The sequence below is a fragment of the Taudactylus pleione genome, unplaced genomic scaffold (assembly GCF_031769625.1).
Source record: "Taudactylus pleione unplaced genomic scaffold, aTauple2 ptg000124l, whole genome shotgun sequence".
NCBI lineage: Eukaryota > Metazoa > Chordata > Amphibia > Anura > Myobatrachidae > Taudactylus > Taudactylus pleione.
This window is the reverse complement of record NW_028284526.1, coordinates 2,064,672-2,208,850: the sequence shown is the minus strand read 5'-3', so window position 1 is coordinate 2,208,850 and position 144,179 is coordinate 2,064,672. Positions and strand designations below refer to the sequence as shown.

At 46.3% G+C, this 144,179-nt stretch overlaps 2 protein-coding genes and 1 pseudogene across 2 annotated transcripts; 2 read left to right on the top strand and 1 right to left on the bottom strand.

Annotated features, from left to right (window-relative positions):
* The first annotated feature begins 32,765 nt into the window (after nt 1-32,765).
* On the top strand, nt 32,766-38,156 carry LOC148523963 (olfactory receptor 6N1-like). Its single transcript, XM_088472455.1, has 2 exons — nt 32,766-32,899; nt 37,244-38,156. The coding sequence occupies exons 1-2, from the start codon at nt 32,766-32,768 to the stop codon at nt 38,154-38,156; spliced, it is 1,047 nt and encodes a 348-aa protein (XP_088328581.1).
* A 4,505-nt stretch (nt 38,157-42,661) lies between these two features.
* On the top strand, nt 42,662-78,852 carry LOC148523962 (olfactory receptor 6N1-like). The gene is made up of 2 exons (XM_088472454.1): nt 42,662-42,748; nt 77,890-78,852. Exons 1-2 carry the CDS (start codon nt 42,662-42,664, stop codon nt 78,850-78,852), a joined length of 1,050 nt encoding a protein of 349 aa, XP_088328580.1.
* Nucleotides 78,853-90,728: 11,876 nt separating this feature from the next.
* Nucleotides 90,729-123,005, bottom strand: LOC148523961 (olfactory receptor 6N1-like; annotated as a pseudogene).
* Nucleotides 123,006-144,179: the final 21,174 nt, after the last annotated feature.

Below are 144,179 nucleotides of genomic sequence, written 5' to 3'. Positions count from 1 at the left end.
ACCGTGCTACCTCCTCATCTGTATGTTCTGTCTTGTGCTACCTCCTCATCTGTATGTTCTGTCTTGTGCTACCTCCTCATCTGTATGTTCTGTCTTGTGCTACCTCCTCATCTGTATGTTCTGTCTTGTGCTACCGTGCTACCTCCTCATCTGTATGTTCTGTCTTGTGCTACCTCCTCATCTGTATGTTCTGTCTTGTGCTACCTCCTCATCTGTATGTTCTGTCTTGTGCTACCTCCTCATCTGTATGTTCTGTCTTGTGCTACCTCCTCATCTGTATGTTCTGTCTTGTGCTACCTCCTCATCTGTATGTTCTGTCTTGTGCTACCTCCTCATCTGTATGTTCTGTCTTGTGCTACCTCCTCATCTGTATGTTCTGTCTTGTGCTACCTCCTCATCTGTATGTTCTGTCTTGTGCTACCTCCTCATCTGTATGTTCTGTCTTGTGCTACCTCCTTATCTGTTTGTTTTGTCTTGTGCTACCTCCTCATCTGTATGTTCTGTCTTGTGCTACCTCCTCATCTGTATGTTCTGTCTTGTGCTACCTCCTCATCTGTATGTTCTGTCTTGTGCTACCGTGCTACCTCCTCATCTGTATGTTCTGTCTTGTGCTACCTCCTCATCTGTATGTTCTGTCTTGTGCTACCTCCTCATCTGTATGTTCTGTCTTGTGCTACCTCCTCATCTGTATGTTCTGTCTTGTGCTACCGTGCTACCTCCTCATCTGTATGTTCTGTCTTGTGCTACCTCCTCATCTGTATGTTCTGTCTTGTGCTACCTCCTCATCTGTATGTTCTGTCTTGTGCTACCTCCTCATCTGTATGTTCTGTCTTGTGCTACCGTGCTACCTCCTCATCTGTATGTTCTGTCTTGTGCTACCTCCTCATCTGTATGTTCTGTCTTGTGCTACCTCCTCATCTGTATGTTCTGTCTTGTGCTACTCTGTGTCCATAATGATGGACACAGAGGAGGAGGAAGGGGGACACAACACTGAACATACAGTTGAGGGGGTCATCTGTATGTTCTGTGTTGTGTCCCCCTTCCTCTTCCTCTGTGTCCATCATTATTTACTCTAAGCCTCCTCTGTGTCTGTTATTATGTTCTCTCTGGCTCCTCTGTGTCCATTATTATGTCCTCTCCTCTATATCTATTATTATGTCTTCACTTATGTCCATTATTATGTCCCCCCCGCATCCATTATTATGTCCTCCCACCCTTTGTCCATTATTATGTGTCCCCCTTTGTCCATGATTATGTCCTCCCTGTGTCCATTATTATGTCCCCCTCCCTCTGTGTCCATTATTATGTCCCCCTCCCTCTGTGTCCATTATTATGCCCCTCCCCGTGTCCATTATTAAGCCCCACCTTGGTGTCCATTATTATATTTCCCCGAGTCCATTATTATGCCCCCCCTAATGTGTCCATTATTATGCTCCCTCTCTGTGTCCATTATTGCCCCCTCTATGTCCATTATTATGTCCCCCCGTGTTCTTTATTATGCCCCATCTTTGTGTCCATTATTACCCCCCTTTTATGTCCATTATTATGCCCCCTCTGTGTCCTTAAGTATATGCCATCCCCCTCTGTATCCATTTTTATATCCCGCTGTGTGCATTATTAATCCCCCCCCTCTTTGTCTATTATCATGTACCATCAGTTGTGCATCATTATGTCCTCACCCCTCTGTGTCCATTAGTATGTGCCATCCCCCTCTGTGTCCATTACTATGCTTCCCCTCTGTGTCTATTGTTATGTCCCCCCCTTGTGTGCATCATTATGTCCTCTTCCCTCTGTGTCCATTAGTATGTGTCTCTGCCATCCCCCTCTGTGTCCATTACTATGCCCCCTCTCAGTGTCCATTATAGTGTTCTCCCCTTCCCACTGTCTGCACACGTTTCCCCCTTCACGTAGTTCACTTACCTTCTCTATTGTCTGTTCCTCTGCCTCGGCTCCGGTCTTCTCCCCACTGGCACTGACAGAAAGGTCGGCGTGTCTCCTCCTTAGTCCACCACGAGAGCCCGGCGCAGGCCGCGTGGTAGCATCTAGGTGACGTCACGCGGCTTGATATCACATGGTGTAGAGGAGGAGCTGAGATAACCTACGCGGCGCAGGAAGGGCTTGTGAAGTGAAGCCTTCCACTGCGCCGCTCAGGCAGCCAAGACTCGTTCTCCCGGGTGGGCGGGATTGGGAGGGGGGTGTGGACTGGAGGTGGTGGTTGGGGGTGCGGTTTGAAAGAACAAGCGGCCGTCCGAGGTCCTCCCCTAACAGGAAAAAAAATTGTTCCTGTCTGCAGCGGATCCTCCTTGGTGGTGTGGGCCTATTTTCATGGGAGGGCCTGGAGCTGTAGCTCCACCCGCCCCATTGTTAATCCGGCCCTGAGTCCGAGGTGAGATGTTTGTCAGTCCTGCTGCTGATTTATAGTGGTAGTAGAATAAATTAGTTATATAATGCAGGGGGCAGGCTGAGTGTATATATATATATATATATATATACAGTATATATACACTGTATATACACTGTATATCTATATACTTTTCATGTTTTGTGTTTTGGTTTCGGATCTGGATCTTTCTTCGTGTTTTGGATCTGGATTGGTTTTGCCAAAACCACCCTTCCGTGTTTTGGGTTCTGGGTTTTGGTGTTTTGGATCTGTATTTTTTAGAAAAAAAAGTATAAAAACAGCTAAAATCACAGAATTTGTGGGTTTTTCTGCTCCTATGCTATTATTAACCTCAATAACCTTAATTTCCACTAATTTCCAGTCTATTCTGAACACCTCACACCTCACAATAGTGTTTTTATGTCCAAAAGGTTGCACCGAGGTAGCTGGATGACTATACTAAGAGATACGAGTGGGCAGCACAAACACATGGTCCATCTAGCGTGACACTGCAGTGGCAGACAGGATGGCAGTTTGAAAAACTAGGCCCCAAACAGTACATAATGCAAAGACAAAAAAGAGGTGCAAGATGGAATTGTCCTTGGGTCCTCCCACCCACCCTTATGTTGTATAAACAGGACATGCACACTTTAACAAACCAATCATTTCAGCACCAGGGTCTGCCACATGACTGTGGCTGAAATTAGTGGTTCGTTTGGGCCCCCACAAAACAAGCTGGCAATTAATCTGTCCCTGCACAAACTGGCTCTATGGAGGCAAGATGTCATCCTCATCCTCCTCATCCACCGATTCCTTACCCTCTTCAGTGTTGTGTACATCCTCATCCTCACAGAGTATTAATTCATCCCCACTGGAATCCACCACCACAGTCCCTCTGTACGTTCTGGAGGCTGGTCTCCCTGGAGGAGTTGATAATTCATTTTTATGAACATCATCTTCTCCACATTTTGTGGAAACAACCTCCTATGCCTTTCGTTGACAAGGTTCCCGGCTGCACTAAACACTCTTTCGGAGTACACACTGGAGGGGGGGCAACTCAGGTAAAATAGAGCCAGTTTGTACAGGGTCCTCCAAATTGCCTATTTTTCCTGCCAGTACAGGTACGGACTGCCTGACATGCCTACTTGGATGCTGTCACCGATGTAATCCTCCACCATTCTGTCAATGGTGACAGTATTATATGCAGTGACAGTAGACATGTCAGAAATTGTTGCCAGGTCCTTCAGTCCGGACCAGATATCCAAACTTGGTCCTGCCTGCCCTGCATCACCACCAGCGGGTTGCTTAGGATACCTAAGTTTTTCCTGGCAGCCCCAGTTGTGGGAGAAAATGAAGAAGGAGCTGTTGATGTGTCACGTTCCGCTTCAGCTGACAGTGTTTTCACCAGCAGGTCTTTGCACCTCTGCAGGCTTGTGTCGGCCGGAAAGAGAGACACCACATAGGCTTTAAACCTAGGCTCGAGCACGGTGGCCAAAATGTAGTGGTCTGATTTCAACAGATTGACCACCCTGGAATCCTGGCAAAGCGAATGAAGGGTTTCATCCACAAGTCCCACATGCCAAGCAGAATCGCTCAGCATGTGGTCCTCCTTCACTTTCTCCAGCTGCTTCTGCAAAAGCCTGATGAGGGGAATGACCTGGCTCAAGCTGGCAGTGTCTGAACTGACTTCACGTGTGGCAAGTTCGAAGGGCTGGAGAACCTTGCACAACACAGAAATCATTCTCCTCTGCGCTTGAGTCAGGTGCATACCCCCTCCTTTGCCTATGTCATAGGTGGATGTATGGGTTTGAATGGCCTTTTGCTGCTCCTCCATCCTCTGAATCATATAGAGGGTTGAGTTCCACTGCGTCACAACCTCTTGCTTCAGTTGATGGCGGGGCAGGTTCAAGAGTGTTTGCTGGTGCTCCAGTCTTTGGCACGCAGTCGCTGAATGGCGAAAGTGGCCCGAAATTTTTCGGGCCACCCAAAGTATTTCCTGCACGCCCCTGTCGCTTTTCAGAAAATTCTGCACCACCAAGTTTACTGTGTGAGCAAAACATGGGACGTGCTGGAATTTGCCCAGACGTAATGCAATATTGGTGGCGTTGTCAGATATCACAAATCCCCAGGAAAGTCTAAGTGGGGTAAGCCACTGGGCGATGATTTCCCTCAGTTTCTCTAAGAGGTTGTCGGCAGTGTGCCTCTTACTGAAACCGGTGATACACAGCTTAGCCTGCCTTGGAACGAGCTGGCGTTTCTGAGATGCTGCTACTGGTGACGCTGCTTTTGTTGCTGCGTAAGGTGATACATCTACCCAGTGGGCTGTCACAGTCATATAGACCTTAGTTTGCCCTGTTCCACTTGTCCACATGTCCATGGTTAAGTGGACATTGGGTACAACCGCATTTTTCAAGACACTGAGGACACTTTTCTGACGTTTCTGTACAGTCTCGGTATCGCCTGCCTAGTGAAGTGGAATCTAGACGGGATTTGGAATTGGGGACACACTACCTCCATCAATTGTCTAAATCAGACTGCACTAATGGCGGATACTGGATGCACGCACACCTACCAACATGACCCTCTCCAGGAGGGACACAATGCTCTGGTCCTGGACTTCCCTGGTAGGAGGTGTGGCTGCAGCGCAGCTCAAAATTCAAATAGGGGTGCCACACAACTGTCATTTCACACCCTGCCAAACATCACTGGCTGGGACTCACTGGCAGTTGGTGTGACTCCCCTATTTGAATTTTGGACTGTGCCAGCCCCACCTCTGGAGCCTCCACCAATCAATTACCAGGGAAGCACAGGATTGTGTCCCTCCTGGAGAGGGTCCATGTTCGGAGGTATGCGCATGTCTAACACCAACATAGCAGTCAAGGTCTCAGTTATACGTTTTGCTTCAGGATGACTGCTGTCGTACTTCATCCTCCTCGCTAAGGACTGTTGGAGGGTCAGTTGTTTAGTAAAAGTAGTGGTGTTCCTACTTACTCTCTGGGATGATGAACGACTCCCAGCAGCAGCAACAGCAGCAGCGGCAGCAGTAGGCATAGCAATGCAGGATCTCCGGAGAAATCCCGGATAGGAGAGTCAGTCATGCCAGTGACATGGCCTGCACGACTACTTCTGATCCTGACTAAGGAGGAAATTGATGAGGAGGGAGTTGACGGTGTGGTTTGCAGGCGCTTGGATACAACAGGACAGCGGGATTTAGGTGTCCCTGGACTGCTTACAGTCTTAGCCAAAGTTTCTGAACTTGACAGTAACTTTTTATGAACGCGCTGCAGGTGCCATATGAGGGAGGATGTTCCTAGGTGGTTAACATCCCTACCCCTACTTATTTCACCTTTACATATGGTACATATGGCAAGACAGTTGTTGTCCGGATTTGGATAGCAATATTGCCAAACCAAAGAGGTGGAATGTTTGGTCTTCTGCCCAGGCATGACCGTGATGGGCATTTTCATCCCACAGACAACAACTGTCTCCCCCGGAGCCTGATTTAAACAAACCACATCACCATCAGAATCCTCCTCGCCAACTTCCTCCTCAGCGCCAGCTACACCAGTATCCTCATCCTGTTGTACTTCAACAGTGACATCTTCAATTTGCATATCAGCAAGTGGACTGTGGGTGCTCCTTTCAGCACTTGCAGGGAGTGTGCAAATGGTGGAAAGAGCCACCTCTTCCCATCCAGTGCTGGAAGGTCAGGCATCGCAACCGCCACCACACTTGGACTCTCCTTGGGGATTTGTGATATCTTCTTAGAACACACAGTTCTTCACTGTGCTTTTGCCAGCTTAACTCGTTTGATTTTTTTTAGAGGGAGGAGGGCTTCCATCATCATGTGAAGCTGAACCACTAGTCATGAACATAGTGAAAGACCTTAGCCGTTCCTTGCCACTCCATGTCGTAAATGGCATATTGGCAAGTTTACGTTTCTCCTCAGATGATTTAAATGTTTTTTGTAAGGTCATTTTCCTGAACTTTGTCATTTGGGATTGTATATGCCCTCTACTATGACTTTGGGCATCGGCCTTGGCAGACGACGTTGATGGCATATTATCGTCTACGTCATGACTAGTGGCAGCAGCTTCAGCACTAGGAGGAAGTGGTTCTTGATCTTTCCCTATTTTATTTTTATCGGAGAAAATGTGGTCCTCCATTTATGTTATATTGATATATACGTGCGCTAAGGTGCACACAAACACAGAAAATATTTTTTTATTTTTGTTGGAGACTAGTGCACTTTGTGGGTTACACCACCCTTTAAGAAATGAGCCAGCCGGCTCTTTACTTATGGGACACAGGCGCACGCTTGGCATTGCTCCTTTGTGATGCACGTGCAGCTACAGTGCACACAATTCCAAAAAGACAGAAAAAAAGATTTTTTTAATTTTTGTGGAGCGCACTTTGAGGGTTACACCACCCTTTAACAGACAAACGCACGCTTGTTGCTGCTGCTTTGAGGATGCAGGTGCAGCTATAGCTCACACAATTCACAAAGACAGAAAAAAAAAGAATTTTTTATTCTTTGTGGAGCGCACTTTGAGGGTTACACCAACCTTTAACAGACAGACACATGCTTGGCGCTGCTGCTTTGAGGATGCATGTACAATGCAGACAATTCACAAACACAGAAGAAAATGTTTTATTTTTGTTCGAGTGCACTTTGGGGTTACACCACCCTTAACAGACAGACGCACGCTTGGCGCTGCTGCTTTGAGGATGCATGTACAGTGCAGACAATTCACAAACACAGAAGAAAATGTTTTATTTTTGTTGGAGTGCACTTTGGGGGTTACACCACCCTTTAACAGACAGACGCATGCTTGGCGCTGCTGCTTTGAGGATGCAGGTGCGGCTACTGCGCATACATTTCACACACAAACACAGAAAAAAAGATTATTTTATTTTGGTTGGAGCGCACTTTGGGGGTTACACCACGCTTTAACAGACAGACGCATGCTTGTCGCTGCTGCTTTGAGGATGCAGGTGCAGCTACAGCCCACACAATTCACAAATACAGAAAATATTTTTTTTATTTTGTTTGGAGTGCACTTTGGGGGTTACAGCACCCTTAACGGTCAAGCCAGCTGGCCCTTTACTTATGACACAGGCGCACGCTTGGCGCTACTTTGTTGATGCACATGCGGCTACTGCGCACACAATTCACAAACACAGAAAAAATATTTATTTTTTTGCACTTGGGGGGAGCAACGCTGATGGACAGAGCACCCCCTCTACAACACTACAGCACCCCTTTAGGACTGGACACTGCACAGGACTTTGGAGTGGACACAGCCCCTATGGACAACTGACTGCACAACACAGTCCAGCCAGCCCCTATGGACTTTGGAGGAGTGGACACAGCCCCTATGGACAACAGCAGCACAGCACAACACAGCCAGCCCCTATGGACTTTGGGGAGTGGACACAGCCCCTATGGACAGCAGCAGCACTGCACAACACAGCCAGCCCCTATGGACTTTGGAGGAGTGGACACAGCCCCTATGGACAACAGCAGCACAGCGCAGCACAGCACAACACTACACTGCACTACACTACACTACACTACACAGCCCAGCCAGCCCTAACTCCCACCCTCCTCTTCACTGTCAACAACCGAGTGAGAAATGGCGCTGACGCGGGTACCTTCTATAGAATCCAAAACCCGCGATACGCGGAAGGCGGGATGATGACGTTTTACCTCGATTTCAGATCTGAGTCAGGCGGGAAAAGTCGAGCCTGACTCGGATCGGCCTCGGATCGGGGGGGCTCGGGGAGGTTCGGATTTAGAAATCCCAACCCGCTCACCCCTAATATACAGTCAGGTCCATAAATATTGAGACATTGACAGAATTTTCAGATTTTGGCCTCTATTCAACATCACAATGGTTTTGAAATGAAACAAACAAGATGTGCTTTAACTGCAGACTTTCAGATTTAATTGAGGGTAATTACATCCAAATCGGGTGAACGGTGTAGGAATTACAACAGTTTCAATATGTGCCTCCCACTTTTTAAGGGGGCCAAAAGTAATGGGACTATAAACTCAAAAGCTATTTCATGGACAGGTGTGGGCTATTCCCTCGTTATTTCATTATCAATTAAGCAGGTAAAAGGTCTGGAGTTGATTCTAGGTGTGACATTTGCATTTCGAATCAGTTGCTGTCAACTCTCAATATGAGATCCAAAGAGCTGTCACTAACAGTGAAGCAAGCCATCATTAGGCTGAAAAATCAAAACAAACCCATCAGATAGATAGCAAAAACATTAGGTGTGGCCAAATCAACTGTTTGGAACATTCTTAAAAAGAAAGAACGCACTGGAGAGCTCAGCAACATCAAAGACCTGGAAAACCACGGAAAACAACTGTGGTGGATGACAAAAGAATTATTTCCCTGGTGAAGAAAAACCCCTTCACAACAGTTGGCCAAATCAAGAGCACTCTCCAGGAGGTAGGTGTATATGTGTCAAAGTCAACAATCAAGAGAAGACTTCACAAGAGTGAATATAGAGGGTTCACCACAAGATGTAAACCATTGGTGAGCCACAAAAACAGGAAGACCAGATTAGAGTTTGCCAAACAACATCTAAAAAAGCCATTACAGTTCTGGAACAACATCCTATTGACAGATGAGACAAAGATCAACTTGTACCAGAGTGATGGGAAGAGAAGAGAAGGAAAGGAACTGCTCATGATCCAAAACATACCACCTCATCAGTGAAGCATGGTGGTGGTAGTGTCATGGCGTGGGCATGTATGGCTGCCAATGGAACTGGTTCCCCTTGTATTTATTGATGATGTGACTGCTGACAAAAGCAGCAGAATCAATTCTGAAGTGTTTCGGGCATATTATATGCTCTTATTCAGTCAAATGCTTCAGAACTCATTGGACAGCGCTTCACAGTGCAGATGGACAATGACCCGAAGCATACTGTAAAAGCAACCAAAGAGTTTTTTTAAGGCTAAAAAGTGGAATGTTATGCAATGGCCAAGTCAATCCCCTGACCTGAATCCGATTGAGCATGCATTTCACTTGATGAAGACAAAATTGAAGGGAAAATGCCTCAAGAACAAGCAGGACCTGAAGACATTTGCAGTAGAGGCCTGGCAGAGCATCACCAGGGATGAAACCCAGCGTCTGGTGATGTCTATGCGTTCCAGACTTCAGGCTGTAATTACCTGCAAAGGATTTGCAACAAAGTATTAAAAAGTGAAAGTTAGATGCAGGATTGTTTAGTTTGTCCATTACTTTTGGCCCCTTAAAAGTGGGAGGCACATATAGAAACCGTTGTAGTTTCTACACCGTTCACCTGATTTGGATGTAATTAACCCTCACATTAAATCTGAAAGTCTGCAGTTAAATCACATCTTATTTGTTTCATTTCAAAGCCATTGTGGTGGTGAATAGAGGACAAAATATGAAAATTCTGTCAATGTCCCAATATTTATGGACCTGACTGTATATATATATAGAATATACAGGGCTGGCGCTACCTTTGGGCAGCTGCCTACGGGCGCCGACCACTGGAGGACGCCACACAACGCCGATGCATGGGCTGCCGGCAACAGGCCAAAGTCTGGTAACTAGCAGCCCAAGACCTGCTCACTGAAATCGCAATGTTGAACTTCCACTTGCCCACCCACCGACGGTTCAAGTACCGCCGGGCATAATAATCGTGGAGCAGCGGAAGGCTTCATATGCCCTCACTGCACTGCGCACAGTTATAAAGCTCCTTCTCCGCACCACGTGACATCATTTGAGCACCACTACTCTGCTACCATGATGCCCGACGCAGCAACGATCTCAGCTCCATGAGGTGGTGAGGGTTGCTGTATCCGTGAATGTGACCGAGTTGTGTAGCAGCTACTGCTGCTATTCGAGGACAGGGCTGCTGCTGTTTAGGAACCTGGTGTCTGTGTCCTGGAGCCTGAGTGCAATGCCTCTAAAAGGTATGCTCCCTCTGCAAGTTGTCTGATACTTACCAAGGATTTTTAAAAGTATATCAGGTTATTTGAATAACTGGAACATTGACTACTATAGCTGTTATAGCTGTGTAAGTTATTTCTTAGACATTGAATGATTATATATTTATATATGTAAAACAAATCCAGAGGCTGCACTCACTGTTCATTCAGACACATGTGGGGTGCTCCAATAGAGACACTGAAGTCCAGCGCATAGAGGAAGATTAAATGGGCACTCACCAGTCAGTAGAAACAGCAAGTTTATAACTTACAAATCACATAATTGTGATGGTAGCTCTTGTGGTGATTGATCTGTCTTGACAAAGGTCTGGTGTGGACCAACATGTCGACTGGCATTATGTGATTCGTGAGTAATAAACTTGTGTGTGTGTATGTGTGGTGTATATTATATATATAATATATAATATAGATATATTACATACACCACTCTCGGTGGCACTCAGGTAATAAAACAGCTCTTGCCACAGAAGTGTTCCAGCGTATCGATATTTACTACCCATGTCAAGTGCTATTTTATTACCTGAGTGCCGCCGACAGTGGTGTATATGGTGGATTCCGCATGATGGGGTTCTCTTCGGAAGGCACCAGGCTATTGAAATCCATGTTGTGCAGCAAGTGCAGCCCGACTGCAGTTTGTGTGTGTGTATATATATATATATATATTTTATATTTATGTGTGTGTGTGTATTCCCCTACATCAGGGGAATCCCACCTTCCTGCCCCACTGTGCTGGTCACATCCCCCATGGTGGCACACAATAGGCCTTTCATCAATTTCAGCTCCAGGCCCATGTGGACCTTAATCTGGCACTAGTCATATTGGATACATACAAATAGGCAGCAGAGGCCCTTTAAAAATGTCCACCTGCTATCCAGGAAGTGCGCTGGAGCACAAGCCGGTATTTGGAAATGAAATGGTCACCACACATGCCCAGACATATGAGAATGGGAATGAGGCTTGGACAGCAGCCGGTCTGAGCATGCCCATTCCTCCAACCTACAGTGAAAAGGTCTTCCCATGCAGGGTGGAGACACACTTATACCTCTTTTCCACCAAAAACCCAGGTCCTACCTGGGTTTTTGGACATGGTTCCAACCCTGGTCAGACCCAGGTCAGAACCCATTTACACTGCACCTTTGATCTGGGTTACACCCAGGTCAGCCCTGTTCACACTGAACTCAGGTCTGCCCTGCTAAACCTGTGAGGTCATAAAAAGTGGGAGGTGAATGCTCCACAGCCACCAATCAGCTCATTTTAGGCATGATCCAGGTCAGATAACCGGGTTGCACCGTTTACACTGCACCATTACCCGGTCCATCCTGGGTCCACCCTGGTAGCTACCTGGGTTGGATTGCTGGGTCACTTGACCCAGGTTATTTTTCAGGGACCCTTTACACTGAGCTGCACCCGGTGGTAGACCCCTGCAAAAACCAGGTTTTTGTTTTGGTGTAAAAGGGGTATTACTGAGCTGCTGACAGTTGGTACAGGCGGGGAAACGCCTTTTATTACCGCCACGCCTGCCGGTTTTATACTTGTGAGACAGAAAACTCTGAGGATTATGCAGATATGGCTGCATGAAACACCTGGGAGACTATCAGCGGTATTACTGGGAAGTACAGAGGAAAGGATGTGGCACAGAATTGTTTTTATTGATTTTTATCATGGCCATGATGTACTATTTTCTTAATCTGAAATATTAGCTGCAGCGACACACTTTTTCCATTACGGAGAGACTTGTGTGTAATACCGCAGTGTTGAAAATTGTTGGATTTATATTGCTATATAAATCAACCTGAGGGAATCGATCTGCTCTAAATGAAGTTATATAAGTTTACAGAGTTATAAGACCCCTGACTTTGTGCTGCTTTAATAGATTCTGCTTTTGCCATAAGGAACAATCTTGTTGATGTTCTGACTGGAATGAGTTGTAGATAACACACTTGGGACTTATTATGTGGCAACAAATATTACTCCCATCAAAAAAGTGGATATACAGATGGGTCCACATACATGTAGATCTAGAATAATATTTATGTTGCAAGCTTATTGTTTATAAACATTCATACATTATGAGATGATACATGTGATTGTCATACAATTCCTTTTTTATATAAACATAGGGCCTGATTCAGACCCGCTGGCGGGCGCATAGCGCTCGCAAGCGGGTTGACATTTGGCCCTGTGCATGCGCCAACTCCGGCGTACGCATGCGCAAGCTCCAGCAGCGGGGCTACAAGACGGGGCTCGCCCCAGCAACGGCGTACAAGATGGGGCGGCTGTCGATGGTGAGTGACAGCTCACCTAATTTTGTAGGCGGGTAGGGGGGTGGCTGCACAAGCGCAGGCGTTCCCTTAGGAATGTCTGGCGTTTGTGGGCGGCCCCACTGACATCACTCGTGATGTCAGTAGTGGACTTCCTGCTCTATTAGAGCAGGAAGTCCACTCAGGCTTGCGGGAGCTGAGACCCTACCACAGAGTCTCGTCGCAAGCCCGCACGGTCGCGATAATCGTGACCATCGCCAGGCCGCTCGCACAAGCTGTGGGTGGTCACCAGAGCCGTAGCTAGGCATTTTGGTGACCTGTGCCAGAAAGAACATTGGTGTCCCCCCCCTATATTTTAAACAGGGATAGTGCGCATGCAGCGAATGCATGCACCAAAAAGTAAAGGGGGCGTGGCCTCACCAAGATGGGATGTGGCCACACAAAAGTAGACCAGTTCACATTACACTGCACGTGTCCATTGTTCACATTACACCACTCAGTAGTGTCTGTTATTCAGATTACATCACAAAGTAGTACTCCAAACCTCTTTATACATGTTACGCCTCACAGTAGAGCACATTATACATGTTACGCCTCACAGTACAGCCCATTATCCATGTTACACCACACAGTAGAGCCTCTTATACGCATGCCACACAGTAGTACCCCTTATACTCAGTATGCTACACAGTAGTACCCCCTTATACACATTATGCCACATATAGCCCCTTATACATATTACGCTACACAGCAGTGACCCTTATACATGTTATACCTGCAGTGCTGTTGGTAAGGCAGGGGATGCACACAGTTAACAGTCAGGGGATAGTGAAGGAATACACTGTTACACAGTCAGGATTGGGGGGGGGGCACACAGCTGGCCAATAATACCAGGGGAAGGGGCCACAGAACCAGCCAGGAACATGGTTCCTTACCTTGCAGGGCACCTTTGTCCCACCAGCATCATGTACAACTGAGGCAGCAGCTACCAGTCCAGATCTGTTTAGCCAGCGCTGACGGGTCAACAGTGGTACGTACTGCGGAAGACACCTCCCCCGTCCGGATCCGACATCCCACAGAACGAGGCTAAGGCACAGTGAGTGGAGAGTGGCTAGGCTTGGGTGGGAGCAGAGTGTGAGGGAGAAGGACCGGAGCCGGAAGCACGGAGAATCACTGTCCGAGGAGCAGGCGGCAGCTGCAGAAGCAGACACAGAGGAAGAGGGAGGCCATAAAATAGCTTGTAGCCCTCCCTTCTTTCCCTCAGCCAGCGTGGCCAGTGTTAGACACTGAGCCAGCGCTGGCTTTCATGCTACAGAGGCACTTGTGGTGGGTGGCCGGTTCCACCCTCAGGGATGTTCCACTCTGTGCGGCGGCACCAACCGCACCACCCTAGCTACGGCCCTGGTGGTCACCCACAGCTATGCGAGCAGCCTGGAGGCAGAAAATTAAAATAAAAAATCTGCCCTGATTCAGAGCGAGCATTCGCAAACAGCGAGCGCCTCTGAATCAGGCCCATAGTTCTGAATATGCTCCAATATATCATTTGTATAGTTAAACATTTCTTATGCCGATATAGCTATTATGAATACAGGATGCAATCCATTGCATTTAAGCACGAACAATAACTCGGCATACAAAACAGATATCAGAACGGGGCAGCCTGTATCCAGCTGTATCCCCGTGCTGCACGGATACAGTGTTCTCTACAGAAGGAGTCTAGCTGAGACACGCAGTATATTATTCTCGTATCCCGACTACTATGTCATGTGGTCCTATATCTAGATTAGATCAGTTTTCCAATGCATTACAGCATGAGCAATATATTGGTATATTTCAGAGCGGGGTAGCCTATGTCCAGCTGTGTCCCTGTGCCGTGATGATCAGTGTTCCAATGCATTGAATCATGAACAATCTATCGGCTTACAAGTAAAAATTCCAGATCGGAGCAGCCTGTATCCAGCTGTATCCCCGTGCTGCACTAATACATCGTTTTCTATGGAAGGAGTCTGGCTGAGACATGCACTATAGTATTTTCATGTCCCAACTACAATGTCATATATTCCTATGTCTGGATTTTCTCTGCCTATTTAGATATAACATAATTGGTGTTACATTCATATATAGTGTTTATAAAACATCCAATCTCTGATCACCACATCATGGATCTAATCTAAGAGGTAATCCACGTGTTCATTGGACAAATGGATCCATGATGTGGCAATCAGAGATTTGAAGTTTGAAACACCAGTTATGTTATATCTGACTAGGCAGAGCAAATCCAGACAGGAATATATGACATTATATTTGGAATATGAAAATGATATACTGCATGTCTCAGCCAGACTAGGGCGAGCTGCCGTGCAGTTGTGGCATGGCATTTCCCTCCTGTGCCCCTGGACTCTCACCTTCAGGCCACCGATGATGCTCCTGTCGATGGTCCTGGAACTCTGGTCAAGAGTGGACAGTACGGATATGACTCCCGTTCACAGGCCCTGCAAGAAAAACATGCGCTGAGTCAGGATGACCTCCACTGGGATCAGTGGATGGTCATTATTGGCACTTTAGGCCTCAGACTGGTAACACCTATGTGCCAAACACAAGGGTGCAACCTGTGCAAAAACGCCCGAAAGGGGGAAGAGGGAATAATATGCCCATGGCCTAGCGCCTGACTTACCAATGTCCACGCCCTAGCACCAAATTAACATGCCCATGGCCTAGCGCCAAACTTACAGTGCCAATGGCCTAGTGCCAAATTTAACATGCCCACGGGCCGAGCATCGAGTTTACATGCCCACGGCCTAGTGCTGAATTTACAGTGCCCACGGCCTAGCAACGAACTTAACATGCCTGTGGACTTTGCGCCCGAACCCTGATGGCCTAGGGAGGTATGTGGGGGGGACTTACCAAGAGTTTTCGGCTGTGCCGAGCCAGGAACACCTTCCCCCACCTCCGGGCTTCCTGAAGCCTTCACCTGGGGCCTTAAGGGAATTTAACTAATTAAGGAAATTCAGCTGACATTCATTTTAGAAACTAAGGGCCTGATTCAGACCCACTCGCGAGCGGCTGTCCGCTCGCAAGTGGGTCGATGTTCTGGACTGAGCATGCGCACGATGGAGGGAGCTCCGTCGTGCGCATGCGCCAGACGCGACGACGAAGGAAAGTCCTTCGCTCGTTGTGTCTGATCAAAGGGGGCGTGCTGTCGATGTTGATTGACAGCACGCCCCCTTTGGTAGGCGTGCCGGGGGCGTGCCTCCCTGATGGGGGCATTCCCACGGGAACGCCTCCCGTCAGAAGCCGGCCCACTGACATCACTAGTGATGTCAGTGGGAGTGATTTTGGCTCTGATAGAGCCAAAATCACTCCGGAGCTTGCGGTTGAAAACCTCAACCGCAGGCTCCGGCTCGCAGTTTCGATGGTCGCGATGGTCAAGACCATCGCGGCCATCAAACTGCACGCTCGTATAGCCAGTGGGTGGTCACCCACAGCTATACGAGCGTCCAGGAGGATGCTCCATTTTCATGGAGGCCGGCCCTCATTCAGAGCGTGCGCTCTGCTCAGAGCGTACGGCTCTGAATGAGGGCCTAAATCCTTATTTAAAGGAAAGCTAGGACTGAATACCCCATTCTTGAAAAAGCTCCAAGAGGGGAGCAAAACGCGTGACCAGCGCTGATACACATTTGGAGTGTACTATTTTCTTAATTTGCCAACTTTCAACTCCACTTTGAACTTCTCATTGCACAAGAAAGGTGCCATTCACTAGAGCGCAGCCAGCTGGTAATCAGGACGTGGGGGAGTGCAGTGGACAACACAGCAGTAGAGACACGAGGCCACTGTCAGACCGCGTTGTCAGTCAGGTACGTGTCTCACTCTCAGCTGCCACCCCGGCCCTGCAACTATGAAGTGACTCCTATCACATATGCCAATTGTGTATGGAGTGTTTGTACTACACTCTCTCCTGCACTACACTCAGTGGGCTGCATACAAAGGAGCTCCGACGCACTACAAATTCCAGCCCAGCGTTGACACACACGCAACTCAAGGGCAGGAGGTAATTGCTTGTTCAGCTCATCATTGTGTGAAGCGCCATATAGGCGGACAGATAGTGCTCAATCCACGCTTCTTGTCCTCGGCCTAGCACCAAGTAAAACGTGTTCACAGCCTAGCGCCAGACTAACCAATGTCCACAGCCTAGTGCTGAATTAACATGCCCACGGCCTAGCGCTGAACGTACAGTGCCCACGGAATTAGCACCGAGTTAACATGCCCACGTCCTAGCACCGATTTAACATGCTCACGGCGTCGGCCCACTGGTCTTCACTCGGCGGGCATCGGCCTGTGCAGGCTCCTTTGTAATGACTGCCGTCCCCGGGCCCTCCGACGTCTTCTTCACTTTTCTTCTTTCTTCAGGAGCTCTTCATTGCTCTGTCCCGGTCGCCAAACTCTGTTTCGCTCTCTCGCGCCAGATAAGACAAGCCGATGTCAGGGGGTGGGGCTGTGATGCGGGAAGCTGCAATTGGCTTGCCACAGCAAATCCCTGCTGGTCTGCGAGCCCTGATTGGCTCACAGTCGGCGCCAAGTTCAAATTTGGCACGTGCTGATTGGCGGGATCAGAATCCTTGTTTATTCAGACCCGCTGCCATCACGCATGTGGTAGTCCACCGCTACCACCACGCCTGCTGCAGTGGGCAGGATCACAACTGATCCCGGCTCGCCGCCCTGCCTGCTGCTCCACTTGGAACTCGCCAAACCTGCAAACTGGGCTGGGATCCCTCCGGATCCCATCTCGCCCTGATGCATGGCACTCCCAGGTATGGAAGGTGAGGGTGCTTAGTAGCAGGGCCAGTGACCACACTCTGGCCCTTGCTACTGTATGACAATCACATGTATCATCTCATAATGTATGACTGGTTATGAACAATAAACTCGCAACATAAATATTATTCTAGATCTCTGTGATATTATATAACAATCTGGTTATATAAACTATAAGAGACAGGAGCAGAGAAAGGGGAATATATATACCTATTTCCCAACCCTCCTCCCTGTATATAGCTTTGTGGCTCCTTATATGGAGAAACAGATGGAATACGTGTGGTTTCAGTGAAATGGTAATTTCCTATGATTTCATAATAAACGTGTCCCGATAGTATATAGGATGTGCGTCCTGGATATGAATATGTTGGTTAAAACTATCCTGGAGTTACATGAACGCAAGAGAGACTATCTTGTTACCATATAGAAACGACAACATATGAGTTGCTATAATGAAAAGGCACCTATGAGCACAGTCATTTAAATCGGATATACGTTAGTGTATTCAGCCTAGCTCCTCTTCCAGATATAGGGAAAGTGTGCCGGTATGCAACGGTATAACATACCGACACTTCCTTCAAGCACTGAATTTTTTTATTGTGTCAGGGCACTGGCTTCTCAGGCGGCCAATCAGCGACCAGAGGGGGAGGCTGCTGATTGGCCACCCGACATGCGGCAAGAAGCTCTAGTACAGAGGAGCCGGGCTGAGATGAGCAGGAGGAACCGAGGGGCAGAGCGATGCTGCAGCTGTATTACATGCTCTGGGAGATGGGAGCGAGGAGGCAGAGTATGTAATGTGCGGCTCTGTGCTGAAACTGCTGAACACCCGGCTTAACGTCTGGCAGATGTTATGCCGGGTGTTCAACAGCTTCAGCACAGAGCCGCACGCCATGGCCAGTCTCTCAGTACCCAGACTCTGGCTGCACACTGACAATGTGAAGTACTGTACTGTACTGTACTTCACATCGTCAGCGCTCAGCCAGAGTCTGCTTGCAGTCTCCTCTTCATCAGCAGCACTGCACCCGGGCCCCGGCCACATTCCTCTGATGAGCCAAATTGTTTTAATTGAACCGGAGCTGCCTGCAGTTAAGCCCCGCCCCTCCCGATATTTGGCTCCGCCTCCTTTTGAAATAGCCACGAATTGGGACACTTAACTGGCCCTCCCCCTGATTCCCCTCCTTCCTCCTCACCTCCCCACCTGACCTGGCTCTCTTCCCCTCCCCATCTGACCTGGCTCTCCTCCCCACCTGACCTGGCTCTCTTCCCCTCCCCATCTGACCTGGCTCTCCTCCCCACCTGACCTGGCTCGCTTCCCCTCCCCACCTGACCTGGCTCTCCTCCCCACCTGACCTGGCTCTCTTCCCCCACCCACACACACACCTGACCTGGCTCTCTTCACCTCCCCACCTGACCTGGCTCTCTTCACCTAGCCACCTGACCTGGTTCTCCTCCCCACCTGACCTGGCTCTCTTCCCCTCCCCATCTGACCTGGCTCTCCTCCCCACCTGACCTGGCTCTCTTCACCTCCCCACCTGACCTGGCTCTCCTTCCCCCCCACCTGACCTGGCTCTCCTCCCCACCTGACCTGGCTCTCTTCACCTCCCCACCTGACCTGGCTCTCTTCACCTAGCCACCTGACCTGGTTCTCCTCCCCACCTGACCTGGCTCTCTTCACCTCCCCACCTGACCTGGCTCTCTTCACCTAGCCACCTGACCTGGTTCTCCTCCCCACCTGACCTGGCTCTCTTCCCCTCCCCATCTGACCTGGCTCTCCTCCCCACCTGACCTGGCTCTCTTCACCTCCCCACCTGACCTGGCTCTCCTTCCCCCCCACCTGACCTGGCTCTCCTCCCCACCTGACCTGGCTCTCTTCACCTCCCCACCTGACCTGGCTCTCTTCACCTAGCCACCTGACCTGGTTCTCCTCCCCACCTGACCTGGCTCTCTTCACCTCCCCACCTGACCTGGCTCTCTTCACCTAGCCACCTGACCTGGTTCTCCTCCCCACCTGACCTGGCTCTCTTCCCCTCCCCATCTGACCTGGCTCTCCTCCCCACCTGACCTGGCTCTCTTCACCTCCCCACCTGACCTGGCTCTCCTTCCCCCCCCACCTGACCTGGCTCTCCTTCCCTCCCCACCTGACCTGGCTCTCCTTCCCTCCCCACCTGACCTGGCTCTCTTCACCTCCCCACCTGACCTGGCTCTCCTTCCCCCCCCACCTGACCTGGCTCTCCTTCCCTCCCCACCTGACCTGGCTCTCCTTCCCCCCCACCTGACCTGGCTCTCCTTCCCTCCCCACCTGACCTGGCTCTCCTTCCCTCCCCACCTGACCTGGCTCCCCCCCACCTGACCTGGCTCTTCTCCCCTCTCCACCTAACCTGGCTATCTGAATAAAGGCAGTCTCCAGTGCCGATGGCGTCCAGCCGAAGAGGAGAATTTGAAAAGGAGTGGAGAAAACAGAAGAAGCAAATAGTTGCAGAAAAAAGTTAAGTGTTTTATTTTAAATGTTTATAATGTATCTATTTAATAAGGTTATATGTGTATTCATTTAATAAATAATATATTTAATATTTAAAATGAAATATACACAGTGTATATTTATTTAAAAATATTAAATATAGTATTTATTATTGATGCAGTCATATTCCTGACTGTGGGGATTCCGGCGGTCAGAATGCCGTCGCTGGAATCCCGACACTTATCAGAATACCGGAGGTAAGTACTGGAAGTGCTGGGGTTAGGGGAAAGTTAGCTGTAGGCACTAAGGAGAGGGTTAGGTTTAGGCTGCGAGGGGGGTGATAGATTAGGTTTAGGCACTAGGGGGGTTAGGTGTATGCTGCGGGGAGGGAGGGTTAGGGGCATGGCCGGCGCAACGTAATCAGCCGGCACTGTGCCTCAGGGAGGCGGCAGCCTGGAGAGGCGCCGCCGCTGCCTACTCCATTTCCTGGGTGCCCGCTGAGCTTTAGTTAGCAGCGGGCGCCCAGCAGCTCCTTCTCTGAAGTGGCAGCCGGAGGCTGGAGCTCACTCCTGAGCTCCGGCTTCCGCAGTGGGTGAAGGGAGATATGTCATGACATCTCTCCCATATTGCCCAGCACGAGGACTAAGGACAGAGTAGTTATACAGTGGCGGCTGCAGGAGCGGGGCTTCAGTTAAGTATGTTTTGTGTGTGTCTGTGACTTTATGTGTAAGGGGCACTACTACTGTGGGCACTGCGTAAGCGGCACTTATACTGGTGACACTGAGTAAGGGGCACATAAACTAGGGGCACTGAGTAAGGGGTACTAATACTTGCGGGCACTGCATAAGGGGTACTACAGGGGGCATTGCATAGGGGACACTAACTATAGGGAGCATTGCAAAAGAGGCACTATTACGACAGGGGGGCATTGCGAAAGGGGCACCACTACTACTGTGGCCATTGCAAAAGGGGAACTACTAATGTGGGCATTACATAAGGGGCACTACTAAGGGCATTTTGTATAAGGGGCACTTCTGTGTGTCGTAACGGGAAAAAGGGACACTACTATGTGGTGTAATGTGAATAAGATTGTCCTACTGTGTGATTTAATTTGAATTGGGGATACTATTGTGTGACCACGCCCTCTTTTTGTGAGACCACACCCCTTTGTGCCCAGAACGCCTACGGCACGCACTGTCCCTTTGGACTGGAAGGAAGGACGCAAATTTAATAGTTTGCAGGAGGGTGCCAAACACTCTAACACCGTTCCTGACAGTACAGCTCAGGTGAGGCTGCTCTGTGTACTGTACTGTAGCAATGTGTGAGTGGGGGGAGAGGGACGGCCTTTAGATATAAGACACGCAGCAAGATGTTCAATAGTTCTCATAAACTGGGATCATTACCCCTGTGGGAGACTACCCTGATTAATCCCCTGCTCAGCTGCACCTGTCCTGAAACACAATGTAAATGTGACCTTTTTATAGAGCAGGTGTCAGTGAGCTATGATTCTGCAGCAGAGCAGGAACCACAAGTCCCCCCACTCCCAACCGGCTTACTTATTCCATGACAAGTATGTTTTGTACTTAGGGAGGAAAGGAATGCTCCCAGAGTTACAAGAAATGGGTGGCGTGTCATGTTGACACGCCCATTTAGAGTGGCCACGCCCCTTGGGAATGCCCATTTTTTTGCCACGCCTTTGGCGCACACTCGTTTTCATTCTGCCCCCTTCTAAATATTCCATATCCCCACTTCAAAATTCCCACTTCGACCACTGGAAAGGAGTCTATGGTCTTACATGTGAATTCATCTGCCCTACTGAAACTACCTGTACTGCTATACACTCTGAATGTTTCAAAAGTAAAAGCTACAAATCATCTTAGCATTATATTCGTTTCTGGGACATATGAGTATATAGTAGTATAGCAATCACAGTGTCTTGGTTTTGGAGGAAGAAATATTCACACAGATTTGTGTGACACCCTACAGCAGTGTTTCCCAACCTCGGTCCTCAAGGCACTAACAGTCCTGGTTTTGGTGATATCCATGGTTGAGCACAGATGTTAAATCAAAATAACTGAAATACTAATTAAGTCACGTGTGCTCAAGTTTGGCTATCCTTAAAACCTGGACTGTTATACCCCTTTTACACCAGAGCAAAAACCTTGGTTTTTGCTGGGTCTACCCAGGTCGCAGCTCAGTGTAAAAGGGTCCCTGAAAAATAACCTGGGTCAAGTGACCCTGCAATCCATCCCAGGTAGCTACCAGGGTTGGACCCAGGATGGACCCGGGTAATGGTGCAGTGTAAACGGTGCAACCCGGGTTATCTGACCTGGATCATGCTTAAAATGAGCTGATTGGTGGCTGTGGAGCAGTCACCTCCCACTTTTAATGACCTCACAGGTTTAGCAGGGCAGACCTGAGTTCAGTGTGAGCAGGGCTGACCTGGGAGTAACCCAGATGAAAGGTGCAGTGTAATACCCCTTTTCCACCTAAATTCCGGGTCTGACCCGGAGTTGGAACAAAGTTCCTATACGGATCAGACCCGGAATTTTGCCGGCGCTGACTCGGGATATTCCCGAGTCAGTGCCGCTCACACCGCAGTCGGGTCTGCATAGACCCGGCTATTGCGGAGTGAAAGTGGACGCTTGGAGATGACGTCATCTCCAAGCGCCACTGAAGCCGGACCAATCGGCCGGCTAGCAGCGCACTCCAGGTCATCGTGACCCGGAGTGCGCTGTTCCCATAGCAGGGTTTCACGGGCTACGCCCGTGTTAAACCCTGCTAGTTACCTGGGTTGGATTGCCGGGTCACTCGACCCGGCGATCCAACCCTCTGCCTTTTTACACCAGGGAGCTGCCCGGGTTAACCCTTCAAAAACCCGGGTTTTAGCTCCTGTGTAAAAGGGGTATAAATGGGTCTGACCTGGGTCTGACTAGGGTTGGAACCATGTCCAAAAACCCAGGTCGGACCTGGGTTTTTGGTGGAAAAGAGGTATTAGTGTGCCTTGAGGACCGTGGTTGGGAACCCCTGCCCTACAGGATTACTCTTTGTCTACAGAACATCGATAATATATTTTTTGTGACGTATACGCTTTAATCAGGGTCAACAAAGAGCCTCTAACGACCGGGATTACCTTTTTTAATACACAGAATTTTCTATCTATTAACACAGGTCTCCCAGCTGGTGCACAGGTGCATTCATTACTCACTGATATTTTAAAAGATCCACATGTGGAGCTAATTATTTCACTTGTGATTCTGTGATCAGACCTGGAAAACATACACTGTTTGGGGTCCTGAGGACCGGGTTTGAGAACCTGTGTAATGTAAGGGGCCTCAGTTTATTATTTGTGTTAGATACGGATATAGATATAGATGGTGGGGATTGATGTTATCTTTCTCCCACTTATAGCAACGGTAACTTTTGGAGACATTTGTCCAATCCTTTGTAATTGCTAATTTGTAAAGGTAATAGATTCATATTTACGATGTCATTGTGACTTTCCATAATGTATTCCATCTGCGTTAATTTTGGTCACTTCTATTTATACTACGCCAACTCTCCCGTCCTTGATTAGTCCCTGTAGATAAAGACTCATAGGGTGGGCTATTTTTATTATCATAAACACCACCAACATCAAAGTCATTAAGGAGGTCTGGGACACCAACAAAGTATCAGCACATTAAATTAATCAGACCTGTGAGAATTAGAACAACCACTGTATGTCCCTATATATATGTGCTATCACAAGGGGTATAAATAGAATTTTAATCAATATTTCTTTGCATGGGAAGAAAAATTTCAAACAGTTTACATCCTTTACACCAGATATTTGGACTCAGTTATTTTCATTGCATATTTTTGCAATGGGAACCGATCATTTAAAGGTAAGTCTGATTAGTATTGGGAGTGCAGCATATACAGTAAGTGTGTTTGTTTATTTAGTATGAATTTAAAACAATGAGGGACTGTGCTCCACTTTTCTGTCCAACCTGCATTATCCTGAAAGCTCAGTGCATTTTTACATAATTACATACTGTAGTTTTGTTTTACATTTATTTCAATGTTACAGTTATATTTTGCATTATTACATTGTCATGTACAGTAGTTGTATAGTTATATATAGCATTATTATGTTATATAGTTACATACATATACCATTGTATAGTTACATAGAGGTCTATGTACTAAGCCTTGGAGAAAGATATTGACGGATATAAAGTACCAACCAATCAGCTCCTAACTGTCATTTTTCAAACACCGTCTGTAAAGTCACAGTTAAGCTGGGTACACACTAGACGATATGTCGTGCGATTCGCGGATCAATGCAACATATCGGGTACAGCATCTAGTGTGAACCCATGATATGCATATTCCCGCGTGTCGCTAACAAAATCGCCAGTTGGCCCTGCTGAAGGGCTGATGGGGGATGTTGCTAATGATGTCATGCTGCAGAATGTATGTAAGAAGTCGGGCAGGCAGAACTTTTTTGCCACCATGAAACTAATTGAATATGGCCCTAAGGGCCGTAGTCAATTAGTTTTGCGTTGGTGAAAAAGTTCCCCCTGCCCGACTTCTTACATACATCGCATGTTTTGGACGTGAAAAGTTATCGGGCGTGTCCCTGCTTTTTGCCCTATTCAATTACTAACCAGGCAAAAAAACGGCAAGCGGCGAATGCAGAACAGGCGGAAAGTACTGTCAGAATAGGGGAAATCAGTTTGTACCCCCCAAAAAATATGCACTAACATTGGGGATCAATGTAGAAGTGTTCCAATAGCCCTGATAAAACTATTTGGGGTACTGAAGTTGTTTAAAATCTTTGTTATTAGCGTCCTTGTAAAAGTGGTGAAGAATAGTATAAACCAGTATTTTTTGGTGAAAATAAATAGTCCAGTCAAATTTGGGGTACTAGAAAATGGGTGCTAGCATATTGTTATGTCTCTAAAGTGAACTTTTAAAAAAACGTGAAAAACCACTCTCATACATGCACCTGCTATCCCAAAAACACTTGGCCCCTCCTTACAGCTCCCCAAGAAGTCTATTTCGCTAGTTTTTATGCTTGTCCCCCACTTTGAACATTTTCACCACCAAAATGAAGGTACTTTTTTGGGGTGTTATGTTTTTCCCCTGGATTTTTTGACACAGTTGTCCTTTAGGGGGCTGTCCCAAAAGTTCTGAGTGGTTTCCCCACATTTGTACCCCAAAACAAAAATTTTGCACAATTTTTCAGCTGCTATTCTTAGGCGGATCTTTTTCGCCTATTACATTGCATTGACTTTCCGCGTAGGCGAAAACCGTCTGGAATTGAATTTGGAGATAAGTACCGACCAGGTGAAAAGCCGAGATCGGCGAAATTTTTTTTCGGAAAACGGCATTTCGCTTCTAATTGAATACGGCCCTAAGTTGCTGAACAGAAACCAGTCAACACAGAACCGCTCATCTCCAGAAAAATATATTTCATTTATTAGACAAAGGATTTGAATTGACATCTACTACAGATGTAGTCATGCTCATCTGTGCTGCAATGCGAACGTATCACGGCATGGATGGCATGACTAGCGTGCCCGTGTCTATGGCGTGATCGTACGTACACAGGTCACTCCATAGACTTCAATGGGGTAATTGCTGGCTGTGAGTGCTCGCAGCTTGGTGATTGCTAGCTTTGCCGCAATACATGCACACGTGCGGGCACATTGTGGCAACGATGAGGCTGACAACATCTATATATCTAACACATTCATTTGCTTAACCCTAAATAACCTTATTTCCAAAGGAAACCTAGTTTTATCATTCCTCTTTTATCAAGCCCTTCCTATCTCTTTATTACTGAGGTAGCCTGCACCCAAATAGCTGGTGTATCTTGCATTCACTATAAAAAGCAGCATTTCTCTCTTCATAAACACAGGGGTGCCGAGAGGGAAGGGGAGCGGGTAATAATTACGTGGGCCCAGGCTTGCTGGAGGGGCCTGGTTGGGGCCGGGTCCAATGCCGCCCCCTCTCCCTCTTACCTGTCAGCAGTCTAGCAAATGCTGCTGTGTGCTGAGCTGCAGTTGGAGACTGCTGCACATAAGCAGCAGCAGCAGTCTCCTCACCTCTGCCTGTGGGAAGAAGCAATCACACTAATTGCACCCCCCACTGGATTTGCTCCAAGTTGAGGGGCTCACAGTGCCCCTTTCCCAGTGCACAGCATCACTTCATGACGCTTCAAATAGATTTTTTTTTTTTCTAAGGGGGCGTGGTCACCCTCCCATGGCCACACCTCCCCACTTCCCCTGGGCTGGCTCTCCACGGCCCTGCATATACAAAGTTACAGCTATGTTAGGATGAGAGGATGTCTGCACCGGTAGCACCAGGATTACACCAGGCACGCGTCACCTGCGCTTACTGCACACCCGTGTTTTTAGTCTTTACTTGCAAAACATGCACTCTCTATTAGGCTTCACAAAATGGGAAAAAAACCTCTGCAATACAGCAGAAAAAACTATTGATCTTTGTCATTGCAAAAACATGATGTTAGCAGGAGCAATGGAGAAAACGCCAATCAGTGCCGATCGCTTATTCACATTCAGCCAATCAGAAGCAGCTCAGTAGTGCTGATGACCACCATCATTATCATTGTGTATTTACACCTGATCACAAATGATATAGGTAGATGTATATATATGCCAGTCTTCATCTATCTGCTGTTACACAAAGGCCCTTACTGCACGTGGTCTGTGCTATAATATTCCTTCTGTCACCCGTCCCAGCTGTACAGTCACATGTGTTTGTTAGTGTCACAGCCTCAGAAGTCTGCACCCAGCTGGTTCCCTGCACATGATGTTTATCCATTTACACTACACATAGTGGCCTTGATCCCACACTGCATCACCAATGATATCTATTTTCCTCTAGGTATTTATTAGGGAGGAGCGCCAACCCCCATGTTTTGGATCTGTATCTCCTTCAAGGTTTTGGATCTGGATTTGGTTTTACAAAACCACCCTACAGTATTATTACCCTCAATAACATTTATTTCCAGTCATTTCCAGTTAATTTTGACCACCTCACAATATTGATTTCATCCAGTTTAGGCCAAAAGATTGCATCAAGCTACAGTAGCTGGCTGACCTAGCTAAGTGACAGCAGTGGAAGGCACTAATATGTGGCAGTTCAGCTACCAACATGGCACAGAGTGGCACTGCAGTGGCAGATAGGATGGCAGTTTAATAAACTATAATATGAAAAATGTCAGGCAGTAATGCCCCAAACAGCACATAATGCAAAGAAGAAAGGTGCAAGATGGAATTGTCCTTGGGCCCTTCCACCCACCCTTATGTTGTATATAGTAATGTAAACAGGACATGCACAGTTTAACAAACCAAACACTTCAGCAACTGGGACTGCCAATTGTGGCTGAAGCCAATTGGTTTGTTTGGGCCCCCACAAAACAAGTTACCAATGGGCAGATGACATTGCTGGCAATGATCTTACCATGCACAAACTGGCTTTACAGAGACAAATTGTTGTCACCATCATCATCCGATTCCTCACCGTCATCAGTGTGTACATCATCTTCACACAATATTAATTTGTCCCCCCTGGGAACCACCATTACAGCCTTAGGTGCCTTTGCAATTTTTGGATGTAATTGGCAGCAAAGGTCTTCCTCGTGAAATCTGTAGTTCATTTTGGTGAACATCATCTTTTCCACATTTTGACGCAGTTGCCGATCGCTGACAAGGTTCCCAGCTGTGCTGAAAACTCTTTCTGAGTACACACAGGAGGATGGGCAGCTCAAGTAAAGCAAAGCCAGTTTGTGCATTGGCCTCAAAAGGTGTTTTTTATCCTGCCAATAGTGAAACACACTGTCTGAAATGCCTATTAGGACTCTAATATTAAAATAGTCCTCAACCATTCTTTGAATGGTTACCATATCAGATGGAGTCACGGTAGAGGTCTCATTAATTGTAGGCAATTCTTTTAGACCTGAACAGATGTCAAAGCTTGATTATGTTGACTCACCTGGCAGCGGCACTTGCTAGAGAAACTGAAGGAGGAGCCATCGCTGCATCACGTGCTGCTTGAGTTGGCAATTTCCTTACAAACAACTTCTTCCATCTCTTCAGATCTGTGTCCACTGGGAAGAAATACATGACATATGACTTAAATCTAGTATCCTGCACGTTTGCCAATATGTACTGATCTGGATGAAAGATCCTGACAACCCTTGGATCCTGGTGAAGCGAATAAAGGACTTGATCTACAAATCCGACATACATAGCAGAATTGCTTCATTTCAGCTCCTCTTCAGTTTCTCAAGCTGCTTTTCCAATAGTCTAATTAGGGGAATTGCCTGACTCAAACTGGCAGTTTCTGAACTCACTTTATAGGTGACTACTAGGGTTTTGGCACTTTGCACAACATGGAAAGTATTTTCCACTGAGCTTGAGTAAGGTACATTCCCCATGCTTTTCCTGTGTCATAGTTTTGTTGTGTAGCTTTGGATGGCTTTTTGCTGTTCCTCCATCCGCTGAAGCATACAAAGGGTGAAGTTCCAACTTGTAACTACTTCTTGTTTCAGCTGGTGACAGGGCAAATTCAACATTTCTTGCAGGTGCTGCAATCTTCTATATGCATCTGCTGAATGGCAAAAATGTCCAGAAATTTTGCAGGCCACAGAGAGCATCTCCTGTATGGCCCTGTAATTTTTTTTTTAAATATTGCACCACCAAGTTGATTGTGTGAGCAAAACATTGGACGTGTTGGAATTCACCATGCTGTAATGCTCTCACAATATTGGTGGTGAGTCTAATTGGGGTAAGCCAATTTACAATTACTTAACTGAGTTTTTCTAAGAGGTTTTCAGCAGTATGCCTCTTAGTGATATCAGTGATACATAGAGTAGCCTGCCTTTGCATGAGCTGCTGTTTCTTAGATGCTGCTGTTGGTGCCGCTTAAGGCAATACACCCACCCAGTGGGCTGTTAGTCATGTAATCTTGCGTTTGTCCTGCCCACTTGTACACATACCTGTGGTTAAGTAGACAGTGGGTACAATGGCATTTTGGAGTACACTAATTAAGTTTTTTTTAATGTCCATGTACAGGCTGGGAAATTCTTTTCTAGTGAAGTAGAACCAAGATGGGATTTGGTAGCGGGGACACAGGACCTCAAACCCACTGCAATAATGGTGGATATTGGACACACATCTAATACCAGCATAATGTTATGGTGTCAGTGATCCTTTGTGCAACTTGGTTATTGCTGTCACACTAGCTCCCCCTTGCAAAATATTGTTTAACAGTCAATTGTTTTTTCAAGCTATTACTAGTAGTCTTCCTGGTACCCTTCTGGGATGAAGATCCACTCCCAGCAGCAGCAGGCGTAGCGCTCAAGGATTCTTCTGAGGAATCCAGGATAGGGGAGGACTGAGTTAGCCTTATCAAATTGGATGCATGACTAGTTATGATCATGATTGAGGATATTGTTGTTGAAGGTGTTTGTGGTGAAGATACCAGGTGGTTGGGTCTAGCAGAGTGAAGTCTAGTGGAGCTAGCTGACGCTGGACTGCTTGTTGTTACTTTTTAAACCAAAGTTTCTGAATTTTGCAATCAGTTTGGATGGTTTTGGATTCCTAGATGGTTAAGGTTCTCTTACCTCTAATTACTCTGGTATGACAATGGGTACAGATGGCTTGAAAATTGTTGGCCGGATAGAAATGATTCCACACATAAGTGGATTTTTTGTTTTATTCCTAGGCTGGGCTTTTCCTTACCAGTGGCAACAACTGTTTCCACTGGGGCCTGATTTACACAAACAACATGCTCATCAACAACATACTCATCATCAGCACCCTCATCATCAACATCCTTATTAGCGTTAGCTACACAAATATCCTCCTCATCCTGGTGCACATCCCCAGAAGCATCCTCAATTTCTATGTCAGCATGTTGACTTTTGCTGCTCATCCCTAAATTTGCAGAGGATGCACAAATGGTGGAAGGAGGCTCCTTTTCGAGTACAGTTTTGGAAAGGTCAGGCTCACACATGGCATCTGCTGATACACTTAGACTCTCTTCAGGGATTTGTGACATTTCTGTGCACACAGTTGGTTCCTGTGCCTTAATGATTTTTATTTTTTTGTAAACGTCTACAGGGAGAAGGGCTTACATCATCATAAGAGGCAGAACCACCAGTCATAAATAGCCTTTCCTTACCACTTTGTGTGGTGAAAGGAATATTGCCATTTTTATGTCTTTCTGCAGCTAACTTTCCCTTTGATGTTTGTTTTTTTGTTTACCATTGTAAAATATTGCTTCTTTGATTTTAGATGCCCTGACTTCGTAGATGATGTAGACAGACTAGTATCGTCATAACTGGTGGCACTGGCAGCAACTTCAGCACTAGTATGTGGTTCCTGCTCTCCTCTCATCTGATCGTTCTCCATGTCAACAAACAATAACAAATTGGGGTACAACACACACATCAATTTGTACCAATTTTAAATATTACATTACGGTATCAATGAACTAGTGTCACAATATTTTTTATGAATAAACTGTGCTACCACTTACAGTGTCACCATTTTTTTTATGAATACACTGCACTACCACTTACAGTGTCTCAATACCTGTTGAATATTACACTGCATTTTCACTTACCATGTGACAATATTTTTTATGAATACACTGCGCTACCACTTAGTGTCACAATATTTTTTTACAGTATATATACTTTGCGCTACCAATTACAGTGTAACAATATGTGTTGAATATTACACTGCATTTTCACTTAGTGTCACAATATTTTTTATGAATACACTGCACTACCACTTACAGTGTCACAATACTGTTGAATATTACCCTAACTGTGTAGAGTTTGTGTATTCTCCCTATGCTTGCGTGGGTTTCCTCCGGGTGCTCCGGTTTCGTACCACACTCCAAAAATATACTGGTAGGTTAATTGGCTCCAAACAAAAATTAACCCTAGTGTGTATGTGTGTGAGCATGTAGTAGGGAATATAGATTGTAAGCTCCAATGGGGCAGGGACTGATGTGAATTAACAAATATTCTCTGTAAAAGTGCTGCGGAATATGTGTGCACTATATAAATAACTGGCAATAATAATAATGATAATATTACACTGCGTTTCCACTTAGTGTCACAATCTTTTATATGAATACACTGCGCTACCATTTACAGTGTCACCATAATTTTTATGAATGCACTGCGAATCCACTTAGTGTCACAATACTTGTTGTATATTACACTGCGTTTCCACTTAGTGTCACAATATTTTTTATTAATATATTGCACTGCGATATTACTGACCAACAGTGTCACAATACTTGTATGAATAATATGCCAACACGGTATTACTGAACTTTTTTTAATTTATTATTTTAAAAAAAACTTGTAGTTATTTTTTTTTTACAGCCCATGGATGGACAGCACACTAGATGGACAGCACACTAGATGGACAGCACAACCCTGGACAGCACACCTCTTGATGGACAGCACACCTCACCCCTGGATTAGCAAAGCAATGATAAATAGCATAGCCTACTGTACAGACCACAGCACACCCTGCCTGTATTGGACAACACAACCCAGCACTGCACACCCCTGTATTTGACAACACAGCCCCCCTTGGACGAAGCACAGCCCGGGACTCGGCAACCAAATGGTACCGATCACCGCAGTAAGGGACTTATATACAATCGAAAACCAAATCCAAAAATGTGGCGAAGAAAAAAACGTTGGGGTACAAAGTTAAAAACTAGTGAACTTGACTCTGGGGGATGCCCCAAGTGTTTTTTTGATTGCACTTTAGCAGCTTTTAAATATGCTGACCCCCATTTTTAAGTACCCCATATTTGCTGGGATAAGTTATTTTCAGGTAAAAATACTCCTGAATACTATTCTGCACCATGTATAGAAAAACACTGTTTAGCAGCTATTAAGGCCATTTAAAAAGACCAAATACCTTCAGCAAGCCAAATCAGGGGGTATCATAGGGAACCCCCATGTCAGAGCATCTTTTGGGGGGTGTCAGGCTGATTTCCCCAAATCTGACAGTACTTTCCGTCTGTTCAAGTTTCACCGGGTCCTGTTTTCACCTACTTTCAAATTGAATACAGGGTAAAGCGGGAACGCACGCGATACTTTTCCGCCTACAAAACAGGTGAAGTAGGCGAAAAGTGCAGGATGCGAAAAAGTGTCGTGGCTCGGCCCAAATTGAATATGGCTCTTAGGCAGTAAAACCCGAGCCAGACTCGGATCCCGTCCCGGATCTCAGAGAACCGGACCCACTCATCACTAGTATTCAGTGTCGGACTGAGGCATAAAGGGCCCACCAGGGTAATGCAGTGATATGGGCCCATGCTTAAAGGGTGTGGTCATCCACCAGAGGGGGTGTGGCCAGCCACCACAGTTGCTTGGCTAACTATCAGGCAAATCTTGGTGTAGTTTCTATAGAAGCAAACCAATAACTGATGTTCATCCATGTTCCTGCTCCACAAGGCAACTGACCATCTAATACAGTAACAATGTACAATTCAGTGCACAGTGTGGAACATGACACCTAGAGGAGGGGGTGGGCCCCCTGGCAGTGGGGCCCACCGGGGATTTCCCCGGTACCCCTGTGGGCCAGTCCAACCCTGCTAGTCGCTGCCTGGCACTACTACTCGGCTCTCTGTCACCTAGTCTGCCACCTAGTGTTCCTTCATTATATTACATCTGTTTCTCCTAAAGCATAACAGAATGTTAGTGTAAAATAGCAAAGTGATTACTGCAAACCCTATATTAATCTATATTAAAAGTAATCTGCCATTTGCTATCCTGGATTGTGTTATTAACAATATACATAGCTTAGGATGCCCGGGTTAAATGCCCAGGTTGCTTCTGGTGAAGAGGACTGGCTTGTGCCAAGGGTAGGGCGAGTATCTAGTTATTTTTATTCCAAACAGCGGGATTCTACTGGACAGGAGGACCAAAAACAGGGGACAAGGTGAGTATAGTGTGAGTGTATGTAATGAAATTTTACTTTCAATGGTGTGTGAGTACTTTCTTGTGTAATATTTCCTTTACAGGGGAATAAAGGTTAAAGTGGCCCTATAATGCTCTGCATGCTGGTCCTTGTGGTTCTCCATGTACCGGCATTTGGGGGAGGCTTGCTGGGACCTACAGTCCCTATGTAAAAGACAATATTAGTTTAATTCTATTTTCTACAGCTATCAAACTAACACCCGCCACCCAGGGGTGCTGGGGATAGCCCCAGGTTTTAGCCTGGGGTTACCTGGAGAGGGGAGAACCCTTTATTGAGGTGTCCCAACTTTCCCCGCAAGCCCTGGCCCAGGCTGACTAGTGTGGGGTGCTGAATGCTTTTGGAAGGGGGACGCCATCAAGCGTGACCCCTGCTGCCACATTACACCTTCGCTAGTGAGAGCCCAGTGCTGGCTGTTGAAAATACGGGAGACCTTTACATCTTTTTTCCCTGTATTTTCACAACCAGGACCAGCTTACACAGCCTGGCGCTGGTTGTGCTTTTGGGGATGGACCCCATTTAATTTTCTTTTCTTTTTTCTTTTTTAACACTTTAACGCACAAGAACCATGCTAAAATCAGCAGCATGAAGCAGATCTTTTATTTTTTGGAAGTTGCGTTTGATTTTGTGTTCGATATTACAGGTGATTTTATGTTCGGTTTTGAAATGGGCATTCAAAACCGGACAAGAAATCACTAGTCAAAAGCAATATCGAATTTGATTTTGAAATAGAACTCAAAATTGCATTTTTGTAAATGTGGGATTTTGACATTGATATCTACATTTGATATGATTCGATTTTAGATGAGTTAAATCCAAAATAAAATCTAATGCAAAACCGAACTTTTGTAAATATAACCCATGAGCTGTTGACTATATTTTGTCTGCAAAATCAATTATATGTACAACATATATTGTGGCAGGTAACAGTGCTTATTTGGGAACTTTCATAAATAATTTTGTAGCCACTAATAATGTTGTGCAAAATAAATGAGGCCTACAGATAGTATATCAATGTTTTATAGCACAACATTATTTTGTAACTCATTTGCTACTGTTATGCTCTGGCTGCAATAGAAATTTGTCTAGAAGTTTAATGCTGCCAGTTGCAGAACAGTGACCTAAGAGATGAATATTGTTCACCATTTTCTGCCAAAACATACAGTAAGAGCAATCAATAATCATATTTGTACATGAAATCAATAGGAGTGTGTATTTTATGGAAGTTAGGTGTTAAAAGTAGACTCAATTTGAATAAGTGAAATTAGTAATTATGGCAACACAAACGCACTTCCATGGTTAGTACTATACTTTGGGGCTCATTACAAAGCACACTTGACGTGCACCATAAAATACCTTTGGTTTTGTAACCCTGTGTCTAGGTGGTCCGCCACTCTGAACAAAAGGGACCCCTACTCCCTAATCTTTGGGAATGCCTGCATTAACTAGAATTGTGCTTATTTGTATGTGTGTGTAAAGGGGGGGGGGGGGGGGTTCCAGTGGAGCTCAGTTCAAAAATGTAGGTGTTAAATCTAATTAGATAAATCCACTGGTTTACTTCTCTAGTGCCGTTCTGATTGTCTGACATGGGCAAGTCATATTCCCCTACAATGGGCAAAGAATGATATACCCTATATAGGAATTATCTTACCGGGGCATCACTTTGATTTATACCCACTGAATATAGATAAAGGTATAAAAACATTAACTGACAACCTGCGGGGATGGGATAGACTCCCACTTTCCTATCTTGGTTGTGCCAATATGATAAAAATAATTTATTCCCCCGTTTAATTTATCCTCTGCAATTCCTTCCAATTACTGTATGCTGACTAAAACAGATGCACAGCAGATAAATGTCCATTTTTGTAAGTTCATCTGGAAGGGGGAGAGATCTCGTATTGCTCTGCGAAAGATATGCCAAACAAAATCTACTGGGGTATACATTTTCCAGATGTGGTTACATATAACCACACAGCACTATTGAGACATTTATGTGGCTGGATCCACAATTAAACTATTTATACTGACACACATCTAGAACAGTGTTTTCTGGGAGATACTACGCTGGTTTGTTTCCTCTACCAACATGACCAGGAGATTTTGGAAAATATTAAGGCCAACCTACTCCTGTGGACCACCCGGAGGCTTTCACATATCTTACGACATAAAACCAGCCTAAATGCATTTCATTCCTTACATCTACCACTTACTCATAACCCTAACTTTCTGCATGGCATGAGTGCTCACCCATTCATCTTTTGGAGGGTGGTGGGGACTACAACAAGCATCTTATGACATTTGCAGAAATATCGCAAGTGTTTGAGACAAGCTCAATTCTAGGTGAACCATGCCATTAGACATTTTTCCGATCTGGACTAGGACAATTCATTAGATAAATAGCTGCTGCAGTCACCACCAAGATGTAAGGCTATATCTATTCATTATACCTTCCTTTGGGATATTCTAGATCATTCCAAGGTGCTGGGGGACTGGCTAGCTGTCTGACACACTTCCCTTCTTTAGATATCCCAACCCAGGAACGTGCTCTTTTATTTTCAAGAAAGGCCCTCCTGGCCAGTATGTATACCGAACTTGTTTTGAATTTATACCACAATACTTACCTTTATCCCTCTTAGACATTTCCACATGGGAACATTTATGGGTCACCTGTGTCCCAAATGTCAAAAGGGGAGGCGGACATTTACCTCTCCCTATAGGCTTGCCCCATAATACATTACTTTTGGCACTTGGTGCGACAATATGCAGAGGAGAAACTCTTTAATTATGTTCCTTTTTCCCAGGTAGGGGCATTTAATCCAACACAACACAAAACTCAGGAGGGTAAAAAACTATTGAAAGCTCTTAGCGCTGCTGGTTAAAAAAAAAAAAAACTATATTGCAGGGATGGATATTGAATACACCACAGTTGACGTTGTTCTTTGAGAAACTACGTTTCCTATTTAGAATGGACTTGTTGGAGACATTATGTAGGAGAGATGGGCAGAGCATTTTTTGATATATATCAATAAAAATGTTTAAATGAAAAAAGTGTCAAATCTAAGTCTGACCACTTTGTCTACACACTTTTTAATTAAAATGTGTGATAAAGTCTAACATACAATAGTAGTAGTGTAGGGGATGTAAAGGCGCACTGATTGTGATATAACACTCCAAACAATTAAGTACAACGTGTAGGAGAAAGATATTTCTTTCTTTATATGTGACACACCTTAAACAATAATTAAGTGGCAGCTCCAATGTAGTTATAGGGATTTGGTGCCCAAAATAAATTATGAAGAAATGGAAAAAGAAGTATCCCCTTGATGAAGTCCTAGAGACAAAACGTGTTGGGTTGCTGTACCTTGATCCTCCCTGAATGGGCAGATAAGCATATATAATTTATTGTTCTTGTACATGTGTCTTACCATTTTGTTTCCATGTGTTATTAAAAAAATTGTATTGAGAAACTTATCATGACCTTTTGATTATCATGACCTTTTAATTTTTTGGGAAAAGAATATTCCCCAAAAAGGGTCAGAATAGAGTTTTTCATTATATAGATAATAACATACAGTGTGGTATGGTAAACACACTATGTTGGTTTTCTTTTTGTTTCTTCCATATATTTCTCCCAATGGTCACATGACCGAAGAACTTCTTACCAGATAAGTAGTGTAATACTCACCAGCTTTATTTCACTTGTGGTTTGATTCAAAATATTTTTGTTTAGACACTAGTAGGCACTTCTTTTTTAATTTCTTCATACAATAGCAGTGTGTAACATCTGGAGGCACCGCGAATGGTGAAAAGTTACCATCCTGTCATTTTGCCGGTTTACTATTTCTCCAAATGAGCTACTGTAAATTTTTATTTCAAATTTGTATTTTCTGGCACTTCCACAATTTGTAACACAAATGTACTGTAAGTGGGACAAAACAAATCTATAAATAAAATGGGTTTTTGAAGAACACACAATCAATTTTGTGAAAACAAATATAATTTCTAACAATGACATTTTATTTTCTCCCACACAAACAGATTTGTATTGCATTGAATTGCAGGAAATTACAAATCTCAGCATCCTGAAGAGCAACATTTACTTTACTCTCGTAGTCAACGCCATATTGACATGATAACTCTCTGTACAAGCTAATTTGCACACCAAAAAATGCATGACAACAGCAATGTATGTAATTACCATTAGTAATGCTGAAAATTAATTCCTATATTTTTGCATTTGAATAATCACATCCAGGTTAATGGAGAATATATTTATTTGTCTGGTTCTTCCAATCTGACTTTCAGCCCTGTAACCGAATTCATCATCTTTGGATTCCCGAGTCTTCAGAACTACCATGTTTTGCTATTTTGTCTGTTTCTCTTTATATACCTCTTCACCCTCACTGGTAATGGCATCATCTTCTTACTGGTCATACTTGACCAAAGATTACAGACTCCAATGTATTTCTTTGTCAGCAATTTGTCCTTCCTAGACATGAGCTACACCTCTGTCACCATCCCTAAGATGCTGGTGAAGTTCTCGATGCATCTTGATACCATTTCATACACAGCCTGTTTTATGCAGATGTATATTTTCCTGTCTTTAGTAGCAACAGAGTGTTTACTTCTGACCGTAATGGCATATGATCGATACATAGTAATATGCTCTCCTTTACACTATCCAACAATTATGACCAGGAGATTATATATAATTCTCTCAGCTGTAGCATGGTCTGGAGGTTTTATGACTCCAGTCACTGTATTAGTCTTAGCCTTGAACTTACCTTTTTGTGGTCCTAATATCATCCACCATTACTACTGTGATCACCCTCCATTGCTTCAACTGGCTTGTACCAACACATCCTTCAATGTTGCTGTTGGGTCCTCGATTGGTGCCTTTATCATTTTGATAAGTTTTACCTTTGTTATTATTTCTTACCTTAAAATAATACTAGCAATCCTCAAAATAAATTCCAACGATGGACGCAAGAAAACGTTTTCCACATGCGCGTCCCACTTCACGGTGGTAAATATATTTTTCCTGCCACTTATCTTCATGTACATTCGGCCAACAGCATCCTACTCCTCAGATGTGGACTCTCTAGTGGCCATGTTGTATACAGTATTAACGCCAATGATGAACCCTATCATATACAGCCTTAGAAACAAAGACATTAATAATGCTTTTAGGAAGAAAATAAACTGTAAGAGTATATAAGACAAAAAAAAAAATCAAATACATTAATACAATGAGTAATATTGATTTATTAATATCTATATATACAGTATATACTGTGTGTGTATATAAGTGTGTGTGTGTATATATATATATATATATATATATATATATATAATCACACAAAGAAATGCCCTTAACCTGTGCTCAGCTTTTGTTAGTATATAATAAATGGCTGCAAGCCTTCTAAAACAACACCCCTGTTAGTAGGGGCTAGAACACAATATTTTATAGAGTAGTATAGAAGATGCGCCCCGGCCTTCTTTGGGTGTATTCTTGGTGCAAGGGTTTATTTTTAGATATTTATCTCCTTAAGAAGATAAGGAGTTTTTCTTCATATTTAGAAAATCCAATTGTATGAGAGAAGAGCCACACTGAAGTTTTTAGTATCCATAAAGTGGACAAGTCGGCCGTAGGATCCATCTCTTCTAAGAATTTATAATACTGCAAATTGGATTACGAGCTTATTATATATTGGACTTTTTTTTTTAATATATTTAATTGAAGTGAACAGTTCGCTATTTGTTTTCTTTGGGGCGCATCTTCTATACTACTTTATAAAATATATATATATATATATATATATATATATATATATAGTGTGTGTGCAATGAAATGATTGATATTAGATATAACCCCATCCAATTGTGAATTAATTTCATTGCTTCATTATGTAACATTCTTACATATTAGTATGATAATATATGTATGTAAATATAATAATAAAAACTTTATTATTATTATTTATTATACGGTATACAATTTTATTGACTAAACTGGGGCTTGACCTCCAATTGTGCAATATATATATATATATATATATATATATATATATATATATAATATGAGGAAAAAGGGAAAATTACAAAAAAAAACATTAAATTATATAGACAATTACTGTATTATTAAAATGTAATATATAACACATTTGTATTTAATAATGTGACTCTTCCTACCAGATAAAGTAGAACATGGGGACATTGTATAGAATGTTAAATAATCCTGGCAAAGCTCCATTCTGTGAAGGTGACATTCTTGTACCAGAGGAAGTCCCACAGGTTCCAACTCTGACAAATTTAATTTCATGGAAAACTTTTTTAATGTGGGTGGGGGAGGACCATTAGCTGCCAGCATAAAGGCCTTATAGGAGCCAATCCTGATGCAATACTGATGCTGAAAGTGGGCGTCTCAGTCCTTGCACATTTTAATGCATACATTCGCAGAATGGCGACCACCAATAGATGCAGCTACGGCTGCGTCTGCATATACCTCTGAAACATCCTTCTAATTCCCTGATCCAGGAGTATCTTTTTTTTTTTTTTTTGGAGCCTGCCCTAATTTTTATATTAAAGCTTATACTTAAATCCCTGGAGCACCCTCCAAAACAGCAGTTCTCAATAGGTAATTTTATAATGCAGTACAAACTACCTTTTCTGGAATTTAAGATTGTCCATTCCTACAGTATATTCATTTTGATGCTGTTTTTCTACCCCTTTTTTTGTCAAGTTCACCCTTACTTTTTTGTTAGATATTACTGACTCTAAACCCTTAGATGACTTCATTCATATAATGAACCATTCTTGGATCATTGCTAACACAATAATTTCCTTGTTATGGTAAATATGCTTATCATCATCATTAGGTCACCCATTGTTTGAATCTTACATTATACTAATTCACTCACTTAACTACTAACTAGAAATAACCACACGTACACGTATGTGGAATTAAAAGAGGACACAGCCAAAATGTATTGATCAATTTGTAATTAGAAAGATTGAGGCAGTAAAAAAGCAGTGCTCCAAGGACACAGCCTGGCAAATATATTTGACTAAATAAATAAGAGGCAGATTACCGCCCAGCGTAAACTGGCCAGAGGTAGAACCATTCTCCCATAATTGGCATAGCCTTGACCCCTCCATAAGATGATGGCCCAGTCCCCCCTCCAAGGGGAATGACCAACTCGCTGCTATCAAAAGGCAAATGCTACCCAGGCACTCTTACACTATTGAAGGCCACCTAGGAGCTCTGCTTACTGCCAGGCTGCACCTCCACCTGTTGGAAGGAAAAATTAAAAATTGCTCAGTCCAACAACATTTCCAAGAATTGCATACAAAACAGCTTAGACGGGTAGGTGGGGTCCAGAACTGGACAAGAGGAAGATGGCTCCTCTTCCAGGATATTTATAATGAACAGTAGGGGCCCTGCCCATTATTGCTGCCAATGGCTATTATTTTTGATGGACACATTCCTGGCTACGCCCTCTTCTATCATTTAACCCCTGGTGAACTAGCAATATTCCATCACTAAACAGGGTGCTTATCTTTCCTCAAACTTATTCAAATATTCAGATCTATTAAGTCACCCATTGTTTGAATCTTACATTATGCTAATTCACTTACTTAACTACTAACTAGAAATAACCACATGGACAACTATGTGGAATTAAAAGAGGACACAGCCAAAATGTATTGATCAATTTGTAATTAGAAAGATGGTGGCAGTAAAAAAATCAGCTCCAAGGCTACAGCCCAGCAAATATATTTGACTAAATAAGAGGCGGATTACCGCCCGGCGTAAACTGGCCTGAGGTAGAACCATTCTCCCTTAATTGGCATAGCCTTGACCCCTCCCTAAGATGATGGCCCGTTCCCCCCCCCGCCAAGGGGAATGACCAACTCGCCACTATCAAAAGGCAAATGCTACCCAGGCACTCTAACGCTATAATAGGGGCAGCACAGATGGTGTAATGGTTAGCATTACTGCCTCACAGCGCTAAGGTTGTAGGTTCGATTCCAGCTACAGCCTTAACTGTGTGGAGTGTGTATTTTCTCCCTGTGCTTGCGTGGGTTTCCTCCGGGTAGTCCGGTTTCCTCCCACACTCCAAAAATATACTGGTAGGTTAATTGGCCCCTAATAAAGTTAACCCTAGAGTGTATGTGTGTGTGCATGTGGTAGGGAACATCGATTGTAAGCTCCACTGGGGCAGGGACTGATGTGAATTCCAAATATTCTCTGTAAAGCGCTGCGGAATATGTGTGCACTATATAAATAACTGATAATAATAATAATAGGCTGCCTAGGAGCACTGCTTCCCACCAAAGCTTGGCTCAAAGAGCCGAGCCCCACCACCCATCAGGAAATAATCGCACACCAAGGAAGACTGCAATGTTTCGAATATAACATTCTAGACCTGCACCTGAGAGGTGTATCCCATCGGGCCTACAAAAACTCCTCCCCTTGTAAGGCAATCGAAGGTGCCAATATAACACGCCTGTCCATTAGTGACCGGACTAGGTATTACCGCCAGCTTACCCTACTGCTGGCCATCTCTAGCAGACTATTTGCAGGTCCTTTCTAATAGCAAGTATAAGAGCAATGCAATCACAAGTTCCCCCGATCATTGCCCCCCAAATGTATCACCATTGGGGGTCCCAAATCTGGCTTCTGCTGTCCATAAACATCTAATGAAAGCCACCCTAGGACATGCCCCTAAAACTAAACCACTGATTCTTATTAGTACCTGATAAGTGCGGGCCTGAAGTGCTAAAGGATGCTCCTTAGCCCAATAGATACATGAACCACACCCGACAGTTAGCATTCCTATAAACCTGCAAAAAGGGGTTAATCCTGCCCGTATAGGCTAAAACACTTTATAGAGAAACAGCCTAGCCAAGGGAAGGAATACAATAGTTGGGTGACCCATCTGAAGGTGAAAAACAGCAAACCTCTTTGAGGATAAATCTGAAAAGCCCTTCAAAATCCATAGTGGCAATAGGCATAAGGTCCCTGGGTTTTCCAACAAACTCGCAAGAAGCGCTGCTAACTATGCAACTTATCGCCGCGCAACTATTGTATGCTGACTACCATTGACCTAAATGTATTAAGGCGTCAATGGAAGCACCTGCAGCTGCCATGCAAATTGCCACCCCAATAATGAAATATGTGTGCCAAACTAATCTGGCCGCAATTCTAAAGCAAACAAACAGTTGTGAAAAACCCTTGTGTAAAACCTAGATAATGTTGTCTGAGTGGCGTAGATGAGCCAGCGTGCACTGCCTGTGTGCCGTAACCTATTAAACGTATGGCCAAGCTGACTAGGATTGGTGAAAGAGTGAGATAGAGGTCCATCGCCCTTTAGCAAGCTGATCAGTTTATTAATCCATGAATACGACACAATTATAGGTTATACTGAAAACTTCATTCTCAAACAGCAACCCGTTGATGTCTAACTTATCTTGCTTGAGAACAAACCATCAATATACAGATCTCTAAATAAGATAACCACAATGCCAAATTAATGAGTTGGTCCTCTTAATAAACCAATGCGATACACGACCCTGTAATTAACGGATCCTTTAAATTTGATAGCTCAGTAGGTCTTCATGGAAACATTTAGAATGAGGCACTACAGCCTGTCCTCTCTCTACCTTAGCTAATAAAAAACCATCAGTTTGCAACCGACATGCCAGGAAACTTTGCGAAACATGAAAACGCTAGACCAAGCTGCCGACGTGGACGCTTCTGAACGGCTTTGCTCGTGCCATTTCCAAATGATTCTAACAGGTATGCATGTAATGGCGAACCTCCTTTACCCTCATAAGCCAAGAAACCTTGCTAAACATTACGAGCCATCAACTAAATCCTCAGCATACGCGAAGCCAATGACGTCAAAACAAACTACTTAACTTCCGGCGCTACAACCAGCCGATATTAACAGGACCAGGGTAATCTCAGCAAAAAAGGGGGAAGGCCAGCCCCCGAAACCCAATCCATGTACAACGAGACAAGAACATCTGCTATTCCGAACTCCACTCCCGGAACGTGCCGTGCCCTAACATCTATGCTCCTGCGCAAACACAAAGAGGTGAAAAAACGCCTAAACAAACTCAAAGCCGGAAGGAACTCCGGCCCCGCAAATATTGATAACATGAACTACACCTAAGATATTCCTGCATAACATAATCCTACTGCTGCCAAGTCTGGTAGCCCGGATTTCGGATGCAACCATGTTTGGAAAAAAAATTCCAAAAAACAGCATACTGTCAGTTAGAGCTTGCCGCATCCATGAATCCGGCCAAATTCTCACGCACAGTCCCCACTGATAACTCCCCAAAAATTATGGAACTAGACGCATCTTTAAACAAATGAACCCGTAATTGTCCACCTGAGTAGGTGGTCAATTCTTAACTCCGTTGAACTCCCGAAATATAACCCATCAACCATGCAGATCCTCCCACAAGTCCTGAGACAAGCGAAACTGGTGAGATTTTGACTCCTGGCTATGGAGCGGTCCAAACACAGCCAATTTCCTGCCCATAGTTATTACTCTACAATCAAAACTCTTGTCCTAAAAGCAATCGCAATTGCTTTAGAGACAATTCCCAATAATTCTACCAACTTTAAACCAAATGCAATCGGCAAAGACCTAGCAAAATGTCGATATCTATCCCCAGAGACAACAAATGTGCAAACAGAGACCTTAGTTTTGTTGAGAGAAACTGGTACGCCTAGAATCAGGGCCGGCGCTTCCTCTAGGTAAGCTTAGGCAGCTTCCTAGGGGCGCTGACCACTAGAGGGTGCCCGGCCCTCCGATCACCCCCCCATTTCCCGGGTGCCCACTGAGATTGCGCTACCAGCGGGCACCCGGCTCCTTCTCTACCTCCCCTGGCTGCACTCTGCTCCTTGCTACCTCCCCCGGCGCCAGCTGGAGGACGGAGCTCACTCCTGAGCTCTATCTTCCGGGTCCCACAGTGCACTATGGGAGTGACATCATGACGTCACTCCCATAGTGCCGAGAAGCGGGCCCCGGGATGGATGGCAGCGGGCACTGGAGCTGGGTTTAAGGTAAGTGTTTTTTTTTTTTTTTTAGTGTGTGTATGTATGTATGGGGGCAGTACAGGGGGCATTACAGGGGCCACACTACTGGGGGCACTACAGGGGCCTTACTATTGGGGGCACTACTGGGGCCACACTACTGGGGGCACTACAGGGGTCATTACATGGGCCGCATTACAGGGCGCACTACTGGGGGTACTACAGGGGCCACACTACAGGGCCTTACTACTGGGGGCACTACAGGGGCCTTACTACTGGGGGCACTACAGGGGCCTTACTACTTGGGGCATCATATGGGGGCATTACAGGGACCTTATTATTGGGGGAACTACAGGGGCCTTACTACTGGGGGCACTACAGGGGCATTACTATTGGGGACAATACAGGGGCCTTACTACAGGGGCCTTAATACTGGGGGCACTACAGGGGCCTTTACTACTGGGGGCACTGAAGTGGACATTACTACTGGGGGCACTACTACAGGGGGCATTACTTTTATGGGCATTATTACTGCTGGGGGCACTGCATAAGGGGCACCATTACAGTGGGCATTGCATAAGGGGCATCATTGCAAGTGGGCATTTAGTGTTTTAGGTGTACTACTACTGTGGGCATTGTGTAAGACCTAAGATAAGGGGGGACCCTTAAAAATGTTGCTATGGGGCCCAAAAAGTTCTAGTTACACCCCTGATATTGTGTGTGTCTATGTATGTATTTGTGTGTGTGTGTGTGTATATGTGTATATATATATATATATATATTATATAAAAAGTGTGTGTATGTATATATACATACTTCTGCCTGCGCCCCCTCTTCGTACTCATTTAGCCCCTCATGTGAAAATGACTTTGCACAGTAGCAGATAAGTTTTGTGTTTTCTATATATTATATATATATATATAAATATTTATTTAACACACTCATACACCACTCCACCTATGCAATGTAATTTTTACCTGAGGGGCTAAATGAGTACAGGGGCAGGGGCAAATGCAGAAGTTTTGCCTAGGGTGCCTAGAAGTCTAGCACCGGCCCTGACTAGAATCGATAAAAAACTCCAGTAAAGAAAAGTAATTCTTGCAAACTAAGAACCACCGAGTGCCCCCGCTACCAATAAAGCCAACCAAGAATTGGTCTGCCCTGCGTGTACGTGCTGGCACGCACCATTGCTAGTGAGCTGCAACATTCGATGAACAAAAGGAATCAGAACAACCCACCATAAAGAACTTATCCACGGAATAATTTCCAGCGACTCAAAATTCCTGAAACAGAAAAAATACTGAGAGAAAGTGGCATTAAACAAAAAGTGTACAATATCACCTTTGTCAGGTGAGCTCGTTCCAAAAACTTTGCACCCTCTCCAGTGCCTGTTCGAAGGATTGATACACCTTGTGGAAAACTGCCGAATCGAACGCATCATTGACGTATCACCGTTCTTGGTAGAAAAGTTGCAGAATAAATCTAAAGTTGTCCGTCACCCTCCTCGGTACAAACCCCAACGGCAAAGTGCAAGACAAGAAAGGGTCACACATATGCCCCAATCTAATCTCCGCTACCAAAACTACTAACGAATACTGGGTTATTGCGTATGGACTGATGTTTTCGTTGGGAATACGACATATATACCGTGCGTTAAAAGCAAATGCAAACCCAAATTAACAACCACCTAACACTATGTAATACCCCCTCGCTATTCGTATTGATATCCCCTCGACCCACTCCTGTACCACCAATGCGGCTATATTAATGGCCGATGGCTGTCACCACATGGCATGCACAATTTATGCACCTACGCCCGACTAATTGTTGCAGTGGGCATTATTGAATGCATAGCCTTCACCGCCCTGGCACTTGAGGTACTTCGACCGGCTGGACAGTACTGCCTCCAGGCCATCGTGAAACCCATAGTTATGCAGGACTGTCAAGTAACCTTCAACCAAAAAACTCCACGACCTTGGATCATGAACTGAAACTGCGAATAAGAACAAGCCAGCTAACCAAATCAGGGACAAAACTACAGTAATCGACCCCAACATGCTAACAAGGCCCTAGTCTGAAACAACACAGAGAGAGCATACAAACTCCACATAGACATAGACTTGTTGGGATTCAAACCTGAACCCTCGGTACTGTGAGGCAGAAATGCTAACCACTACACCAATCATGCTGCCCGTTCATACCTTTAGCATCCGCCATACTGGCAAACATGCCCACCAACTTGCTTTACCTAAGCCGCTCCCTGAAACCAGAGTACATGGTAGCATAACAAATTCCCCACAGTCGGGGGCTGCCATAACTTTAACCCCAAATCACCTAAGTAGGGCTGCGTTTGTACAATGGACCCCATGCCCCGCTGCAACCTGTACCCTGGCTGCTAATGTAGCGCTAGATCTCTTTGGGCTTTTATGCTTACCCTTAATCGTTTTCGCAAACACCTCTGAAACTGACAGGGCCTACGGTGTATCTGTAAGAATCTCTATGCACAGCAAAGAAAAATAAAACACTGCTCAAAAAGAGAACAACATGCTCACGTGATCCTGTGGATGAAGGCCCAGCCCCAACCGACTGCCCGCTGACGCTTGTCCCTCGCTGCGCGGTGCGCCCACCACCTTCTGAACATCCTGGAACGCCAAAGGCACCTCCTGTGGAACCTTGGAAGACTCCTAGATGCAACCTTAGGACTTGAAATAAAACACATTAGGTGGAAGCATGGGGCATGACCACTTTCAGCTAATCAGGATGGTGGAACGGTGGTGGCATGCCCTGGGGTAGTGGAATGCAGGGCGGCTGTAATTGCTATGGAACAGGGGGCTAAATGTGAAAATGGGGACAGTTGATAAAACCTGGGGCACAAAATATTGTTATGAGGGGGGGAGGGGGGGTAGCCGGTGTGCAACAATGGGTGGTAGCTGGGAGCGGGTGCATGATAGCATGCAAGCCGTGTAGGTATTGTTACCAGTGCAGGGGAGGGGGGCAGCCCAGCGTGGATGGAGGGGGGGATTGATGAGGCCCCGAGGCATGTTACATGCACTGCGGGGGGAGGGGATACGGAGGGGGGGAAGCAATCACTGGTGCCAAGTAATGTGGCAAAGAAGTGCACTAGGGGGTGCCCCCTGCTTATTGCATGGGGGCAGGAGGCAGCAGTGGCCATCATGGCCTTGGTCTGCTACTGGGTGGGCTAATATGGCCACCGGGTTGTGGTGGGCGGAGCCAGGCGGTAGTGGGGAGCGAGGGGTGGCCTTGGCCGGGTGAGCATGCACAGCCCAGCGGGGGATGCCTGGCCGCCTGCGGAGCTCCCCGGGAGCCAGGCTGCTGGTGAGCCGGGAATCGCTGCGCCAGCACCGGGTCTCCCGGTGCTCGTGCTGAAGAGTGGAGAGTGCGAAGCTCCCCCACCAGGCAATGCATGGGGGGCAATATAACGCCAGCACACGTGAAGAAGGGGAGGAAGGCGCGGGCCGGCGGGCTGACCGCTGGGACACGCCTGCGAGGAGGGGCGGCTGCTGGGTGATGGGGGTTAGGAGCATGGTGGTGGGGGAAGTGGTGCTGGGCATATTGAAAGCTGCAGGGTGGAGGGGGGTATGAAGGGTATGAAACAAAGCAGGGGAAGGAGGTGAAACAAGGAAGGGTAGGAGCTGGTTGGAATGAGATAAGGATGACAGGAAGGATTAATAGTAGAGAGGATGTAAGAAGAAAAGGGGGAATTGGATCAGAGAAAGATAGACAGATCAAACAATATGTGACACTTAGCCAGCCTGGTTCCAGAACTGGACAAGAGGAAGATGGCTCCTCTTCCAGGCTATTTATAATGCATAGTATGGGCCCTGCCCTCTATTGCTGCTATAGGCTATTATTTTTGATGGACACATTCCTGACTACGCCCTCTCCTATCATTTAACCCCTGGTGAATTAGCAATATTCCATCACTAAACAGGGTGCTTTATCTTTCCTCAAACTTATTCAAGTATTCGGATCTATATGTATTTTCATCACTGTTTTTAGTAGGCATTAAAGATATACCTCCAAACAGGTGTATCTACATATAAAATCTACTCAGAATACAGTAGGTCCCATCTCCAGGGTAAATGCCACACTTATATGTGTCTGCTCTTTCTGTACTTCAACTGCTCTTGAACTCCCTTGACCCATCTCTCGAGACCTAGATGGACACAAGTGCAATTTCTTCACCAATTTCATGATTTTATTTACTACACATGTGCATTCAAGTTGAATTTTACGCCTGCCAGTTGGACTTTCATCCAAATCTCAGACCTAATTTGTTTTGACTATTTGCCAAAGTGATGTTGGCATTGGCTGTTTCTCTCATCCTGTCCAGAATTTGGTGCACTTTTTGCTGAGAATAATGTATCAAGCACTTGTAGGGTCTAAGCTGTTGTGTTAGACAATGGCCTTTAGGCAGAAATTGGAAACTAAGGGGATAATATAATTACCACTGACTGGTGCATATATTCTGACAGGGGCTAAGGCGGTTTGTGTCACAAAAAAACGGAATTTAGTCACTCTTACCCTGTCCTGCAGTGCTCTACAAAAGTAGGCTATTCTGTCCCAATGCGCTGTCAATCCATTTACTGAGGTTCATGGGTACAGCCATGTTGTCTCTGATTAGGTGAGCACCTTTATCCAGTATCTACCAGTCTCCTGCGCTCACATGACCACTTCAACAAATCACTGACAAAAGCATCCTATTTAAGCCTGCACCTGACACAAGCACCTGGTCGGAACAATGTGGCTCTTTACCTTCCAGTGATCTCACTCACGAGTAAGTGCTAACTCTGATTCACTTTCTGAAACTGTGCTACTGGAATCCTGCAAGCTGCTGCCTCTGAGTATTCCATCAACACTGCAGTCCTGTGCTGTGTGCTGCTTCCATGCCTTCACCTATGGTACCAGCCTGTTTTCAAGTATTGGTTCCAGTCCAGCTCAACTACTGTTATTCTCACTGGTCTCATTCTGGTCCAAGTCTGCAGTCCTATTCCAGCTGGCTGCTGCTATCTCCAGTCTCACTCCAGTTTAAGCCTGCAGTTCCACCCCGGCTGGCTGTTGCTCTCTTCGGCTACTCTGTTGTTGCCTCTAGTCCCAGTCCTGTTGAAGCCACTGGTTACATTCTAGCTACTCTGCAGTTACCTCTGGTTCCAGTCTGGTTCAAGACTCCGGTTCCACTCCAACTACTCTATAGTTACCTTGGTCCCAGTCCAGTTCAAGTGTCATGTTCTACTATGGCTACACTGCAGTTAACTGCAGTCCCAGTATGGTTTAATCCTCCAGCCCTGCTCCGGCTACTCTGCAGTTACCTCCAGTCCCAGTCCTGTTGAAGCCACTGGTTACATTCTAGCTACTCTGCAGTTACCTCTGGTTCCAGTCTGGTTCAAGACTCCGGTTCCACTCCAACTACTCTATAGTTACCTTGGTCCCAGTCCAGTTCAAGTGTCATGTTCCACTATGGCTACACTGCAGTTAACTGCAGTCCAGTATGGTTTAATCCTCCAGCCCTGCTCCGGCTACTCTGCAGTTACCTCCAGTCCCAGTCCTGTTCAAGCCTCCACTCAGGCTATTCTGCTGCTTCCTCCGGTTCCACTACAGTTTAAAACTCCAGTTCCATTCCGGCTCCACATCTGCAACCTTCAGTTCTTATCCGGTTCATCTACAGTCCAGGTCTGCAAGTTATTCTTCTATTCCAACCTGCTTGTATTCTGAAGCTGTCAGGGCATCTCAATGCTCTCATAGTGCTTCCAGTGCCAAGTCTTCTGCCACAGTGACCTCATCTACTAACAAGTCCCCTGAATATATCCCTCCTCTCTTACTGTACTTTGGTTTACTCCTGACCTGCATTATAATGCTTTTACTCAGCATTGCAGCTCCTGACCTACTCTCGTACTCACTATTCACCATACCAACGGAACTTCTATAGATGGTGGCCTTGTTGCCCCTTGGGTCCTCTCCTATAGAGTTTCTGCTACAGCATTAATTCCAGTTGTTGGCGACTGGGTGCTGGTTTTAGGTTCCTCTTTGAGGATTTAGGCTCCAATGACCAAGCTCTGATAATCTTTCTGCAGCATCTGTTTTTCAGATTCCAGACAGACTACCAATTACCTGAGTTACTTGCTGTGTTGTCCCCTGAGTTATCAAACACTGGTCCCAGAGCCTTAGCTCTATATTCAGAGTAAGGAGTTGAATTCCACTTAATTTGGTTCCAGGGGCAGAATGGGAGCCTTTCAGGTATCACTAACGCAGCCTCAGGCATTTACCTCATGATTTTCACCTATGAGTAGACATCTGATCCTATCACAAGTATTCTACTACAGCCCATCAGTCCATGGGTCCTCATCACATCCTAATTAATACTACTTAAGTTTGGGAGACCGGCACAAGAGTAGAAACTCTGAGTCAGGACACTGTTCAATTCCCTATTTCAGAGATGAGTTCCAGGTACATGGTGATCTTGGAGTCTCCAAGAGACTAATCTGTTCCTGATAATAAGGGGGTTCTGCCCAAGTGTGTCATGTGGCCATGCCATGTTGTAAAAATCAGGAAACTGCATTAATGACTGAAAGGTCATGGACACTCCATCTTAGAGGTGAGGTTGCATCTGCAAAAACCCTGTTGGGCCCCCATTGGTGCCTTGTCCATGGTTTTCTGTACAAGCAATGGCGTAACTACCGTGGGTGCAGTGGGTGCGGCTGCTATGGGGCCCGGACCAACCCGGGGCCCGGCCTTCCCCCCGCACCTACGGTGCCAGGCTGCTGTCCGCTGCCCTTCCCTCCGCACCACCCTCACTCCCCTATCAGTCTCCTCAATCCCCTCTACTGCACTTACCTGCTCCTTGGTTGCGTGCCCCCCTGCTCCGTGGTCACGTCTTCCCAGTCAGCTCCGCCTCCAGCTCTCCCCATTGGCTGATACTGGGAGAAGGTGTGGCCACCTCCTCCCACCATCATTCAGTGAGATGGAGCCAACCGGGAGGGAAGATGGGTCTGCCCTGCACAGTGCGACCAAGGGTCAGGTAAGCCGGTGTGCGGGGGGCCTCAGACCGGGGGGGTGCAAGAGCGGGACGAGATTGGGGGCCGCGGGCTGAGAGGTGGGCCCATAAAATTTTTGCTATGGGGCCCCTGTAGGTATAGTTACGCCTCTGTGTACAAGATACCTTTCCCCCTTTTGTATCCCTTGGTGAGATACAGATGTGTCCTTACTCAGTTTTGTGCTTAGTGTGACACATATTCACTAGAGTGGCACCAGATTTTGTGCTAAGGTTTTGTGAGTGTTTAGCATTTTTTACACTGCCATCCCTACTTTACTATACTTAACATGACACATAAAAGTGCATAAAATTAGCACAAATATTTACATATAATTAGAATAAAATTATGAAAAAAATAAAAGAATATTAGGGGAAAAGTAGAATTCTATTAGTGAAAAAGTAGCAAAGAGGGTGTTGAGCGGGTGGTGAGTGGGTTTGATGGCGGGGCCTGGCGGGGACCCGAGTCCACCACTCACCGCCAGTCTCCTCTCATCACGCCCATCCACTGGATTTCCTCTTAGCTGCGAGGGACAAGACTCCCCCCCTGTGGAGCTCTCTGCACCACATTGCGTCACAGCAAATACTTGTCACAGCCAGGGTATTTCAGCATGGCGCTAGGCGGGTGTTACCTGTGAGGTCGTTGTGGCGCGGGCTGTCTGGTGGCGGAGCTGGTGTATGGCAGGGGGCTTTGGCTGCGCGCATTGTTGTGCGGCCCTGTTGTCACTCTGCGCTGGTGAGGCCTGGCGCTGTCTCCGTTCCCTTTGGCATGGGCGCCGCCATCTTGCCTTCTGGCCATGTGATGCGGCTGGCCAATCCTGGTGAGTCACATGTTCCCTCCGGCCAGTAACAGCACGGCATGGGGTATTTAGGAAGGGTCAGTGCCTTCCTTCTTTGCCAGTGCAACGTGTATCTCAGCCTAGCTGAGAGGGAGTTCTCTGTGCTTTCCTGTTCCTGTGAATTCGCTGTCTGCCAGTCTGCCTGTCAGCTCCGAGCTCCCACTGGACTACCCCGCTTCCTCCATCACCCTTGCCCATACCTGAGTGCCTGAGCCTGCTGACATCCTGCGCTTCAGTTCACTACCTGTATACCTGGCTTGATTATTTTCAGTTTCACTACCTGCACACCTGGACAGCTTTAATTGTTTCTACTTGGACATTAACCCTTTTACTCCCACCACAGAACTCTTGTGCACATTTATATATTCCTGGACTTTTATTTACTGCCATTATCTGTCTACTCAAGCACTTATTAAAAATTCTAGTTTTATTTTTAAATCCGCTTCTGTGATCACTCCTGCTACCACCCCGGGTCCACAAACAACCCAGAACATCACAGTTTGCACTGTCCCCATGGAGCCGGCCACGGATCAGGAGTCAGGAGTGGATTTGTTCAGGTGCATTTCTGGTCGTTTAGAAAACCTGGAAAACATGCAGCATCAGATGGCTCAATTTCTGCAAGAGATGTCCAAGCGACAGGATAGTTTGCAAACTTCCTTTTCTACCCCTGGAGTACCAGTATCTACATCCGCTTTAGCGTCTGGGAACACAGGAGGCAGATCATCTCCCCGCTTACATCTTCCTTTACCAAGTAAATTTGATGGCAACCCTAAACTCTGCCGAGGATTCCTAAATCAGTGTGACATACATTTTACCCTGCAGCCTGACAACTTTCTAACTGCAAGAACTAAAGTGGCTTATATAGTCTCTCTGTTATCCGGCCAGGCCTTGGAATGGGCTTCTCCACTCTGGGAGCGCTCAGATCCGCTGCTGGATAATTACGCAGGCTTTGTGTCATCCTTCAGGAGGATTTTCGATGAACCTGGGCGTACTGTATCAGCATCATCAAACATCATGACACTGAGACAAGGGGTCCATCCTGTCAGTCAATATGCCATGCAATTTTAAATTTTAGCATCAGAGCTCAAATGGAATGAGGAAGCCCTCACCTCGACCTTCTGGCATGGGTTGTCAGACCGACTAAAGGATGATCTAGTCACTCGAGAGCTTCCTACTAATCTGAACGACATGATTTCATTGTGTATCAAAGTTGACCTACGCTTCAGGGAACGTCAGGCTGAAAAAACAGAACTGACCGGCAAAGGTCATTTACCCCCTCCATTTCTACCCATCCCATTCCTTCCCCTACTGAAGAGGAGCCTATGCAGGTGAATCATACACACCTCTCTAAAGAAGAACGTCAGAGAAGAATGCAAAAGTACCTCTGTCTGTGCTGCGGAGAGTCCGGTCACCTGCTGATCTCTTGCCCCCATAAACCGGGAAATGCCAAATCCTAACTGACCCTGGAGACATCAAGTTAGGAGTTATGAACCCGTCTCCAAAGATTAAAGATTTCACGATTACCCTAGCCTTGGATCTTAAACCCAAACCTGTCTTTGCTACTGCTCTACTCGACTCGGGAGCAGCCGGAAATTTCATAACGTCTAGTTTCATAGATAAATTTCAGATTCCTTGTTTGTCTCTCAACCATGCCATCTCTCTGACCACTATATACGGACGCCCTCTAACTAACGGGATAGTCACCAAAGAGACTCAACCAGTATTGGTCCGAATTGGGGCACTTCATTCTGAGTCCTTAAAATTCCTGGTGATATCAGAGGCCTCTCAAGAAATTGTTCTTGGTCTACCCTGGTTACGTCAACATAATCCCAGGATTGATTGGAGTTCTATGCAGATTCTGTCATGGGGTATGGACTGTCAGAAAACCTGTCTTCCAAAAATTCGACCTGTGAGAAAGACAGTTCCATTAGTTTCTTCTGCCATTCCCAAGGAATATCAGATGTTCGCCGACGTCTTCTCTGAACAACAAGCAAATATCTTACCCCCTCATAGGGAATGGGACTGTCCAATTGAATTGATACCTGATAAGATACCACCTCGCGGTCGTACCTATCCGCTGTCCTTGCCTGAGACTCAAGCCATGACCGAATACATCCGGGACAACCTGGCAAAGGGGTTCATTCGCCCCTCTACTTCACCTGCCGGAGCTGGGTTTTTCTTCGTTGGCAAGAAGGACGGTGGTCTAAGACCATGTATCGATTATTGAGGCCTTAATGACATTACTGTAAAGAATCAATACCCTCTTCCCCTGATTACTGAGTTGTTTGATAGGGTCAAGGGCTCTGTCATTTTTTCGAAATTAGATCTAAAGGGGCTTACAACCTCATTCGTATCCGAGCTGGCGATGAATGGAAGACCGCTTTTAATACCAGAGATGGACATTTCGAGTATTTAGCAATGCCTTTTGGATTGTGTAACGCCCCTGCTGTCTTTCAAAGTTTCGTTAATGAGATTTTCCGGGATCTGTTATATGTTTCTGTTGTTGTCTATCTGGATGACATACTGATTTTTTCACCCTCTGTGGCTAAACATCAAGAACATGTTAAAGAAGTTCTGACCCGTTTGAGAGAAAACCACCTTTACTGCAAACTGGAGAAGTGCGTCTTTGGAGTGCCCAGTGTACCTTTTCTCGGCTATGTAATATCTGGCTCCAGTTTAGAAATTGACCCCAAGAAGGAACAGGCAATTCTGGATTGGACCCGACCTCAGACACTGGAGGTCATCCAGAGATTGTTGGGCTTCGCCAATTATTATAGACGCTTCATTAAGGGATTTTCTACACTGCTGGCTCCCATTACAGCCTTGACCCGCAAAGGTGCTAATCCTGCCCAATGGTCACCTGAGGCAGAGTCTGCCTTTCATCTTCTAAAACAGGCCTTTATCTCAGCACCAGTTCTTCGACAACCGGATCTGGACAGGCCTTTTTCGTTGGAGGTAGACGCATCATCTGAAGCTGTGGGAGCAGTCTTGTCTCAACATTATGAGGACAACCGAGTCCATCCATGTGGGTTCTTTTCTAAAAAATTCTCTCCTGCCAAAAGGAACTACGCCATAGGTGAGCAAGAACTACTAGCTGTAAAGTTGGCGTTGAAGGAATGGAGATATTTGCTAGAAGGCTCCAAGTTTCCATTTACTGTATTTATGGACCATAGAAATCTCCTATTTCTCAAAAACCTCCAATGTGTGAGTCCTCGTTTGGCCCGCTGGGCAATATTCTTTGCCAGGTTTCAGTTCACCCTGACCTTCCGGTCTGGAGCACTTAATCAGAAGGCTGATGCCCTATCGAGATCTCTCCTCTGTGATGATCAATCTGAAAATCAAAGCAATACCCCTGTCTTGGAATCAAGAGTTTTCGCCACATTACAACTTCAGCCTCCTTCGGGAAAATCATTTGTGGCCCCGGAATTAAGGAAGCAGCTTCTCACTTGGGCACATTCCTCTCGCTTCGCAGGGCACTCAGGCACTCGGAAGACCTTGGAGTTCCTGAAAAGACACTATTGGTGGCATTCTATGAAGGCAGATGTAATGGAGTTTATCTCTTCCTGCTCCTCCTGTGCCCAGCATAAATCATCACGACAAGCTCCTCTGGGGAATTGCTTCCATTACCTACCCCATCACGTCCATGGACGCATCTCTCCATGGATTTCGTCACAGACCTGCCAGTCTCTCAAGGTTTCAACACTATCTGGGTTGTAATAGACCGATTTTCTAAGATGGTCCACTATATACCATTGAAGAAGTTACCTTTTGCCCCTGACCTGGCACAGTTGTTTGTCCAACACATATTTCGTCTACATGGCCTTCCAGCTGAAATTGTCTCTGACCGTGGTGTGCAGTTTACTGCAAAATTCTGGAGGGCTTTGTGCTCTGTTCTTCAAGTGAAGTTAAACTTTTCCACGGCCTACCATCCGCAAAGCAACGGCTTCACTGAGAGAGTTAATCAAGATCTAGAGACTTTCTTAAGAATTTTTATGTCATCTTCCCAGGACAATTGGGCTGCCTTGCTACCGTGGGCTGAGTTTGCACATAATGCTTCCTACCACTCGTCAACTAACCAAACGCCATTTCAGGTTGTATATGGCCTTCATCCTCGTTTTCCCGAATTCCGAAGCCTGCCTGTTTTCGATGTTCCGGCCGTGGAGGACACGGTGCGGAATATTGCTGCCATCTGGACTCAAGTATGGTCAGATTTGTTGAAGGCATCCTCTCGCTATAAGACCCAGGCCGATAAGAAGCGGAGAATAGTCCCACGCATGCAAGTAGGATACCAGGTCTGGTTGTCTACTCGGAACCTTCGTCTAAGAGTTCCGTCTATGAAATTCGCACCCCGCTTCATCGGTCCCTTCACCATAACAGAAGTCATTAATCCAGTGGCCTACCGTTTACAGTTACCCCCATACCTAAAAATTCCCAATTCCTTCCATGTTTCCTTATTAAAGCCCCTAGTCCTGAATAAGTTCCATAATACTCTACCTGCTTCTCCTCGAGTCCAGACGGAGAGAGGAGTTGAGTTTGAAGTCGCCCAGATCTTGGACTCTCGTCTGCGCAGAGGTCATCTTCAGTATTTGTTGGACTGGAAAGGTTACGGTCCAGAGGAACGTTGCTGGACCGATGCTCGTGATGTCCACGCTCCCACGCTCATCAGGAGATTCCATTCTGCCCATCCGGAGAAGCCTGGTGAGTGTCCTGAGGCCACCCCAAAAGGGGGGGGTACTGTCACGGCCAGGGTAATTCAGCATGGCGCTAGGCAGGTGTTACCTGTGAGGTCGTTGTGGCGCGGGCTGTCTGGTGGCGGAGCTGGTGTATGGCGGGGGGCTTTGGCTGCGCGCGTTGTTGTGCGGCCCTGTTGTCACTGTGCACTGGTGAGGCCTGGCGGTGTCTCCGTTCCGTTTGGCATAGGCGCCGCCATCTTGCCTTCTGGCCATGTGATGTGGCTGGCCAATCCTGGTGAGTCACATGTTCCCTCCGGCCAGTAACAGCACGGCATGGGGTATTTAGGAAGGGTCAGTGCCTTCCTTCTTTGCCAGTGCAACGTGTATCTCAGCCTAGCTGAGAGGGAGTTCTCTGTGCTTTCCTGTTCCTGTGAATTCGCTGTCTGCCAGTCTGCCTGTCAGCTCCGAGCTCCCACTGGACTACCCCGCTTCCTCCATCACCCTTGCCCATACCTGAGTGCCTGAGCCTGCTGACATCCTGCACTTCAGTTCACTACCTGCAAACCTGGCTTGATTATTTTCAGTTTCACTACCTGCATACCTGGACAGCTTTAATTGTATCTACTTGGACATTAACCCTTTTACTCCCACCACAGAACTCTTGTGCACATTATATATTCCTGGACTTTTATTTACTGCCATTATCTGTCTACTCAAGCACTTATTAAAAATTCTAGTTTTATTTTTAAATCCGCTTCTGTGATCACTCCTGCTACCACCCCGGGTCCACAAACAACCCAGAACATCTCAATACTATTTTTTCTATTTCTTTTTTTGTAAGGAGGTGTGGCCACATCTCCTTACATTAGGTCATATCCCTCAAAATCACCCGGGCCTGGAAAGGCTCTCTACAGCCCTGTGTGTCTATAGAGAAGTCTGTCAACGTGGCTAAAAGCAGAAAATCAGGTTGTCATACTGTACAGTACATTGTTGTTTGTCATGTATTTCATAGATAACTGTATTTGAATCCGGTCAGAAGGTCGACAGTAACCATGTCAACATTCACAATGTTGATGCCGCAATGTTCACATTAGAATGTCATGGCTCAAACTGTCGACAGGCAACATGTTGACATCCTCAGATTGTAGACATATTCACAATATGAAATGTTGACATGCTGAGGATGCAGATGGTTAGGATTAGGCACAGACAGGAGGGTTAGGCTGCATGAGGAGGTTAGGGTTAGGCACAGACAGGAGGGTTAGGCTGCAGGAGGAGGTTAGGGTTAGGCACAGACAGGAGGGTTAGGCTGCAGGAGGAGGTTAGGGTTAGGCACAGACAGGAGGGTTAGGCTGTGGGAGGAGGTTAGGGTTAGGCACAGACAGGAGGGTTAGGCTGGTGGAGGAGGTTAGGGTTAGGCACAGACAGGAGGGTTAGGCTGCTGGTGGAGGTTAGGGTTAGACACAGACAGGAGGATTAGGCTGCGGGAGGAGGTTAGGATTAGGCACAGACAGGAGGGTTAGGCTGCGTAAGGAGGTTAGGATTAGGCACAGACAGGAGGGTTAGGCTGCGTAAGGAGGTTAAGGTTAGGGACAGACAGGAGGGTTAGGCTGCGTAAGGAGGTTAGGGTTAGGCACAGACAGGAGGGTTAGGATGCGTAAAGAGGTTAGGGTTAGGCACAGACAGGAGGGTTAGGCTGCGGGAGGAGGTTAGGGTTAGGCACAGACAGGAAGGTTAGGCTGCGTAAGGAGTTTAGGTTTAGGCACAGACAGGAGAGTTGGGCTGCGTAAGGAGGTTAGGCACAGACAGGAAGGTTAGGCTGCGTGAGGAGGTCAGGGTTAGGCACAGACAGGAGGGTTAGGCTGCGGGAGGAGGTTAGGGTTAGGCACATACAGGAGGGTTAGACTGCGGGAGGAGGTTAGGGTTAGGCACAGACAGCAGGGTTAGGCTGCATAAGGAGGTTAGGGTTAGGCACAGACAGGAGGGTTAGGCTGCAGGAGGAGGTTAGGGTTAGGCACAGCCAGGAGTGTTAGGCTGCAGGAGGAGGTTAGGGTTAGGCACAAACAGGAGGGTACGGCTGTGGAAGGAGGATAGGGTTAGGCACAGATAGGAGGGTTAGGCTGTGTAAGGAGGTTAGGGTTTGGCACAGACAGGAGGGTTAGGCTGTGGGAGGAGGTTAGGGTTAGGCACAGACAGGAGGGTTAGGCTGCGGGAGTAGGTTAGGGTTAGGCACAGACAGGAGGGTTAAGCTGTGTATAGAGGTTAGGGTTAGGCACAGACAGCCGTTATTATATATTATATTTTAGCCAAGGTTGGGTCCTTTAATCTAGTTGCCATAGGTTAGCGGTCCCAATCTATATAGAAATTCTACAGTTGAACGTTTGCCAAAGTTATTGTATATGTGATTGCTATTATTGTGCAATATTTAACTAGGTTCCTTTAACAGATAGCCGACAAGACCTCTGTTCCTGGTTCCAGAGAAATAAAACTTACTTTACGGTGTCATTTACCTGTAGTGCACTACTGTGCTAACTGTTTATTGTATTGATGTAACACAGTATTTCTTGTGACTATTAACACCGAGTACATTGATGACCGGGCTTAACTGTTAATAAATGTTGATGCTTGCTGAATACCAATTGGTGTGATACTTTGGTGAGCTGACAAAGTGAATGACGATAGAAATTACAACCGGAATCACCCCCAATGCTGAGATGGGGTGTTACACAGAGGAGGGAGGAGGTTAGGGTTAGGCACAGACAGGAGAGTTAGGCTGTTGGAGGAGATTAGGGTTAGGCACAGACAGGAGGGTTAGGCTGTTGGAGGAGGTTAGGGTTAGGCACAGACAGGAGGGTTAGGCTGCGGGAGGAGGTTAGGGTTAGGCACAAACAGGAGGTTTAGTCTGTGGAAGGAGGTTAGGGTTAGGCACAAACCGCAGGGTTAGGCTGTGGGAGGAGGTTAGGGTTAGGCACAGACAGGAGGGTTAGGCTGTGGGATGAGGTTAGGGTTAGGCACATACAGGAGGGTTAGGCTGTGGGAGGAGGTTAGGGTTAGACACAGACAGGAGGGTTGGCTGTTGGAGGAGGTTAGGGTTAGGCACAGACAGGAGGGTTAGGCTGCGGGAGGAGGTTAGGGTTAGGCACAAACAGGAGGTTTAGTCTGTGGAAGGAGGTTAGGGTTAGGCACAAACTGCAGGGTTAGGCTGTGGGAGGAGGTTAGGGTTAGGCACAGACAGGAGGGTTAGGCTGTGGGATGAGGTTAGGGTTAGGCACATACAGGAGGGTTAGGCTGTGGGAGGAGGTTAGGGTTAGACACAGACAGGAGGGTTGGGCTGTGGGAGGAGGTTAGGGTTAGGTACAGACAGGAGGGTTAGGCTGCTGGAGGAGGTTAGGGTTAGGCACAGACAGGAGGGTTAGGCTGCGGGAGGAGGTTAGGGTTAGGCACAAACAGGAGGTTTAGTCTGTGAAAGGAGGTTAGGGTTAGACACAGACAGGAGGGTTAGGCTGTGGGAGGAGGTTAGGGTTAGGCACAGACAGGAGGGTTAGGCTGTGGGATGAGGTTAGGGTTAGGCACATACAGGAGGGTTAGGCTGTTGGAGGAGGTTAGGGTTAGATACAGACAGGACGGTTAGGCTGCAGGAGGAGGTTAGGGTTAGGTACAGACAGGAGGGTTAGGCTGCGGGAGGAGGTTAGTGTTAGGCACAAACAGGAGGTTTAGTCTGTGGAAGGAGGTTAGGGTTAGGCACAAACCGCAGGGTTAGGCAGTGGGAGGAGGTTAGGGTTAGACACAGACAGGAGGGTTAGGCTGTGGGAGGAGGTTAGGGTTAGGTACAGACAGGAGGGTTAGGCTGCTGGAGGAGGTTAGGGTTAGGCACAGACAGGAGGGTTAGGCTGTGGGAGGAGGTTAGGGTTAGGCACAGACAGGAGGGTTAGGCTGTGGGAAGAGGTTAGGGTTAGGCACAGACAGGAGGGTTAGGCTGTGGGAGGAGGTTAGGATTAGGCACAGGCAGGAGGGTTAGGCTGCGGGAGGAAGTTAGGGTTAGGCACAAACAGGAGGTTTAGTCTGTGGAAGGAGGTTAGGGTTAGGCACAATCCGCAGGGTTAGGCTGTGGGAGGAGGATAGGGTTAGATACAGACAGGAGGGTTAGGCTGTGGGAGGAGGTTAGGGTTAGGCACAGACAGGAGGGTTAGGCTGTGGGAGGAGGTTAGGGTTAGGCACAGACAGGAGGGTTAGGCTGTGGGAGGAGGTTAGGGTTAGGCACAGACAGGAGGGTTAGGCTGCGGGAGGAAGTTAGGGTTAGGCACAAACAGGAGGTTTAGTCTGTGGAAGGAGGTTAGGGTTAGGCACAAACCGCAGGGTTAGGCTGTGGGAGGAGGTTAGGGTTAGGCACAGACAGGAGGGTTAGGCTGTGGGATGAGGTTAGGGTTAGGCACATACAGGAGGGTTAGGCTGTGGGAGGAGGTTAGGGTTAGACACAGACAGGAGGGTTGGCTGTTGGAGGAGGTTAGGGTTAGGCACAGACAGGAGGGTTAGGCTGCGGGAGGAGGTTAGGGTTAGGCACAAACAGGAGGTTTAGTCTGTGGAAGGAGGTTAGGGTTAGGCACAAACTGCAGGGTTAGGCTGTGGGAGGAGGTTAGGGTTAGGCACAGACAGGAGGGTTAGGCTGTGGGATGAGGTTAGGGTTAGGCACATACAGGAGGGTTAGGCTGTGGGAGGAGGTTAGGGTTAGACACAGACAGGAGGGTTGGGCTGTGGGAGGAGGTTAGGGTTAGGTACAGACAGGAGGGTTAGGCTGCTGGAGGAGGTTAGGGTTAGGCACAGACAGGAGGGTTAGGCTGCGGGAGGAGGTTAGGGTTAGGCACAAACAGGAGGTTTAGTCTGTGAAAGGAGGTTAGGGTTAGACATAGACAGGAGGGTTAGGCTGTGGGAGGAGGTTAGGGTTAGGCACAGACAGGAGGGTTAGGCTGTGGGATGAGGTTAGGGTTAGGCACATACAGGAGGGTTAGGCTGTGGGAGGAGGTTAGGGTTAGACACAGACAGGACGGTTAGGCTGCGGGAGGAGGTTAGGGTTAGGTACAGACAGGAGGGTTAGGCTGCGGGACGAGGTTAGGGTTAGGCACAAACAGGAGGTTTAGTCTGTGGAAGGAGGTTAGGGTTAGGCACAAACCGCAGGGTTAGGCAGTGGGAGGAGGTTAGGGTTAGACACAGACAGGAGGGTTAGGCTGTGGGAGGAGGTTAGGGTTAGGTACAGACAGGAGGGTTAGGCTGCTGGAGGAGGTTAGGGTTAGGCACAGACAGGAGGGTTAGGCTGCGGGAGGAGGTTAGGGTTAGGCACAAACAGGAGGTTTAGTCTGTGAAAGGAGGTTAGGGTTAGACACAGACAGGAGGGTTAGGCTGTGGGAGGAGGTTAGGGTTAGGCACAGACAGGAGGGTTAGGCTGTGGGATGAGGTTAGGGTTAGGCACATACAGGAGGGTTAGGCTGTTGGAGGAGGTTAGGGTTAGATACAGACAGGACGGTTAGGCTGCAGGAGGAGGTTAGGGTTAGGTACAGACAGGAGGGTTAGGCTGCGGGAGGAGGTTAGGGTTAGGCACAAACAGGAGGTTTAGTCTGTGGAAGGAGGTTAGGGTTAGGCACAAACCGCAGGGTTAGGCAGTGGGAGGAGGTTAGGGTTAGACACAGACAGGAGGGTTAGGCTGTGGGAGGAGGTTAGGGTTAGGTACAGACAGGAGGGTTAGGCTGCTGGAGGAGGTTAGGGTTAGGCACAGACAGGAGGGTTAGGCTGTGGGAGGAGGTTAGGGTTAGGCACAGACAGGAGGGTTAGGCTGTGGGAAGAGGTTAGGGTTAGGCACAGACAGGAGGGTTAGGCTGTGGGAGGAGGTTAGGATTAGGCACAGGCAGGAGGGTTAGGCTGCGGGAGGAAGTTAGGGTTAGGCACAAACAGGAGGTTTAGTCTGTGGAAGGAGGTTAGGGTTAGGCACAATCTGCAGGGTTAGGCTGTGGGAGGAGGATAGGGTTAGATACAGACAGGAGGGTTAGGCTGTGGGAGGAGGTTAGGGTTAGGCACAGACAGGAGGGTTAGGCTGTGGGAGGAGGTTAGGGTTAGGCACAGACAGGAGGGTTAGGCTGTGGGAGGAGGTTAGGGTTAGGCACAGACAGGAGGGTTAGGCTGCGGGAGGAAGTTAGGGTTAGGCACAAACAGGAGGTTTAGTCTGTGGAAGGAGGTTAGGGTTAGGCACGAACCGCAGGGTTAGGCTGTGGGAGGAGGTTAGGGTTAGGCACAGACAGGAGGGTTAGGCTGTGGGATGAGGTTAGGGTTAGGCACATACAGGAGGGTTAGGCTGTGGGAGGAGGTTAGGGTTAGACACAGACAGGAGGGTTGGCTGTTGGAGGAGGTTAGGGTTAGGCATAGACAGGAGGGTTAGGCTGCGGGAGGAGGTTAGGGTTAGGCACAAACAGGAGGTTTAGTCTGTGGAAGGAGGTTAGGGTTAGGCACAAACTGCAGGGTTAGGCTGTGGGAGGAGGTTAGGGTTAGGCACAGACAGGAGGGTTAGGCTGTGGGATGAGGTTAGGGTTAGGCAAATACAGGAGGGTTAGGCTGTGGGAGGAGGTTAGGGTTAGACACAGACAGGAGGGTTGGGCTGTGGGAGGAGGTTAGGGTTAGGTACAGACAGGAGGGTTAGGCTGCTGGAGGAGGTTAGGGTTAGGCACAGACAGGAGGGTTAGGCTGCGGGAGGAGGTTAGGGTTAGGCACAAACAGGAGGTTTAGTCTGTGAAAGGAGGTTAGGGTTAGACACAGACAGGAGGGTTAGGCTGTGGGAGGAGGTTAGGGTTAGGCACAGACAGGAGGGTTAGGCTGTGGGATGAGGTTAGGGTTAGGCACATACAGGAGGGTTAGGCTGTGGGAGGAGGTTAGGGTTAGACACAGACAGGACGGTTAGGCTGCGGGAGGAGGTTAGGGTTAGGTACAGACAGGAGGGTTAGGCTGCGGGAGGAGGTTAGGGTTAGGCACAAACAGGAGGTTTAGTCTGTGGAAGGAGGTTAGGGTTAGGCACAAACCGCAGGGTTAGGCAGTGGGAGGAGGTTAGGGTTAGACACAGACAGGAGGGTTAGGCTGTGGGAGGAGGTTAGGGTTAGGTACAGACAGGAGGGTTAGGCTGTGGGAGGAGGTTAGGATTAGGCACAGGCAGGAGGGTTAGGCTGCTGGAGGAAGTTAGGGTTAGGCACAAACAGGAGGTTTAGTCTGTGGAAGGAGGTTAGGGTTAGGCACAATCCGCAGGGTTAGGCTGTGGGAGGAGGATAGGGTTAGATACAGACAGGAGGGTTAGGCTGTGGGAGGAGGATAGGGTTAGGCACAGACAGGAGGGTTAGGCTGTGGGAGGAGGTTAGGGTTAGGCACAGACAGGAGGGTTAGGCTGTGGGAGGAGGTTAGGGTTAGGCACAGACAGGAGGGTTAGGCTGCGGGAGGAAGTTAGGGTTAGGCACAAACAGGAGGTTTAGTCTGTGGAAGTAGGTTAGGGTTAGGCACAAACCGCAGGGTTAGGCTGTGGGAGGAGGTTAGGGTTAGACACAGACAGGAGGGTTAGGCTGTGGGAGGATGTTAGGGTTAGGCACAGACAGGAGGGTTAGGCTGCTGGAGGAGGTTAGGGTTAGGCACAGACAGCAGGGTTAGGCTTTGGAAGGAGGTTAGCGTTAGACACAGACAGGAGGGTTAGGCTGTGGGAGGAGGTTAGGGTTAGGCACAGACAGGAGGGTTAGGCTGCTGGAGGAGGTTAGGGTTAGGCACAGACAGCAGGGTTAGGCTTTGGAAGGAGGTTAGGGTTAGGCACTTACAGGAAGGTTAGGCTGCAGGAGGAGGTTAGGCACATACAGGAAGGTTAGGCTGCAGGAGGAGGTTTTGGGTTAGGCTGCAGGGGGGTTAGAGTTAGACACTGGGGTGAGGGTTAAGGTTAGGGTAAAGAAGAGAAAACTACCCGGAATGCTGGAGTATTACAGCTTCCATTATGGGAAGTGACTGTCTCATGACTGCCAGAAACTGGTAGAAGACGCTGGAGCCACCACTGCCACCCGGAGAAGGTAGGTGACCACTGAACCACCAGGGGTAGTTTGTTGACAGTTAATCAATATCATTCATGTAGACATGATAACTGGCGACAAATCATACCATATGACATATAATACAGTATGACACATACATATGACACCCATGTTGATTAGTCTGAACGCTCTTTGGTATTTTTCCTGAAATATTATGCTAATTTTTGGCAAATTTTGTGAGCATTTTGCATAACTGAAAGTGCCATTGTCTTGCATATATCAGAGCACTTGCACATTCCATACAGACTATGACATGGCACACCACTGTATCCAATACTGCGGCGTCAAACAGAGGATTCTTTTGTGCAGTTTTAGCAAAGCTTGGAAGGGAGACATCTGTATACAGAGGCTCACTGTACTGCACTTGCAAAAAGTAGAGGATTAAATATTAATTGAGCAGACACATCATAATATGTTTATGGGCATGTGTTTGCCTTTTTAATGTTACATGACAAATGTATACATGAAAACAAATACTAACAATGCAATAGAGTGCACATTTATGGCAATTTCAACCTCTCGGCAAGTTGCAACAAGTTTCTGGAGACTTTGGACTATTAGTCATGCTGCAATTTAGAAGCTACAGACATACAGTAACTTGACGGTGAATTCAATTGATTTGGTGCATGCAGAAAACCCAACAAAAACATAGAGCATTTCCATGTAAGTATTAAGCTTTAGAAGTTGCACAAGTTTGACCTCATTAGCCCTATACAGTATACTGTATAAGTCTTATATGTGCGGATAATGTAATGCTTTGATAGGTTTGGTAAGGAGCTGGGTGCAGGTTGTGGAGAGTGGAGAGTGTGTTTGGAGTTTGGTAGATACGGTGAGCTCATTGTAATTACTGCTTGATTTGGCTTTCTGTATTTGTGTCTTTAGTTCATTTGTTTGCTTTATACGGTCTGTCCCATGTTATTTGTATGTGAGTGCTGGGTACCAGTGTCTGTTTGTACTGACTTTAATTTTCAGTGTTAATTGTTGTTTGTTTTTCGTGTGGCGAGTGGGAGAAGAGCGGAGGCAGAGTTTAGTGCAGAGGAAGAGGAGGTTGGGGGACTCCAAGAGTTAGTGGAGGAGGGTGGAGAGGGGGCGGAGGAGGCAGACGGTGAGGAGGAGACAGAGGATGAGGAGGAAGCAGGAAGTCACCTGGCAAAACTAAATCACGGCGCAATGTCATAGTTAGCCTTTTAGGAAAACTGTGCCTTGGTGCAAAATGTTGTGCCAGTCTGTGACTGGATACTGGGCACTCTGGCACACAGAACATCCTTGCCAAGGAAATACAGCTGTGGCAATCTGAGTGGGACTCTTAGGGGGCATGTACAGAGCTAACAAAAGAACTATGGTTCTCCAAAACTAAAAAACAGATTCACAGAGAAGCTGTCAGAGGAGCGCAGAGAAATGGTGGAGGCCCACTCCTCAGATTGGGGTTTATTTATTTATTCATAGTTACATATATAGCACCAGAATTCTACATTGAGCTTTACATTTGGGAACAAAATAATAGGCTGGGTAATAACAGACACAAGAGGTAAGAGGACCCAGCTCACAAAGCTAACAATCCATAAAGAAATAGGAATTGATACATAAGGCTAAGTGATCTTTGCTGACAGCCTTATCGGAGCTGCTGTATTACAAAGAGTTCTTTAATAAATTGGGCCAAAAAATTCCATATATACTTCATTCATTGTAGCTGGCAATAAGGAAAGATAATTAACTGGTCCCAATCACATTTTATTTTAAATGAATAGGTTGTTCAATGAGATGCTGCATTTTCTTCCCTTCTTTATTAACTATATTAGAACTGATTGGGCTGGAAAGTTACCATTGCTCTTTGAATTGCTTAAAAGCAATAAACAAAAAATATGGTGGTCGCTTACATCAGCTTAATGACATTGCACAGGTGCTTGTAAAGGGCAGGGTTTACACTGAACTACAGAAATGTTAGGGACGCCGATATAGAGGAGCCTTGACGTTGGCCCGGTGCTTATTCATATATTTGCAAATGTATGTAACTAATACTGTACCTCTGAATTTCTATTATTATGTAGGATTCAAGTATTTTTGCTGATATTGCTGCAGTGTGCTGGAGGAAAATTCCTTTTTAAAGCAATAAACACCAGATAGATAAGGGACCTGATTCAGACCCGCTGGCTAGATGCGATCGCTCACCCCCAGCATATTTAAATTCAGCTAAGTGACGTCAAGACAGGCGCTCGTTCGGAAAGGCATAAGCGCGCCCACTTTGTTTTGGCGAGCGATCACTTTGTGTCTATAGATGCCCTTTATCTTAGGGAGAGATACCCACTAGTGCACGTCATCTCCAGGAAGTGTATTAAAACATTGGTACATTGAGGACAATTGGAAGCGATCGCTGCACTTGTGGTTGCCTTACCCTACCACAAGCACTGCGAGGAGTTCGGTGTAAAAGCAGGCATGTGACATGTACTGTGACGCTTGCTGTTAATTATACACGCCTCTGAAACGGCGTTGAAACACTCAGGCACGCCTGCGTTCGCACCTCCACTCCCCCATTATTAGAGTCCTGCCCCGGTTACCACCACAAACAGCCTCTCCTGTCACTCATTACACTGGCCTGTCTTTGCTGGGTGAGCGGATTGAGATCGCTCCGAGTAGTTTGCACATGCTCAGAATGAAGCGTGTGCATGCACGGTCGCTTAACATCGGCCTCGTAAGAGTGAGTGGCTGCTTGCGACCGGGTCTGAATGAGCTCCCAGGAGCGGTAGAATCTCTAAGATTGTAAAATGTTTACAAAATAATTATTACACTTGCACCAAAACAAAAGTGAGTCATGAATTAATAACTGACTTACTTATGTGAAGTAACACTAGATAAGAATGCCACTAATCTCCCCTCCTCCCTCTGTATTCATCATATGTTTCATTGTAAAAGAGGGGATGTAGTTAATATACCGGTGCGCGGCATCCTGGCTGAAAAAATCCCAGCACCGGAATGCCACTGCCCGGCTAGAAGAATGGCACCAGAATACTGACAAGAGGTGACATCCCGACGCTGGAATCCCAACAGCCAGGATCCCGAACATAAGTATACCACGGCTGGTAGGAAAGGGGTTAGGGCTTGGCACCACTGGGTGTGGGGGTTAGGTTTAGCTACCAAATGGGGAGGGTTAGGTGTAGGCACTAACGGGGAGGGTTGGGTTTAGACACCAGGAGGGGAGGGTTAGGTTTAGACACTAATGGGGAGGGTTAGGGTTAGGATGGGGAGGGTTAGTGTTAGCATGTAGAAACAGAGGGTTAGGGGGAGATGGGGGAGGGTAAGTATACTTACCAGACACTTGGGATCCTGAGCATCAGGATGCTACTGTCCCGACTGCCGGGATTTCATATTCATTCCTTAAAAGAGGCATCTAACTCATTGCTGTATGCTTCAATATTGCCCAGGATAGCCTTATCTTACTGAAGGGCAACGTTGTGAATTATACAGCATGCATTTGCCCTGTCTCCAACCTTATCAGGATTATAAAGGAGTACTCCACCAGATTTATCAAGGCACCTGAACCTGCTCTTCAATATTCCAAAGGTGCATTCTATCAGGTTCCTAGTGGAAATGGGCCCCTCATTGTATTTTAGCTGAGTCAGACCTTGTGGGTTCAACAGAGGTGTCATACACCGGGTTCAGGTTTGACACCCATATCCCAAATCGGCTTAAATGAAAGAAGAAAAAACAGGAAACATTAGTCCCAGTATACAAGCCAATCTTAGAGGTTATACAAAGTTAAAAATACCTACTGTGAGGTTCTGGTTTTGTTGTGGACCCGGGGTGGTAATAGGAGCAGACACTGAAGCAGATTTAAAAATAAACGTGAAGTTTTTTTTTAATGAGTGGCTTAACAGACATGAATGTGGCAAAACAAAAAGTCCGGGTATAGCACTAAAGTGCACTTGGGAACTGTAGTGAGGCAATGGAAAATAGTTCAGATAGTGATAACAGAAGGCAGTCCAGTATTCCAGGGTGTGTGAGGCTGAAATGAATGGCAGGCTGAAGAAATAATGTCCAGAGGAAATGCAAGTGGAGGCAAGGTGCAGGGTAACAGCTGACACAGGTACTCAGGCAAGAGAGAGGCAATGGAGGAGGCAGGAGAATCCAGCGGGGCTGGAACAGGCAGGGTGAAGCAAGCTAGGTAGTGATCCCAACAGACAGGTGAATGAGCACAGGAAATCTCTCTCAGTTCTTGCTGAGAAACACGTTGCACTGGCTATGAAAGGAAGCTCGGCACTCCCTTAAATACCCAGTGCTGCACTGTGAGAGGCTAGAGAGAGCATGTGACACACCAGGATAGGGCAACTAGGTCACATGTCCGGAGGCAAGATGGCGGTGCCCATGCCAGAGCAGAACGGAAGCACCACCAGGCCTAACCAGACCAGAGTGACAGTATGCCCGCACAGGACTACGTGCAGCCAATGCACCCCGCCAGACACCAGCACCACCGCCCGACGCCCCTCACCATAATGTCCTCACAGGTATTACCTGCTGTCCGGCATGCTGAGAAACCCTGGTTGTGACACCTACTAGCTAACCCTCAGGCATCTCAGTACTCTCAAATATGTCCTCAGGGCTGACTGGTGCAGGATATGGCAAGACCCAGGGAAGTCCAATACCACATTAATAACATTCAGGTTTTCATCACAGACCACCTGCACATTGAGTAGAAGTGATACCTATTGACATAAATCTCCAGGCTCAAGTGTGGTGCTCTCAGTGCAAAGATGAGTACAATCAATGACTCCCAGCACGTTAGGTAGTCCTATGGAAGGCAACATTAAGATCCTGTCACGCTGACTCATGACTGGATGGATATATATGTGCTCAATAATGACTTGCCTTAAGTGCCTAGAAAACATTTCATGTGTAATCCCTAACACTTTTGAGCTCACAGACTGGAAGGAGCCACAAAGTGCAGGGCACACATTGATTGAAGCAGCCCAGGCACTGCATAGTTACTGCCAGACAAAGATTTAAGGTCATCTCTCACCAAATCAAGGTTCAGGGGGTTTGTGTGATTCAATGTAAACAGCTGAACCACCTCCTAATCTGAGGAGGCGTCCCAGGCCATTCATGATCCGTAGGGAAGTCTGGCACATAGCCTACAGTACTTGGACCCTAGTTTTGGTATTGTTGGTCCACCCACTTCCTATGCTGCTCCTCACTGAGTGTGAGGAGCCCACTTACGAAGAGCTCAAATAAGATCACAAAAACTGCCATCACTACCTCCACACACAAGGGAAATGGACTATGGGCTGGTTTATATTGGATTTAATGTGTAGCAGTAGGTCACTTGTGCACTAATAGGCCTCAGATGTTAGACTTCATCAGTCTCACTGCCCTAAGGCACATCTGTTACATATGGTGACTTAAGAAACATTTGGAAAGCAAGTTGCATTGTTGTGTGTTTGAGTGAGGTGCTATTCTGGCAAGTTTGCTTGTAGTCTCATTCTATTACTTTACATAAAGCAACTTGTAAATCAATAGAAAAACGCTGGAATCGCACCAGTTTTGCAAAATGACAACCTATTACATTCTTCCCTATGTCTTATGTCTGCTTAATCAATATAAGATTAATCATTTTTTTGTAGTTTAATTGGATCTTCCACATTAATTATGGTTATTGGCTAAATTTTGGGGACAATTGTCCAATCCTTTGTAATTGCTAATTAATAATCTGTGTAAAGGCAATAGTGTAGATTCACAACAACCACACAATACGATGGCATTGTGACTTTCCATAATGTATTCCATGTGGGATCATTTTTGGTCACTTCTGTTTATACTACGCCAACTCTCCCGTCCCTGATTAGTCCCTGTAGGAAAAGACTCATAGGGTGGGCTATTTTTATTATCATAAACACCAACAACATCAAAGTCATTAAGACACTAACAAAGTATCAGCACTCAGATTAATCAGACCTGTGAGAATTAGAACAACCTCTGTATGTCCCTGTTTATGTTATTAGGAGGAATATAAATATCACTTTTTCAATCAATCTTTTTTAGAAGGGGAAGAGAAATTTCAATCACTTTACAATGCTGTAGACCACATATGTGCATATAAACAACATTTTATTAATAAGAAACCTAAATATATTAAACCCCCAGTTAGATTAATTAGAAAGTGGACTCAATTATTATCATTGCATATTTTTGCAATGGGAGCTGATCATATAAAGGTAAGTCTGATAAGTATTGGCCCTGCGGCATATACAGTAAGTGTGTGCTCTGTTTTGTGTTTCTTTTGTATGTATTTAAAACAATGAGGGACTGTGCTCCACTTCTCTGTCCAACCTGCATTATCCTGGAAGTTCAGTATATTTTTACATAATTACATACTGTAGTTTTGTTTTACATTTATTCCAATGTTACATAGTTATATCTTACATTATGACATTATCATATACAGTACATAGTTATATAGTTACATATGTAAATCATAATATAGTTACATAGGAGTCTATGTAGTAAGACTTGGAGAGAGATAAAGTGGTCGGAGATAAAATACCAAACACTCATCTCCTAGCTGTCAATTTTTAAACAGCCTGTAAAGTCACAGATAGGAGCTGATTGGTTGGTACTTTAACCCCATCCACTTTATCTCTCTCTAAGGCTTAGTATACGAGGTCTGTCTAAAAAGTTTAGTGAATGGTCTGATATATCTATATACAACGCTTGCAATAAGGTCGCTCATGCGCGCTGACATGTCTTGGCCTGGCCCCAGTCGGGGCTTGCCCGAGGCCTCCACCGCACTGCCATTGCATTCATTTCCACAGAGTGTCCCGCGCAGGGTGCGTCGTACAGCAATGGAGCAACAACACAACATTAAGTTCTGCTTCATACTGGGCAAATCGGCGACGGAGATGCACTAAATGTATGTTAAAGTGTACAGGCAGGATGCCGTGAGAAAAAAATGTGTGTACTATGTGTGTACGATGTGCAGGGTCGTATCTAGGGTAGTGCGGCCAGTGCCATGGCACAGGGCACCACAGGGCAGGGGGCGCTGTTTGGGCCTGTCAAATTTCTGTTTATTATCATTCTTTCTTGTAGCTTCCTATTATTTCATCCCCAGCGTCTCCTGGCCTCCCCTATCTCTTCCCTGGCCCTTCCCCATGAGGCCATGGCCCTCTCTCAGGTGCACTATATTATGTCCCTATTTATCCCCAGCATCTCCTGGCCTCCCCTATCTCTTCCCTGGCCCTTCCCCATGAGGCCATGGCCCTCTCTCAGGTGCACTATATTATGTCCCTATTTATCCCCAGCATCTCCTGGCCTCTCCTATCTCTTCCCTGGCCCTTCCCCATGAGGCCATGGCCCTCTCTCTGGTGCACTATATTATGTCCCTATTTATCCCCAGCATCTCCTGGCCTCCCCTATCACTTCCCTGGCCCTTCCCCATGAGGCCATGGCCCTCTCTCAGGTGCACTATATTATGTCCCTATTTATCCCCAGCATCTCCTGGCCTCCCCTATCTCTTCCCTGGCCCTTCCCCATGAGGCCATGGCCCTCTCTCAGGTGCACTATATTATGTCCCTATTTATCCCCAGCATCTCCTGGCCTCTCCTATCTCTTCCCTGGCCCTTCCCCATGAGGCCATGGCCCTCTCTCAGGTGCGCTATATTATGTCCCTATTTATCCCCAGCATCTCCTGGCCTCCCCTATCTCTTCCCTGGCCCTTCCCCATGAGGTCATGGCTCTCTCTCAGGTGCACTATATTATGTCCCTATTTATCCCCAGCATCTCCTGGCCTCCCCTATCTCTTCCCTGGCCCTTCTCCATGAAGCCATGGCCCTCTCTCAGGTGCGCTATATTATGTCCCTATTTATCACCAGCATCTCCTGGCCTCCCCTATCTCTTCTCTGGCCCTTCTCCATGAAGCCATGGCCCTCTCTCAGGTGCATTATATTATGTCCCTATTTATCCCCAGCATCTCCTGTCCTCCCCTATCTCTACCCTGGCCCTTCCCCATGAGGCCATGGCCCTCTCTCAGGTGCACTATATTATGTCCCTATTTATCACCAGCATCTCCTGGCCTCCCCTATCTCTTCCCTGGCCCTTCCCCATGAGGCCATGGCCCTCTCTCAGGTGCACTATATTATGTCCCTATTTATCACCAGCATCTCCTGGCCTCCCCTATCTCTTCTCTGGCCCTTCCCCATGAGGCCATTCCCCTTTTTTGGGTGCATTATGTCCCTTTGAAAAATGAGGGGGGCGCCAATGCTCTTTCTGTCACAGGGCACCAAAAAGTCTAGTTACGGCTCTGACGATGTGTGTACGAATGTGTGTACGACGTGTGTACGAATGTGTGTATGATGTGTGTTCGATGTGTGTATGATGTGTGTATGATGTGTGTACAATGTGTGTATGATCTGTGTACGATGTGTGTACCAATGTGTATGATGTGGGTACAATGTGTGTATGATGTGTGTACGAATGTGTATGATGTGTGTACGAATGTGTATGTTTGTACGATGTGTTTACGAATGTGTATGATGTGTGTACGATGTGTGTACGAATGTGTATGATGTGTGTACGATGTGTGTATGAATGTGTTTACGATGTGTGTACGAATGTGTATGTGTGTATGATGTGTGTACGATGTGTGTACTATGTGTGTACTTTGTGTGCGATGTGTGTACTGTGTGTACGATGTGTGTACTGTGCGTGTACTGTGCATGTACTGTGCGTGTACGATGTGCGTACGGTGTGCGTATGATGCGTGTACAATGTGTGTATGATGTGCGTACTATGCGTGTACGATGCGTGTACGATGCATGCACGATGTGTGTACGCTGCGTGTACGATGTGTGTACAATGTGTGTACGATGCGTGTATGATATGTGTACAATGTGTGTACGATGCGTGTATGATGTGTGTACGTTGCATGTACGATGTCTGTACGATGTGTGTACGATGTGTGTATGATGTGTGTATAATGTGTGTACAATGCGTGTACGATGCGTGTATGATGTGTGTACAATGCGTGTATGATATGTGTACAATGTGTGTACGATGCATATACGATGCGTGTACGATGCATATACGATGCGTGTACGATGCATGTACGATGCGTGTATGATGTGTGTATAATGTGTGTACGATGTGTGTACACACATTTTCTACTCACTGCATCCTGCCCGTACAATTTCACTAACATTCTGTGCATCTCCGTCGCTGATTATAAAGATTAATTAATAATTAATTAATTAGACAAAGGATATGAGCCGACATCCACTATATCTAACACATTCATTTGGCCAATTCTAAACGGTCTTTTCTCCAAAGTAAACAAACCTAGTCGTATCATTCCTCTTTATATTAAACCCGTCCTATCTCTTTATTGCTAGGGTAGCCTGCACCTTACCCCTGCCAGTTCTCCAATGTCCTTCCTGCATGACTCCAATATATCAAGGAAAGACCGTGGGGCTGGTGCTGAGCTGGGATTGCACCCAAATAGCAGGTGTAATATGCGTACACTACGAAAAGCAACAATTCTATCTTCATATACAAAGTTGCAGCTGGGCTGCCTTTTCCATTGGGCTTGCTGGGCAGTTGCCTAAGGGCCCAAAGCTTCAAGGGGCCCACCAACCCGCCCCCTGCAGTGTCGGCCAGTTGGTAAATTTTTTATATTTTTAAAAGCACTGTATTCCATATCATAGTATGATATGGTATTATTGCAGCAGAAAGTCCCGTCATAGTGAGATTTTGTCATGTAATATAATTATAGGATTGCGCAGTTATTTGATATTATTGCAGCAATTAGCCCCGGAGCAGTGTGAGACATGACTGCTCATACATGGCAGCCTATCTCCAGTGCTGCAGCTGCTGTGGGATATTGATTTACTTGTGGGGATCTAAAGGTGTAATTTTATTGACCATATACTTTTTTTTCCAGTGAATGGGTGGGTAGGGGCCCCTGTGCATTGCTTTGCCCAGGGCCCACACTGCTGTTAAGACAGCCCTGAGTTGCAGGGAATCAGTATATAATGTCGGCGGCTGTTTAGCCTAACCCCCCACTAACCCTAACCCCCCACTAACCCTAACCCTCCCTTCATGGTGCCTAAGCCTAACCTCCCCCCCTTAGTGCCTAAACCTAACCTCCCCTCACCCTAAACCTAACCCCCCCTAGTGGTGCCTAACCCTAACCCCCCCCCCCCCACTGCCTGGCACTACTACTCCATTATATTCCATTATGTTAGTGTTATATAGCAAAGTGATTACTGCAATGTATGTGCATGACCCAATATTAATCGACATTAAAATGAATCTGCCATTTGCTGCGCTGGATTGTGTTATTAACAAGAGTTTAGTATCATGACCATTTATAGACACGTTCATATTTTGCCATCAACAAAACAATTACTAGAAAAAAAAAAGCACCGGGCACTATACTGATTGCTGTGGGACAGCACTAACAACTTTACCCTACTATACATTTGTTGTTTTTATAGCTGCCATTTCTCCACTCATAAAGATACTATCCCCTAGGCCAGTGGTTCCCAAACTGTGTGCCGTGGCACCCTGGGGTGCCTCTGGACACTTGCAGGGGTGCATCAGGTTGGTGGTCCAGCACCGAATTAAAATATTTATGGTCAATGTAATGTAAATATGTGCACAAATAGAAGCACAAACCTGTCCCCACCACTATATAACCAAACCTAAGGCTGACCGGTCAGCACAATCTACTGCAATACATTTCTCTCTGAAATTCTCAATAACACACGTTTGGCTTAGGGTGCCGTGAAAACAATGCTGAGACTCTAGGGCGCCGTGATTCAAAAACAGTTGGGAGCCACTGCCCTAGGCCGAATACTCCCAATTTATATACCAGACTATTAAATTTCTTTGTAATTCCATAGGAAACACTTTCATATAATCTTTAGAACATTACAAATGACACAGATTAGAACTAATAATAACTCTTTTTGTTAGGTATGATCGGCCAGTGATGAACCACAATAAAAGTTTTGTTATCAAATTATAACCTACAATAAATTTTGGAATCATATCCCTCATTATCCTTTCAAATGATTTACTCAAAAAATGGTCTATAATGTTCTGATTTTGTTGACCATCTCATGCAATAACCTAGTTATGAAGCAGTATATAAATATCCATAGTGGTCTATAATAGTTGTTTGAGGAATAACGCTATATCGGCTATTCATTATGAAACTATTCACAAATCGGTGTTGCCAACTTCTACTAGTCTCAAATGAGTGTGAAAAGAGAATCTAAGGTGTCCTACCTTCTTGTCTATTAGATGTACTCTGTTAACTATATTTTGTCTGCAAAATCAATTATATGTACAATATATATTGTGGCAGGTAATATAGTTCTTTTTTTATGGGAACTTTCATAAAAAAAAATTGTAGCCACTGAAAAAGTTGTGTGAAATACATGAGTCCAACAGAAATAATATATTAATTAATGTTGCCAGTTGCAGAACAGTGACCTAAGAGGTGAATATTATTCACCATTTTCTGCCAAACATATAATCATATTTCTACATTAAATTATTATGGGTGTGTATTTTATAGAAGTCAAGTGTTAAAAGTCGAATAAAAATTAATTAGTGAAATAAGTAATACAGATAGTCTCCCATATCCAAATATTCCGAAATACGGAATATTTTTAGCATGACTGAGTGAAATCTTTGCTTTTTGATGGTTCAATGTACACAAACTTTGTTTAAGGCACAACATGATTAAAATAAGTATAAAATGACCTATAGGCTGTGTGCATAAGGTGTATATGTAATATAAATTAATTTCATGTATGTACACAAACTTTGTTTGAGCCACAAAATTATTGAAAATATTGTATAAAATTACCTGCAGGCTGTGTGTATGAGGTGTATATAGAACATAAATGCATTCTGTGTTTAGATTTGGGCCCTATTCCTAAGACATTTCAATATGGTATGCAAATATTCCAAACTACGGAACATTCCGATATCCAAAATGCCCCTGGTCCCAAGCATTTTGGATATGGGAGACTCAACCTGTAATGTTAAAACACAAACACGCACCTTGATGGTTACTGGTGCTCAAGGGTTTGTAACTTTGTTCCTGGCTGGTCTGCGCTTTCAAAATAGATGCTCAGTGCAAAATAAGTGTAAAATCTAAGTCCGATGTTTGACCACTTTATCTACACACTTTTCAATTAAAGTTAAATGTAGTGATAACATCCGCAGATATGCACAGGCACGGTAAGCAGCTAGCATCCCATCAGCTTGCTAGTTTATTTCTCCAAATGAGCTAGTGTAAATTTTTATTTTGAATATACATTTTCTGTCACAACTACATTTTGTAACACAAAAAAAATCTGTAAATTAAATGTGTTGTTGAATAACAACACACAATCAATTTTGTGTTAACAAATATAGGGGGTCATTCAGACCCACTCGCGAGCGGCAGTACGCTCGCAAGTGGGTCGATGTTCCCCACTGCGCATGCGCACGACGGAGGGAGCTCCGTCGTGCGCATGCGCGAGACCCGGCGAGCGAAGGACTTTCCATCGCTCCGGGTCTCACACCAAAGGGGGCGTGCTGTCGATGTTGATTGACAGCACGCCCCCTTTGGTGGGCATGCCGGGGGCGTGCCTGCCAGACGGGAACGCCTACCGTCTGAAGCCGGCCCCACTAACATCACTAGGACATCAGTGGGAGTGATTTTGGCTCTGATAGAGCCAAAATCACTCCAGGGCTTGTGGTTGAGAAACCTGACCACAGGGTTTCACTCGCAAGTCCGATGGTCGCGATGGTCAAGACCATCGCGGCCATCTTGTTGGACGCTCGTATATGCTGTGGGTGGTGACCCACAGCTATACGAGCGTCCAGGAGGACGCTCCATTTTAATGGAAGAGGGCCCTGATTCAGAGCGAGCGCTCTGGTCAGAGCGTCCGGCTCTGAATCAGGGCCATAATTTCTAACAATTACATTTTATTTTGTCCTACACAAAAAGATTTGTATTGCAAACACGATTGTGTGACATTGAAATGTAGGAAATTAATACAAAATCCCAGCATCCTAAAGACTAATATTTATTATCCTCATAGTCACCGCCATCTTAACTTGATAACCCCCGCACCGACCTTACGCAAGCTAATTTCCACAAAAATAAATGCATGACAGCAGCATTATGTGTAATTATCGTTAGTGAAGCTGAAATATCCAATTAAATTATTTTTATTTTTGCATTTGAATAATCACATCCAGGTTAAGGGAGAATATATTTATTTGTCTGGTTCTTCCAATCTGACTTTCACCCCTGTAACCGAATTCATCATCTTTGGATTCCCGAGTCTTCAGAACTACCATATTTTGCTATTTTGTCTGTTTCTCTTTATATACCTCTTCACCCTCACTGGTAATGGCATCATCTTCTTCCTGGTCTTACTTGACCAAAGACTACAGACTCCAATGTATTTCTTTGTCAGCAATTTGTCCTTCCTAGACATGAGCTACACCTCTGTCACAGTCCCTAAGATGCTGGCGAAGTTCTCGATGCATCTTGATACCATTTCATTCGCAGCCTGTTTTGTGCAGATGTATATTTTCCTGTCTTTAGCAGCAACAGAGTGTTTACTTCTGACCGTAATGGCATATGATCGATATATTGCAATATGCTCTCCTTTACGTTACCCAGCAATTATGATAAGGAGATTATACATCATTCTATCAGCTATAGCATGGTCTGGAGGATTTATGACTCCACTTACTATTGTACTCTTAGCCTTGGACTTACCTTTTTGTGGTCCTAATATCATCCACCATTACTACTGTGATCACCCACCGTTGCTACAACTAGCTTGCACCAACACATCCCTCAATGTTGCAGTTGGGTCCTCGATTGGTGCTTTTCTTATTTTGATAAGTTTTAGCCTTGTTATTATTTCTTACCTTAAAATAATACTAGCAATCCTCAAAATAAATTCCAACAATGGACGCAAGAAAGCGTTTTCCACATGCGCTTCCCACTTCACGGTGGTAAATATATTTTTCCTGCCAATTATCTTCATGTACATTCGGCCAAAGGTATCCTACTCCTCAGATGTGGATTCTCTAGTGGCCATGTTGTATACAGTATTAACACCAATGATGAACCCTATCATATACAGCCTTAGAAATAAAGACATAAAAAATGCTTTTAGGCAGAAAATAAACTGTAAGATTATATGACAAGACCAAAAAAGTCAAATATATTAATGCCATGAGTAATATTGGTTTATTAACATGTGCGTGTGTTAATAAAAGTAAATGATTGATATTAGATATAACTCTATCCAATTGTGATTTTTTTTTCTAATTGCTTTATTATGTAAAATTTTTACATTTTATTATTATAATTTATTTATATAGTGCCACAAGTGTTACGCAGAGCCTTACAAAGTAGATAAACAAATAGGTGACCAATGACTTACAGTACAAAACAATACAATGCAGGACAAGGACATGGATAATATACATTGCTACATTAGCGATATAAATATGACAATATAAATTATTATTTTTTTTTATTATTATTATTATTATTATTTTATTTTTATTATTTATATATGGTATACAACTTTATTGTTCTAAACTGGGGCCTGACCTCCAATTGTTTATTATATGTATGAGGAAAAATGGAAAATTAATTATATAGACAATTACTGTTATAAAAAAGTAATATTTAACACATTTGTATTTACTAATGTAAATCTTCCTACTGGATAAAGTAGAACATGGGGACATTGCATAACAATTCTCCTGATAGCAAAACTCTCTTCTGTGAAGATGACGTTCTTGTTCCAGAGGAAGTCCCCATCTCTCTGACAAATTTTGATTTCATGAAAATCTTTTTTTAATATGGGTGGGGGAGGACTGTTAGCTGCCAGGATAATGGGCTTGATAGAAGCCAATCCTGATCCTAATTTAGTCAAGTGATAAATCAACCTTAAGAAATGTCCTGTTTTCTAGCTTGTATTACACTTATTGGAAAAACGTGAATTGTTTGCATTCCATTTACTGGATACACATACATTACATTCCATGTGTATTACCGTTGTTCCCTTTATATACAGTATGTTCCAGATATGTGGCAGAAACATTGTTGTTAAATTGCTGTTTTGGATTTTTTTTCCCATACAAGTTCTCCTGTCTAACAGAAAAGTAGTGCTGGTATTTTTACAACCCAGGATTATTCCTTTTTGAAATACATTTTAGTGCTTTACAATATATTAGATGTTTTTTTTAAAGGAATCTATGTGATTTTTTTTTTTTTTTAAATATCATACATATTTTGGAAAATTGGATATCCTAAATCCTACTATGGAAATGTCTTATGTAGTCTCCAAATTTGTTCATGAACTTATTGGTTCTGATTGGTTTATGTGAAGCATAACTCCTATAGGGGTATACACATTTGTTATTCTGATTTTTTTTTTCTTCAATTTGATGGAAGTCTTGTGTGATATTTTTTGTAATTGTTTTGAAGGTGATAACACAAAGCCCAATATTTTTACCACAATTTATATCTGTTTAATTTATAGTCTGCAATATATACCGAGCCAATTTTTACAGTATGTTTTATTTGTTTTACTGTACTGGTATCTGAACAGACATCTTTCGGTAATTGATGTTTGTCCAAATTTTTTATGATTCAAACTAAGGGGAATACTGTAATCTGTACAACAAAAATATAAATTGAGCTATTTTGCATGTTATTTATCCATATACAAATATATTCTCTTTGCCATGTTCAGAATAACACTGGTTAACAAAATTGTAATAAATTTCTGTCCCATAAAGTAAAATAGGTGAAACTTGCAGTATTTTGGATGATGACTTCAAATCTGGTTTTAGAATTTTTTATCAGGCATATAGTTTTGAGAAACAGATGAATTCAATTTTACAATCAGTGTACACTTTTTTCACCAATATGGCTATTAATGTATAAATTGACCTTTAAAATTAAGAAGCATACAATTTTTGGCTATATTTTGCTGCAGGAATATCTCTTTTCAGTTTTCAGCAATAGTCTGCCAACATAGATGGGCTCCACGTTCCTTGCTACTGCTTTACCGTGTCAAAGATAATCTGATGAAATCACTTGCCATGTTCATTGCTGATTGCCACAAGTGGGAATCCTAAAAGTTAAATTTTAGACTCATATTGCATCTAAGAGCTCTAAACTAGGTTTACAATGTCGCAGTAGTTTTCTGATTTGTGATTTCCCAAAAATTCTTTCAAATTCTCTTAAATGAAAACTATGCAGATGTTTCATGTTCATTAAGCCCTGTGTCAATTTTTTCATCTCAAAGCATTTTCCTCATTTGAGGTCCTACAAAAATACCCTCCTTTTTTTGCCTCACTGATTTTGGGGATTTTTTTCCTCACATAGGTGATTCCTTGATCTGTTTTATCCATAGCTTTGATTAAATTGTTTATCAGCCCAAGCGTAATGTGCAACGTAGGCAGATAAATTTTCTCCAGATCAATAAGAGGAGTGTTAACTACATTTTTCTGCCCTGGAGTCAGTGACATTCATTTTGGCCACACTTCATTTCTTTCTTTATATAATAATTTCCAGTCGTGTTTATGGCATATATAATATACATATATATATATATATATATATCAGGGGCATATCTATAATGGGTGCAGGGTGTGCGGTGCACACGGGCCCCCAGGTCCAGAAGGCCCCGCACCGCACACCCTGCACCCATTATCTAAAAGTCAACTGTCTGTGGTCCCGTGCCGGGTGTCAGTGCTGCACAGAACACTGGAAAATGGCCGCTGCAGCCATTTTTCCGTTGTTCTGTGTATGCACAGTAGACTCTGGTCACACTCTAGTGCCCAGAGTCTACTGACTCTGTGGTGGCCGGCCAGCCACGTCAGTCGGCTGTTGGCCGCCAGGGAGAGAGGTTGGGGCCCGGCACGGGGAATACACACAGGCTCCATCCTCTCTTAAGATGCCCCTGATATATATATTCTTACATACAATGGGGCTCCTGTTGCTTATAGCGCAGCGAGTCGTGCCATGCATTGCGCGAGACACCTTCCTGCGATCTGGGACGCACAATAGTGTCTCCATTGAATCCTATGGAGACCACACTCCCGTGAACGGGGACGCACGAGTGCATCTGCATAGGTTTGAATGGAGGCGCACTCTCACGATCGGGCACGTGCCATAGCGCAGGGTAGCACTATTCGTGGGCACTTTTGTGCCGCTATCGGCAACTAATTTCCTGGGTGCATCTATATATGTCTAAATCATAGGCAATAATTTGCCACAAAAAAAATGCAATATGCATAATATGAGGAGCTACTTACTGTACATTATATGAGGTTCTACTTACTGTACATTATATGAGGAGCTACATACCGTGAATTATATGAGGAGCTACTTACTGCGCATTATATGAGGAGCTACTTACTGTGCATTATATGAGGAGCTACTTACTGTGCATTATATGAGGAGCTACTTACTGTGTATATTAGGTAAAATGTATATTTTGTGTAATTTATGCAATAGTATAAGTTACTCTAATTGTGTAACATGTGATATTAGCCAATTTTATGCTAGTGTCGTATCACTTTAATGTATCACAAAGCAGATCCCATGTCCTCAGACAATGGGCAAACCACATTGTAAACAGATGTTATTTGCAAATGAGCAAGTCATTATTGTTAAGAGGTTTTTATTTTTTCAACCTGTGGTTGACTACATTGAACAAGCTTGGCACCCCCACCCCGTAGAATGAGTGTTTGTGTGGGGAACTGTTTAACTCTTTTTTTTTTCAAATTGCTTTTATTTGGGTTTTCAAACATTTTAGTTTATATATATATATATATGTATATATATATATATATATATATATATATAAACAAAAAAGGGTGAAGGAGCGGCGCCTTCAGTGTAACAACTTTTATAGCAGGGATATTAGGACCAAGTCCATGAGGTCCAAACACACAGTTTATCCTTGTGGTGTCTTCGTGTGAATCCCACAATGTAAATCTCAAAGAAAACAGAAAAATAAAACAAACATAGTGTAGTCTGAAATAAGAGGTGGTCCACTTCTACTTGCTTTCGTACGTGGTGGAAGGCAGCAGTTTGGAGCTGAAGCGCACCAGGTATTACCTGCGCCTATGTGGACCTGCCTCTGCTGAAGACTGATCCGACCAATGGTCACATGGTCCTGATGGACCCTTATCCCTGAGATACCTGGAATTGTTCCTTACTGACGCCTGATCATACACCCGCTCTAAGTTCCTGGACCTAGAAAAGGACCAAAAGAAAGATACCTGTTACCTTGACATAAGACAAGTATACAGCTGGTACAAGGCTATTTTTTATATATACTCGGGGTGCTGGAGCTTTGTTGTATACACACGAGTGGAGTGTTTCTAACACACGGCTATTGTTTATATGTCACCACTTTTGCACGACAGCACTTTTTGAACGTATATATATATATATATATATATATATATATATATACTTATATTATTTCAGACTACATTATGTTTGTTTTATTTTTCTGTTTTCTTTGAGATTTACATTGTGGGATTCACACGAAGACACCACAAGGATAAACTGTGTGTTTGGACCTCATGGACTTGGTCCTAATATCCCTGCTATAAAAGTTGTTACACTGAAGGCGCCGCTCCTTCACCCTTTTTTGTTTACATTATTTAGGTGATTTTTTTGAATAGATCACACATTGGAAAGTGCGGCAGCCACCTTAAATAGGGAGTGTGTTTGAAATATTTTATGTGAAATATTTTATGTGGTTTATTTTTCACTATTTTTTTTTTAATATATCACAATTATAGTTTATGAGCTTTATGCACCACTTATACCATTTCATATCATATATATATATATATATATATATATATTATAACTTTTGGATATTGAAACACTCTAGTCTCGTACTATAGAGTCGTTCGAAAACAATTATGGATTTGTTGCTTAAATGATATATTTAAAGTATTAATAAAGGATTCCCAAATTTCAAAAAAGTTCTTTATTCGCTGTTCTTTGTGCAGAGATGTTTCCATCCAGTCCATCTTAAGTGTGAAAAAGTTTATCTTTGAATATTTGTATGGATGGGGGGGGGAGATTTTATCCACGACTGGAGTATACATTTCCTCGCTACGGCTGAGAGCACCAAGAGTGCTTTACGGCATCCTGGTGAAACCTTTGAATCTGTTGTTAAGATTCCAAAGATAGCCCATTCCTGAGTCAATGGTAGAAAATGTATTAGCTCTGAAATTGCCAGTTGCTTTATTTGGTACCAGAATTTTTTAATAGAGATACAGTGATAGAGAGAGGTGTTAGGGCTAGTGCATTTTGGGCAATTAGAGGAAAAAAATAATCTAATTAAATGGCTATGAGATGGTGATAAATATCCCCTGTAAAATAATTTCAAAACATTTCTTGATATGTAATCACTGTAAGAACTTTATTTGAATATAAAAGTGTCTACAGAATTTTGGATTCGCTAAGATCCGGGAAGTGTTTCTGCCAGCGTGTTATACCAGTTTCATAGTAACCGCAGTAATAAGGAGTTTTCAATATCTTATAAAATAAGGATATTGCTCCTTCACTATTTTCTGGGGCTTGAAGAGCTATGTCTACTTGATTTGTCCAGTCCATGGGAGACAGAAAGGAAATTACTTTAGATATGTAATGTTGTGCCTGCAAAAAATGCTAAATTATGAACTTGTATAAAAGGAAATTTAATATGTGCTTGAGAAAAAGGAAGCACTTTAGATGTATCTGGATTTGTTAGTTGACGAATATTAATTAAACCATTAAGATTCCAAAAATCAAAAGGACAAGAAGCCAATCCATTCTGAACGTTCCTATTACCCAATAGAGGGAGAAACAAGGAGTAAGAGGCATTTAGTTTCCACTTGTTACATACAGTTGGCCAAACCGACCATACTGACATCAGAACAGGGTTATTCAATACTTCTATAGAGATCTCAGATTTATTTAAATGAAAGAAACTGATCAGTTCAGTATTTTCAAGAAAAGATTTCTCTATTAGATAATTAGAATACAAACTGGAGTGTGAAATCCAGTCATTTATTTGTCTACAAACCACAGCTTGATTATATATTTCCATGTTTGGAAAATTAATTCCCCCCTCTCATTTATCTCGTTTTAGGGAAATGTTTTATTCTAATAAAAAATAATAATTTGTTGAGTTTTATTTTCCCTTTGGTATTCCACAAGACCCAGCATGGTGGCACTTTAAGTTACCTAAGTTCTCACAAGCCCTAGAACTCATAGGTATGTTGGAGCTTGTATTACAGGTTGAGTCTCCCATATCCAAATATTCCGAAATACGGAATATTTTTAGCATGACTGAGATAGTGAGACCTTTGATTTTTGATGGTTAAATGTACACAAACTTTGTCTAAGGCACAAATTATTACAAATATTGTATAAAATTACCTTCAGGCTGTGTGTATAAGATGTATATGAAACATACTGTAAATGAATTTCATTTATGTACACAAACTGTGTGTGAACCACAATATTATTGAATATATTGTATAAAATGACCTGCAGGCTGTGTGTATAAGGTGTATATAACACATAAATGCATTCTGTGTGTATATTTGGGTCCTATTCCCAAGATATATCATTATGGTAAGCAAATATTCCAAAATACGGAATATTCCGATATCCAAAATACCCCTGTTCCCAAGCATTTTGGATATGGGAAACTCAACCTGAACTACAATTGAGAGCTTGCCAGCCATTTAGAGGTAGCCTAGGTAAACTGGGACCCCTATGGGCATCAGGGAAATATAAACCTTTTTAACTTATATCACAAAAATAAGAAGAGAAAGGTAAGTAGTTTCAAGGGTGCACTAGCGACCACAAAAATATAATTTAAAAGTTGTGAACTTTATTGGTGTGTATTAAATATATCAATCTTATAAGTTAAAATAGGTGAAATATAAAATGTAAGAACATGAAAAAAGGAATGAAAAATAGTAAAGTGTATTAAAATATATTTTCAACAAAACGACCGTTTGTCTGTGTCCTTCAGTTTCCGTATATCACTTATTACAGCTAATTGCTTATAAGTAATCACACACTGTTATGTCTTACAGTAGTTTCATACATTACGACCAGAGAGTTTAATAGAATTGAATAGCGCTGGGAGCGAGCTCCCGGAGCTACTCAATTCAGTGCGCTGTGTGGTCGGAGAATGCTGGTTATCGCAGTCATCGCACCTTAACAAGGGTGTTAAGGCACGGTAACTGTCATTCTCTGACCAAAGTGCCGGGCGCGCGGCTGTTAGCACCGTGCTATGCAGAAAAACAGCCGCGCACCCGGCACTTTGGTCGGATTTCTCTTCGTATCCCCAGGGGGGTGCGAGAAGAAATCCTTAGCGCGCCCAAACAGTTCGGTGTATTGAATAGCTTCGGGAGTCCCTGCCGTCGCTATTCAAAAGCGCACTGAATTGAATCCCCCCCCAATGTTATTCCATCACTAAGGAAGAGATGGGTATTGTGAAGTCTAGCTCATTTAATGTATCCAATCAGTTCCCCCTTGGTAACTGCATAACTGGGCACTATCACCTTTGTGATTTCATCATTCTTATAATATTCTTTAATAACCACACTGATTTCTACTGTGCTACTCAAATGTATTAATGTCCTGCTAATGAGGATTCGTATACAGTAATATTGTCACGTCTGAAACTGGAGAAGAGGACGTGGTGGGCCTCAGTTGGGGAAAGAAACGGAGACGAGGGGCCTGGATGTACGTTCTCCTCATCCAAAGGTCTTGAGTGTTGGCGAGACCTGGGCAAAGGTGCGGAGTCTAACCCACAGGATGGTGTTCGCCAGTGACCCCCCCAATTGGGATATGGGCTTAGCTGCACCCCGTGAGCAGGTCGCGGTCCTTTGAACCGGTACCCAAGCCCTGCAGGGATAGAGACACTACACCCGTGGCCCAACGAGGATATGCCTGTTAGGCACAACACAGTCCCTGAAAATACTGTATAGACAACAACTTGGCACGAGGATCAAAAACTTCAATAAGGCTTTCAAAGTGGGAAGCGACTCACGGTTACTTGAGACGTCACCAGAGATAGAAGGCACACGGGTAGAGGTGGTAAATGTTGTAGCACGGATGTCCACGGGAGACGTGAGGCACACAGGTGGGGATGATCACACTGCTGCACGGGTATTCACCAGAGATGTTAAGGCACACAGGTAAAGGTGGTATCATTGCTGCTGTACGGATGAATAGGAACCTGGACCGGGAACTCACTAAGGCACGCTAGGAGACAACCGTTGTTCAGGCAATTTCCCATAACCTGTGGGACAGTTTTATACCCAGGGGACCCCTTAGACAGGGGCACAGCATCAGCTGGAAACGAGCCAATCAGGAGGAAGGATCCAGTCACATTGGCCGACTGTCATGGCGGCGCCCATGTCCCGATTTCAGATGCCGGACACCAGCCCTCCAGGAAGCCACAGCAAGCGGGGAGAATCCTCAGCTTCTCCCCCGCCGTCGCGCAGGCCGACCGACCACCCAGGAAGAAAGGGGAAGCCGGCGGTGCGGTAAGCGGGCGCCGATCCCCGGCTGAGCCCTGACAAATATCCCACACAGACACAACTCTGTATGAATAGGAGATATATGTGTCTGCATCTGAGACTACTAAAGAAAATGTGACAAGCAAGAATACTTAGCTATTAGCTGGTTTAATCATAATAACAATAGCAACAATGAATAAAATACTTAGAACTGCAGTTCCTAGAGTGAACAATATAAAAGTTACGTAGTATACATAATTTATCACTGATAGATGAAATAGACCTCCAATATAAATCTAATATTATTCCCAATGGGGAAAGACTGATATTTACTAAAGAGTTAATAATTCAGCACAAATAAAGTCCCATGGGAATATAAAATAAATTGTGATCCAAAAAAATAAAATAAAAATATATCCTTTGCTCAATAGTAGACACAAATGTCTCTCTCCCGAGAAAGGGAACAACTGTGGGCTCCCAATGGTATTAGGGTCACTCCCCACTCAAATTAGACCAGCATTAAGGTACAGTATGTATCAAAGTCCCAAAAGGTAAATGGAGCACAACCGCTTTTCCTGAGCGGGATTGTGAGTGGCTCCAAAGAAGTTTACCGGGCACAGAGTTAGCCAAGGATGCATACCGCAGCTGCTTGTGCAACATGGATCTCCCATGATGTGATGCAGATATCTGCAGGATGAGTATAGCCCGGCCGCTGTCACGCTGCTGAATGGTGATAGCAGTGACCAGCCGGCAAGACGCGGTGACAGTAAACTTCATACTCAATGTTCCACACTCTGTGTACTCTGGGCCTGATTCAGACCCGGTCGCAAGCACTGAGCGCTCGCAACTGGGTCGATGGTGGCCCACTGGGAATGCGCACAACGGAGCCGGCTCCGACGTGCGCATGCGCGAGACCCGGATAGCGATGGCCACTCCGTCGCTCCGGGTCTCACAACAAAGAGGGCAAGCTGTCGATGGTAAGTAACAGTTTGGTAGGCAGGCCGGGGGCGTGGCCGGCCAAATGGAGGCATTCCCGAAGGAATGCCTAGCGTTTGGGGCTGGCCCCACTGACATCACAAGTGATGTCAGTGGGAGAGCTTCCGGCTCTATTTGAGCCGAAAGCTCTCTGGGGCTTGCGGCCATGAGACCCTACCACAAGGGTCTCGTCGCAAGCCCGATGGTCGCGATGGTCTTGACCATCGCGACCATCATCATGGCCGCACGCAATAGCTGTGGGTGGTCACCCACAGCTATGCGAGCGGCCAGGAGGCCATTCTAAAAAAACAAAAGCCCGGCCCTGATTCCGTGCGAGCGCTCTGTCAGAGTGTCCGGCTCTGAATCAGGGCCTCTGTGTGCTGGATTATTGCACCTAGCAGAGGCAGCAGGAGATATTCTGGAGGAGGCTGGTCATTCAAAGAAAAATGACAGTTGGGAGCTGATTGGCTGGCACCTTATCACTTTTCACTCTTCACTTTTCACTTCTCCTAACACTGCTTAGTAAATAGACCCCTAAACCAGCTAACAGCTAAATATTCTTGTTTGTCACATTTTTTTAGTGGTCTCAGGTGCAGACACATATATCTCCTATTCGTCTATTTTTCTGGGGAAATTTAGGCAGGAATCCCTTTGTGGCAGATGCCAGAGATCCACTAATGATCTCTGTTTGAATTAGCGCTCCACTATTTTGGTTTTGTATATTGACAACTCAGTATGAATTAATATATATTCTCAATATCTGTTCTCACATAAATTACCAATTAGGTTGTGGCAGGTTAGGGCTACATATTCAGTATCAATTAGCTGCTGCTATTCGATCCTATAATATTGTTGTTATCAGTGCTTTTATGGCAGGCTGCTCCTTCCGTGAATTTCTGGCCGCTTACGGCACCAATAATCCCCCTAAGCCTCTTTTAGCACCGCCAATATTTCTACTAGTGGCTGCTGCACTTAAACCGCGTGTGCACCGGGGTTACTCGTATGCTTCTGTATTACCCTGTCCTCTGCCAAAGCAGTCAGTGCCTTCTCATCGCTTTGTATGGCGGCCGCTGAAAAGTCACCAGGTATACAGTGTAACATATGTATCAATCTAACAGCATTAACAAGAACAGTGTGTTTCAATATATTCAGAACATAGAAAACGGCCGCCAAGACAGACAACAGTTGTTTTGTTGAACATATATTTTAATACACTTTGCTATTTATAATTCCTTTTTTCATGTTCTTTCGTTTTATATTTCACCTTTTTTAACTTATAAGATTGATATGTTTAACACATACCAATAAAGTTTATAAATTTTAAATTATATTTTTGTGGTCGCTAGTGCACCTTCGAAACTACTCACCTTTCCTTTCTTATTTTTGTGATATATGTAAAAATTGAGTAGTGGGTAGCACCTCATAGAAGCCAAATATCTATGCGGTAGAGCAGGGCCGGCTCTAGGGGTGTTCAACCAGTGCGGTCGCCCAGGGGCGCCACACGTAGAGGGGCGGCACCCCTCCCCAGCATCCCGATTTCAGCGGGACAGTACTGTCCCGCTGTTCCACCCGCGGGCCGAAGTGGCCCGCAGGTGGTCAAATCAGGAGGTGCCAGACCCCCGGAGAGTGAATGGATTCCGCACGCAACCATTCACTGATGAGAGAGGCTGGGGGAAGCCCAGCCAGTGACGGAGTGCTGGGCTTTACCCCAAGCCTGACGTTGTTTGGAGGTGTGCCATGCGGAAATGCCTCCAAATAACATCACATAGGGGGTGTGGCCTATGGTAATTAGGCCACGTCCCCAAATTCGGTGCACGCGATGTTAGGGCGCCATCTTGAGGGCCGGCACAGGGTGCTCCGAACCCTGGAGCTGGCCCTGCGGTAGAGACATGTAACTACACATTTGAGCTATTTTGAGATAAGGTCCATTGAAGATATCAGTTATGATAAAGACACTGGTGCAGGATTCATCCCTGTCTTGATTTTGGCGTACCTTTTTAACTTGTCTGCCCACCCACCACCCAGGATCATGGGAAGAGCCCTGAGGCTATCAGCATTGTACTTGTTTATCTTGGAGGGACACTCACATTTGTTTGTGAGCCCTAGGGTTGGCTGGTATTATAGCAGGAGAACACACACTGCCAGTCTTCCTGTAGAAGTGGCATGACCCCTGGCTGGCACAGCCTAGTGCTGGTATCTACCATTTTGTGGGGATCCCAATGCTTTCCATCCCTCCAGCTAGTACTGATTTCCCTTTTGGGAGCTGTATATTTTTATTTATTTACTTTTCTTACAGGTAATACAAGATACTTCATTACAATCATCATCATCATCATAGATCTAGCCCTAGAGGGTGAGCAATCATAGCAGATATGCCTACTAACAATGTGGCTACTTCATCACTTCATACTAAAGGTGCATGAGCACTCCCTTACTGTCTGTGTTAGCCTGAAGCTTCCCTGCCCCATTCTGCTTCTCTAGGCATATGGTGGACGTACTGCTCAGTACCGACTGGGATGGCCTCCAATTCAGTGTGCACGGATAGTAATGACACGGCCCATTTTGCCCGTTCTTCCATTTCTACATGAGACCCAATGTGTTTGCTTTATGAAAGAATCCTTAATATCTTTATTTCTCAGGCTGTACAAAAAGGGGTTCAGCATGGGCGTCAATACTGTATAGAACATTGCCACCAGCTAGTCTATATCAGAGGAATAGGAGGGAGTTGGCCGAATGTACATGAAAATCAAAGGTAGGAAGTACATGTTTACCACAGTGAAATGGGAGGCACAAGTGGAGAATGTTTTCCTGCGTCCATTGGATGAACAGATTCGGAGTACAGATTTTATTATTTTAACATATGATGTCACGATTATAGTAGAACAGATTATAAGTACAATACCACTAAGTGAGGAACCCACAGTGACATTGAGCGAAGTGTCAGCACAAGCCAGCTGGAGTATAGGTGGGTGATCACAGTAATAGTGGTGAATGATATTTGGGCCACAAAAAGGCAATTTAAGAGCTAATATTATCATTGCAATTGGGGAAACAAATCCAAACAGACATGACAATGTAGCCAGGAGGATGTATGACTGCTTGGTCATAATGTTATGATAACGAAGAGGAGAACAGATAGCTAGATAACGATCATAGGCCATCACAGAGAGAAGAAGACACTCGGAGGCATGAAAATACACAAATAAGTACATCTGAAGGAAGCAGCCTGTATAGGAAATGATATCAAGGTGCACTGAGAACTTGCTGAGCATCCTGGGGATGGTCACTGTTGTGGCACTAATGTCCAGGAAGGAGAGGTTACTGACAAAGAAATACATTGGTGTGTGCAGCTTCTCATCCAGGATGACCAGCAGGAATATGAGGCCATTACCCATGATGGTGCAAAGGTAGATGAAAAGAAAAACACAGAACAGCAAAACGTGGAATCCCTGGAGACTTGGAAATCCAAAGATGATGAACTCTGTAACCTAGTTTGTTGTGAGATTGGTGGAATTAATATCTTGTGTGTACACCGTCTTCACCTGTATATACCATAGGCAAAATAAACATTTAAAATGTTTTTTGACGCAAAAATGTCTTATTGCATTCTTTGGGGGTGATTCAGACAAATACAGATGTAACATTTAAGCCCAGTGTCACAACCAGCAGTCTCAGAACCAATGGTCCACCTAGCAAGAACCCGTCCAAGCTGCTGAAAGATGTGCAAAGGTATTACAAATACTCACTGTTCATGATGCTGGATATCTGTCCCACATCTCCTTGGTCTACCTCTAATAAATAATACTCTAGTACCAAAGACAGAGACACAACCCCTACTGGAGCTATTATTATTATTATTATTATTATTATTATTATTTATATTATTATTATTATTATTATTATTTTGCTGTGTCCTCTTCATTTTTCCTTTCATTAAGGCTTAATAAAAAACAAATTTCCGAGAGAGCATCGCGGTTTCCACCAGTAAAGAGCATGTGAGCATATAGAACTGATATAAAATATAATAATAATAGGCACCTCTTATATGATATTTTGGGTTAAGCTATACTTTTAGTACAATATGAAATTTGCTTCTCATAAGATATTATACAGTAAAATCTTAATTCAGTCAATTCTGAAAAATTAACTAGCATGTGCAATCCATATACCAGTTTCCGGTGTAATGATAGTGAGCCTGATTCACTATGGATCGCAATTGCGATTATGCACGCAGTATAACTGTGATAGTAAGGTAAGTAAGGTAATTCATTGTGGTCGCTATCCCGTAGCAGCACTACAAAAGGATATTCCCTGTATTTACAGTTTGAAAAGTGAGTGCCGAGTTTGTATGATTTTTTTTATGTAAATTGTGGTCACGTAGCAAGGGCACCATATATATATATATATTGGAACAAGCAGTGTTAAATTTTACTATCACTGCGAACATCTCTGATGCCTTGAAACAGGATACTCCCAAAATTCCAGTCCTGTACACTATTCCTAAACTTCACAAAGATGCTTTTCAGCCTCCTGGTAGACCGATTATTGCGGCCAGAGATTCTATATATTATGGTATCTCGCAATACTTGGACTTTTATTTACAGCCGCTTCTGAATTCCAAACCATCTTTTCTTAAAGACACTACTGCTTTTATCCTGAGATTACAAGATCTGTCTCCCTTACCTGCCCGTCATCTTTTATGTACCATCGACGTATGTAGCCTGTACACCAGTATCCCGCATGAGGAAGGGATACAGGCCACGAATAATTTCATCCGTAATCACCCGCTATATACAGGACCTGACCCTAATTTTTTCATTAAATTGTTGGAGTTAACATTGAAAAGGAACTATTTCTTATTTGATAAGAAGACCTACATCCAACGCACAGGCTGCGCCATGGGATCGTGTGTGGCACCTAGTTTTGCCAATATCTACATGTTTGGCATTGAAGATGAATTCTTCTTTGGGGATCCCAACATCGCCAAATATATCAGTGGGTATTCTAGATATATAGACGCTATCTTCTTGCTGTGGTCAGGTCCTACACAACTGTTTATTCAGTTAATGACAGAGCTCAACAATAAACAACACCCTATTAAATTCACATTTGAATATGACTATAACTCCATTCATTTTCTGGATGTTACCATTAATCAGAATGAAGGACATGAATTGAATACCACTATGTTTTTCAAACCAACTGACCGTAACACTACTCTACAAGCTGGTAGTCACCATCCTCCAGCTCTCAAATGGGGACTCCCTTATTCCCAATTTTTGAGAATCTTGAGAATCTGCAGTGATCGTACGGATGCGATCAGTCATATCGACAAAATGTCACGCAAATTCTTAAAGAGGGGATACCACTACAAGATTTTGAAAAAAGCCAAAGATAAAGTGCTGACCTTATCTAGGTTACAGGCCCTCAAATCTAGAGATCCCATTAATAATCACAATAAAGTGGTGTGGACTCAACAGTTCACTACGGCGAGTGGACCCTTAATGCGTAGGGCCAGAAACATCTGGCCGATCATTGCGAGCGACCCTAAACTCCCAGCGCTACAAGGTTCATCTATTCTTACCTCATATAAAAGGGGTAGAAACATTAAAGATATTGTCGTACATAACGACGTGAGCCAATACACCAATGTAGCTCTCACGCATTTTTTGACTCGTCCAGCAGGCAATTACAAATGCATTGGGTGTACTACCTGTAGTTTTTTAGAAACAGGTGATACTTTTTGCCATCCCAGATCCGGGAAAAAATTCCGCATTAAGTATCCATTGACTTGTTCTAGTCGATATGTTGTATACATCGTCAGATGCCCATGTGGCCTACTTTATGTGGGTAAAACCTCGAGACAACTTAAAGAACGGATGGCCCTGCATCGCTCTAACATCAGGTCAGCCATTGAGGGCAGAGGATCGGATCAACCCGTGGCCAAACAGTTCAGAGACTTCCATCACAATGTCTCCACTATTAGATATAAAATGATTGACTGGGTTCCCCAGAATCCCAGGGGAGGTGATAGAGACCGTATGTTGTTACAGAAGGAAGCCTTTTGGATTCACACACTGCAAATGGTGCAACCTTGGGACCTTAATGAAACGTTATCTTTAGGTTGCTTTCTCTAGTTTTTATTTAGTTTCTGTTTTTTGCTTTCTTGGCTTGCTTATATATGCCATTATACTCTAATCCTTTAGGGGGTATAGCCGCGGTACAGTACAGTACATCAGGTTACTCGTTGGCTGTTGCATCTCACTAGCCTTCCAGCATCTGATCTTTGTATACCTGCAGTTTATTATTTATTCTTCTTTGAGACCCCGTCTACGTATGACATTAATATAGGTGCATTTATCACTCTGTGCTGTATCTTATTATTACAGTGATTGCATTTATTTAGATATCTCCTGTAACTTTGTTATTTTGTGTAGAATTTTTGTTTAGAACAGCCTGCCCTTTTTGGTATTTGATCATATGTTATGTGTCCTCAGCTTCCCTTTGTTGCCATGGTGAAGGTACACGTCACTTCCACGCCCCCTATGAGTCACCGACCGCCGGCGCTGATTACGCCTATGACGTCATCGGGACTCAGACGGGTCAGCGCGTTTACAGCACGAGGGTGTCGGATATTGGTATGTATTTGTCTTGATAAAAGAGCCGCTGAGCTCTGAAACGTTGACTATACCAGCGCAGTTTGCTGTATTCTTCTTTGGTATTTGTCCCTGAGTTCCGTCCACGCTTCCATGCTGTATATATATATATATATATATATATAATAAGGGCACAATCGTGCCCTTATATTAAGGCTGCATCTAAAAAAAAAAAAATTTCCATAGAGAATTTTGGAGGGGGTGGCAGTGTGTTTAAGGGGCTACACCTCAAAAGCTTTTGGAGGTGCGGAGCTGAAATTTGGCATGGGCTGGTAGAACTGTCGCTCGGTGCTGCATGCCAAATTTCAGGACATAAACATAACAAGTGAGGATTTGGGAGTGATCTAAAATTCCAACTGTCACTTTTTTCTGACATTCTCAATTAGGACCACTTTTCTGCTGTTCTCTATGGGGGGATTTTTTTGGGAAGGCATAACTCAGGGTAGGGGGCGAATTTAGACTTGGGGTTTGTTTTATTAGGTAGCTATTGTGCCAGGGTACATGCTTTTGGGGTTCAGGTAATTGATAAAGTTACAGATTTTAAACTATTACATCACGAATACCCCTTTATATAGATAGGAAGTTTCAACCTGTGACGTGATGACGTTATATTCTACGTGCGCTGTGTCCCTGCTTTGCCCAGTGAAGTGTGAAGAAGAAGAGCCGAATAGAGGAGCTGCATGCTAGTGCTGGAGCAGGAGGCGATGCCGTGGCTAAGGGCTCTATTTATTAACATTATTTTTACTAAAATAAAGTGAAAAAGGCTGTTTTGTGTTGTCACACCCTTTTCACATTATTTTAGTATCACCTATACTTATTACAGGGCAATTGGAGTAGAATTCGTATAATTCTACTCCAACCCCTAAGTATCACTTATTTTTAGAAAGCAGATCACATTTCCCATCATTGTAATGGGAAATGTGATCCGACCAAAGTTACTAAAAATAAATTGTAAAAAAAATACCAGTGAAAGCCCTGTGATAATAATGCCACCTAACGGGGCGAGCAGAGCCCGGAGCTGGTCCCAGTGATCAGCTGTGTGGTCTAAACTGACCACAAGCTGATCTCTGCTAAACACACCACACACTGATCACTGCTAAAAAAAAAAAAAAAAATGTACTTACCTGACTCCTGTGATGTTCTCCCTCCGGTCAGCTGGTCTCCCATGGTGCACTGCAGCCCGGTCATCAGGTGATCGGGTCATAGTGCAGTATGGGGTATCAGCTGACCGGAGGCATGGAAGACATTACCGGAGCACCGATGACTGCAGCTAAGTGCTATTTAGGGAGGGGGGTGGGGTGGAGCTTAACAATGGGGGTGGGGCTTAGCACCGGGGGGTAGCAGCGGCAGCTGGTCGGCGCATGTGCGGGCACTTTGTCTCGGTATTTTTTGTGAAAATACCGTGACTAGTGTGCGGAGGGAATTCACAGGGGCAGAGCTATATCTCAAGCTCTGTCCCTGCAAGGGATTAGTAGTAAATCCCTGTGATATTGCCTGAATTCGCAATGCGAATGCAATGCAAATTCAGTCGATATTATCACACTACAATCTGCATTACAAATGCGGATTGTAGTAAATAGAGCCCATAGTCTCCTGACTATGGTACACACTGGGGACTGGGAGAGTTCGGCAGCTGCCTGTCCTGGACCCTGAAAGAAATGCTTAAGCTTTAAGGTTAGTCTCCATGGCTGTTAAGTGTAGCTACTGCAGAAAAAGATTGGGGTGGGGTAAAGGATCTGTGCATTGTATTTAGTAAGGGAGGAGGCGAGGTCTGTGCATTGTATTTAGTAAGGGTGGAGGGGGGTCTTTGCTTTGTATTTAGTAAGGGTGGCGGGGGGCTATTTGCTTTGTATTTAGTAAGGGTGAAGGGGGTCTTTGCTTTGTATTTAGTAAGGGTGGAGGGGGGTCTTTGCTTTGTATTTAGTAAGGGTGAGAGGGGGTCTGTGCATTGTATTAAGTAAGCGTGGAGAGGGGGTTCTGTGCATTGTATTTAGTAAGGGTGGAGGGGGGCTCTGTGCATTGTATTTAGCTAGGGTGGAGGGGGGGTTCTGTGCATTGTATTTAGTAAGGGTGGAGGGGAGTCTGTGCATTGTATTTATTAAGGGTGGAGGGGGGGTCTGTGCATTGTATTTAGTAAGGGTTGAGGGGGGTTCTGTGCATTGTATTTATTAAGGGTGGAGGGGGGTCTTTGCTTTATATTTAGTAAAGGTGGAGGGGGGTATGTGCATTGTATTTAGTAATGGTGGAGGGGGGTCTGTGCATTGTATTTAGTAAGGGTGGAGGTGGCTCTGTGCATTGTATTTAGTAAGGGTGGAGGGGGGTCTGTGCATTGTATTTAGTAAGGGTGGAGGGGGGTCTGTGCATTGTATTTATTAAGGGTGGAGGGGGGTCTTTGCTTTGTATTAACTAAGTGTGGAGTGGGGGTCTTTGCTTTGTATTTAGTAAGGGTGGAGGAGGGGTCTGTGCTTTGTATTTAGTTAGGGTGGAGGGGGGGTCTGTGCATTGTATTTAGTAAGGGTTGAGGGGGGTTCTGTGCATTGTATTTACTAAGGGTGGAGGGGGGTCTTTGCTTTGTATTTAGTAAAGGTGGAGGGGGGGTCTTTGCTTTGTATTAACTAAGTGTGGAGGGGGGGTCTTTGCTTTGTATTTAGTAAGGGTGGAGGAGGGGTCTGTGCTTTGTATTTAGTAAGGGTGGAGGGGGGTCTGTGCATTGTATTTAGTAAGGGTGGAGGGGGGTCTGTGCATTGTATTTAGTAAGGGTGGAGGGGAGGTCTTTGCATTGTATTTAGTAAGGGTGGAGGAGGGATCTGTGCTTTGTATTTAGTAAGGGTGGAGGGGGGTCTTTGCTTTGTATTTATTAAGGGTGGAGGGGGGGTCTGTGCATTGTATTTAGTAAGGGTGGAGGAGGGATCTGTGCTTTGTATTTAGTAAGGGTGGAGGGGGGTCTTTGCTTTGTATTTATTAAGGGTGGAGGAGGGATCTGTGCTTTATATTTAGTAAGGGTGGAGGGGGGTCTGTGCATTGTATTTAGTAAGGGTGGAGGGGAGGTCTTTGCATTGTATTTAGCAAGGGTGGAGGGAAGGTCTTTGCATTGTATTTAGTAAGGGTGGAGGAGGGGTCTGTGCTTTGTATTTAGTAAGGGTGGAGGGGGGGTCTGTGCATTGTATTTAGTAAGGGTGGAGGGGGGGTCTGTGCTTTGTATTTATTAAGGGTCAAGACCATCGCGATCATCGGGCTTGTGACGAGACCCTTGTGGTAGGGTCTCGTCTGCCGCAAGCCCGGAGTGCTTTTGGCTCTATCAGAGCCCAAAACACTCCCATTGACATCACTAGTGATGTCAGTGGGGCCGGACCCAGACGGTAGGCGTTCCCATGGGAACGCCTCCGTCTGGGCAACCACGACCCCAGCACGCCCGCCAAAGTGGGCGTGCTGTCAATCACCATCGACAGCACGCCCCCTTTGGTGCGAGACCCGGAGCGACGGCTTCCCTGTCGCTCGCCGGGTCTCGCGCATGCGCATGACGGAGCAGCCTCCGTCGTGTGTATGCGGACTTGGGCAACATCGACCCGCTTGCGAGCGCTCAGCACTCGCGAGCGGGTCTGAATCTGGCCCTCTGTGCATTGTATTTAGAAAGGGTGGAGGGGGGGTATTTGCTTTGTATTTAATAAGGGTGGAGGGGGGTCTGTGCATTGTATTTAGTGAGGGTGGAGGGGGCTCTGTGCATTGTATTTAGTAAGGGTGGAGGGGAGGTCTTTGTATTGTATTTAGTAAGGGTGGTGGGGGGGTCTGTGCGTTGTATACAGTAAGGGTGGAGGGGCGGTCTGTGCGTTGTATTTAGTAAGTGTGGAGGGGGGGTCTGTGCATTGTATTTAGTAAGGGTGGAGGGGGGTCTGTGCATTGTATTTTGTAAGGGTGGAGGGGGGGTCTGTGCATTGTATTTAGCAAGGGTGGAGGGGTGGTCTGTGCATTGTATTTAGTAAGGGTGGAGGGGGGTCTGTGCATTGTATTTAGTAAGGGTTGAGGGGAGGTCTGTGCATTGTATTAAGTAAGGGTGGATGGGGGGTCTGTGCATTGTTTTAAGTAAGGGTTGAGGGGTGGTGTGCATTGTACTTAGTAAGGGTGGAGGGGGGTCTTCTGTGCATTGCATTTAGTAAGTGTGGGAGGGGGGGGGTCTTCTGTGCATTGTATTCAGTAAGGGTGGAGGGGGGGGTCTGTGCATTGTATTTAGTAAGGGTGGGAGGGGATCTGTACTATGTATTTATACAGAGTAGTAGGCTTGAATGACAAACCAAGCTGAAGGTGAAACAGAGCTGGAGGCAACACAGGGCAGAGGTCAGGAGAGATGCAGGAGGGTAGATGGGACATGGGGCAGGAGGCTGGAGATGACACGGGGAGCAGGAGGCGACACAGGGCTGGAGAAACACATATGGCTGAAGGGTACATGGGGTAGGACGTGACACGGTGCAAAGCTGAAATATTGGAGGGATCTGGAGGTGACACAGGGAGGAGACTGGAGGAGACAGAGCAGGAAGCTGGAATGGCACAGGGATCTGAAGGTGACACAGCGAGTAGGAGGCTGGTGGAGACACAGGGCAGGAAGCTGGAGAGACACAGGGATAGATGGGACCCAGGCAGGAGGCTGGAGGGGACATGTGGCACGAGTTTGATTAAACCTCTGTTGTATGATAATGACATTAGTTATATTCCTACACAAACAGGCATCTTCCGGACAATGCGATTTCCTACATGAATAGTGAATACCGACTGAAGACACTGTCTGCCCTGGGAGGATCAATTACTTCAGAGGTTCCCCATCGCAGAGAAACCATCATATAGGTAAGGTCAGGTGTATTTGTATTTCACATTCACACACTGTGCCTTTGTCACATACATTAGAATTGCACATACAGTAGTACATGTGCCGGGGTTTTGGAATTGGACAGAGAGTTCAATGAGCTGCAAAACAAAAGATATGGAAAAACAATTCCACAGATGACATCTTTGTGTTTCAGCTCATTGCTGTCTTCTCGCTCTACAATTCCAAAACCCCAGCACGTGTACTATAGGCAATTCTATTTATCACCACGATCTCTCTCCTGTCACCCTCTGCCCTCTATAAGGGGTCATCCTCTGCTTCTCCCTATCACCCACTGCCTCTCCCTGTCATCCTTCACGTCACCCACTGCCACCACCTAGTGTCACTTTCTGATTTCCCCATCACTCATTCCCTAGCATCACCCACTGCCTCTCCCTGACACCCAAACCCTGGCATCAACCTACTATCTACGATGTCACCCACTGCCTCTAATGGTTACCCTCACTCTGGCATCACCCACTGGCTCTCGCTATAACCCTCTCCCCATTACCCTCTGCCTCTTCCCTGTGTCGCTATATCCCCATCACCCTCTCTCCTGTCACTCTCTGCCCTCTACAAGGCCTCACCCTTTCCCTGTCACCCTCTGCCTCTCCCGTTCATTACTATCTCCCCATCACCCTCTCCTCGTCACTTACTGTATTTCCCCATCACCCTTTTCTGTTGCCAATGCCTCTCCCCGTCATCCTCTATGACACCTAATGCCACCCCCTAGCGTCACTTTGTTTTCCCCGTTACTCATTCCCTGGCATCACCAACTACCTCTCCTGACACCCTATCCCTGGCATCACAAACTGCTTCTCCTGACACCCTATCCCTGGCATCACCAACTGCCTCTCCCTGACACCCTATCCCTGGCATTACCCTCTGCCTCTCCCCTGTGTCACTATTTCCCCATCACCCTCTTTCCTGTCACCCACTGCCCTCTACAAGGCATCACCCTTTGTTTCTCCATATCACCCACTGCCTCTTCCCGTCACCCACTCCCCATCACTTACTGCCTCTCCCCATTTCCCTTTCCTGTCAACCACTGCCTCTACCTGTCACCCATATGTCCTGTCACCCACTGCCACCGCCTTGCATTATCTACTGACTCCTCCATTACTCATTCCCTGGCATCACCCACTGCCTCTCCCTGAAACCGTATCCCTGGCTTCACTCACTGCCTCTCCTTGTCACCCACTCCCTGTCACCCTATCCCTGGCTTCACCCACTGCCTCTCCTTGGCACCCACTCCCCATCACCCTCTGACCTCTACAAGACATCACCCTCCCCCTGTCACCCACTGCTTCTTCCTTGCACCTCCCCATCACTTACTGCCTTTCCCGTCACCCTCTCCTGTCACCCACTGCCTCTCCCCGTCATCCTCTAGGATATCCACTGCCACCCCGTAGCGTCACTTTCTGATTTCACAGTCACTCATTCCATAGCATCACCCACTGCCTCTACCTGACATCCACTGCAGGTCACCCTATCCATGGCATCACCCACTTACTCTCCTGACACCCACTGCATGTCACCCTATCCATGGCGTCACCCACTGCCTCTCCTGACACCCACTGCATGTCACCATATCCATGGCATCACCCACTGCCTCTCCCTGACACCAACTGCATGTCACCCTATCCATGGCGTCACCCACTGCCTCTCCTGACACCCACTGCATGTCACCCTATCCATGGCGTCACCCACTGCCTCTCCCTGACACCCACTGCATGCCACCCTATCCATGGCATCACCCACTGTCTCTCTCTGTCATCCACTGCATGTCACCCTATCCATGGCGTCACCCACTGCCTCTCCTGACAGCCACTGCACCCTACCCATGGCGTCACCCACTGCCTCTCCCTGACACCCACTGCATGCCACCCTATCCATGGCATCACCCACTGTCTCTCTCTGTCATCCAATGCATGTCACCCTATCCATGGCATCACCCACTTCCTCTCCTGACACCCACTTCCTCTCCCTGTCACCCACTGCTTGTCACCCTATCCATGGCGTCACCCACTGCCTCTCCCGGACACCCATTGCATGCCACCCTATCCATGGCATCACCCACTGCCTCTCCCTGACAATCACTGCATGTCACCCTATCCATGGCATCACCCTCTCCTCGTCACTTACTGTACAAACCCTGGCATCAACCTACTATCTACGATGTCACCCACTGCCTCTAATGGTTACCCTCACTATGGCATCACCCACTGGCTCTCGCTATAACCCTCTCCCCATTACCCTCTGCCTCTTCCCTGTGTCGCTATATCCCCATCACCCTCTCTCCTGTCACTCTCTGCCCTCTACAAGGCCTCACCCTTTCCCTGTCACCCTCTGCCTCTCCCGTTCATTACTATCTCCCCATCACCCTCTCCTCGTCACTTACTGTATTTCCCCATCACCCTTTTCTGTTGCCAATGCCTCTCCCCGTCATCCTCTACGACACCTAATGCCACCCCCTAGCGTCACTTTGTTTTCCCCGTTACTCATTCCCTGGCATCACCAACTACCTCTCCTGACACCCTATCCCTGGCATCACAAACTGCTTCTCCTGACACCCTATCCCTGGCATCACCAACTGCCTCTCCCTGACACCCTATCCCTGGCATTACCCTCTGCCTCTCCCCTGTGTCACTATTTCCCCATCACCCTCTTTCCTGTCACCCACTGCCCTCTACAAGGCATCACCCTTTGTTTCTCCATATCACCCACTGCCTCTTCCCGTCACCCACTCCCCATCACTTACTGCCTCTCCCCAATTCCCTTTCCTGTCAACCACTGCCTCTACCTGTCACCCATATGTCCTGTCACCCACTGCCACCGCCTTGCATTATCTACTGACTCCTCCATTACTCATTCCCTGGCATCACCCACTGCCTCTCCCTGAAACCGTATCCCTGGCTTCACTCACTGCCTCTCCTTGTCACCCACTCCCTGTCACCCTATCCCTGGCTTCACCCACTGCCTCTCCTTGGCACCCACTCCCCATCACCCTCTGACCTCTACAAGACATCACCCTCCCCCTGTCACCCACTGCTTCTTCCTTGCACCTCCCCATCACTTACTGCCTTTCCCGTCACCCTCTCCTGTCACCCACTGCCTCTCCCCGTCATCCTCTAGGATATCCACTGCCACCCCGTAGCGTCACTTTCTGATTTCACAGTCACTCATTCCATAGCATCACCCACTGCCTCTACCTGACACCCACTGCAGGTCACCCTATCCATGGCATCACCCACTTACTCTCCTGACACCCACTGCATGTCACCCTATCCATGGCATCACCCACTGCCTCTCCTGACACCCACTGCATGTCACCATATCCATGGCATCACCCACTGCCTCTCCCTGACACCAACTGCATGTCACCCTATCCATGGCGTCACCCACTGCCTCTCCTGACACCCACTGCATGTCACCCTATCCATGGCGTCACCCACTGCCTCTCCCTGACACCCACTGCATGCCACCCTATCCATGGCATCACCCACTGTCTCTCTCTGTCATCCACTGCATGTCACCCTATCCATGGCGTCACCCACTGCCTCTCCTGACAGCCACTGCATGTCACCCTATCCATGGCGTCACCCACTGCCTCTCCCTGACACCCACTGCATGCCACCCTATCCATGGCATCACCCACTGTCTCTCTCTGTCATCCACTGCATGTCACCCTATCCATGGCGTCACCCACTTCCTCTCCTGACACCCACTTCCTCTCCCTGTCACCCACTGCATGTCACGCTATCCATGGCGTCACCCACTGCCTCTCCCGGACACCCATTGCATGCCACCCTATCCATGGCATCACCCACTGCCTCTCCCTGACAATCACTGCATGTCACCCTATCCATGGCATCACCCTCTCCTCGTCACTTACTGTATTTCCCCATCACCCTTTTCTGTTGCCCACTGCCTCTCCCCATCATCCTCTACGATACCTACTGCCACCCCCTAGCATCACTTTGTTTTCCCCGTTACTCATTCCCTGGCATCACCAACTACCTCTTCTGACACCCTATCCCTAGCATCACAAACTGCTTCTCCTGACACCCTATCCATGGCATCACCCACTGCCTCTCCCTGACACCCACTGCATGCCACCCTATCCATGGCGTCACCCACTGCCTCTCCCTGACAATCACTGCATGTCACCCTATCCAAGGCATCACCCACTGCCTCTGCTGGCACCCACTGCATGTCACCCTATCCATGGCGTCACCCACTGCTTCTCTCTGACACCCACTGCATGCCACCCTAACCATAGCATCACCCACTGCCTCTCCCTGACACACACTGCATGCCACCCTATCCATGGCGTCACCCACTGCCTCTCCCTGACAGCCACTGCATGTCACCCTATCCATGGCGTCACCCACTGCCTCTCCTGACACCCACTGCATGTCACCCTATCCATGGCATCAACCACTGCCTCTCCCAGACACCCACTGCATACCACCCTATCCATGGCATCACCCACTGCCTCTCCCTGACAATCACTGCATGTCACCCTATCAATGGCATCATCCACTGCCTCTCCATGACACCCACTGTATGCCACCCTATCCATGGCATCACCCACTGCCTCTCCTGACACCCACTGCATGTCACCCTATACATGGCATCACCAACTGCCTCTCCTGACACCCACTGCATGCCACCCTATCCACGACATCACCCACTGCCTCTCACTGTCACCTAATGCATGCCACCCTATCCATGGCATCACCCTCTTCCTCTCCTGACACCCTATCCCTGGCATCACCCACTGCCTCTCCCTGTCACCCACTGCATGTCACCCTATCCATGGCATCACCCACTGCCTCTCCCTGACACCCACTGCATGCCACCCTATCCATGGCATCACCCACTCCCTCTCCCTGACAATCACTGCATGTCACCCTATCCATGGCATCACCAACTGCCTCTCCTGGCACCCACTGCATGTCACCCTATCCAAGGCATCACCCACTGCTTCTCCCTGACACCCACTGCATGCCACCCTATCCATGGCATCACCCACAGCCTCTCCCTGACACCCACTGCATGTCACCTTATCCATGGCATCACCCTAGTGCCTCTCCTGACACCCTATCCCTGGCATCACCCACTGCCTCTCCCTGTCACACACTGCATGTCACCCTATCTATGGCATCACCAAATGCCTCTCCTGACACCCGCTGCATGTCACCCTATCCATGGCATCACCCACTGCATCTCCCTGACAATCACTACAAGTCACCCTATCCATGGCATCACCCACTGCCTCTCCTGACACCCTATCCCTGGCATCACCAACTGCCTCTCCCTGTCACCCACTGCATGTCACCCTATCCATGAGGTCACCCACTGAATCATCCCTGTGTCACTATATCCCCATCACTCTCCTGTCACTCTCTGCCCCCTACAAGGTACTACACTCTCCCCATCACCCTCTGTTACTCCCTTGCACCTCCCCATCACTTACTGCCTTTCCCGTCACCCTTTCCAGTCACCCACTGCCTCTCCCCATCATCCTCTAGGATATCCACTGCCACCCCCTAGCGTCACTTTCTGATTTCATAGACACTCATTCCCTAGCATCACCCACTGCCTCTCCCTGACACTCACTGCATGTCACCCTATCCATGGCGTCACCCACTGCCTCTCCCTGACAACCACTGCATGTCACCCTATCCATGGCGTCACCCACTGCCTCTACTAAAACCCACTGCATGTCACCCTATCCATGGCATCACCCACTGCCTCTCCCTGACACCCACTGCATGCCACCCTATCCATGGCATCACCAACTGCGTCTACTGACACCCTATACATGGCATCACCCACTGTCTCTCCTGGCACCCACTGCATTTCAACCTATCCATGGCGTCACCCACTGCGTCTCCCTGACACCCACTGCATGCCACCCTATCAATGGTATCACCCACTGTGTCTCCCTGACAATCACTGCATGTAACTCTATCAATGGCATCACCCACTGCCTCTCCTGATACACATTGCATGTCACCCTATCCAAAGCATCACCCACTGCCTCTCCCTGACACCCACTGCATGCCACCCTATCCATGGAATCACCCACTGCCTCTCCCTGACACCCACTGCATGTCACCCTCTGCATGGCGTCACCCACTGCCTCTCCTGACAACCACTGCATGCCACCCTATCCATGGCATCACCCACTGCCTCTCCCTGTCACCCACTGCTTGCCGCCCTATCCCTGGCATCACCCACTGCCTCTCCCTGTCACCCACTGCATGCCACCCTATCCATGGCATCACCCACTGCCTCTCCCTGACACCCACTGCATGCCACCCTATCCATGGCATCACCCACTGCCTCTCCCTGTCACCTAATGCATGCCACCCTATCCATGGCATCACCCACTTCCTCTCCTGACACCCTATCCCTGGTATCACCCTCTGCCTCTCCCTGTCACCCACTGCATGTCACCCTATCCATGGAGTCACCCACTACCTCTCCCTGACACCCACTGCATGCCACCCTATCCATGGCATCACCCACTCCCTCTCCCTGACAATCACTGCATGTCACCCTATCCATGGCATCACCAACTGCCTCTCCTGGCACCCACTGCATGTCACCCTATCCAAGGCATCACCTACTGCCTCTCCCTGACACCCACTGCATACCACCCTATCCATGGCATCACCCACTGCCTCTCCCTGACACCCACTGCATGTCACCCTATCCATGGCATCACCCACTGTCTCTTCTGACAACCTATCCCTGGCATCACCCACTGCCTCTCCCTGTCACACACTGCATGTCACCCTATCCATGGCATCACCCACTGCCTCTACTGGCACCCACTGCATGTCACCCTATCTATGGCTTCACCCACTGCCTCTCCTGACACCCACTGCATGTCACCCTATCCATGGCATCACCCACTGCCTCTCCCTGACACCCACTGCATGCCACCCTATCCATGGCATCACCCACTGCCTCTCCCTGACAATCACTGCAAGTCACCCTATCCATGGCTTCACCCACTGCCTCTCCTGACACCCTATCCCTGGCATCACCAACTGCCTCTCCCTGTCACCAGCTGCATGTCACCCTATCCATGAGGTCACCCACTGAATCACCCCTGTGTCACTATATCCCCATCACTCTCCTGTCACTCTCTGCCCTCTACAAGGCATTACACTCTCCCCATCACCCTCTGTTACTCCCTTTCACCTCCCCATCACTTACTGCCTTTCCCGTCACCCTTTCCTGTCACCCACTGCCTCTCACCGTCATCCTCTAGGATATCCACTGCCACACCCTAGCGTCACTTTCTGATTTCACAGTCAATCATTCCCTAGCATCACCCACTGCCTCTCCCTGACACTCACTGCATGTCACCCTATCCATGGCGTCACCCACTGCCTCTCCCTGATACCCACTGCATGCCACCCTATCCATGGCATCACCCACTGCGTCTACTGACACCCTATACATGGCATCACTCACTGCCTCTCCTGGCACCCACTGCATGTCAACCTATCCATGGCGTCACCCACTGCGTCTCCCTGACACCCACTGCATGCCACCCTATCAATGGCATCACCCACTGCCTCTCCCTGACAATCACTGCATGTATCCCTATCCATGGTATCACCCACTGCCTCTCCTGACATACATTGCATGTCACCCTATCCATGGCATCACCCACTGCCTCTCCTGACAACCACTGCATGCCACCCTATCCATGGCATCACCCACTGCCTCTCCCTGTCACCCACTGCATGCCACCCTATCCCTGGCATCACCCACTGCCTCTCCCTGTCACCCACTGCATGCCACCCTATCCATGGCGTCACCCACTGCCTCTCCCTGACACCCACTGCATGCCACCCTATCCATGGCATCACCCACTGCCTCTCCCTGACAATCACTGCATGTCACCCTATCCATGAAATCACCAACTGCCTCTCCTGGCACCCACTGCATGTCACCCTATCCAAGGCGTCACCCACTGCCTCTCCCTGACACCCACTGCATGCCACCCTATCCATGGCATCACCCACTGCCTCTCCCTGACACCCACTGCATGTCACCCTATCCATGGCATCACCCACTGCCTCTCCTGACACCCTATCCCTGGCATCACCCACTGCCTCTTCCTGTGACCCACTGCATGTCACCCTATCCATTGCATCACCCACTGCCTCTCCTGGCACCCACTGCATATAACAATATCCATGGCGTCACCCACTGCCTCTCCTGACACCCACTGCATGTCACCCTATCCATGGCATCACCCACTGCCTCTCCCTGACACCCACTGCATGTCACCCTATCCATGGCATCACCCACTGCCTCTCCTGACACCCTACCCCTGGCATCACCCACTGCCTCTCCCTGACACCCACTGCATGCCACCCTATCCATGGCATCACCCACTGCCTCTCCCTGACACCCACTGCATGTCACCCTATCCATGGCATCACCCACTGCCTCTCCTGACACCCTATCCCTGGCATCACCCACTGCCTCTTCCTGTGACCCACTGCATGTCACCCTATCCATGGCATCACCCACTGCCTCTCCTTGCACCCACTGCATATAACAATATCCATGGCGTCACCCACTGCCTCTCCTCACACCCACTGCATGTCACCCTATCCATGGCATCACCCACTGCCTCTCCCTGACACCCACTGCATGTCACCCTATCCATGGCATCACCCACTGCCTCTCCTGACACCCTACCCCTGGCATCACCCACTGCCTCTCCCTGTCACCCACTGCATGTCACCCTATCCATGGCATCACCAACTGCCTCTCCCTGACAATCAGTTGATGTCACCCTTTCCATGGCATCACCCACTGCCTCTCCTGGCACCCACTGCATGTCACCCTATCCATGGCATCACCCACTGCCTCTCCCTGACACCCACTGCATGCCACCCTATCCATGGCATCAGCCACTGCCTCTCCCTGACACTCACTGCATGTCACCCTATCCATGGCGTCACCCACTGCCTCTCCCTGACAACCACTGCATGTCACCCTATCCATGGCGTCACCCACTGCCTCTCCTGACAACCACTGCATGCCACCCTATCCATGGCATCACCCACTGCCTCTCCCTGTCACCCACTGCATGCCACCCTATCCCTGGCATCACCCACTGCCTCTCCCTGTCACCCACTGCATGCCACCCTATCCATGGCGTCACCCACTGCCTCTCCCTGACACCCACTGCATGCCACCCTATCCATGGCATCACCCACTGCCTCTCCCTGACAATCACTGCATGTCACCCTATCCATGAAATCACCAACTGCCTCTCCTGGCACCCACTGCATGTCACCCTATCCAAGGCGTCACCCACTGCCTCTCCCTGACACCCACTGCATGCCACCATATCCATGGCATCACCCACTGCCTCTCCCTGACACCCACTGCATGTCACCCTATCCATGGCATCACCCACTGCCTCTCCTGACACCCTATCCCTGGCATCACCCACTGCCTCTTCCTGTGACCCACTGCATGTCACCCTATCCATGGCATCACCCACTGCCTCTCCTGGCACCCACTGCATATAACAATATCCATGGCGTCACCCACTGCCTCTCCTGACACCCACTGCATGTCACCCTATCCATGGCATCACCCACTGCCTCTCCCTGACACCCACTGCATGTCACCCTATCCATGGCATCACCCACTGCCTCTCCTGACACCCTACCCCTGGCATCACCCACTGCCTCTCCCTGACACCCACTGCATGCCACCCTATCCATGGCATCACCCACTGCCTCTCCCTGACACCCACTGCATGTCACCCTATCCATGGCATCACCCACTGCCTCTCCTGACACCCTATCCCTGGCATCACCCACTGCCTCTTCCTGTGACCCACTGCATGTCACCCTATCCATGGCATCACCCACTGCCTCTCCTGGCACCCACTGCATATAACAATATCCATGGCGTCACCCACTGCCTCTCCTGACACCCAATGCATGTCACCCTATCCATGGCATCACCCACTGCCTCTCCCTGACACCCACTGCATGTCACCCTATCCATGGCATCACCCACTGCCTCTCCTGACACCCTACCCCTGGCATCACCCACTGCCTCTCCCTGTCACCCACTGCATGTCACCCTATCCATGGCATCACCAAGTGCCTCTCCCTGACAATCAGTTGATGTCACCCTATCCATGGCATCACCCACTGCCTCTCCTGGCACCCACTGCATGTCACCCTATCCATGGCGTCACCCACTGCCTCTCCCTGACACCCACTGCATGCCACCCTATCCATGGCATCACCCACTGCCTCTCCCTGACACTCACTGCATGTCACCCTATCCATGGCGTCACCCACTGCCTCTCCCTGACAACCACTGCATGTCACCCTATCCATGGCATCACCCACTGCCTCTACTAAAACCCACTGCATGTCACCCTATCCATGGCATCACCCACTGCCTCTCCCTGACACCCACTGCATGCCACCCTATCCATGGCATCACCAACTGCGTCTACTGACACCCTATACATGGCATCACCCACTGTCTCTCCTGGCACCCACTGCATGTCAACCTATCCATGGCGTCACCCACTGCGTCTCCCTGACACCCACTGCATGCCACCCTATCAATGGTATCACCCACTGTGTCTCCCTGACAATCACTGCATGTAACTCTATCAATGGCATCACCCACTGCCTCTCCTGATACACATTGCATGTCACCCTATCCAAAGCATCACCCACTGCCTCTCCCTGACACCCACTGCATGCCACCCTATCCATGGCGTCACCCACTGCCTCTCCCTGACACCCACTGCATGCCACCCTATCCATTGCGTCACCCACTGCCTCTCCTGACACCCTATCCCTGTCATCACCCACTGCCTCTCCCTGTCACCCACTGCATGTCACCCTATCCATGGCATCACCCACTGCCTCTCCTGGCACCCACTGCATGTCACCCTATCCATGGCGTCACCCACTGCCTCTCCCTGACACCCACTGCATGCCACCCTATCCATGGCATCACCCACTGCCTCTCCCTGACACTCACTGCATGTCACCCTATCCATGACGTCACCCACTGCCTCTCCCTGACAACCACTGCATGTCACCCTATCCATGGCATCACCCACTGCCTCTCCCTGACAATCACTGCATGTCACCCTATCCATGGCATCACCCACTCCCTCTCCTGGCACCCACTGCATGTCACCCTATCTAGGGCATCACCCACTGCCTCTCCTGACACCATATCCCTGGCATCACCAACTGCCTCTCCCTGTCACACACTGCATGTCACCCTATCCATGGCGTCACCCACTGCCTCTCCTGACACCCACTGTATGTCACCCTATCCATGGCTTCACCCACTGCCTCTCCCTGACACCCACTGCATGTCATCCTATCCATGGCATCACCCACTGCCTCTCCCTGACAATCACTGCATGTCACCCTATCCATGGCGTCACCCACTGCCTCTCCTGGCACCCACTGCATGACACCCTATCCATGGCGTCACCCACTGCCTCTCCCTGACACCCACTGCATGCCACCCTATCCATGGCATCACCCCCTGCCTCTCCCTGACACCCACTGCATGTCACCCTCTCCATGGCGTCACCCACTGCCTCTTCCTGTCAATCACTGCATGTCACCCTATCCATGGCATCACCCACTGCCTCTCCTGGCACCCACTGCATGTCACCCCATCCATGGCGTCACCCACTGCCTCTCCCTGACACCCACTGCATGCCACCCTTTCCATGGCATCACCCACTGCTTCTCCCTGACAATCACTGCATGCCACCCTATCCATGGCATCACCCACTCCCTCTCCTGGCACCCACTGCATGTCTCCCAATCCATGGCATCACCCACTGCCTCTCTCTGACAATCACTGCATGTCACCCTATCCATGGCATCACCCACTCCCTCTACTGGCACCCACTGCATGTCACCCTATCCATGGCATCACCCACTTCCACCCCTTAGTGTCATTTTCTGATTTCACAGTCACTTATTCACTAGCATCACCCACTGCCTTTCCTGGCACCCACTGCATGTCACCCTATCCATGGCGTCACCCAATGAATCTCCCTGACACCCACTGAATGTCACCCTATCCATGGCGTCACCCACTGCCTCTCCTGACACCCACTGCATGTCACCCTATCAATGGCGTCACCCACTGTCTCTCCCTGACACCCACTGAATGTCACCCTATCCATGGCATCACCCACTGCCTCTCCCTGACAATCACTGCATGTCACCCTATCCATGGCATCACCCAATGCCTCTCCTGACACCCACTGCATGTCACCCTATCCATGGCGTCACCCACTGCCTCTCCTGACACCCTATCCCTGGCATCACCCACTGCCTCTCCCTGTCACCCACTGCATGTCACCCTTTCCATGGCATCACCCACTGCCTCTCCCTGACTCCCACTGCATGCCACCCTATCCATGGCATCACCCACTGCCTCTCCTGACACCCTATCCATGGCATCACCAACTGCCTCTCCCTGTCACCCACTGCATGCCACCCTATTTATCGCATCACCCACTGCCTCTCCCTGACACCCACTGCATGCCACCCTATCCATGTCATCACCCACTGCCTCTCCCTGACACCCACTGCATGTCTCCCTATCCATGGCGTCACCCACTGCCTCTCCTGACACCCACTGCATGTCAGCCTATCCATGGCGTCACCCACTGCCTCTCCCTGACACCCACTGCATGCCACCCTATCCATGGCATCACCCACTGCCTCTCCCTGACTCCCACTGCATGTTACCCTATCCATGGCATCACCCACTGCCTCTCCTGCCACCCACTGCATGTCAGCCTATCCATGGCATCACCCACTGCCTCTCCCTGACACACACTGCTTGTCACCCTATCCATGGCATCACCCACTGCCTCTCCCTGACACCCACTTCATGTCACCCTATCCATGGCATCACCCACTGCTTCTCCTGACACCCACTGCATGTCACCCTATAAATGGCGTCACCCACTGCCTCTCCCTGACACCCACTGCATGTCACCCTATCCATGGGGTTTCCCCCTTGCACCTCCCCATCACTTACTGCCTTTCCCGTCACCCTTTCCTGTCACCCACTGCCTCTCCCCATCATCCTCTAGGATATCCACTGCCACCCCCTAGCATCACTTTCTGATTTCACAGTCACTCATTCCCTAGCATCACCCACTGCCTCTCCCTGACACCTACTGCATGTAACCCTATCCATGGTGTCACCCACTGCCTCTCCCTGACACCCACTGCATGCCACCCTATCCATGGCATTACCCACTCCCTCTCCTGACACCCACTGCATGTCACCCTATCCATGGCATCACTCACTGCCTCTCCCTGACAATCACTGCATGTCACCCTATCCATGACATCACCAACTGCCTCTCCTGGCACCCACTGCATGTCACCCTATCCAAGGCGTCACCCACTGCCTCTCCCTGACAACCACTGCATGCCACCCTATCCATGGCATCACCCACTGCCTCTCCCTGACACCCACTGCATGTCACCCTATCCATGGCATCACCCGCTGCCTCTCCTGACACCCACTGCATGTCACCCTATCCATGGTGTCACCCACTGCCTCTCCCTGACACCCACTGCATGCCACCCTATCCATGGCATCACCCGCTGCCTCTCCTGACACCCACTGCATGTCACCCTATCCATGGCATCACCCACTGCCTCTCCCTGACAATCACTGCATGTCACCCTATCCATGACATCACCAACTGCCTCTCCTGGCACCCACTGCATGTCACCCTATCCAAGGCGTCACCCACTGCCTCTCCCTGACACCCACTGCATGCCACCCTATCCATGGCATCACCCACTGCCTCTCCCTGACACCCACTGCATGTCACCCTATCCATGGCATCACCCACTGCCTCTACTGACACCCACTGCATGTCACCCTATCCAAGGCATCACCCACTGCCTCTCCTGGCCCCCTATCTCTGGCATCACCCACTGCCTCTCCCTGACACCCACTGCATGTCACCCTATCCATGGCGTCACCCACTGCCTCTCCTGACACCCAATGCATGTCACCCTATCCATGGCATCACCCACTGCCTCTCCTGACACCCACTGCATGTCACCCTATCCATGGCATCACCCACTGCCTCTCCTGGCACCCTATCTCTGGCTTCACCCACTGCCTCTCCCTGTCACCCACTGCATGTCACCGTATCCATGGCGTCACCCACTGCCCCTCCCTGACACCCACTGCATGCCACCCTATCCATGGCATCACCCACTGCCTCTCCCTGACACCCACTGGATGTCACCCTATCCATGGCGTCACCCACTATGCTTTTTGTCCCCTGTATTTTCACAACCAGGACCGGCAATGAAAAGCCCGGGGCTGGTTTTGCTTTGGGGGTGTTCACACATCACACATTCAATTTTTAACAGATGCATGGATGGATCTAACTGATACATCCATGCATCTGTGTATTATTGATTTCTTAGGACCATGCCCAGTGCTAGTGAGCCCATCTGTCATCTGCTGATGCACCTATGCACTGCACCCCCAAAACACCTCCTGTGTGCTGTCCCCTCCTCCAACCATGCTAGTGTTTTTAGTTGTTTTTCTCCCCTGTAGGTGGCCCTGTTTGCTCCTCCAAACCCTGATGGTTAATATATTATAAAAAAGCTATGAAATTCCATATGCATAAAAACCTTACGGTTTCACATGTCCCATTAAGGCTGCTTAGACATGATCTAAAAATTTTCAAAACCTATTGAATTTCTTCCTCTCAAACTCCAAAAAGCAATGAAATTACGATCATTAAGGCATCAGCCTTAATGATCGTAATTTCATTTCTTTTTGGAGTTTCTGTGTTCCTTGCGTAATACAGATATGGTGCCAAATGTAATAGGTAGTCTGTTTTAGTAACAGTACAATCTCGCACTTTCTTGCACTTTTAAAAAGTGCGAGTTTGTACTGAAACTCGCAAATTCAATAGCCTGCAAACTTTTCAGCTCGAGGCTACTGCATTTGCGAGTTTAGGCGAGTTTAGGACACCTTTTAATGCGAGTAGCATTAAAAGGTGCGAGTTTTAGAGAAGCCATCACAGATCGGTGAGATCCATGATGGCTTCTGTGTGTGATTAAAAAAAAAAAACGTGCACCCCCTCCCCAAAAGCATAACCAGCCCCGGACTTTATAAAGTCTGTTCTTATTCTAAAAATACAGGGGCCAAAATGCCAGTGTGTCCCATAGACTTCTATGGTGAGAAATCCCCATAGAAGTCCATGGTGGGAACCGCTACATCGTAACCGCAAGATTAATTGAGGTTAATCTTGTGGTTACATCAATGATGCAATGTCGCGACATTGTATCATTGATGTAACCACAAGACTAACCTCAATTAATCTTGCGGTTACGATGTAGCGGCTCCCTGCATAGACTTCAATGGTGAATTCTCACCATAGAAGTCTATGGGACACACAGGCTGGCCGCATTCAGCTAATCAGGGAGCTGCTCCGACGGAGATGCTCCCTGATTGGCTGGCGGCCCCTTCACTAACGGGGCACACGTGTGCCCCGGTCATTTACGCAGAGCAAAGGTATGTGTATACACATACCTTTGCTCAGTCCGGCATGGATCAGGTTTTTTGGCGTTTTTTTATTTTAACCCCTGGATTGCCAGTGGACATGATCGATGCATAGGAGAGGTGAGTATGGATTTTTTTTTCAGGTACACCCCTTTGGATTACACTAGGTGAGTATGTGTGAGTGTGAGTGTGAGTGTGCATGTATGTTTTATTAAAATTTTACTTTCATGGTGTATGTTTGTTTATTTACGTATTTCTGTAGTTGTGGAACTACAAGTGCCAGCGGGCCCGTAATGCCCCGCATGCTGGTATTTGTGGTTCTCCAAATACCAGCATGCAGGGGAGGCTTGCTGGTACTTGTGGTTCTACAAATAAAGACAATATGGAAAATTAATTTTTACACTTTACACTAACACTATCAACCCGGCACCCATGGGCATAGGGTGCCGGGGTTAGCACCGGGCTATCAGTCTAGGCCTGGGGTACCCTGGAGAGGGGTACCCCTTTATTGCGGGGGTACCCAACTCCCCAGGGATCCCCGGCCTGGACTGACTAGCGGTCAGGGATAATGCTTTGGCCGGGGAAACCAGTGAAAGGTTTTCCCTGGCTGTGGCATTATCCCCCCCGCTAGAAAGAGTTCGGTGCTGGTTCTGGAATTTTCAGGGGACCCCTACTCATTTTGTCCCTGATTTTCCAGAACCAGGACCAGCTCAACAAAGCCCTGTGCTGGTTCTTAATATACAGGGGCCCCCTACGCATTTTGGCCCCTGTATTTTTAGAACCAGAACAGGCTTTATAAAGACCGGGGCTGGTTATGCTTTTGGGGAGGGGGTGCACGTAATTTTTTTTAATTTAAAAACATTTAACATAAGTACACACAGAAACATGTACATATCTCATGGATATGTGCATGTTTCTGTGTTAATCTGACCTGCTCAGGATGTACTCGCTAGCCTGAAGCAGGTCTATTATTTGGGGACTTTTGGTAATCTTTTTTTTGCGAGTCTGAAACAGACACTCTATTTCATTGGGCGAGTTGATTGTTTTCAATGTGAAAACATCTGGATGCGAGTTTGAGAATGGAGAGTTTTAGTAACTGAAAAATTCGAGTTTTAGTGAACAGACACCCTATTACATTGGAGAGTTGTGAAAAATTGTGAGTTTAGCACCAAACTCGAAATTTAACAAAACAGACACCCTATTACATTTGGCCCATGGTATGCCATGACACCATGTGGTTAACTGCAGATTCAGCACTCTCACAGAGTGAGATTGCTGTCACTCACAAAATGGTGGAGCTGCTAATTCACAGAATTGTGTGCTCTTTGGAATACACACATGCACATAGCTATACAGTCTGCTCACACACACACAGCTGTGTGTGAGCAGACTATAGCTGTGCGAGCAGACTGTATAGCTATGTGTGTGAGCAGACTGTATAGCTGTGTGTGAGCAGACTGTATAGCTATGTGTGTGTGAGCAGACTGTATAGCTGTGTGTGTGTGAGCAGACTGTATAGCTGTGTGTGTGAGCAGAGTATATATCTGTGTGTGAGCAGACTGTATAGCTGTGTGTGTGAGCAGAGGATATATCTGTGTGTGAGCAGACTGTATAGCTGTGTGTGTGAGCAGACTGTATAGCTGTGTGTGTGAGCAGACTGTATAGCTGTGTGTGTGTGAGCAGACTGTATAGCTGTGTGTGTGAGCAGAGTATATATCTGTGTGTGAGCAGACTGTATAGCTATGTGTGTGAGCAGAGTATATATCTGTGTGTGAGCAGACTGTATAGCTGTGTGTGTGAGCAGAGTATATATCTGTGTGTGAGCAGACTGTATAGCTGTGTGTGTGAGCAGACTGTATAGCTGTGTGTGTGAGCAGAGTATATATCTGTGTGTGAGCAGACTGTATAGCTGTGTGTGTGAGCAGACTGTATAGCTATGTGTGTGAGCAGACTGTATAGCTGTGTGTGTGAGCAGACTGTATAGCTGTGTGTGTGAGCATAGTATATATCTGTGTGAGCAGACTGTATAGCTGTGTGTGTGAGCAGACTGTATAGCTATGTGTGTGAGCAGACTGTATAGCTGTGTGTGTGAGCAGACTGTATAGCATACTTGCCAACTCTCCCTCATTGTCAGGGAGACTCCCTGAAATAGCAGCAATCTCCCTGTCTCCCTGAAGAGTCTAGTAATCTCCCTCATTTCACCTTACCCCCATTATGTAGCTGTTGAGATATATACATTCAAATGGGATCATTAGTGTAATTTCCCTGCATTGGGTATAAAGCACAGTAATCCCTATGGCTACATGTATTTTCTGAGAAGTATTAGTGTGTTTTCATCACCAAGTAGATCTTACTAACTGCTTTGGGGCTCATTTACATTTGTATGTAAATCAGACTTATGACACGCCTCTCAGATGTAGCAGTACACGCCCACATTACCGCCGTGCTCATAGGTGCTGATTTCACAATTTCCCTGAAATGCTGAAGTAGGCAAGTATGCTGTATAGCTGTGTGTGTGAGCAGACTGTGGGCCGTGTGTGTGAGCAGACAGTATAGCTGTGTGTGTGAGCAGACAGTATAGCTGTGTGTGTGAGCAGACTGTATAGCTGTGTGTGTGAGCAGACTGTATAGCTGTGTATGTGGACAGACTGTATAGCTGTGTGTGTGAGCAGACTGTAAAGCTGTGTGTGTGAGCAGACTGTATAGCTGTGTGTGTGAGCAGACTGTATAGCTGTGTGTGTGAACAGACTGTGTAGCTGTGTGTGAGCAGACTGTATAGCTGTGTGTGTGAGCAGACTGTAAAGCTGTGTGTGTGAGCAGACTGTATAGCTGTGTGTGTGAGCAGACTGTATAGCTGTGTGTGTGAACAGACTGTATAGCTGTGTGTGTGAGCAGACTGTATAGCTGTGTGTGTGAGCAGACTGTATAGCTGTGTGTGTGAGCAGACTGTATAGCTGTGTGTGGGAGCAGACTGTATAGCTGTGTGTGTGAGCAGACTGTATAGCTGTGTGTGTGAGCAGACTGTATAGCTGTGTGTGAGCAGACTGTATAGCTGTGTGTGTGAGCAGACTGTATAGCTGTGTGTGAGCAGACTGTATAGCTGTGTGTGTGAGCAGACTGTAAAGCTGTGTGTGTGAGCAGACTGTAAAGCTGTGTGTGTGAGCAGACTGTATAGCTGTGTGTGTGAGCAGACTGTATAGCTGTGTGTGTGAGCAGACTGTAAAGCTGTGTGTGTGAGCAGACTGTATAGCTGTGTGTGTGAGCAGACTGTATAGCTGTGTGTGTGAGCAGACTGTATAGCTGTGTGTGTGAGCAGACTGTATAGCTGTGTGTGAGCAGACTGTATAGCATACTTGCCAACTCTCCCTCATTGTCAGGGAGACTCCCTGAAATAGCAGCAATCTCCCTGTCTCCCTGAAGAGTCTAGTAATCTCCCTCATTTCACCTTACCCCCATTATGTAGCTGTTGAGATATATACATTCAAATGGGATCATTAGTGTAATTTCCCTGCATTGGGTATAAATCACAGTAATCCCTATGGCTACATGTATTTTCTGAGAAGTATTAGTGTGTTTTCATCACCAAGTAGATCTTACTAACTGCTTTGGGGCTCATTTACATTTGTATGTAAATCAGACTTATGACACGCCTCTCAGATGTAGCAGTACACGCCCACATTACCGCCGTGCTCATAGGTGCTGATTTCACAATTTCCCTGAAATGCTGAAGTAGGCAAGTATGCTGTATAGCTGTGTGTGTGAGCAGACTGTGGGCCGTGTGTGTGAGCAGACAGTATAGCTGTGTGTGTGAGCAGACAGTATAGCTGTGTGTGTGAGCAGACTGTATAGCTGTGTGTGTGAGCAGACTGTATAGCTGTGTGTGTGAGCAGACTGTATAGCTGTGTGTGTGAGCAGATTGTATAGCTGTGTGTGTGAGCAGACTGTATAGCTGTGTGTGTGAGCAGACTGTATAGCTGTGTGTGTGAGCAGACTGTATAGCTGTGTGTGTGAGCAGACTGTATAGCTGTGTGTGTGAGCAGACAGTATAGCTGTGTGTGTGAGCAGACTGTATAGCTGTGTGTGTGAGCAGACTGTATAGCTGTGTGTGTGGGCAGACTGTATAGCTGTGTGTGTGAGCAGACTGTATAGCTGTGTGTGTGAGCAGACTGTATAGCTGTGTGTGTGAACAGACTGTATAGCTGTGTGTGTGAACAGACTGTATAGCTATGTGTGTGAGCAGACTGTATAGCTGTGTGTGTGAACAGACTGTATAGCTGTGTGTGAGCAGACTGTATAGCTGTGTGTGTGAGCAGACTGTAAAGCTGTGTGTGTGAGCAGACTGTATAGCTGTGTGTGTGAGCAGACTGTATAGCTGTGTGTGTGAACAGACTGTATAGTTGTGTGTGTGAGCAGACTGTATAGCTGTGTGTGTGAGCAGACTGTATAGCTGTGTGTGTGAGCAGACTGTATAGCTGTGTGTGTGAGCAGACTGTTTAGCTGTGTGTGTGAACAGACTGTATAGCTGTGTGTGTGAGCAGACTGTATAGCTCTGTGTGTGAACAGACTGTATATGTAGCTACACAAACATTGCATGTGTAGGTACAAATATGTACAGTGACAGTACACTGGCTCTGTGCTATGGAATACATCTTAGACATAAACCTCAGTTATGATCTCTACTTACATTTTGCCGGTTTACGCCCATAGCCCAATAATTTTTTTTCTTCTCTGCTAGAAAGTAAGAAAATATTATAATATTACAAGACTAAGAAGTGAGTGTAACTATAGAAAACGGCACAAGCCCCTGCGCGGGCCCAACATTTCAGCTCTGAGATCACAGGAGAAGAGGAGAGCGCTTTTCAATGATTCCTTCAGTTCCCTGTAGGTTGATTAAACGGAAGATTCACAAATTATGGACATTAATTAATTATTGTGCTATTTTGATTACAACAAAGCAAAATAACTATACCATCTGGGGCTGTGTGTTTATTAACTTTGAAATCCCATAACATGAAACTGGGAACATTGTGTCTGATTCAGAGATATATGGAAACCCGATGGTTATGTACCTCTCCCATTGTTGGGGTCTGTGCCAGCGCAGAACGTGTCCTGCATCGTCACTCACAGTCCCCCCTTAGCCGCAGTATGATTGACTGGCTGCGTCTGTGCAATGTTGTGCTTCTCTGAATCAGTTCCAAAATTCATACCCAGTGCAAAATACTTTCAATGACAACATTTGCACAATCCTCAGTGTTGTCTTTGTTGATAAGTTAATAATTCTGCATTGTGAATTTATGTAATATCTGTATTTGATGGACGGGTATGTAATGCCGGCTGTCGGGATGCCTCCTGTCAGAATACCAACAGCGGCATCCCGATGGTTGGTATCCCGATAGGGGTCGGGTAAGTATACTTACCCTCCCCCCTTCCCCCCTAACCCTCCCTTTTTGTAGCCTAACCCTCCCCCACCCCACACCCTAACACTCTCCATTAGTGCCTAAATCTAACCCTCCCCCTTAGTGCCTAGCCCTAAACTCCCCCAGTGGTGCCTAAAGCTAACCCTCCCCCCTAGGGGTGCCTAATCTTAACCTCCCCCGAAAGACCTAACCCGGTACACTCCCTTTACCCCCCCCCCCATGGCTTATGCTAAGGCCACCCTGGACTTACCTTGTTTGAGCTGGCATCCTTCGGCATTAAGATAGGAGTTGGAATATCGATGCCTATCTTAAGTCCCTTGTTGGCATCGTGGCCGACGGTCTCAGAACTACATCCCGTATTAGACTGTACCTTTCTATCTTGTTGTCTTTTCCCACAATGGCAACAAATAAAACACACTGATGCACAGGAAAGTTAATCCAATTGTAAAGTCACAAAAGTTACCCAAATAATAGTAATTCTCACTCAGTGTTGTTGATTGGGTGCTCCCACAGATCCAAAAGGTTACAGATTGGAGACAATAGAAAGGGAACCTATATCTGGTGCACAATATTAAAATGTAACCTTTATTATATCACTTAAAAGATTCTAACAATACAAAAAGCAAAGCGAAGTATCTTTATTAAAATAAGGTGAGAATAGTGTATAAAGTGTAAGAAAAGTGATTAAAATAAAAGAATATGATTTTTTTTTAATGGCCCAGTGTCTATTTGATTGTCTCCTAATAAAATATCACATTAATAATCCTGTATTGATATCTAGTTTATTAATATTTGAAGTGTATAAGGTACGCTGAGATATGCCTCATAAATATGATTGCTTATATCTTCCTTCAATTGGGTTTATCGCGACCATCGGGCTTGCGAGGAGACCCTTGTGGTTTGGTCTCAGCTCTCGCAAGCCCGAGTGGACTTCCTGCTCTAATAGAGCAGGAAGTCCACTAAAGACATCACGAGTGATGTAAGTAGGGCCACCCACAAACGCCAGGTGTTCCTAAGTGAACGCCTGCGTATGTGCAGCCACCCCCTCTCCCCGCCTACGAAACGGGGCGAGCTGTCAATCAACATCGACAGCCGACCCGTCTTGTAGCGAGACCCGTTGCGACAGAGCTGCTGTCGCAGTACGGGTCTCGCGCGTGCGCACGCCGGTGGTGGCGCATGCACAGTCGGGGACCATCGACCCGATTGCAAGCGCTGTGCGCTCGCGAGCGGGTCTGAATCAGGCCCTAAATCCATAAATATTTTACTAATGGGCATATGGATATAGTGGGACAAAATTTGGATTCCTTTTTCAATTGTGTCGGAACAGGGTTTGGTTCTTTCTCAGAAATATTCTCTAATTCTAATTCCTCCAGAATGGAGATTGCTGTTGAGTCTTCATTGGAGAATCTAACTCCTGATACTTCAGAATGGTCCGGGAGGATCTTGTGAATTCTATTACCTACATAATCTACTCTTTGCAGGAAGAATTTTTTAAGGAGGGTTTTTGCGGGCAAGAAAGTTAAAATCTTTCTCACTTTCAAAGCGGTAAAAATGTTGCTGTGGAGAGAAGGAAAGACCTTTATTTAAGAGGCTTATCTGATTATCATTCAAAATTGTTTCTGATATGTTTATAATTAGTAGCACGCCCTTAGTATTACAATCTACCTTCTGTAATTCTGTCTCTCTTGATTATTCTTTCCAATCTCTTTCTTCTCATCTCCTTCTTCCTCCCTTGCCCCCTCCTTGTCCTTTTTGAATTTTCCGTTGGACCATACATTGAATATCTGTGTGTTTGTTCTAAAAAAAAAAATGTTTTTGTATTGTGCGTTAGTAATGGAACCCTCCCCTTCTGAAGATTCCACATCCGAGGTGGTATCATTTAATGTGTTCTCAGACTCCAGTCTTGATGGCCCTGTTCTCCATTTAAAAACCCTAATTTTGGAGTAATCATTTTTATCTCTCTGCACCTTATTCCTCTTCCTGTCCATAATGGTTTTTTCATACTGTTCTATTTCTTTTTTATATTTTTTTGGAAGTCTGTTGAAATTTCTCCAGATTCTCATACTTTTTTAATTTGTCCTCCAGCATTGACATTTCTTGACTACATTTGATTAAAATCAACTCATTGTGCTTAATAAGAATATTCATCAGTTCAAATGAACATTGCGGCAAAGTTTTCTTCCATGCGTTCTTTAAAGTGTCATTCGCTAGTCCATATAAAGGAAACACTCTCGGCCTCAATCCTCTGGTGATCATCTTTCATTTTTGATAGTTCTCATAGGTGGTTTTATTCTACCATGTCCTTGTTTGTTTCATTAATATACTGAAATTTTAAGGGAGTGTTAGTCATCAGACCAATCTATAGATCCAGTCTCCTTGGTACAGTGTAATGCAGCCCTTGTGGCACCTTATAAATAATCTGTAATAATAATAATAATAATAATAATAATAATAATAATAAAATGTAGGAAATTTGTAGTCTGTGTCAAGAAAACATACAAAACCCTCTTACTCCCAACATGACGTAACAACTTCTAATTTAAGACGTGCCGAAAGCACCATGTTTTGGTTTTGGTTCTAAATCATTGTCATATTTTGGTTTTGGCAAAACCATCCTCAATTGTCTTGGTTTTGGATTTGTTTAAAAATATATAAAACAGCTAAAATCGTGTAATTTGGACCTGATCTTGTTCCTACAGTATTATTAACATCAATATTGTATTTACCCATATTGGCGTGAGCTGGCTGGCTGAACTAAGCGGCAGAGCAGTGGCACAAACACATGACAGTTTAAATAAATATAGTATATCTATGAATATAACCCTACAGAATGTTTCCATTAATTAACAACTAATAGTCTAAAAGTAAAAGCATACTAGAAAATATAATATATTATCAACACACTTTTCCAACCAACAAATCACTGGCCATAGGTCAGTACAGGTGATTGCTGCCAGAGCAACATTTTGTAGAAAACTAGAAAATCATACTTACTCCAAACAAAAAAGCACAGGCCCGAGTGCAGTACAGGTGATTGGAGGTGGAGTATTTAGTGAAAAGTAAAGCATTTATTACTATGGGCCCTATGCATTATTATAAAAATATGCTCAGCAATAATTAAGGATTGAACTTGCTGCAAGTTCAGTCTAAGTATCGGAGGCATCATCATGCCTCCTATACTTAATTATCATTTCCAAAAAGCTGCTATTTTGTATACGGATACAGCTTTTTGGAAATAGGGCACTTTTTTCCTACTGCTAGGACTCTTCACAGCCTGTCATGAAGCTGCACATGCGCAGCTTGAAAACAAGAAGTGAAGAGACTGTAAAGTAAAGTAGTAAAAGAAAAGAGAAGGCGGAGGACCTTGCATCAAAACACCAATTCATAGGCCTCAGACCAATACAGGCAATTCAAGCCAGAGTAACAGCCAAGTAGAAACAAATTAAATATAAACTTCTCCAAACAGCAAATCACAGGCCTTAGGCTAGTACAAGTAAATAGAGATGGAGTAACAGGCTAGTAGTCTTTACACCAATATAGCAAGGTATGGCAAATCCCATAATGAAAAGTAGCACATGATGGAATTGTCCTTTCGATTAGCAGTGAACTTGCATTCACTGCTGAATTCAGGCCCTCTGTTTGTAATTGTCGGCAAATGAAGTCCTCCTAGAATGTGTAGCTCATTTTGATGGACATCAATATTTTCAAATATTTTGGAAGTAGCCTACAAATTACAGTACTGGAGGGTGGGCAGCTTAAGTACACCATTGCTAGTCTGTATAATGTACTCCAAATTTCCTTTTTTCCTTCCAGAATTCAAAGAGACTTTGTTAGATGCTAATTTGTACATATATTGATGCTTACTGTATCAGATTGAGTCATGGTAGAGGTGTCTACATATCTGGGCAATTCTTTTAAGCATTATCAGTTTTTTTTTTCTGGTGCACTGAGTTGACTCATCATCATCAGTGGGGGGATGTGGTCAATATCCTGACTGCGGGGATTCCAATGGTCAGAATGCCTGTGCCGGAATCCTGACATTTGGCAGAATCCCGGAGCCGACATCCTGACCGGCAGAATCCTGAAGCATTAGGGTTAGCATTAGAGTTAGACACTATACAGAGGGTTAGGGTTAGGCACTAAGGAGGAAAGGTTAAGTTTAGAGTGCGGGGGAAGTTAGAATAAGGCACTGGGGGGGTTAGGTTCAGGCACCAGGGAGGGTGGGTTAAGGTTAGGGTAGGGGGTGGGTTAGAATACCTACCAACAGGTGTCATTATGCCAACCCTGTTGGATTGCCAGTATCAGGATTCTGACCACTGAGATCACGAGCACCGGCATACCATACCCATACCATCAGTGGGTATTTTGGAAAAGGTTAGTTTTTTCCTGCCAGTGGCATTTGCAGTAGACCTAATGTCATGGGTTTCAAGGAGCTCTTTGCATCTCTTAAGAGTTTTGTCAGTTGGAAAAGAAAGATTTTCAAAGGACCATGAGCATAACTACCATAGGTGTAAGGGTTGGAGCTGCTATGGGGCCCAGAGCTTAGGGGTGGCCCATCTTCCTTCTCAAAGGTACATCTGTTATATACATTTTTCCTATTGGGTGGTACATAGGGGCTCTTACAAACTTTTTGCTTTGGGGCCTTCAAATAGCTAATTACAGATGTAGCCACTCCATCTATGCCACGATGCGAGCGCATCACGGCATGGATGGCGCGACTAGTTTACACGCGTCTATGGCATATGCACTCATGCACAGGCCATAGACTTCAATGGGGAGAAAACGGGCCCGCGAACGCTGTGCTATGTCACGATGCATGTGCCCACGCCTACATCTGTACGTCCCTGCATAGGACTTAGACCTAGAATCAAGCATGCTTGCCATAATGTAGTTATCCAATTCAAGATGTTGCAAACCCCTTGATCCTGGTGAAGCGAATAAAGAACTCAGGGCCTGATTCAGAGTTGGGAATAGAGAGAGATAGCACTTAACTGTGTACCTGGACAAACCATGTTGCAATGCAAGGGGTGTAAATACATCATTTTTGTTTTGCATGTAGGGTAAATACTGGCTGCTTTTACATATAGCCCACAAATAATGCACAGCTTAATTATTACTCTACAATTTAGATGTCAGTTTGGACACCTCCCTAACAAATCTAAATCTCTCTGCGCATGTTACATCTGCCCCCCCTTCAGTGCAGCACGGTGTTACCAAGATGATCAGTTGAGAGAGAGATCTCTCTCTATTCCCAACTCTGAATCAGGCCCTTAATCTACAGATGTGTCCTCATACTGTACATCTAGTCTCAATATGCCATGCAGCGTGATTTGCCCAGCGTGACTAGCCGCCAGGTCCTGTGTTGCTAGCATCATGAATCTAAGTCACAATGTAATGCAACTATAATTGACTGTTGTAAAATAATTTTATATGCAACACTTGTATATCTGTGTGCACCTGAGTGTGTATATGAACCACAAGGGAACTTGGAATGAAAAAGTTGTGGTCGCTACACTGTAGCACTTCATATACAGATTCAGAGACTCTGGACCTCATTCAGAGTCGGTCGAAGCGGCCGCTCGGTCGTACGCCACCGATGTTCGCTATACTGCGCATGCGTAAAGTTAGCAATGCGCTTGCGCAAACTAGCCGCTACGATCAGAAATTTCTCTCTCCTTGAACACAGCCAGGTCGGTAGTTTGAGTGACAGAATGAGGCGTTTGTGGGTGGTAACAGGGGAAGGTGCTTGAAAACGGGGGAGTGGAGATCCGAACACAGGCGTGCCTAATTATGCGAACGGCGTTTTTTGGGAGTGCATACGGTTTATGGGAGTGCATAATTAACAAAGTAGCGTCATGGCACATGTGACATGGGAGGTTTTTACACTGACATGATCGTAGAGCTTAAGAGAGGGTATAGTCAACCTTAAGCTCTACGACCAGTTCCGATGGTTCTCGATGGTCTCGATTAATCCTTATATGCCCGGAGATGACGTGTAATGCGTACAAGAAGGGGGCGTATTTTTTTGTATTCCGGCCGCTTCCTCCCCTTGGTCGGCAAGCTACCGATCCGAACTTAGGGACGCAACTTGCGAGGGAATCATTTACATATCCGGCCTCTTTTCCCGTACGACCGTGCGGCCGCTTCGACCGACTCTGAATGAGGTCCTCAGTCACAAAAAGATGTACAAGTGTCACAAATCAAATTAATCAGTACAGTCTGGTGGTGCATCCTAGTGGCATTGCATTGTTACTACCTTTTGCTTCATTTGATGGAGTGGCAAATTGTACTTTTCTTGCAGCTTCTGCAATTTTGCTAAATGCCGAAAATGCCCAGAAGTTTTACGGGCCACAACCAGCATCTCCTGCATGGGACTATCATTTTTTAAGAAATTATTGTGTGCAATATATGGTATGTATTTAAATTCACCCAATTGTACTGTTCGGAAATGACAAATCCAGAGGAGAGTCTTAGGAAATGATTCAGACTCGCTTGCTAAGCTGCGTTCGCACGCAGCTGGCCGATCATCGCCTATCTGTGCATGGGCAAGCCAGTCATTGCGACTGGGAAGCGATCGGGTGCCAGTCTTATTCTGCTCGTTAGTTTGAGTGACAGATAGTGCCGTTTGTGGGTGGTGACAGAGGCTGATCCATGAAAACGGGGAAGTGGATGTGCGAACGCAGGTGTGCCTGTGTGTTCTAACGGCATTTAATAGGCGTGCATAATTAACATGGAGCAACATTGTACACGCCACCTGGTTGTATTTCACACTGCAGTGATCGCAGTGCTTGCAGCGGGGTAGGGTCAACCTCAAGGGCTGCGAGCAGTTAGTGTTTTATCAGACAATTCCTGGAGATGACGTGCGCTGTGAAGGGAGCGTCTTTTGACTGGCTTGTAAACACACTGCTGTCGCACGCTAAGACATAATGAGCGTATTAATGTCTTACTGTGCGATTGCAGCCTATTTATATATTAGCAGCAGAGTAGCTACACACGAACGCATCTAGCGAGCAGGTCTGAATCGCCCTCTTAGTGAGGAAAGCCATTTTTCTATCGTATCTCTGAGTTCTTTGCCAAAAGACAGACACCGGCATGTTTTAGTGAAGCCAGTGATACAGAGAGTAGCCTGCCTGTGAATCATCTGATGTTATGTGTGATACACCCACCCAGTGCGCTGTTTCAGTCATGTAATCTTTACTTTGACCAGTACTGCTTGTTCCGATGGCTGTAGTTAAGTTGATAGTTGGTACAACTATTTCTAAGTTAATAATAACTTTTTGACCTAAATCCCAGTACAGGTGAGGATTTGCTGTGCTAGTAAAATAGAATTATGATGGAATTTGGTTGCATGACCTCAACTAATTGGCTTAAACCTAATGCATTGATGGCAAATGTTGGATTCAGATATACAGGTAACATAGCTGGCACAGCTTCAGTGATCTGCTGGGCAACAGGATGACAGTTGCCATACCTGACTCCTCTCGCAAATAATTTTTCCACAGACAATTAATTATGTGAAAGTACTGGTCTTCTTGGTAACCTTCTCTGATAAAGATTTACACCAAGCAGCAGCAACTCTAGTCACACACAGAATATAGGCATGCAGATACACCCGCAGTCACACACACAGAATATAGGCATGCAGATACACCCGCAGTCACACACACACAGAATATAGGCATGCAGATACACCCGCAGTCACACACAGAATATAGGAATGCAGATACACCGGCAGTCACACACAGAATATAGGCATGCATATACACCCGCAGTCACACACGCAGAATATGGGCATGCAGATACACCCGCAGTCACACACAGAATATAGGAATGCAGATACACCCGCAGTCACACACAGAATATAGGAATGCAGATACACCGCAGATACACACACAGAATATAGGCATGCAGATACACCCACAGTCACACACACAGAATAAAGGCATGCAGATACACCCGCAGTCACACACAGAATATAGGAATGCAGATACACCCGCAGTCACACACAGAATATAGGCATGCAGATACACCGCAGACACACACACAGAATATAGGCATGCAGATACACCCACAGTCACACACACAGAATACAGGCATGCAGATACACCCGCAGTCACACACAGAATATAGGCATGCAGATACACCCGCAGTCACACACAGAATATAGGCATGCAGATACACCAGCAGTCACACACTGAGAATATAGGCATGGAGATACACCCACAGTTACACACAGAATATAGGCATGCAGATACAGCCACAGTCACACATAGAATATAGGCATGCAGATACACCCGCTGTCACACACACAGAATATAGGCATGCAGATACAGCCGCAGTCACACACAGAATATAGGCATGCAGATACACCCGCAGTCACACATACAGTATATAGGCATGCAGATACACCCACAGTCACAACAGAATATAGGCATGCAGATACACACGCAGTCACACACACAGAATACAGGCATGCAGATACACCCGCAGTCACACACAGAATGTAGGCATGCAGATACACACGCAGTCACACACACACAGTCACACACACAGAATATAGGCATGCAGATACAGCCACAGTCAAACACAGAATATAGACATGCAGATACACCCGCAGTCACACATACAGTATATATGCATGCAGATACACCCGCAGTCACACACAGAATATAGGCATGCAGATACACCCGCAGTCACACACACAGAATACAGGCATGCAGATACACCCGCAGTCACACACACAGAATACAGGCATGTAGATACACCCGCAGTCACACACAGAATATAGGCATGCAGATACAGCCGCAGTCACACACAGAATATAGGCATGCAGATACACCCGCAGTCACACATACAGTATACAGACATGCAGATACACCCGCAGTCACTCACAGAAAATAGGCATGCAGATACACCCGCAGTCACACACACAGAATATAGGCATGCATATACAGCCGTAGTCACACACAGAATATAGGCATGCAGATACACCTGCAGTCACACATATAGGCATGCAGATACACCCGCAGTCACACACAGAATATAGGCATGCAGATACACCCGCAGTCACACACACAGAATATAGGCATGCAGATACACCCCCAGTCACACACACAGAATATAGGCATGCAGATACACCCGTAGTCACACACAGCATAAAGGAATGCAGATACACCCGCAGTTACACACACACAGAATATAGGCATGCAGATACACCCACAGTCACATACACAGAATATAGGCATGCAGATACATCCGCAGTCACACACAGAATATAGGTATGCAGATATACCCACAGTCACACACAGAATATAGGCATGCAGATACAGCCGCAGTCACACACAGAATATAGGCATGCAGATACAGCCGCAGTCACACACAGAATACAGGCATGCAGATACACCCGCAATCACACACAGAATATAGGCATGCAGATACACCGCAGTCACACACACACAGAATATAGGCATGCAGATACACCCACAGTCACACACACAGAATATAGGCATGCAGATACACCCGCAGTCACACACAGAATATAGGTATGCAGATACACCCACAGTCACACACAGAATACAGGCATGCAGATACATCCGCAGTCACACACAGAATATAGGCATGCAGATACAGCCGCAGTCACACACAGAATATAGGTATGCAGATACACCCGCAGTCACACACAAATAATATAGGTATGCAGATACACCCGCAGTCACACACAGAATATAGGCATGCAGATACACCGCAGTCACACACAGAATACAGGCATGCAGATACACCCGCAGTCACACACAGAATATAGGCAAGCAGATATATCCGCAGTCACACACAGAATATAGGCATGCAGATACAGCCGCAGTCACACACAGAATATAGGCATGCAGATACACCCGCAGTCACACACAAAGAATATAGGCATGCAGATACACCCGCAGTCACACACAGAATATAGGCATGCAGATACACTGCAGTCACACACAGAATACAGGCATGCAGATACACCTGCAGTCACACACAGAATATAGGAATGCAGATACATCCGCAGTCACACACAGAATATAGGCATGCAGATACACCCGCATTCACACACAGAATATAGGAATGCAGATACACTCACAGTCACACATAGAATATAGGCATGCAGATACACCCGCAGTCACACACACAGAATATAGGTATGCAGATACACCCGCAGTCACACACAGAATATAGGAATGCAGATACACCCGCAGTCACACAATGAGAATATAGGCATGCAGATACACCCGCAGTCACACACAGAATATAGGAATGCAGATACACCCACAGTCACACACAGAATATAGGAATGCAGATACACCGCAGTCACACACACAGAATATTGGAATGCAGATACACCCGCAGTCACACAAAGAATGTAGGAATGCAGATACACCCGCATTCACACACACAGAATATAGGAATGCAGATACACCCGCAGTCACACACAGAATACAGGCATGCAGATACACCTGCAGTCACACACACAGAATATGTGCATGCAGATACACCCGCAGTCACACACACAGAATATAGGCATGCAGATACACCCGCAGTCACACACAGAATACAAGCATGCAGATACAGCCGCAGTCACACACAGAATATAGGCATGCAGATACACCCGCAGTCACACATACAGTATATAGGCATGCAGATACACTCGCAGTCACACACAGAATATAGGCATACAGATACACCCGCAGTCACACACACAGAATATAGGCATGCAGATACAGCCGCAGTCACACACAGAATATAGGCATGCATATACACCCGCAGTCACACACACAGAAAATAGGCATGCAGATACACCCGCAGTCACACACACAGAATACAAGCATGCAGATACACCCGCAGTCACACACAGAATATAAACATGCAGACACAACCGCAGTCACACACAGAGATACAGCCGCAGTCACACACAGAATATAGGCATGCAGATACACCCGCAGTCACACACACAGAATATAGGCATGCAGATACAGCCGCAGTCACACACAGAATATAGGCATGCAGATACACCCGCAGTAACTCATACAGTATATAAGCATGCAGATACACCCGCAGTCACACACAGAATATTGCCATGCAGATACACCCGCAATCACACACACAGAATATAGGCATGCAGATACACCCACAGTCACACACACAGAATATAGGTATGCAGATACAGCCGCAGTCACACACAGAATATAGGAATGCAGATACACCCGCCGTCACAAACAGAATATAGGCATGCAGATACACCCGCAGTCACAAACTGAGAATATAGGCATGCAGATACACACGCAGTCACACACAGAATATAGGAATGCAGATACACCCGCAGTCACACACAGAATATAGGAATGCAGATATACCGCAGTCACACACACAGAATATAGGAATGCAGATACACCCGCAGTCACACACAGAATATAGGAATGCAGATACACCCGCATTCACACACACAGAATATAGGAATGCAGATACACCCGCAGTCACACTCTGAATATAGGCATGCAGATACTCCCGCAGTCACACACACAGAATATGGGCATGCAGATACACCCGCATTCACACACACAGAATATAGGAATGCAGATACACCCGCAGTCACACACAGAATATAGGCATACAGATACACCCGCAGTCACACACACAGAATACAGGCATGTAGATACACCCGCAGTCACACACAAAATATAGGCATGCAGATACAGCCGCAGTCACACACAGAATATAGGCATGCAGATACACCCGCAGTCACACATACAGTATACAGACATGCAGATACACCCGCAGTCACTCACAGAAAATAGGCATGCAGATACACCCGCAGTCACACACACAGAATATGGGCATGCAGATACAGCCGTAGTCACACACAGAATATAGGCATGCAGATACACCTGCAGTCACACATACAGTATATAGGCATGCAGATACACCCGCAGTCACACACAGAATATAGGCATGCAGATACACCCGCAGTCACACACACAGAATATAGGCATGCAGATACACCCCCAGTCACACACACACAGAATATAGGCATGCAGATACACCCGTAGTCACACACAGCATATAGGAATGCAGATACACCCGCAGTCACACACACACAGAATATAGGCATGCAGATACACCCACAGTCACATACACAGAATATAGGCATGCAGATACATCCTCAGTCACACACAGAATATAGGTATGCAGATACACCCACAGTCACACACAGAATATAGGCATGCAGATACATCCGCAGTCACACACAGAATATAGGCATGCAGATACAGCCGCAGTCACACACAGAATATAGGCATGCAGATACACCCGCAATCACACACAGAATATAGGCATGCAGATACACCGCAGTCACACACACACAGAATATAGGCATGCAGATACACCCACAGTCACACACACAGAATATAGGCATGCAGATACACCCGCAGTCACACACAGAATATAGGTATGCAGATACACCCACAGTCACACACAGAATATAGGCATGCAGATACAGCCGCAGTCACACACAGAATATAGGTATGCAGATACACCCGCAGTCACACACAAAGAATATAGGCATGCAGATACACCCGCAGTCACACACAGAATATAGGCATGCAGATACACCGCAGTCACACACAGAATACAGGCATGCAGATACACCCGCAGTCACACACAGAATATAGGCAAGCAGATATATCCGCAGTCACACACAGAATATAGGCATGCAGATACAGCCGCAGTCACACACAGAATATAGGCATGCAGATACACCCGCAGTCACACACAAAGAATATAGGCATGCAGATACACCCGCAGTCACACACAGAATATAGGCATGCAGATACACTGCAGTCACACACAGAATACAGGCATGCAGATACACCTGCAGTCACACACAGAATATAGGAATGCAGATACATCCGCAGTCACACACAGAATATAGGCATGCAGATACACCCGCATTCACACACAGAATATAGGAATGCAGATACACTCACAGTCACACATAGAATATAGGCATGCAGATACACCCGCAGTCACACACACAGAATATAGGTATGCAGATACACCCGCAGTCACACACAGAATATAGGAATGCAGATACACCCGCAGTCACACAATGAGAATATAGGCATGCAGATACACCCGCAGTCACACACAGAATATAGGAAGGCAGATACACCAACAGTCACACACAGAATATAGGAATGCAGATACACCACAGTCACACACACAGAATATTGGAATGCAGATACACCCGCAGTCACACAAAGAATGTAGGAATGCAGATACACCTGCATTCACACACACAGAATATAGGAATGCAGATACACCCGCAGTCACACACAGAATACAGGCATGCAGATACACCCGCAGTCACACACACAGAATATGTGCATGCAGATACACCCGCAGTCACACACACAGAATATAGGCATGCAGATACACCCGCAGTCACACACAGAATAAAAGCATGCAGATACAGCCGCAGTCACACACAGAATATAGGCATGCAGATACACCCACAGTCACACACAGAATATAGGAATGCAGATACACCGCAGTGACACACACAGAATATTGGAATGCAGATACACCCGCAGTCACACAAAGAATGTAGGAATGCAGATACACTCGCAGTCACACACAGAATATAGGCATACAGATACACCCGCAGTCACACACACAGAATATAGGCATGCAGATACACCACAGTCACACACAGAATATAGGCATGCAGATACACCCGCAGTCACACACAGAAAATAGGCATGCAGATACACCCGCAGTCACACACACAGAATACAAGCATGCAGATACACCCGCAGTCACACACAGAATATAAACATGCAGACACAACCGCAGTCACACACAGAATATAGGCATGCAGATACAGCCGCAGTCACACACAGAATATAGGCATGCAGATACACCCGCAGTCACACACACAGAATATAGGCATGCAGATACAGCCGCAGTCACACACAGAATATAGGCATGCAGATACACCCGCAGTAACTCATACAGTATATAAGCATGCAGATACACCCGCAGTCACACACAGAATATTGCCATGCAGATACACCCGCAATCACACACACAGAATATAGGCATGCAGATACACCCACAGTCACACACACAGAATATAGGTATGCAGATACAGCCGCAGTCACACACAGAATATAGGAATGCAGATACACCCGCCGTCACAAACAGAATATAGGCATGCAGATACACCCGCAGTCACAAACTGAGAATATAGGCATGCAGATACACACGCAGTCACACACAGAATATAGGAATGCAGATACACCCGCAGTCACACACAGAATATAGGAATGCAGATATACCGCAGTCACACACACAGAATATAGGAATGCAGATACACCCGCAGTCACACACAGAATATAGGAATGCAGATACACCCGCATTCACACACACAGAATATAGGAATGCAGATACACCCGCAGTCACACTCTGAATATAGGCATGCAGATACTCCCGCAGTCACACACACAGAATATGGGCATGCAGATACACCCGCAGTCACACACACAGAATATAGGCATGCAGATACACCCGCAGTCACACACAGAATATAGGAATGCAGATACACCCGTAGTCACACACAGAATATAGGAATGCAGATACACCCGTAGTCACACACAGAATATAGGCATTCAGATACACCGCAGACACATACACAGAAAATAGGCATGCAGATACACCCACAGTCACACACACAGAATAAAGGCATGCAGATACACCTGCAGTCACACACAGAATATAGGCATGCTGATATACCCGCAGTCACACACACAGAATATAGGAATGCAGATACACCCGCATTCACACACACAGAATATAGGAATGCAGATACACCCGCAGTCACACACAGAATATAGGCATGTAGATACACCCGCAGTCACACACAAAATATAGGCATGCAGATACAGCCGCAGTCACACACAGAATATAGGCATGCAGATACACCCGCAGTCACACACACAGTATACAGACATGCAGATACACCCGCAGTCACTCACAGAAAATAGGCATGCAGATACACCCGCAGTCACACACACAGAATATAGGTATGCAGATACAGCCGTAGTCACACACAGAATATAGGCATGCAGATACACCTGCAGTCACACATACAGTATATAGGCATGCAGATACACCCGCAGTCACACACAGAATATAGGCATGCAGATACACCCGCAGTCACACACAGAATATAGGCATGCAGATACACCCCCAGTCACACACACACAGAATATAGGCATGCAGATACACCCGTAGTCACACACAGCATATAGGAATGCAGATACACCCGCAGTCACACACACACAGAATATAGGCATGCAGATACACCCACAGTCACATACACAGAATATAGGCATGCAGATACATCCGCAGTCACACACAGAATATAGGTATGCAGATACACCCACAGTCACACACAGAATATAGGCATGCAGATACATCCGCAGTCACACACAGAATATAGGCATGCAGATACAGCCGCAGTCACACACAGAATATAGGCATGCAGATACACCCGCAATCACACACAGAATATAGGCATGCAGATACACCGCAGTCACACACACACAGAATATAGGCATGCAGATACACCCACAGTCACACACACAGAATATAGGCATGCAGATACACCCGCAGTCACACACAGAATATAGGTATGCAGATACACCCACAGTCACACACAGAATACAGGCATGCAGATACATCCGCAGTCACACACAGAATATAGGCATGCAGATACAGCCGCAGTCACACACAGAATATAGGTATGCAGATACACCCGCAGTCACACACAAAGAATATAGGCATGCAGATACACCCGCAGTCACACACAGAATATAGGCATGCAGATACACCGCAGTCACACACAGAATACAGGCATGCAGATACACCCGCAGTCACACACAGAATATAGGCAAGCAGATATATCCGCAGTCACACACAGAATATAGGCATGCAGATACAGCCGCAGTCACACACAGAATATAGGAATGCAGATACACCCACCGTCACAAACAGAATATAGGCATGCAGATACACCCGCAGTCACAAACTGAGAATATAGGCATGCAGATACACCCGCAGTCACACACAGAATATAGGAATGCAGATACACCCGCAGTCACACACAGAATATAGGAATGCAGATATACCGCAGTCACACACACAGAATATAGGAATGCAGATACACCCGCAGTCACACACAGAATATAGGAATGCAGATACACCCGCATTCACACACACAGAATATAGGAATGCAGATACACCCGCAGTCACACACTGAATATAGGCATGCAGATACACCCGCAGTCACACACACAGAATATGGGCATGCAGATAGACCTGCAGTCACACACACAGAATATAGGCATGCAGATACACCCGCAGTCACACACAGAATACAGGAATGCAGATACACCCGTAGTCACACACAGAATATAGGAATGCAGATACACCCCTAGTCACACACAGAATATAGGCATTCAGATACACCGCAGACACATACACAGAAAATAGGCATGCAGATACACCCACAGTCACACACACAGAATAAAGGCATGCAGATACACCTGCAGTCACACACAGAATATAGGCATGCTGATACACCCGCAGTCACACACACAGAATATAGGAATGCAGATACACCCGCATTCACACACACAGAATATAGGAATGCAGATACACCCGCAGTCACACACAGAATATAGGTATGCAGATACACCCACAGTCACACACAGAATATAGGCATGCAGATACACCCGCAGTCACACACAGAATATAGGAATGCAGATACACCCGCAGTCACACACAGAATATAGGCATGCAGATACACCACATACACACACAGAGAATATAGGCATGCAGATACACCCACAGTCACACACACAGAATAAAGGCATGCAGATACACCCGCAGTCACACACAGAATATAGGAATGCAGATACACCCGCAGTCACACACAGAATATAGGCATGCAGATACACCGCAGACACACACACAGAATATAGGCATGCAGATACACCCACAGTCACACACACAGAATACAGGCATGCAGATACAACCGCAGTCACACACAGAATATAGGCATGCAGATACACCCGCAGTCACACACAGAATATAGGCATGCAGATACACCCGCAGTCACACACTGAGAATATAGGCATGCAGATACACCCACAGTTACACACAGAATATAGGCATGCAGATACAGCCACAGTCACACATAGAATATAGGCATGCAGATACACCCGCTGTCACACACACAGAATATAGGCATGCAGATACAGCCGCAGTCACACACAGAATATAGGCATGCAGATACACCCGCAGTCACACATACAGTATATAGGCATGCAGATACACCCGCAGTCACAACAGAATATAGGCATGCAGATACACACGCAGTCACACACACAGAATACAGGCATGCAGATACACCCGCAGTCACACACAGAATGTAGGCAAGCAGATACACACGAAGTCACACACACACAGTCACACACACAGAATATAGGCATGCAGATACAGCCACAGTCAAACACAGAATATAGACATGCAGATACACCCGCAGTCACACATACAGTATATATGCATGCAGATACACCTGCAGTCACACACAGAATATAGGCATGCAGATACACCCGCAGTCACACACACAGAATATAGGCATGCAGATACACCCGCAGTCACACACACAGAATACAGGCATGTAGATACACCCGCAGTCACACACAGAATATAGGCATGCAGATACAGCCGCAGTCACACACAGAATATAGGCATGCAGATACACCCGCAGTCACACATACAGTATACAGACATGCAGATACACCCGCAGTCACTCACAGAAAATAGGCATCCAGATACACCCGCAGTCACACACACAGAATATAGGCATGCAGATACAGCCGTAGTCACACACAGAATATAGGCATGCAGATACACCTGCAGTCACACATACAGTATATAGGTATGCAGATACACCCGCAGTCACACACAGAATATAGGCATGCAGATACACCCGCAGTCACACACACAGAATATAGGCATGCAGATACACCCCCAGTCACACACACAGAATATAGGCATGCAGATACACCCGTAGTCACACACAGCATATAGGAATGCAGATACACCCGCAGTCACATACACACAGAATATAGGCATGCAGATACACCCACAGTCACATACACAGAATATAGGCATGCAGATACATCCGCAGTCACACACAGAATATAGGTATGCAGATACACCCACAGTCACACACAGAATATAGGCATGCAGATACATCCGCAGTCACACAGAATATAGGCATGCAGATACAGCCGCAGTCACACACAGAATACAGGCATGCAGATACACCCGCAATCACACACAGAATATAGGCATGCAGATAAACCGCAGTCACACACACACAGAATATAGGCATGCAGATACACCCACAGTCACACATACAGAATATAGGCATGCAGATACACCCGCAGTCACACACAGAATATAGGTATGCAGATACACCCACAGTCACACACATAATACAGGCATGCAGATACATCCGCAGTCACACACAGAATATAGGCATGCAGATACAGCCGCAGTCACACACAGAATATAGGTATGCAGATACACCCTCAGTCACACACAAAGAATATAGGCATGCAGATACACCCGCAGTCACACACAGAATATAGGCATGCAGATACACCGCAGTCACACACAGAATACAGGCATGCAGATACACCCGCAGTCACACACAGAATATAGGCAAGCAGATATATCCGCAGTCACACACAGAATATAGGCATGCAGATACAGCCGCAGTCACACACAGAATATAGGCATGCAGATACACCCGCAGTCACACACAAAGAATATAGGCATGCAGATACACCCGCAGTCACACACAGAATGTAGGCATGCAGATACACCGCAGTCACACACAGAATACAGGCATGCAGATACACCTGCAGTCACACACAGAATATAGGAATGCAGATACATCCGCAGTCACACACAGAATATAGGCATGCAGATACACCCGCATTCACACACAGAATATAGGAATGCAGATACACTCACACATAGAATATAGGCATGCAGATACACCCGCAGTCACACACACAGAATATAGGTATGCAGATTCACCCGCAGTCACACACAGAATATAGGAATGCAGATACACCCGCAGTCACACAATGAGAATATAGGCATGCAGATACACCCGCAGTCACACACAGAATATAGGAATGCAGATACACCCACAGTCACACACAGAATATAGGAATGCAGATACACCGCAGTCACACACACAGAATATTGGAATGCAGATACACCCGCAGTCACACAAAGAAAGTAGGAATGCAGATACACCCGCAATCACACACACAGAAAATAGGAATGCAGATACACCCGCAGTCACACACAGAATACAGGCATGCAGATACACCCGCAGTCACACACACAGAATATGTGCATGCAGATACACCCGTAGTCACACACACAGAATATAGGCATGCAGATACACCCGCAGTCACACACTGAATACAAGCATGCAGATACAACCGCAGTCACACACAGAATATAGGCATGCAGATACACCCGCAGTCACACATACAGTATATAGGCATGCAGATACACCCGCAGTCACACACAGAATATAGGCATGCAGATACACCCGCAGTCACACACACAGAATATAGGCATGCAGATACAGCCGCAGTCACACACAGAATATAGGCATGCAGATACACCCGCAGTCACACACACAGAAAATAGGCATGCAGATACACCCGCAATCACACACACAGAATACAGGCATGAAAGATACACCCGCAGTCACACACAGCATATAGGTATGCAGATACACCTGCAGTCACACACAGAATACAAGCATGCAGATACACCCGCAGTCACACACAGAATATAAACATGCAGATACACCCGCAGTCACACACAGAATATAGGCATGCAGATACAGCCGCAGTCACACACAGAATATAGGCATGCAGATACACCCGCAGTCACACACACAGAATACAGGCATGCAGATACAGCCGCAGTCACACACAGAATATAGGCATGCAGATACACCCGCAGTAACTCATACAGTATATAAGCATGCAGATACACCCGCAGTCACACACAGAATATTGGCATGCAGATACACCCGCAGTCACACACAGAATATTGGCATGCAGATACACCCGCAATCACACACACAGAATATAGGCATGCAGATACACCCACAGTCACACACACAGAATATAGGTATGTAGATACAGCCGCAGTCACACACAGAATATAGGAACGCAGATACAGCCGCAGTCACACACAGAATATAGGCATGCAGATACACCCGCAGTCACACACACAGAAAATAGGCATGCAGATACACCCGCAATCACACACACAGAATACAGGCATGAAAGATACACCCGCAGTCACACACAGAATATAGGTATGCAGATACACCTGCAGTCACACACAGAATACAAGCATGCAGATACACCCGCAGTCACACACAGAATATAAACATGCAGATACACCCGCAGTCACACACAGAATATAGGCATGCAGATACAGCCACAGTCACACACAGAATATAGGCATGCAGATACACCCGCAGTCACACACACAGAATATAGGCATGCAGATACAGCCGCAGTCACACACAGAATATAGGCATGCAGATACACCCGCAGTAACTCATACAGTATATAAGCATGCAGATACACCCGCAGTCACACACAGAATATTGCCATGCAGATACACCCGCAATCACACACACAGAATATAGGCATGCAGATACACCCACAGTCACACACACAGAATATAGGTATGCAGATACAGCCGCAGTCACACACAGAATATAGGAATGCAGATACACCCGCCGTCACAAACAGAATATAGGCATGCAGATACACCCGCAGTCACAAACTGAGAATATAGGCATGCAGATACACACGCAGTCACACACAGAATATAGGAATGCAGATACACCCGCAGTCACACACAGAATATAGGAATGCAGATATACCGCAGTCACACACACAGAATATAGGAATGCAGATACACCCGCAGTCACACACAGAATATAGGAATGCAGATACACCCGCATTCACACACACAGAATATAGGAATGCAGATACACCCGCAGTCACACTCTGAATATAGGCATGCAGATACTCCCGCAGTCACACACACAGAATATGGGCATGCAGATACACCCGCAGTCACACACACAGAATATAGGCATGCAGATACACCCGCAGTCACACACAGAATATAGGAATGCAGATACACCCGTAGTCACACACAGAATATAGGAATGCAGATACACCCGTAGTCACACACAGAATATAGGCATTCAGATACACCGCAGACACATACACAGAAAATAGGCATGCAGATACACCCACAGTCACATACACAGAATAAAGGCATGCAGATACACCTGCAGTCACACACAGAATATAGGCATGCTGATACACCCGCAGTCACACACACAGAATATAGGAATGCAGATACACCCGCATTCACACACACAGAATATAGGAATGCAGATACACCCGCAGTCACACACAGAATATAGGCATGCAGATACACCCGCAGTCACACACACAGAATACAGGCATGTAGATACACCCGCAGTCACACACAAAATATAGGCATGCAGATACAGCCGCAGTCACACACAGAATATAGGCATGCAGATACACCCGCAGTCACACATACAGTATACAGACATGCAGATACACCCGCAGTCACTCACAGAAAATAGGCATGCAGATACACCCGCAGTCACACACACAGAATATAGGTATGCAGATACAGCCGTAGTCACACACAGAATATAGGCATGCAGATACACCTGCAGTCACACATACAGTATATAGGCATGCAGATACACCCGCAGTCACACACAGAATATAGGCATGCAGATACACCCGCAGTCACACACACAGAATATAGGCATGCAGATACACCCCCAGTCACACACACACAGAATATAGGCATGCAGATACACCCGTAGTCACACACAGCATATAGGAATGCAGATACACCCGCAGTCACACACACACACAGAATATAGGCATGCAGATACACCCACAGTCACATACACAGAATATAGGCATGCAGATACATCCGCAGTCACACACAGAATATAGGTATGCAGATACACCCACAGTCACACACAGAATATAGGCATGCAGATACATCCGCAGTCACACACAGAATATAGGCATGCAGATACAGCCGCAGTCACACACAGAATATAGGCATGCAGATACACCCGCAATCACACACAGAATATAGGCATGCAGATACACCGCAGTCACACACACACAGAATATAGGCATGCAGATACACCCACAGTCACACACACAGAATATAGGCATGCAGATACACCCGCAGTCACACACAGAATATAGGTATGCAGATACACCCACAGTCACACACAGAATACAGGCATGCAGATACATCCGCAGTCACACACAGAATATAGGCATGCAGATACAGCCGCAGTCACACACAGAATATAGGTATGCAGATACACCCGCAGTCACACACAAAGAATATAGGCATGCAGATACACCCGCAGTCACACACAGAATATAGGCATGCAGATACACCGCAGTCACACACAGAATACAGGCATGCAGATACACCCGCAGTCACACACAGAATATAGGCAAGCAGATATATCCGCAGTCACACAGAATATAGGCATGCAGATACAGCCGCAGTCACACACAGAATATAGGAATGCAGATACACCCGCCGTCACAAACAGAATATAGGCATGCAGATACACCCGCAGTCACAAACTGAGAATATAGGCATGCAGATACACCCGCAGTCACACACAGAATATAGGAATGCAGATACACCCGCAGTCACACACAGAATATAGGAATGCAGATATACCGCAGTCACACACACAGAATATAGGAATGCAGATACACCCGCAGTCACACACAGAATATAGGAATGCAGATACACCCGCATTCACACACACAGAATATAGGAATGCAGATACACCCGCAGTCACACACTGAATATAGGCATGCAGATACACCCGCAGTCACACACACAGAATATGGGCATGCAGATAGACCTGCAGTCACACACACAGAATATAGGCATGCAGATACACCCGCAGTCACACACAGAATATAGGAATGCAGATACACCCGTAGTCACACACAGAATATAGGAATGCAGATACACCCCTAGTCACACACAGAATATAGGCATTCAGATACACCGCAGACACATACACAGAAAATAGGCATGCAGATACACCCACAGTCACACACACAGAATAAAGGCATGCAGATACACCTGCAGTCACACACAGAATAT

What these genes read in the sequence shown, in the direction of transcription:
- LOC148523963 (XM_088472455.1), top strand. Translation starts at nt 32,766, where the DNA reads ATGCCCGGGTTAAATGCCCAGGTTGCTTCTGGTGAAGAGGACTGGCTT. An exon ending in GACCAAAAACAGGGGACAAG is followed by an intron (nt 32,900 to 37,243) that starts GTGAGTATAGTG and finishes TCTGACTTTCAG; the next exon opens with CCCTGTAACCGAATTCATCA.
- LOC148523962 (XM_088472454.1), top strand. Translation starts at nt 42,662, where the DNA reads ATGAAAACGCTAGACCAAGCTGCCGACGTGGACGCTTCTGAACGGCTT. An exon ending in TGATTCTAACAGGTATGCAT is followed by an intron (nt 42,749 to 77,889) that starts GTAATGGCGAAC and finishes AATCACATCCAG; the next exon opens with GTTAAGGGAGAATATATTTA.